Source organism: Crinia signifera, chromosome 19 (assembly GCF_055691185.1).
Source record: "Crinia signifera chromosome 19, ASM5569118v1, whole genome shotgun sequence".
In the NCBI taxonomy this organism is placed as follows: domain Eukaryota; kingdom Metazoa; phylum Chordata; class Amphibia; order Anura; family Myobatrachidae; genus Crinia; species Crinia signifera.
This window is the reverse complement of record NC_139226.1, coordinates 114,881,689-115,025,867: the sequence shown is the minus strand read 5'-3', so window position 1 is coordinate 115,025,867 and position 144,179 is coordinate 114,881,689. Positions and strand designations below refer to the sequence as shown.

The window sequence follows — 144,179 nt, the reverse complement described above, 5'->3', positions numbered from 1 at the left end:
TTTTTACAGTCTCACGCAGCACAGGTATTATATTTTTATTAAATTATATATAGCAGTCTAGTATGTACTAGGTAGGTACACTTAGGCAGTAGCACTGCCAGTGGCAACAGTGGACTGAGTAAATAATACTGGCAGATTCAGTGCAGGCAGCACCAGTGGACTTATATATAATATAATTAATTATTAATATAATATATATAATATTACGGTACTCTTTACCAAGAAGGGCGCCCACGATTTTGATCGTGGGCATCGTTAGTAAAAAATCGCGGGCATCGCATGCACTAAAAAATCACATGCGATGCGACCGACGCGATGCCCGCGATTCCCCATAGGGAACAATTTTAAATGTCCCAATTGACCCGATTTTCCTGTTCAATGTCTCAATTGACCCGATTTTTCCATAGGAAACAATGTTAAATGGCCCAGAGAGGCCAAATAGGCACCCTGAAGTGTGAAATGGCCCCCACAATTGTTAACGCCACCCCACGATCAACGCGAACCCAAAGCGTGGCGAGCGGCGACGGTACGCGTCCTACGACCTTTTCATACCCCCACTATCCACGTCGGCGTGGAGTTGAGAATAGAAAGTGTGGCGAGCGCAGCGAGCCCCGCGAGGGGATGCGGACAGCTGTGAAGCCTGCGAGGGGACGCGTATACCTGTGAAGGTGTCCGCGTCCCCTCGCGGGGCACGCTGCGCTCGCCACGCTTCGGGCGCGGTGACTCGCTGCGCTCGCCACACTTTCTATTCTCAACTCAACGCCGACGTGGATAGTGGGGGTATGAAAAGGTCGTAGGACGCGTACCGTGGCCGCTCGCCACGCTTCGGGTTCGCGTTGATTGTGGGGTGGCGTTAACAATTGTGGGGGCCATTTCACACTTCAGGGTGCCTATTTGGCCTCTGTGGGCCATTTAACATTGTTTCCTATGGAAAAATCGGGTCAATTGAGACATTGAACAGGAAAATCGGGTCAATTGGGACATTTAACATTGTTCCCTATGGGAAATCGCGGGCATCGCGTTGGTCGCATCGCGTTGGTCGCATCGCATGCGATTTTTTAGTGCATGCGATGCCCGCGATGGGCGCCCTTCTAGGTAAAGAGTACCAATATTACAGCACAGCACCAGAGGTAGGCCCCAGCACAGAGGAGACAATAGTACTACAAGTACACAGTTAGACTGTCCTCCTTGCTAGGGAGAGCCCGCGCTAAGCAGAGAGGAGAACAGAGTACACAGCAGCACTGAGGGAGACAGCCCCAGCGAATAAAATAATTAAAGCACAGCACACCAGAGGTAGACCGCACAGAGGAGACAGTAGTACTACAAGTACAAAGTTAGACTACACAGCAGCACTGAGAGACAGCCCCAGCGATTGAAAAATATTGCGTTCAAGGTCAAGCTCAAGTTTAAGCCCCAGCAGCAGCACCAACACACCCTCACCCAACCCACTACTAGACTGGAGTGAAGATGGCGGGCGCAGCAGCCGCTATTTAAAGCCTTGCGAAATTCGGCGAAGTGAGATGACGTTCTGACCACACGGACGGACCCGAGTCAGGCGGGAATCTCCGAGCGCTGCTGGGAACCGGGCTCGGAATGATGACGTCCGTGGGGGCTCGGATCACTGGAATCCGAGTCTGTACCAACATAGCAGTTATTAACCATCAGTCTTCGCAGAGAAACAAGTCAATATCAACAAGCCCAAATCCTTTCTCTTACACCCCATTCACACCTCTCTACCTTAAATGAAGCTACAGTAGTTTAACCTAAATTAAATCGCACTCACACAAAATAAACCGCATGGACAATAAATAAATACACAGACAACAGACAAGTGCTAGATTTCAAAGGGTCAACAAGCATTTATTGTTTGGTGACAATGTTTAAACTAACTGAGTGCAGGGGCTGGCTGGCAAAGTTTAGCCTGGGGGGCATGCACAAAGGACAGGCCCATGAGTGGCAGTCCATCCTCCACCTCGCATCTACATATATACATGCACCGCCACTCACATACATACAGCACCACTATCATACATACATATACCAGCACTCACATACACACACCATCACCGGCACTCTCATACATACTCTGGCACTCTCATACATACATACATACTCTGGCACTCTCATACATACATACATACATACTCCGGCACTCTCATACATATATACTCTGGCACTCTTATACATACATACATACATACATACATACATACTCTGGCACTCTCATACATACAGTAGGAGCAAGTTTCATCTTTGCTCCTTTGTCCATGGCTAGCCATGGCTATTCTATTGTTCTCAGCTGCAATACAATACGTATTGCAGCTGAGAACAATAGAATAGCCATGGCTAGCCATGGCCAGCCATGGCCAAAGGAGCAAAGATGAAACTTGCTCCTACTGTACATACATACTCCGGCACTCTCATACATACATACTCTGGCACTCTTATACATACATACATACATACATACATACTCTGGCACTCTCATACAGATGGGGCCGGTTTTATCTTTGCTGGCGAACCGCCAGCAACACGGTGCTCCATCTGACTGAGACGCGCGTGCGTTCCCCACGCACGCGCGTCTCAGTATCCGGGCGGCGGGGCGGCGAGGCGGACGCAATACTGTCCGCCTCCCGCTCGATAGTGCTGGGGGGGACCCGAGGAGGCTGCGGTCGCCCGGTGTGGGCACCGGGCGACCGAGGGCAGCACCGTCGGCATACAGATGGCATACAGATGGCGGGGATGCAGGTGATAGCAATGGTGATGCCATCGCCATCACCTGCAAAGATGAATCCCGATACATCTGTACATACATACATACATACATACATACTCTGGCACTCTCATACATACTCTGGCACTCTCATACATAATGTACATACATACACTGCTGCCCTCCGAGTCCGCACTCCGCAGTCTCACTGACACCACCTTCCCCGGGTGGTGACTTCATTCAGCCACTACTCCGGGACGGGCCGCCTCAGTGTGCAAGAAAGGGCTCCTTACCGCTGGGCTGGCAGCCAGGCAGCCTGCTACCATCTGATGGTGCAATCTTCCGTTCCGTCCATATTTATGCTGCACTGTAATATAAATGACCCGGGCCGTGTAGCAGCCTCCTGTACTAGGCATGTCCTCAGTGCAGGAGGCCGGCGGCCATGTTTCTGGAGACCAGAAACCAGACTGTTCAGCCGTGTTGCAGCAGCAGCCTCAGAGCAAGGCAGCCCGCACAAAAATCGTGATTGTGCGGCCCGCGGGGCACATGGCACCCTGCCCCCCCGGCCCAGCCCGCCCCTGACTGAGTGTACTGCTGAAAAATAGCACTGGGTCTACTATGATAACAGGCAGGGGCTTATTGGCAATAGTCACAGGGAAGACTCCCGGTCATCTGAAATGCCTGTGGCCGGGAGAGGGTAGAAGGTGACAGGCTGGTAGTGTGGGTGTATTAGTAGGTAGAGAACAGCAAACTGGTGGTATTGGTATGTAAAGGTCCATACACACTGATTAAACTGAGCGGCTTTCAGGTGAAAGTCGACCAGTGTGTACGGGGATTTAGGTGGTAAAATGTGGCATGTAAGTGTGGGTGTCAGTGGCATATCTATAATGGGTGCAGTGTACGTGGTACACACAAGCCCCTTGGGGGAGGAACACTGCACCCATGTTGGAAATGCTTACCCTCCAGAGTCCCAGAGCAGCAACAGGAGTCCTGCATAAATTGCCAGAAATATAGAGCGGCGGCCATTTTCCAGTGATCTCCGCATGTGCAGCGCAGTGTGAATGCTCTAGTGCTCAGACTCCACAGAGCAGCGGAGGTTCACACATGCTCAGTAGGGTCTGAGCACTAGAGCACTCAGACCCTACTGCTCTCTGTGCTGCTCCCGGCAGAGAGAAGGGGACCTGGCCCACAAGGCTGCACATGGGCCTCCTACTCTCTAAAGGTGACCTGGTGGGTGTTTTAGGTGGTAGAGGGTAGCATGTATGTGTGGGTGTGCTAGGGGGTAGAATGTTGCAGGATGATGATGTGTGTACAAGGGAGCGATGTTTTGGAAACTTTTCCAGGGCCAATTTAAATACCCAGTCCAATTACACTGACAGGAGGACCCCATGCTGTAGGCTGCACAGCTATAGCTTGCCTAGATTTTACTGAATTTCAGCATTGCAAACAGGAATTTTGGGGCCCGGGACTCATTTCCAGTCTGGGCCCTGGGCCCCCCTCCTCACTTGACTTACTGTAACCTGGCTCCTGCTCCCCCATCTCCTCTTCCGCTTAGCTGCAGCCCAGAGGTCCCGGAGTGCAGGCTTCTTCAACTCAGGATGCCAACAGCCAATTAAAATGCAGTACCGGCTGGTGAGCCATTCAGAGCTTGCGTACTGGTAGCCTCTCTGATTGGCTGCTGGTACGCGAGCTCTGATTGGCTCAAAAGCTGGTGCAGCATTTTAATTGGCCATCAGAATCCTGGGTTGAAGAAACCTGCACTCTGGGACCTGCTTTGTACAGCACAGCTCAGGCAGTCATGGGGTTTTCGGTGGGCAAATTGAGCTGCCTGGGCCCTTCCAGAGCAACCCCCTATTGGCGGCCCTGATTGCAGATGGATCCCACATGTATACTGTAGTTCTATTGAGTTTGTCCTATGCTCACGGGGAAAAAATACTTTGGTCGGCACAGGAAAATGAAATCAAACATGCCCCTCCCCCAGTTGCTGGACAAAAGAAATGAACACATTGCCCCCTTCAACGAAAAAAACTACACATTGTCCCCCACAGAAAACACAGTATATGAGCTGAAGAAACAAGCTGTGCCAGAAACCTGGGAGTATATTTATTAAAGTGCCGATTTACAAAACGGGATGACAGGATGCCGAATGTAAGTACGCCAGAGGCCGGTTAGTATTAGCCTGGGGACAGTGGCGTAACTATAGCTCCGCAGCCCCCGCGGTGGCGGGGGGGCGCAGAGAAATTGGGTGCGCCGCCGGGGGGGCTGCGGGGCTATAGTTACCCGCAGTCTGCGTCTCGCCCGGCTCTCTGTCGGGACCTTCCTGACGTCATGGTCCCGGCCGGCTCCTGCTGCAATGAAAACTGACAATTAGAAAATGGCTGCCCCCATACTGCAGACCGTTTACTGTCTGCAGTATGGGGGCAGCCATTTTCTAAGAGTCCGTTTTCATTGTAGCAGCAGGAGCCGGCCGGGACCGTGACGTCAGGAAGGTCCCGACAGAGAGCCGGGCGAGACGCAGACCGCGGGTAAGAAGGGGGGGCAGGTTAGGTGCGGCGGGGGGGCGCTAAATAGTTAGTTACGCCCCTGCCTGGGGAAGGGGGAGCGGTAGATTTAGACACTAGGAGGAGACCGGGAATGTCTCTGATCCGGACACCAAGCAAAACTGTGGAACCAGTTGAGTATGGAAAAGGTACAGGGGAAGGGAAAAAAAAAACAAAACAAACAAACAAACAAAAAAAAAGGTATATTTCGGTTTTTGAAGATACAAATGAGGGATACTCAACCTGTAGTAGAAGTGGATAAAATACAATGTGGTGATTCTAATACTTTATTTTTTTTTTAAATGTGCCCGGTTATACAACTGGTTATTCTCTTACCAAATGTATGTACAGTTGCTGTTTTCCAAAGATGTCCTCATGCAATAAAATAGTTTTATTCTGGGAGCTGAATATATCAATTTAGTGCACACTCAGAAAAGTAACATGTCTTATAAATGATGAATCCATTACCGACTTTTGAAAGCAGGCTGATTTTGTAAGGATAATTACACAAGATAGCACAAAAGCTATTTGTTAGTATTATATACAGTATGGGGTCTATTGCCAGCTGCTGGGTTGTGAGGATTTGTTTACATTAGTAGTAGCAGTTGTATCAAAGTTACCGATATTCTGGCTGCCTAATGTGGGAGGGGGCAGCTAGGTCAATAAAACAGGGGGCGTGGCACCATTATGGGTGGGTGGTATTGGAACGTAGATGCATAATTGGATAATTATGTCCCTGCCCCGATATTCAATGCCCAGATAAACAGCATCGAATAGCGGGGGTGCAACAATCATGATGCAATAAGGCGCCTAGAGAATTATGCTGTTTTATCTTATATCTATTACTTAACACTTAAGCCTAGAAATAACTCACACTGACACCTTAACTAATAAATAAGACACGGACACCAACTGCGTAAGTTTAAAGGTCATCTAGGATATTTATTTAAAGATGGTATGACCCTAATTGTTTAGGGATGGCAAGAAGAAGCACTTGAGACCAGCACCCTCAAAAACGCGGATGCCCCTCATGGCGGCGACCAGGTCGCCCCACTCGCTGGCATCACTCAAATAACTTGTGCGTACAGCCCGCTCCGCAGCGGCATGCCACGCCCCTCCTAGGGCCAGACGCGGGCACTTCCAGGAAGTGTCCAGCGCCCCACCGCGTTGAGTCGGGACTCGCCTACCTTCTTGGCAGAGGGGCGGGCCATACCCTACGGAGACCACCTGACACCACACTTGAGTGCTGGTCGAGAGCGCTCAACCGCCGATTGTAAATCAAACTAAATTCAAATTTGGTGAAGGCTCAAAAAGCCCATGTAGCACTTTAAAAGGGGAGGGAGGGTGGGAATCCAGACTCAAAGAGGAAGTCCTTCCTGCATGCTTGCCTATAAGTACCCCTCTCTAAGCTGACGCCCCCCAGCTACCCCATAGGGCAGATCTATCTGCCACTCCTTATTTGCCTCCGGCCTTATCTTGACATTCACAACTTTATTTAACTACTGCAAATTCACAGGCTCTTAATTACACTCGAGCCTATGCAGCCCTCGTTACATCTAAGGCGCCTAGAGAATTATGCTGTTTTATCTTATATCTATTACTTAACACTTAAGCCTAGAAATAACTCACACTGACACCTTAACTAATAAATAAGACACGGACACCAACTGCGTAAGTTTAAAGGTCATCTAGGATATTTATTTAAAGATGGTATGACCCTAATTGTTTAGGGATGGCAAGAAGAAGCACTTGAGACCAGCACCCTCAAAAACGCGGATGCCCCTCATGGCGGCGACCAGGTCGCCCCACTCGCTGGCATCACTCAAATAACTTGTGCGTACAGCCCGCTCCGCAGCGGCATGCCACGCCCCTCCTAGGGCCAGACGCGGGCACTTCCAGGAAGTGTCCAGCGCCCCACCGCGTTGAGTCGGGACTCGCCTACCTTCTTGGCAGAGGGGCGGGCCATACCCTACGGAGACCACCTGACACCACACTTGAGTGCTGGTCGAGAGCGCTCAACCGCCACTGCCTTGGCACTCCTACCCCGCCGGGTTAACCTGTGCCACAAGGCCCGCCACCCTAAAACAACAACCTACGCCCTAACTACACTAAACTAGTGAGAATGTCCTGCAGGAAAATTGCCATACCAGGGTCCGATAGGTGAACCCCGTCTGGCCTATATAACCTGGGGTTAGTTTTTACAATGGTGGGATGCCTGACTGCTTTACCACCCTTCGCCACTATGTATCTGGACACTGCGTGGTTCACTTTCTTCCTGGCCTTCTCAACAGCCTCTATGCTCCGACACCCCTGCCATGTGAAACGGGGCACTATGTCTGACCACACCAGTAATACACCTGGCCAACGCTCCTGTAACCTCGCCATGTCCTTCTCGATTTGTATGGTTAATGCAATGCCTGTCCGCTTGACCAGGTCATTGCCTCCCAGGTGTATCCTAAAACATCAGGTACGCCTAATCTCCTAGCTTTGGAGACTAGCAGGTCCCACAGGCCATCCCACTGAAAACCCCTAATGCCCAGCCAGTGCACCTCCCGTGCCCGAGACAGCACCGGGGCCGCGGCTGCCAATGGGTGCCTAGCAGCCCAATATATGTATGAGTGCCCCACTAACCAAACCCTGCCCAGAGTCCGTGAGGAAGGGGGAGGGGCTGAAAAAGAGAAAGCCTAAGTTAGCATATAACATTATACTGTAAGACACAACTGGAATGCATTGACTATAGACCCGAGTGAAGGGGAAAAATCTTAAAAAACCTCTGGTGGACTGTTGGGGGAAGCCAATTGTAATTAAGTCCCCTGCAGAGGAAAAAGTAAAAAAAAATTCCCTTCACACCGTCGATTCCGGAACGCTAAAGTTCCAAAACCGATTGTAAACAATATGTTTTCGGGTCAGCGCAACAGGCGCTATCTACAACTTATCTAACCTTATATATTTCTTATAGGCGGCTGACTTCCACCTCCCCACCGCTTGAACTGAGGATGGTGGAAGCCCCGCAGCGGCTGCGCAAGTTGCCGCCCCGATTCTGAACGAATGCGTTCCATACTCTTTCTCGGGGAGACCCAATGCCGCGACACACCTCCGAAACACAGCCGCAAACTGGAATCGGGTAAGTGGCCCCACCTCTTTGTGTGCCAGGAACTGTGCCGCGGTGCCTGGTCCGCCCGAGACATACTCTTCAGCCAGGGATACAGGGCATATCACCTTATTGCAGTGCGCTCTCAATGTGATCCATGCGCCCTTACCCGCTTTGTCTGTCTTAGACCTCCCTATCTTGCAGAGTATCTTCCCCTCACGGAAAACTACATTTTCTTTGAGGAGCCCAGAAAGCGCGCGCTTGTTCGCTGCCACTAACTCGCTTACTCGAAAGGCCCCAAAGAATGCAAAGGAAAAAGCCACCTTGAAGAGTGCCGCCTCATAACTATCCTCTGCCACTCCATTCAGACACTGCATAAGGTCCCCCAGCATGCCCTCATCTACCGGGCGACGTGAGTCTGGAACCCCTGGCTGTGCCCTAGCCCACCCCTTTAGAGCTTTGGATAGTACAAAAGACCTGGTAGGGTCTGGCTCGCCTAGTAACTTGGAATGGAACGCTATCCCCGCCAAAGCCGCCGCCATAGCCGACTTTGACCTGCCGTTTTTATAATGTTCCCAGACGTAGGCCAGTAACCGGTCCTCGACCGACTTACCCTCTGCCTCCGGTGAAACCCGAAAGGCTGACCAATCCCTCCAAGCCGCCCCATAAGCTCTACGTGTGGACGGGGCCAAAGATAGCAGGGCCAGTGACTTCATGCCGACTCTATGACCTGCCATACAAGAGGGGGACATCTGAGCCCTGTGACAGCCGCCTCTGGTGCCAGCTCGCGAAATCTCTCGAACTGGAACCTCGAGAGTGCGTCTGCTATACTGTTGTCGACACCCGGGACGTGTCGGGCCCTAAAGTGTATATTGTGCTGCAGACAATGCAAAACTAGGTGTCTTAGCAGGCGCAATGCTTCTGGCGATGTGGCCCTCTGGTTGTTAATCGCATGGACAACTCCCATGTTGTCGCACCAGAACACTATGTTCCTGTCCGCCAACTGGCTGGCCCACAGCTCGACCGCTACAATTATGGGAAAGAGCTCCAGCAGTAACAGATTGACCGTAAAACCACGGTCTATCCATGACTGTGGCCATGGTGCGCAGCACCATTCTCCCTGCAAGTAGGCCCCAAATCCCGTCGAGCCCGCAGCATCCGTGTATAGCTGTAGTTCCACACTGGAGGCTGGGTCCGCCGGCCACAGCAGCTCCCTGTTAAACTGCTCTAGGAAACTGGACCAGACCGCTAGGTCACCCTTCAGAGGCGTAACTAGAACTTTGAGGGCCCCATAGCAAAATTTATAATGGGCCCCCCCCCCACTCAGGTCTCTACCAGAGCGCATCGCACCATGTGTGACCGCCATTAGTGTGAACAGAAAAAATGTACCCCTCCGATAGATATTTTAAAAAAAAAAGAATGCACCCATTCCAAAAAAAGTGTGTGGCTTCGCCCATTCCAAAAAAAGTGTCTGGCTTCGCTTCAAGGAGTAATACTCCTTACAAATTATGCGACACACCGCAAAGCCCCTCACACATTAATGCAGCACACCACAAAGCTCATTAGCCGACACACCGCAATGCCCATTACACATTATGGGACACACCGCAATGCCCATTACACATTATGGGACACACCGCAATGCCCATTACACATTATGGGACACACCGCAATGCCCTTTACACATTATGCAACACACCGCAATGCCCTTTACATATTATGTGACACACCGCAAAGCCCATTACACATTATGCAACACACCGCAATGCCCATTACACATTATGCAGCACACCGCATTGCCCATTACACATTATGCAGCACACCGCATTGCCCATTACACATTATGCAGCACACCGCATTGCCCATTACACATTATGCAGCACACCGCATTGCCCATTACACATTATCCGACACACCACAAAGCCCATTACACATTATGGTACACACCGCAATGCCCATTACACATTATTCGACACACCGCAAAACCCATTACACATTATCCGACACACCGCAATGCCCATTACACATTATCGGACACACCGCAAAGCCTGTTACACATTATCCAACACACCGCAATGCCCATTACACATTATTCGACACACCACAAAACCCATTACACATTATCCGACACACCGCAAAGCCCATTACACATTATGCGACACACCGCAATGCCCGTTACACATTATTCGACACACCACAAAGCCCATTACACATTATCCGACACACTGCAATGCCCATTACACATTTTCCGACACATCGCAATGTCCGTTACACATTATGCGGCACACCGCATTGCCCGTTACACATTATCCGACACACCGCAATGCCCATTACACATTATGCGGCACACCGCATTGCACATTACACATGATGCGGCACACCGCAATGCTTATTACACATGATGCGGCACACCGCAATGCTTATTACACATGATGCGGCACACCGCAATGCTTATTACACATTATGCGGCACACCGCAATGCTTATTACACATTATGCGGCACACCGCATTGCCAATTACACATTATGCGGCACACCGCAATGCTTATTACACATTATGCGGCACACCGCATTGCCAATTACACATTATGCGGCACACCGCAATGCTTATTACACATTATGCGGCACACCGCATTGCCCATTACATATTATGCGGCACACTGCAATGCCCACAGGTCAGTCACACAAATCAGTGGATCTTTTATATTGATATTGCTATATAGTAGAAATAATGTAAATGTAATCCAGGAGGGACAAAATGCTCTATTCCTGTACTTTCCTCTTCATTTATAATTGCCATCACCTGTTTAGAACAGGTTAATTGATCAGAAAGCTGTCTCAGCACAGGTGATGGCAGTCATAAATGAAGAGGCAAGTCCATGAACAGAGCATTATGTCCCTCCTGGAGAGGGACATGTTGGGAGGTATGTGCAGACATACAGAAATGTATTTTGCTGAGCTGAACTCACCAGAAATTAGAAGCAGCTGCAGGAGTCCTCCCTCAGCCGCCCTCACTGCCTGTCCCACTGCCAAAGCCAGTCCCTCGTGGCAGCATTCGTCCGGTCCCATTCAGGTGGGTGGGGCTGCCTGGACTTCCAAAATCTCTCTTCACGGGTGGGCCCAGCACAATGCGGCGCGACCCCCACTCCATCCATCCTGTCCAGCTCCGTCCTTACACTACCGCAAGCAGGGAGCAAACCTCCGACGCTCCCCACCCGGCTACTTTTTCTTCCCTGAACACAGCGCACGGCGCAGCCCCCCTCCCCTCTGCCTGGCTCCTTACTGTGACGCGTGCATAGCGCACGGCGCAGCCCCCCTCCCCTCTGCCTGGCTCCTTACTGTGACGCGTGCATAGCGCACGGCGCAGACCCCCCCCCATCCCCTATGCCAGGCTCCTTCCTCCTTATTACCCTTCCTTAGAGCAGCTCAGGCAGGTAGCGGCTCTCTGAAAAAATAATAAAAACGGTGTAGGGGAGTGCTTGCTGTCTCTCGGGCCCCCCCAGCCGCCGGGCCCCATAGCAGCTGCACCCCCTGCACCCTCGGTAGTTCCGCCACTGTCACCCTTTATCTCCCGCCCTAGCCTGACTGTATGGTGCGGGTCTCTTACCCCCGCTGTGGCCCTCTCCAGCTTCCTGCAGAACACCCTCCCCATAGGAATGATGCGGCAAGCGAAATTGAAAGATCCCAGCAGCGACTGAATCAGCCGCAACTGGACCCTCCCCTTCCGCCGGCACTCCTCGATCAGCGCCTGCAGCTTTACCACTTTATCCTCTGGCAGCCTGCAGCATCCACCCTCAGAGTCTATTTCGATACCCAAATATGATATCACCCTGGTGGGACCCTCTGTCTTGTCAGCTGCTATGGGAACCCCCATGGCTGTCAATATATCTTTGGCCCTTTCCAGAATGCGCTCACATGTGTCATCATCTCCTGGTCCCACAAAAAGGAAATCATCCAAATAGTGAGCCACCCCTTTGCAGCTCGCACTTTCCTGTATGCACCAATGCAGGAAAGTGCTGAATCTCTCAAAGTAGGAACAGGAGACCGAACATCCCATGGGCAGGCATTTGTCAATATATATGCCCCCCTCTAACCTGAAACCCATAAAGCGGAATGAAGTGGGGTGCAAGGGGAGCAGCCGGAAAGCGGACTCAATGTCCAGTTTCGCCATTAGTGCCCCTTGACCAAAACCCTTCACTATCTCCAGAACTTCATCGAAGAGCTGGTAATGCACACTACACTGTGATTCCGGTATGGCGTCGTTGATCTACCTTCCGGGGGGGTAAGACAAGTGTTGTATCAACCTGTACTTCCCCGGCGTCTTCTTAGGGACTACGCCTAAAGGGGAGAAGCACATGTTGGGCAAGGGTTCGGCCGCAAAGGGGCCCGCCATCCTTCCCAGTTCTATCTCTGCATACACTTTTTGCCTCACAACCCCTGGGAAATCCCTGGCCGATTTTAGGTTTTTATGGGATCTCACTAAAACTGACTCGGGTATGGGTAACTGGAAACCAAACTTAAAACCCTTAAACAAAAACTGTGCCGCCTCCCTATCGGGGTAAAAGGCTAGGCGGCGAGCCAACTCGTCCAGGACTATGGGGGAGTGTGCCTTACTTGTTGCTAGGCCCTGCCTCACCCTGTTCCTGGGCCCTTCCAGACTTGCAGGCTTTTCCTGAGTGTCCTGCCCCACACCAACGGCACTCGTGCCTGTAGCGGCATTTTGCCCCTCTCTCACATTTCCCGTCGTTAAAGGCAAAACACCTGCCTTTGCCCGGGGTCTTCGCCCCGGGTTTCCCCCCGAGAAAGGGCTTCCTGCCTGTCTGCTCAGTGGATGGCTGACCTTTCCCAATGACCTCCAGCCATATCTCTACATGTTTGCACCCCATGGGCATGGTAGTTGACCCCTCATGAGCCCGACGAAACTTCTCGTCATAGTCCCGCCATGCGCCATTCCTGTAGCTGATGAATGTCTCGTTTACCAAAAATAAGTAGCGGAGAACATTCAAGTGCTCGTCTGGCCTGGTGCTCAGGTAGCACGAGGAAAAAATGAGGAAACCCCTGAGCCAATTGTGGAAGCTCTTGAATGCGAGCTCCCCATTGGCTGAGGATTTCTTGGCCTTGTCGAATTCCTTTTTCATATCGGCCGTCAAAGTGAAGAAATCCACAAACTTCCCCCTCTTAATCCTCTCTTTAACTCCCCTACGGAGCCCCCTGGCTATAGCTGTATTAGAGCAGTGGACCTTATCCCCAGCCGTATCTGTAACGGGGGGGGTGGCGCCTCCCTTTGTTTGCGCTTTGTGCCTTTGACCCTCTTAGCCACGGCTCGCGCAACCAACTTTGCGAGCTTGCGCGGGCGCCCAGACTGACCCTCATCCCCGCTACTAGCTGTGGAGTGGTAAGATGATGATTCACATAACGAATTGTCAGTGTTCTCACCATCCGTGGATTTGGCCCCGTCCTCAGGTTCAGGCCCTGCTTCTTGTGCCGGCTTCTATGAAGGCCTGGGCCTTGCTGATCCGGCAGACTGCCCTTCATCGCCGGAGGCGCCCCCGGCGTCCCTGTCGCTTGCGACCGCCATGGCGACCGGGGTAGATGACCTCTGACCCGACCCGGAAACTTGCAGGATTCCTTGCGTGGCACCCTGTGCCGAGCTCGAGGCCCTCCCGGCCCGGTCTGAACCTGTAGACATTTCGGGAGACAAATGCAACGTGTTACCCCCAGAGCCTGACGTCGCAGAGAAAACAGCCTCTCCCCCGGGTGCCCCACCCCTTTCTGCACTCCCCGCGTGTGTGAAGTGAGGGCGCGTAGGGGTGAAGTTTGGCTGCTGCCCGTATGGGTGTGGCTAGACCCCACTCTGATAGGGATGCTGCAACCCCGATGCCCAGCTAGGGGTGGGCTGGTGCTGGAATAATGGCCAAGCCGACCCGTAAGGCCCCTGCCCCGCCCCACCGTGTTGGTGGAAATATGGGAAAGATGGCTGCTGTCCCCAGGTAGGCTGGTGTGACATTGGTTGCTGCGCTGGTGTGTACCCTGTGTGGCCGGTGGATACCGCCGTCGGGAAAGGCCAGGCCCCCTGCTGGTGTGTGGTGCCCGTGGGCTGCTGAAACTGCTGGAAACCTGGGTAGAATGCTGGTTGACTTAAACCCTGGTGTCCTTGCTGTAAGGGAGCTGAGTGAGGGAAAATCCCCTGTGGCGCCTGGTTCTGCCCAGGGCCCTGGTGCCACGCTGCCTGCTGCCCCTGGTAAAACTGAGCTGTGGTAGGCCCCGTGCCATCCCCGCTGCCGCGGGTTAAGGCCGGTGGTCCCCCAGAAAAAGCCCCCGACTGCGGGACAAAACTGCCAGGCAGTATAGGCTCCCCAGTGTGTGCCAGGGAGGCCTGCAGCGTGACCAGTGGCGGCCCCCTTAGTAACGCAGGGAGCCTTGCTGGGCCCCCTGTAATCACCTGCATGGGGCTGGAGCTAGTTGTGTGCGGGGTAGATGGCCCCCCTCTGTCCCCATAAGGCAGCGCGTACACGGGGGCCCCAGGAGCTGGAGGAGGTGTACTCATCCCCCCTTGCCCCTCTGCGCGGTGGACCTGCACTCTGTGTACCCTAGTGCCTGGTGACATAGTGTGGGCAGCCGGCGCCTCGGCCGAGGTGCCCGGCATGCCCCCGCGTGTTGGTGTGCTACCCGCCTCGCTAGACGCGGTCTGGCGCTGTGCCTTGGCAGCCGCCGGGGACCGAGTGATCCCCGCGACGTGAGCTCCGCTGCTGCTGGGACTGACTGCTGACAGGGGAACAATTCCGCGCTGCAGCGCCGGGGAGAGAGGGCGCACAGCCTCGCGCTGGCGCTCTGTGGCCTCTGTGTACTGGGCCATGGCTTGCGTTTTACCACCCCCACGCCCTGCTACAGTGATCAGGGGGCGGGCGGCGTCTGCCAGTCAACGGGGGGGGGGGGGGAGCGCTGCGCTTGGGACGCCCTGACATCTTTAAGTAAAGTAACTAGCTGCAGAACAGAGAAAGTAGAAATACTTAGCTTCGTTTGTCCTTGCGCTTGGTTACACAGGATAGTCTCAGCAGAAATCCAGATTTAAAGAGGAAGTCCTTCCTGCATGCTTGCCTATAAGTACCCCTCTCTAAGCTGACGCCCCCCAGCTACCCCATAGGGCAGATCTATCTGCCACTCCTTATTTGCCTCCGGCCTTATCTTGACATTCACAACTTTATTTAACTACTGCAAATTCACAGGCTCTTAATTACACTCGAGCCTATGCAGCCCTCGTTACATCTTCAGAGCAAATTATGACATTTTTCTCCCCAGACTGCCGAGTTGGAAGGACTACTGAGATGGCTGTGGGGGAGGGGGGTTGAGATGTCACTAAGCCCTGCCCCCAAAATGACGTGATTTGCAGAGATGTGGGAGATATGGCCTCTCTTCCATGGGTGCAGGGGACTGCCTAAAAAAACGCGAGCCCCCGAACTTCCCAATGTGAGGCAAGTATTGCTCGGGTTTTCCCACCAGACTAGGATCCTATAGAAAATAAGACCCCACAGATTGGTGAAGGTAGAGGACGTACCCCTTGCTGTCTGTCTGTGGGTGGCATGGAGCAGGTGCTGGGTGCAGTCTTGGGGTGCTGTACAGGGTGCTGCTGACCTCCTGTGCTGGCCTGTGCTGTGTTCAGGGGTTTTGTGCTGCACAGGCTGCTGCTGTCCTCCTGTGCTGCGCTGGGGTGCTGTTCAGTGCTTTGTAAAAATAACGGGGCGCTGTCCTGTGTGCTGTAAAAATAATAATGCAGGGTTGCTGTCCTGTGTGCTATTGCTGTAAAGAGGTGCTGCCCTGTGCGCTGTAAAAATAAAGGGGCACTGCCCTGTTTGCACCCTATAAATAATAATGCAGGGTTGCTGTCCCGTGTGCTGTTGCTGTGAAACGGAGCTGCCGTGTGCTGTAAAAATAAAGAGTCACTGTCCTGTGTGCTGTTAAAATAAAAGGGCACTGCCCTGTCCTGAAAAAAATAAAGCGGTGCTGCCCTGTGTGCTGAATAAATAAAGGGCTGCTGTACTGTGTGCGCCGTAGAAGTGATAAAACAGGGTTGCTGTCCTGTGTGCGGTTGTTGTAAAGGAGCACTGCCCTGTCCTGAAAAATCTGGTGATGCTGCCCTGTGTGCTGAGTAAATAAAGGGGAATTGCCCTCTGTGCTGAGTAAATAAAGGGGCACTGCCCTCTGTGCTGAGTAAATAAAGGGGTGCTGTCCTATGCTGAAAAAATAAAGCAGCACCCAATGTCATAGAGGGCATGTAAAATCCAAGAAGCTAAAAATAATAACAGATTTTTTTTTAACTATCTGTTGAGAAACATAACATTGGCAATATGCCATTCATGGCATGAAGTGGCAAGGAAAGGCTTAGTCCTTGGCCTATGTCCATAACTGGTGGTTCCGCTTCTCATAAGATGGAAGCCCTCCACCCTCTAGAAAAATGTTAAAAATAAAACTGGTTAAAGCACAGATATTCACAAGGGGAGTTCAAGTGTGTCTGCGGTTTAAATGTCTAGGCCTGACCTTCTCAACACTGTTCGGGAAGAGGAGGCTCCTTCCACCATTTGCACACCCTCTGCAAGTGCTGGAAAGAGCCCCGCCAGTCCAGTTGGATGACATTGAAATTGAGGATGTCACTATAGAAGTGCTCCATGATAAGGAGAATATTGGGCCAGATGTATCAAGCTTCAAAAGTGATAAAATGGAGAGTGATAAACAACCAGCCTACCTGTCATTCTTCAAACCAAGCCTGTAACATAAAAGGTAGGAGCTGATTAGCTGGTTGATGATCACTCTCCATTTTATCACTTTTTGAAGCTTGATACATCTGGCTCATTGTATCTAGCGCTGAGGAGGAAGTTGATGATAAGGCATCTGATGGTGATGTAGTTCGTTAGAATAAGGTGCTGATGGAGGCATGTCTTCTATCTGGGATTCGTCCAGAGGATCCTTGAGTGCTATGCCTACTGCTGCCACTTTTGCTGGTGTGAGTCAACCATCATCCCACAGAGAAAGTCCGAAGACCACATCTACTACTTTAACTAAGCAATTGACTGTCCAACAGTCCTTTGCAAGGATAATGAAGTATGACAGCAGTCACATTGTTGCAAAGCAGATTACTGAGGCCATAACAACTATGCTGGTGTTAGATGTGTACCCAGTCCAGGGCCGGCGCCACCACTAGGCAGCTCTAGGCATTTGCCTAGGGCGCCGGCACCTGGATGGCGGCAATTCGCCCCTCACCCCCAGCGAACTGTGTAAAAAAATTGCTGCCCCGGCGTCCCTGCAGTGCTGGGGCGGTCAGGGGTGTCCGTGCAGTAGGAGTACCTGCGGCGCCGTCATGTGTATAAAGCTGGCTGCGGCTGGCAGGGTCCCTGTAGTTAATAGCAAATAACTAGCACTATGCGCGCAGCGGCGCAGGAAGCGATAGTTATTTGCTATTCACTACAGGGACCCTGCCGGCCGCAGCCAGCTTTATACACATGACGGCGCCGCAGGTACCCCTATGGCACAGACACCCCTGACCGCCCCAGCACTGCAGGGACGCCGGGGCAGCAATTTTTTTACACAGGTACCACCCCCCCTCCCTCCCCCCGGCACCGGGGCACCCCCACCCCGACTCGCCTGGGGCGCTCCGGTGCCTTGCACCGGCCCTGACCCAGTCAGTGCAGTGGGATTTAGACAACTGATGAATGTATTGTGTCCCCGGTACCAAATCCCTTCTAGATTCCACTTAACTAGGCAAGCGATTCCCAGGTTGTACAGGGTCATTAAGAAAAGTGGTCCTTATTGTCCTCAAAAATGCAGTTGTGCCCATTGTCCACTTAACAATGGACATGTGTACAAGTGTAACAGGGCAAAGTAAGGACTACGTGACTGTGACAGCTCACTGGGTAGATGTATTGCCTTACACAGCAACAACAGCAGCGGCACCAGTAGCAGCATACCACCAACCCCCAATCTTTCCTAGGTAGACTACGCCATGTATCACCAGTTTCCATAAGAGGCACACCGCTGAGAACCTCTTTGAAAAAGTCAGGGACATCATTGCACAATGTCTTACACCGCTTAGACTCTCATGGGGATTTGTGATATCGGACAACGCCACGCAATGTGCGAGCATCACATCTGGGAAAATTCCAATATGTCCCATGTTTTGCTCACACAATAAATTTTCGAATGCATAATGTTTTGAAAAATTACAGGGACGTCCAGGAGATGCTGTTGGTGGTCCAAAAAAATTTCAGGCTGCGTTTGAGGTTGCTTCCAAAAATTGTGCAGAAGATGATGTTCATCAAAATGAATAATAAATTCCTCCAGAAAGAACAGCAATTGCCTCCAGAAAGTACAGATGAACCTGTGGTGGTTGATTTTAGCGGGGATGAATAAATACTCTGTGAGGATGATGATGTACACACTGAAGTGGGTGAGGAATCAGAGGAAAAGGAGGACATCTTGCCTCTGTAGAGCCATTTTGTGCAAGAGAGAGATAGATTAAATGCTTCTTTTTTTGTCGGGGCCCAAACAAATCAATCATTTCAGCCACAGTTGTGTGGCAGACCCTGGAGCTGAAATGATTGGTTTGTTAAAGTGTGCCTGTCCTCTTTATGCAACATAAGGGTGGGATACAATTCCATCGTGCACCTTTTTGATTGGCATTATGTGCTCTTTGGGGCCTAGTTTTAGAAACTGCCATCCTGTCTGCCACTGCACCGACCCTGTTAGGTAGTAAAGGCATCACTGTCTATTTCAATTTTAATTCAGAATTTGCAAAGTGTGCCTTTTTAGCCTTACTACAGTAGTTCATGCTGTCCCTGGCTTTCCATCAAAGTTTAGCAAATCTGATCAAGAGATATTAGGCTACTTCCTTTTCAGTGTAAATATATCTGAAACTAGGGCATGTTTATATTGCATCTTAGAAGGGACAAATACACCCTGAGCTAATACTGAATCCAACTAGTCTGTATCCTCCTTGGATGTAGTACCAGGAAATTTAGCAGAAACCTCCCTTACTGACATTCATTAACCCACAGTTCACAATGTGAGACACTTATATCTGTCATATAATTTTTTCCTGAGTCTAACTATATTCATTTTCTATACATCGTGGTGGAGAGGCATTTGCATTTCCATAATGGGTGCAGTGTGTGCAGTGCACACGATCGCCCTGGGTCCACACCACGTACACTGCACAGCACTACAGCTTTGGCAAAAATCACAGAGAAAATGGCCACTATGCGTGCACAGTAGTGTTTAGTCAGACTTGCGCATGCACAGTAGACTCTGGTATAGTGCCAAAGTCTACTGCACCATAAAGAGGAGGGGTCTCATATCAGTGCCAGATTAAGCCTTCGGGGGGCCCGGGGTACTTTAGTCAGGGGGGCCCCCTTGCACTTGTCATTACATATATTACAGTGTATATATTACACTGTCAAAACACAGAGTAAAGGCAGAATAAACTTGGTCAATGGGTAACTGCAGGGGATATACAGTATATATATATATATATATATTCACTCACTCACACACATACTTACCACATGAAAAGCCTGCGTTTGTCCCTCTGCACCTTACTCTGTAGGAGACCTCACAGTCCTAGTGCTGCCTCTGATTAAAAACCCTCCCATGACTAAGCTGCTGCTGCTGTTCTCCATGGGCCTGAGAAGCATGTAATGAGCTCCACCAATCGGAGCTCAGTACAAACCTCTCAGCCTCTGCCTTCTGGTGCAAAGTGTCATGACTCTTAGTCAACTCCCAGTAAAGCATTGCACACTCATGCAATCAGTGTGCCTTGGCTCCCGATGCTCAGCACCATTAATCATTGTCACATTGGCAGATAGGTGAAGCTGCAGCACTACCCCACTGCCATGCACAAAACTTTAGCTAAAAAAAAAAAAAAAAAATTTTTTTTAAAAATACATGCCAACCACAGGGGGCCCCTAGCTAGAGGGGGGCCCAGGGGCACTGACCCCTTGTGCCTCCATTATAATCTGGCCCTGTCTCATATGGAGTCTGAACACGGACCCCCATACACTAGCGCGGATTTTGCCCGATTTCACCCAATTCCAATGGATCAGGCCAAGAAATAAGGGCCAAATCACATGTGTTTGACATCCACTTGGATCCGATGCACGGTTCCGTGCACATCTGGTCTAAGTCGGAGGTCACATGGTCTGCGCATAAGATAAATTGTATGTAAAGCCATCAGCGACACATTTATCACATCCGACTTCCCTTGAAACCCCCCTGAAGCTACCCAGGAGTCCTTTTAGATGCGATAAATCACATGTGATTTATCGCATGTAAAAAATGGCACATCAAATGCCAAGTCTGATGTGAGCCCTCCCGGGGAGCTGCCAGGGAAGCTCAAGGTAAATCGTGTACGACTTGCCCTTAAGGAAAATCAGACTAGTGTATGGGGGCCTTAAGATATATGAAGAAAGCCCAGATGACCGACTGAAGTGGGGGCTGTGGGTAGGGCTGCCAAGAGAAATCCTGCCTCCCAGTTCAACAGCTTCCTGGATTGGGTGTGACTACAGCATATTGGGGGCATGTTTAGCACATAGGAGGGTATATATACAGTGGTTTAAGAGGCAGGGCCAGTGCTACTCATTGCAGTGCCCCAGGCGGAGGTGGGGGTAGGGGCGCCCCAATGATCACCCACTGGGGGGGTGATGTGCCGCCGGGGTGTTTGTGTGTGATGCGCCAGGGGGTGAAGTGCTGGGGGGGGTAGGGGGTGATGCGCCGCCACTGGGCACACAGGTAGTCCCCAGGCAGCACGGACTGAGTAGCTGGGCGGGCGGGTGGGGCAGTGGATTTGCGGATGGCACTGGTGGGGGCTGGGGTGGCTGCTGAAGATTGCCGACAGCCAGGGATGGGGACTGTCAGGCAGCAAGTTACATGGGCAGGCTCCGGCGGGGAGGGGGAGGGGGGGATCACTCACGCTCACCAAATAGCTGCCTGTGCTGTGAGTGACTCGCTGCAGCTTCCAGCTGCAAGTTTCTCCGGCTCTCCTCTGCGGTAGTTTCCTCCTGCTGATGCTGGCCAACTGCAGCTCACTATCAGCCTCCCTAGGCAAATGCCTAAACCTGCCTAGTGGTGGTGCCAGCCCTGCAAAGAGGACATTTTGAAGTGAGGGTATGGAACAGAGAAGGCTGTAATCATGCGTGCTACTGAAAATGGGTGTGGCCACTCAAAAGGTGTAGTGTAGTGTACCAAACCTCTTATGCAATATAATAGAATACCCCTTTAACATTATGCTACCCGGAATGAGCCAAAATTCACATTATACCACACGGAACGTGACAAATATCACACAGAATGAGTCAAAATACACATTATGCCGAACAGAATAAGTGAAAATTCACACAGAATGAGCCAAAATTCCTGTTATGCTAAACAAATTGAGACACAATTCACATTATGCCACATAAATTGAGGCAGAATTCACATTGTGCCACATGGATTGAGGCAAAATTCAGGCACAGTGAGAGGTATGGCAGGTTTACAGGGACAGAGATGGTGGGGACAAAGGTGCAGAGAGAGGGATGGCAGGATGATGGGGACAAAGGGACAGGCAGTGGAGACAGAGATGATGGAGACGCAGGGACAGAGATGGAGGGGATGCAGAGACAGAGACAATGGGGACGGAGGGACCGATATATCAGGGATGCAGAGACAGAGATGGTGGGGACACAGGGTCAGAGACGGGACAGAGATACAGGGAAGCAGGGATAGAGACAGCAGGGACAGCGGCGACAGGGATGCAGTGACAGAGAAAGCAAAGATGCAGAGACAGGGATGGAAAGGACTAAGGAACAGAGATGTTGGGGATGCAGGGACAGAGAAGGTGAGGACAAAGACAGAGGGACACAGAGATAGAGACAGCAGGGACAGAGATGGCGGGAACGTAGGGACAGAGACGGCAGGGATGCAGGGACAGAGAAGGTGAGGACAGAGATGTGACAATGCAGGAATAGAGACAGCAGGGATAGAGAAGGCTAGGAAGCAGAGACAGAGACAGTGGGGACACAGGGGCAGTGATGCATTATAGTAGGCTATTTACTGTGCAAGCCTTCCTACCAGGGATTCAGTGGTGGAGTCCGGCAGTGCTCCAGTGGCAGCAGAATGACAGCTGGGCGCACCCCACATGAGTATCCAGAAGATCTCCAGAGGCAGCAGGGATTATAGCTGGGTGCACCGGGTGGGCTCCAACAGTGTTTGTAAGGGGATCAGTGGCGGGGAAGACAGACTTGCATCCGGCAGGCTTCAACGGCAGCTGAGAGGGGACCAGCAGCAGCTTCAGTGGTGGTGGGGATGACAGCCTGCTGCACTGTGAGAGGACCATAGCTGACACACCATGTAGGCAGAAAAGAAGAGGCATGTCTTGTAAGTGCAGCAGGCAGGCTCCTGCCCCCGGCTCCTGCTGTACAGGGCTAGTGCTGCGTACTTTTATTCTTGCCATTCTCTTCCCTCATCCTCACACCCTCCCTGAGCTGCCCATCACACCCTATGTCCTGCCCCATCCCATGGCCACAGTTTAGGGATGGCCATCATTGCCTTTGCCATTGATGGTTGTCATCTATGACAAATGTACAAGTATAACTATGCAATGGATGACCATTGATGTTTTTACATATCGATGGTCATCCATTTTCTTTGATCCATGGGCCTGTGGGCCAATCAAATTATGGAGCGTGGCTTCAAGGGAATCAGGGGCGGAGCTATGCTCTGTGTCCCTGCCCCTTGGGGGAATAAAGCAAAACTAAACTATTCATTGAAGCTTGACATCGATTGGGGAAAACATCTGGTTCTCCCCCATCAAAGTCCAAACTATTCAGCATTGGCCATAAACCATAGATGATTTCTAATCATCAATGGCCGATGGCCATCCCTAGCACAGCTTCCTGCAGACTCCTCAGCGGTGGACTGTCTGGCTGCATGTGACTAACTTGTTACAGACATGCAGCCAGTCAGTCCATCACTGCGGAATCTGAAGCCATATGTGACCCGGCCCGATCCAGCGCCTGGCCATCCCGCACACACGCACACCCGCTGGACAAATTAAAAAACGTGTGTGTGATCTTGGACCCAGGCCCCCCTGACATGCCCAAGCCCTGCATGTACCTGCTCCCCCCCTCTCAGCGGCACTGGCTGTGGTGCTAGGAAGACACCTGTCCTCCCAATGGGGAAGACACTCCTCTGTTTCTGTGAATGCAGGCCTGCCCCTGCCTCATGGACCTGCTGTAAGTGTCTAAAGTCAAATGCCAATGTTTCTTTCAAATTCATAGTTTTCTGAGCTTTCCTGCACAAATAAGGTGCTAGATTTTTGGCCAAAATTTCTGATGGCTTTGATGATGACACCACATGTTACATGAACTAGTGATGTGCAGCCTGGTCAATGGTTGGGCAGGCACTGTCTAGTATCAATAGGAATCACGGTGCCTGTTTAGTTTCAGCAGCGCATGTCGCTCTAGTTATAAATCTTGGCAGCTTGCCAAACTGCCTTACTTCTTTAAGCTACGTTATCAGAGTAGCGCCTGTTTGAAAGCTGGCAGCTCGCCAGCTGCCTTACATCTGTAATCTACGTTATCAGCGTCCTACGCTGACTCTGCGGCAGCCCAGCGCTGCTACTCCTAAGCTCCAGTCAAGTCTAGTGAGCGCCTCTCACACAGCGCTGGTGCCCGCATGATATCCTCTCTTCTGTGGAGAGGGGATCATGCGGGTGCCGGCGGAGAGGCGCTCCATATGTGTGATATGTAGGAGCGTCTCAGACACTCCAGCAATGAGACGCTTCTGTGTCTGAGTAGCGCGTGCCTCTCCTGTCCAAAGAGGGGGTGCGGACGCAATTGCGTATCACGCACAATGAAGGAGGCATTTGCCAGTGTTCCATGTTACATACTGGCAAATGCCTCCATTTGATACCCCCACCAAATAAAGGAGACATTTGATAACCCCACTATCCACGCCATCCCAAAGCGTGGCGAGCAGACGTGGTACGCGTCCTCCCGACCTTTTCATACCCACACCATCCACGTCGGCGTGGAGTTGATTTTATATAGTGTGGTGTTATATATATCACACCAATAGTGTTAAATAGCGCCCCTGTTCAGATTACTTTATGGTACTTCAGTCTTTCCTTATACAATTAACAGTCAATTGTTCATTATTATTATTTATTAACAGTTTCTTATATAGCGCACACAGATTCCGCAGCGCTTTACAGAGCATAGTTATAATCAAAAACACATAACAAATTACATTACAAGACAGTTTAGGACAAGTACATGGATAGTTGCACCAGGGGACAGGACACTGAAGCAATTATAAGGGTGGCAAAGGTTTATATATTCTAAGAAAGGCACATAAGGAGAGAGGGCCCTGCTCGTGAGAGCTTACATTCTAAAAGGGGAGGGTTAGACAGACTGGGGTGACACAGAAGGCGAAGAAGTGAGCTTAAACAGGTTAGGTTGAGAGATTGTCAGGTTTTATGCAGGAGGGTGGGAAGAGGTCAGCTTAGTCTTTAATATTTTAAGTCTAAAAAAGCGCTGGGTCATCCAAGAGTAGACAGCAGAGAGACAGTTGGAGATATGAGTGAGGATAGAGGGAGAGAGATCAGGAAAGGATCGGTAGATTTTAGTATTATCAGCATAGAGGTGATAGTGGAAGTTAAGTGAGCAAATAAGCTCACCCAGAGAGAACATGTAGAGCTAGAGAAGAAGAGGGCCAAGAATAAAATGTTGGGGGACACCTATTATCAATGGAAGAGCAGGAGAGGTGAAGTCATTAGAGGTACAGCTGTGCATTTTCAAAACAGACAGTGCATATGCAAGCAGAAAGAGTAATATTCAAAGTTTTAGCAGTTAAGAGTTGCACTTATGTTGATTGTAGTTTCCTTCAGTTTCTGTCCAGTTTAAGTCCAGGCTAAGTCTAGGCGACAGTGTGCGGTTCATAAAACATTTATTTAAAAAAAATGCAAACTAAAATTGACAATTCACCATACAGTAGTTCATAATTATTAGGAGAGATTTTCTTGATTCTTTAGATGAAGAATATATACCCGACGCGTTTCGTCTCACATCGAGACTTCATCAGGGGTAAAGTACACAAGTATATCTTTTGATTTTCAGTTTAGTTCTTATTGGTCTGAAGGTGATTGTACCTCTCTATAGGTCTGAAGGTGGTCACACCTCTCTAAGAGTTTAGATGAGATACCTTTATTTAGTTTCCTGTTCTTATTGAGGACCTGATAAAAAGTACCAGATGATTCTTTGTAGGAATTTATTACTTAATATATTTTCTTATGTAGGTACACAGTGGTTGTCCCTCAGGGAAGACTGGAGGGATGAGTAATCAAACAGATGGGTCCACTGTAGGGACACCATAACGCGGCACACACGGGACTTTGCAAAACGTGATTTTAATGGTACATAATGTCTGTGAGCTTCCGAAACACTGCCATCTGCTGGCAGAGAGTGAAGTTACATCTCTTTCTCACACATGCACAAACACAGAAGGTAGCAGAAGCTTTTTGTTCGAGCGGGCTTACTCGTTTCACATAAGATCTATTAAAAGTTCTGCAATTCCAGCATACTGGCACCGTCTATGGTTGAGTGCCATGGATTAAAGCCTATTGTTTATATAAAATATTGTGGTCACATTTTCACTTGCAAACCTGTAAGCCAAATATTGTAAACTAACTCCCCAGGTGCTTATTCAGAGATAAGCCGGGGTGAGGTCTGTTTCTTTAAACCAATGAGTTTAGCAGACATAATCCCATAAAAATAAATAAAAAAAACCATAGTGTGTACAAAATCTGTCTGAGACCTGGTGGCAAGTGCTGCAGAGCATTAATAATGTTTTTGAGAGTCAGTGAAGGTACGGGCACGTAGGGGAAACATTGACCCTCTTGTCCAGCTGAATGGAATTTTTCCAGATTTTGGAACTATTACTTCATGAATTTGAGCAAGTTACACAGCAAGCCGGAGAGGACTGGGATCAGCGCTCCACACTGCGGACTGGGGATTCCACAGCGATTATGTGCTGTGGAGGGGAGAAGAGCATTGAAGATGAATCAAAAATCTAGGAAGTCCTAGACTTCGCGATATGAGGCCAGCAGCAGCGTCAAAGTAAAGTACAAGGTGAGAACATGCTTCTCTGTGGCTATGTGCATTTTTACATAAGGTTTCTCATGGTCACTGATATACTGAAGAACCACTTGTCAAGCCGCCAGCACCTTCATTTACCAGTACTGCTGAGTATAAGCAATCAATGATGCTGTGGCATCATTACTCACAGCACGGTGCCCTTCTCTTCCTGTAGCTGCTGTGGCTACCTCGAATGAGCAGGAGGACTTGAGCGAGCTAGCAGCACTTGTGGGACAACCTGACTGCAAGTACAGCGACATTCTGTATCAGTTTGTGTTGTATGGTAAGCCACAGTGTATTTTTCATATATATCTGTTGGTGGTGTGTGAGCAGGATAAAAATTGGGGCCCCCAGAAATATCACTGTACCGGGCACCAAGATTTCTGTTGCCTGCCCTGTCTCTACCATCAATAATCAGTTGAGAGTCCTGAATTTCGGTGGGCCAATCTGAAGGATTGACAGCATGCACGTGCCCCAGTGAGCTGAGCAGTGGCCACTGGACACATGAGCTGGGCAGCAGTTCCTGGACACATAATAATAATAATAATAATAATAATAATAATAATAATAATAATAATAATAATGTTATTTCTAAAGCACTTTTCTCCTAAGAGGACTCAAAGTGCCTGCATTAGCTTTTACAGCACAAAATATAAAACAAACTTGACAAGGGACATTAGTGAAATGCTTGGGTGAACAGGAAAGTCTTGAGTCTATTTTTTTTATGTTTCCAGAGTCGAAGCTTCTCAAGCTGTGTGGGGAAGTGAGTTCCATAGAGTGGGAGCCGCAGCGCCAAAAGCTCGACCCTCAGGTGGATTCAGGGACATTCTGGGTACTGTTAGTAGTCCTTCATCAACTGATCTCAGTAATTGAGTGGGACAATCAGGGCCGGCTCTACCATTAGGCAGCTTTAGGCATCTGCCTAGGGTGCTGGGATCTGGGGGGTGCCACCAAGTCTGCAAATCCAAAAATCAAGGATGTCTATGAGGATCCTTGTTGTACTTAATGCAGGTGGCGACTGTGGAACTTCTAAGACCTCACCTCCATACTTTCCCTTGAGACATACTTCCCTACATTGCTGCCCCCTCAAGTAGCGCACACAGGGGGGGTTTCTGAGTACCCAGAACCCCCCCCAGGAGCCTAAGGACCCTAGGCTTAAAGCTGAGGGTCCCCTCTTTCCATGGGTACAAGAATTTTAAAAATCGGCCCTTGGGAACCGGAGATATCTGACTTCAAAGTAGTGGTCCCCATCCAAGCCTGTTAATTGCTTTTTCCAGTCAGATATTTCAGGTTCTGTCTGACTTAGAGTTTTTCTGAGGGTATATTCCAAAAGCTGGGACTCTCCTCCTTTGTTGTACAATAGTAGCTTGTCTCTACTGTTCCCAAAACCAGAGATATCAGCCTTCCAGCAGCTGGTTACTGCTCCAGCTCCACACACCTGGTTTGTAGTTTTATATACTAGTTGGCAGATTGCTCTGCCTCCTGAACTCTGATCCCCTAGTCCCCCGGGATTCTCTAGTTTTTAATTCCATTAATCTCTAAGAAATCTATTTCCGGGAAATGGAGATATCTGCAGTCAAGCAAGCTGTCCTCCCACCAGAAAATCATGAATAATAATCCCACTCCACTATACACCCCTCCTCTGCATATTAAACATCCTCTACCATCCTGGAAGTTATGTATCAGGGCCCCTTCATTCAGCCCAATGCCCCCTTCTCCCACCTCATCTCCCACCATCTGTGCAGTAAAGGTGTAATAAGTGGAAATTACTGATCCAGGCCCTACATGCTGCTGAGCGGTTGATATAATACCCCCTACCGCGGGACATCAAAGCTTCCCCTACCACCAGAGGATCGGTAGGGGCCCCAATACATTGCTATGCCCAGGGGTCTACACCGCTGTCATATTTATATGTGTGTATATGTATATGTATATATATATATGTGTATATATATATATATATATATATATATATATATATATATATATATATATATATATATATATATATACAGGTTGAGTATCCCGTATCCAAAATGCTCGGGACCAGGAGAATTTTGGATAACGGATTATTCCGTATTTCGGAATATTTTAATATTTCAATGATGTATTTTGAAGTATCTTGCGTTTATGCTGTATAAACACATAATATACACACAAATATATTTTATTACCACATAAAATAAACACAAATATATTTTATTTGTTCAAAAAACATAAAACAACATGTGTGTACTATCTCAGATAATGAATTTGAATGCCAAGCAATCATTGTCTTGCACATATATAGTGCCAGTTACATATCATGTCCCCAGTGATGCTGTTACAAATGTCCCCAGTGAGTTTTTAGCAAAAAAAAAATTTTTTTTTTTCACTTTCTGGAATGTATGGTTTTCGGAATAATTCGGATAACGGATATTCAGATATGGGATACTCAACCTGTATATAATTTTTTTTTAATTATTATTTATATACATTTGGTCTATCTATAATACTTTAACTGACCCGGCATATACTGGGTCACCTAAGTGTCCATCTATGTGCTTTGCTCCGCCCCTCTGGAAACCCCCTTTTGAAAATCCTGCGTTTGCCCCTGCCCTCCTCCTTGTACTCTGTTGTGGGTGGCAAAGGGGAGGGTGCAGAGGGCCTTCGGGGGGGGGGGAGAGGGGCTGGGAGGACCACATGATTTTTGGGGGTGGGGGGGGGGGGGGGGTGGGGGTGGGAGTAGGTTGAAGTTTTGCCTAGAGTGCTGACAAGCCTTACACCGGCCCTAGGGACAGTAAGGGGTCATAAGCTGCTTCAGGCCCTGGTCATGTAGAGCATTAACCCCTTCCTGACAGAGCTAGTTTTTGCGTTCCTGACAGAGCCATTTTTTTCAAATCTGACATGTCTCACTTAAGTGGGGATAACATTTTTTTGCTTTTACTTATCCCAGTGGTTTTGAGATTGTTTTTTCGTGACACATTGTACTTCAAATTAGTGGTAAATTTGGGTCGATACAGTCTGTGTTTTTTTGTGAAAAATACCAAAATATCGTGAAAAAATGGAAAATTTAGCGATTTGCAAAATGTTAAATTTTCTGCTTGTGAGACAAATAATCTTACCACTCAAAATAGTGAATAACTAACATAGACCATATGTCTACTTTATGTTGACATCATTATTTCAACTTCCTTTTAATTTTTTGGGACACTAGGAGGCTTACAATATGAATAGCAAATTCTCAAATTTTCAAGAAAATTTCAAACACTGATTTTTTTAGGGACCAGTTCAGTTCTGATGTGACTTTGAGGGACTTGTATGTGAGACACCCCCATAAATGATGCCATTTCAAAAACTGCACCCCTCACAGTATTCAAAACAGCATTTTGGAAGTTTGTTAACCCTTTAGGTGTTTCACAGGAATTAAAACAAAGTGTAGGTGAAATTTCAAAATTTCTTTTTTTTTGCAGATTTGCAATTTTAATACATTTTTCTAAGGAACACAGTACATTTTACTAGAGAAATGTGACTAAAAATTGATTCCCCCAATTCTTTTGTTTTCATAAATATCCTATATGTGGCCCTAGTGTGCACGGTGACCAAACCACAGGCTTCATAATAGAAGGAGCACCTACTTGATTTTGGAGCCTCCTTTTTATGAGATTATTTTTTAGGCACCATGTAGGTTTCTAGGCACCATAACATGCTAAAAGTTAGGAACCCCCCCACAAGTGACCCCATTTTGCAAACTACACCCCTCAGGGAATTCAGCTAGGGGTATAGTGTACATTTCAAACCCGCAGGGGTTTCACCAATTGTGGTACAACTGGGCAGTGAAAATGAAAAATTATTTTTTTTACACAAAAATGCAGTTCTGGCTCCAAATTTGTCATTTTCAGAAGGTATGAAGGAGACAAAGCACCCCAAAATCTGTGCCCCAATTTCTCCCGAGTACAGCAATGCCTCACATGTGACCAAAAAATACCAGTTGGGTGCATGGCAGGACTCAAAAGGGAAGGAGTGATTTTTGGATTTTGCAGCTCAGATTCTGGTGGAATTTTGGTGGGTGCTATGTCGCATTAGCAAGACCCCCCAAGCACCAATACAGTGGAACCCCCCCACAAGTCACCCCATTTTGCAAACTACACCCCTCAGGGAATTCATCTAGGGGTATAGTGTACATTTCAAACCCCCAGGGGTTTCACCAATTTTGATACAAGTGGGCAGTGAAAATGAAAAATTACATTTTTTTACACAAAAATGCAGTTCTGGCTCAAAATTTTTCATTTTCAGAAGGTATGAAGGAGAAAAAGCACCCCAAAATCTGTGCCCCAATTTCTCCCGAGTACGGCAATGCCTCACATGTGACCAAAAAATACCAGTTGGGTGCATGGCAGGACTCAGAAGGGAAGGAGTGATTTTTGGATTTTGCAGCACAGATTCTGGTGGAATGAATGGTGGGTGCTATGTTGCACCAATACAGTGGAACCCCCCCACAAGTCACCCCATTTTGCAAAGTACACCCCTCAGGGAATTCATCTAGGGGTATAGTGTACATTTCAAACCCCCAGGGGTTTCACCAATTTTGATACAAGTGGGCAGTGAAAATGAAAAATTACATTTTTTTACACAAAAATGCAGTTCTGGCTCACAATTTTTCATTTTCAGAAGGTATGAAGGAGAAAAAGCACCCCAAAATATGTGCCCCAATTTCTTCCGAGTACGGCAATGCCTCACATGTGACCAAAAAATACCAGTTGGGTGCATGGCAGGACTCAGAACGGAAGGAGTGATTTTTGGATTTTGCGGCTCAGATTCTGGTGGAATTTTGGTGGGTGCTATGTCGCATTAGCAAGACCCCCCAAGCACCAATACAGTGGAACCCCCCCACAAGTCACCCCATTTTGAAAACTACACCCCTCAGGGAATTCATCTAGGGGTATAGTGTACATTTCAAACCCCCAGGGGTTTCACCAATTTTGATACAAGTGGGCAGTGAAAATGAAAAATTACATTTTTTTACACAAAAATGCAGTTCTGGCTCAAAATTTTTCATTTTCAGAAGGTATGAAGGAGAAAAAGCACCCCAAAATCTGTGCCCCAATATCTCCCGAGTACGGCAATGCCTCACATGTGACCAAAAAATACCAGTTGGGTGCATGGCAGGACTCAGAACGGAAGGAGTGATTTTTGGATTTTGCAGCACACATTCTGGTGGAATGAATGGTGGGTGCTATGTTGCACCAATACAGTGGAACCCCCCCACAAGTCACCCCATTTTGCAAAGTACACCCCTCAGGGAATTCATCTAGGGGTATAGTGTACATTTCAAACCCCCAGGGGTTTCACCAATTTTGATACAAGTGGGCAGTGAAAATGAAAAATTACATTTTTTTACACAAAAATGCAGTTCTGGCTCACAATTTTTCATTTTCAGAAGGTATGAAGGAGAAAAAGCACCCCAAAATATGTGCCCCAATTTCTTCCGAGTACGGCAATGCCTCACATGTGACCAAAAAATACCAGTTGGGTGCATGGCAGGACTCAGAACGGAAGGAGTGATTTTTGGATTTTGTGGCTCAGATTCTGGTGGAATTTTGGTGGGTGCTATGTCGCATTAGCAAGACCCCCCAAGCACCAATACAGTGGAACCCCCCCACAAGTCACCCCATTTTGCAAACTACACCCCTCAGGGAATTCATCTAGGGGTATAGTGTACATTTCAAACCCCCAGGGGTTTCACCAATTTTGATACAAGTGGGCAGTGAACATGAAAAATTACATTTTTTACACAAAAATGCAGTTCTGGCTCAAAATTTTTCATTTTCAGAAGATATGAAGGAGAAAAAGCACCCCAAAATCTGTGCCCCAATTTCTCCCGAGTACGGCAATGCCTCACATGTGACCAAAAAATACCAGTTGGGTGCATGGCAGGACTCAAAAGGGAAGGAGTGATTTTTGGATTTTGCAGCTCAGATTCTGGTGGAATTTTGGTGGGTGCTATGTCGCATTAGCAAGACCCCCCAAGCACCAATACAGTAGAACCCCCCCACAATTGACCCCATTTTGCAAACTACACCCCTCAGGGAATTCATCTAGGGGTATAGAGTACATTTAAAACCCCCAGGGGTTTCACCAATTTTGATACAAGTGGGCAGTGAAAAAGAAAAATTACATTTTTTACACAAAAATGCAGTTCTGGCTCAAAATTTTTCATTTTCAGAAGGTATGAAGGAGAAAAAGCACCCCAAAATCTGTGCCCCAATTTCTCCCGAGTACGGCAATGCCTCACATGTGACCAAAAAATACCAGTTGGGTGCATGGCAGGACTCAAAAGGGAAGGAGTGATTTTTGGATTTTGCAGCTCAGATTCTGGTGGAATTTTGGTGGGTGCTATGTCGCATTAGCAAGACCCCCCAAGCACCAATACAGTAGAACCCCCCCACAAGTGACCCCATTTTGCAAACTACACCCCTCAGGGAATTCATCTAGGGGTATAGTGTACATTTAAAACCCCCAGGGGTTTCACCAATTTTGATACAAGTGGGCAGTGAAAAAGAAAAATTACATTTTTTACACAAAAATGCAGTTCTGGCTCAAAATTTTTCATTTTCAGAAGGTATGAAGGAGAAAAAGCACCCCAAAATCTGTGCCCCAATTTCTCCCGAGTACGGCAATGCCTCACATGTGACCAAAAAATACCAGTTGGGTGCATGGCAGGACTCAGAAGGGAAGGAGTGATTTTTGGATTTTGCAGCACAGATTCTGGTGAAATGAATGGTGGGTGCTATGTTGCACCAATACAGTGGAACCCCCCCACAAGTCACCCCATTTTGCAAACTACACCCCTCAGGGAATTCATCTAGGGGTATAGTGTACATTTCAAACCCCCAGGGGTTTCACCAATTTTGATACAAGTGGGCAGTGAAAATGAAAAATTACATTTTTTTACACAAAAATGCAGTTCTGGCTCAAAATATTTCATTTTCACAAGGAATGAAGGAGACAAAGCACCCCAAAATCTGTGCCCCAATTTCTCCCGAGTACGGCAATGCCTCATGTGTGACCAAAAAGTGGCAGGACTCAGAAGGGAAGGAGTGATATTTGGAGTTTGCAGCACAAATTCTGGTGGAATTTTGGTGGGTGCTATGTCGCATTAGCAAGACCCCCCAAGCACCAATACAGTGGAACCCCCCCACAAGTCACCCCATTTTGCAAACTACACCCCTCAGGGAATTCATCTAGGGGTATAGTGTACATTTCAAACCCCCAGGGGTTTCACCAATTTTGATACAAGTGGGCAGTGAACATGAAAAATTACATTTTTTACACAAAAATGCAGTTCTGGCTCAAAATTTTTCATTTTCAGAAGATATGAAGGAGAAAAAGCACCCCAAAATCTGTGCCCCAATTTCTCCCGAGTACGGCAATGCCTCACATGTGACCAAAAAATACCAGTTGGGTGCATGGCAGGACTCAAAAGGGAAGGAGTGATTTTTGGATTTTGCAGCTCAGATTCTGGTGGAATTTTGGTGGGTGCTATGTCGCATTAGCAAGACCCCCCAAGCACCAATACAGTAGAACCCCCCCACAATTGACCCCATTTTGCAAACTACACCCCTCAGGGAATTCATCTAGGGGTATAGTGTACATTTAAAACCCCCAGGGGTTTCACCAATTTTGATACAAGTGGGCAGTGAAAAAGAAAAATTACATTTTTTACACAAAAATGCAGTTCTGGCTCAAAATTTTTCATTTTCAGAAGGTATGAAGGAGAAAAAGCACCCCAAAATCTGTGCCCCAATTTCTCCCGAGTACGGCAATGCCTCACATGTGACCAAAAAATACCAGTTGGGTGCATGGCAGGACTCAAAAGGGAAGGAGTGATTTTTGGATTTTGCAGCTCAGATTCTGGTGGAATTTTGGTGGGTGCTATGTCGCATTAGCAAGACCCCCCAAGCACCAATACAGTAGAACCCCCCCACAAGTGACCCCATTTTGCAAACTACACCCCTCAGGGAATTCATCTAGGGGTATAGTGTACATTTAAAACCCCCAGGGGTTTCACCAATTTTGATACAAGTGGGCAGTGAAAAAGAAAAATTACATTTTTTACACAAAAATGCAGTTCTGGCTCAAAATTTTTCATTTTCAGAAGGTATGAAGGAGAAAAAGCACCCCAAAATCTGTGCCCCAATTTCTCCCGAGTACGGCAATGCCTCACATGTGACCAAAAAATACCAGTTGGGTGCATGGCAGGACTCAGAAGGGAAGGAGTGATTTTTGGATTTTGCAGCACAGATTCTGGTGAAATGAATGGTGGGTGCTATGTTGCACCAATACAGTGGAACCCCCCCACAAGTCACCCCATTTTGCAAACTACACCCCTCAGGGAATTCATCTAGGGGTATAGTGTACATTTCAAACCCCCAGGGGTTTCACCAATTTTGATACAAGTGGGCAGTGAAAATGAAAAATTACATTTTTTTACACAAAAATGCAGTTCTGGCTCAAAATATTTCATTTTCACAAGGAATGAAGGAGACAAAGCACCCCAAAATCTGTGCCCCAATTTCTCCCGAGTACGGCAATGCCTCATGTGTGACCAAAAAGTGGCAGGACTCAGAAGGGAAGGAGTGATATTTGGAGTTTGCAGCACAAATTCTGGTGGAATTTTGGTGGGTGCTATGTCGCATTAGCAAGACCCCCCAAGCACCAATACAGTGGAACCCCCCCACAAGTCACCCCATTTTGAAAACTACACCCCTCAGGGAATTCATCTAGGGGTATAGTGTACATTTAAAACCCCCAGGGGTTTCACCAATTTTGATACAAGTGGGCAGTGAAAAAGAAAAATTACATTTTTTACACAAAAATGCAGTTCTGGCTCAAAATTTTTCATTTTCAGAAGGTATGAAGGAGAAAAAGCACCCCAAAATCTGTGCCCCAATATCTCCCGAGTACGGCAATGCCTCACATGTGACCAAAAAATACCAGTTGGGTGCATGGCAGGACTCAGAAGGGAAGGAGTGATTTTTGGATTTTGCGGCTCAGATTCTGGTGGAATGAATGGTGGGTGCTATGTGGCATTAGCAAGACCCCCGAAGCACGGTGAAATTATGAACCTAATATTCCATAGATGTGTGGTATAATTTAAAACACTCCTTTATACATAGGCCGGGTTTGTCGGGGCAAGTGTCACACTGGAAAATAGTTTGCTTTCTTATTCCCTTTTTATAGCAAACTTTGCACCTTTTTTGTGTCCTGCCCTTTTTTCCAGTGGAGGGGATTTCATCAGGAAAATGCTGCCCTGGTACAATACGGGGGCCAGTACTAGAAGTACTGGGGCCCTCTGCCTGCTGGTTCCCAAATATTAGGCCCTTTATGACTTCCTCTTGAAAGTGCATAAATGTCCCCCTCTGGCCGGTAGAACGGAATAGCACGTAAGCGTTATACAGTGCCATCTGGATGATATACACGGCCACCTTCTTGTACCAGATTTTTGTTTTCCGCAGGGCACTGTACGGCTTCAGTACCTGATCTGAAAGATCCACTCCGCCCATGTACCTATTGTAATCCAGGATACAATTAGGTTTTGAGGTGTGGGTACTGGTACCTCGTACAGGGACGGAGGTGGTACTGTCTCCGTGAATTGTTGTCAGTATAAGGACATCCCTCTTGTCCTTATATTTGACCAACAACATATTTTCGGTGCATATTCCCCTGCTTTCACCCCTTCTCATTACTTGGGCAATGTGCGTTTTTGGGAGGCCTCTTTGGTTCTTGCGCACAGTACCGCAAGCTGCTGTACCTCTTGAACCAAGGGCCTTAAACAGGGGGATGCTAGTGTAAAAGTTATCCACATAGAGGTGATAACCTTTATCCAGGAAGGGGTGCACTAAATCCCAGACAATTTTCCCACTAACACCTACGAGGGAGGGGGGGCATTCTGGCGGTTGAATTCTTGAATCCTTCCCTTCATAAACCCTAAACCTGTGGGTGTACCCTGAGGTGCTTTCACACAGCTTATACATTTTTATGCCATACCTTGCCCTCTTACTGGGAAGGTACTGGCGGAATTTAACCCTTCCTTTAAAATGTATAAGGGACTCGTCGATACAAATAAATTTTTCAGGGATGTACACCTCTTCAAATTTGGCACTGAAATGATCAATGACCGGCCTGACTTTGAATAGCCGGTCAAAGGTGGGATCATCTCTGGGTGGGCACTGTGCATTATCGGTGTAATGTATGAATTTAAGAATTGTCTCAAATCGAGTCCGGGGCATGGCCATACGGTAAAATGGAGTACTGTACAGAACATCTGTACTCCAATATTGCCTAATTTCTGGCTTTTTTACTATGCCCATATGAAACACCAGACCCCAAAACGTCATCATCTCTACTGCATCTACAGGGGTCCACCTAGCAAATGATGACGTGGGGTTTTGAGCAATAAACTGCTGGGCATATAAATTAGTTTGGTCCACCATTAAATTTATAAAATCATCAGAGAAAAATAATTTGAAAAAGTCAATTTCTCTGAGACCTGTGGAATCAAATTGGATTCCTGGCATGGCCAAAAACTCAGGAACCTGGGGCTCAAAATTGTCTGGTGGTGGGGTCCATACTAGATCAATTATTGGGGGGGGAATCTCAGCTGATCTACGGGGGCGTCTTTGAGGGGGTCCCTCATCAGCAGAGGAGGAAGAGGAGCTTAAGGCAAATCCTTCAAATTCCCCGCTTGCATCACTGGCTGTGTCAGAGTCAGAAGCAAGCATGGCATATGCCTCCTCCACTGAATACATTCTCCTGGATGATTGGGAGGACATTTGGGAGGACATTTGGGAGGACATTTGGGATGCCATTTTTATTTTTGTGTTACCGGTAGTGAAATGTTTCAACACGTGTATAGTGTAGGGGGGGGCACAAACTTTATTTCAATCCGGGGGGTATGTAGTGTGTAGTGTGTATGTAGTGCAGAAAAAAAAAAAAATACTTTATACCAATAAAAAAAAAAAAAAATGAAGGTGTTAAAAAAAAAAAAAATGAAGGGGTTAAAAAAAAAAAAAAGGAAGGGGTTAAAAAAAAAAAGGTCCTGCGCCAAAAATTGAGCACAGATGTTGGTCAGTAACGTCTGTCACTGAACAGCGCTCAAAGGCAACAGGAATTTGATCAAAAAAAAAAAAAAAAATAGATCAACCCTGTGCCGAAAGAGATGATCAGTGATGTACGTCACTGATCAGCGCACAGCGGCCACAGGACACCCACAAAATCACAGTGTGTGTAAAAAAAAAAATTAAAAAAATACCCCACAGCACACACACAAAAAAAAAAGGTGATCAGTGATGCGACACTGATTACCAGTGAGGTGCAGCAGGTGCACAACCTTTGGTGCAACTGACAGGTATATATATAAAAAAAAAAAAACCTCTGTACCCCCAAAAAAGTTGCTGATCACCTCAGATATAGTGATCAGCACAAAAGGCGGGGACAGCAGACACAAAATTTAGCACTCTCTATCACTATCTCTCTCTATCTCTCTATCTCTCACTATCTATCACTATCTATCACTCTATGACACTGCAGCAGCAGCACTGACAGGTATATCTATATATTAAAAAAAACCTGCGCCCCCAAAAAGTTGCTGATCAGTTAATTTATACTGATCAGCACAAAAGGAGGGGGCAGCAGTCAGTTATATAAAAAATATATAGCACAATCTGTCACTATCTCTCTCTATCTCTCTCTATCTCTCTCTCTCTATCTCTCTCTATCTCTCTATAACTATCACACTGCAGCAGCACAAAATATAGCACTCTGTCAGTAGGCCTCTCTCTCTATCTCTCTCTCTCTCTCTCTATCTATAACTATATCACACTGCAGCAGCACAAAATATAGCACTCTCTGACACTATCTCTCTCTCTATCTCTCTCTATCTCTCTCTATCTCTCTCTCTCTATCTCTCTCTATCTCTCTCTATCTATCTCTCTATCTCTCTATCTATCTAGCTAGTACACTGCAGCAGCACAATTTCACAGGAAGGCACAATTATTGAACAGGATCCAGGAAGCAATCAGCAGCGATCAGGTAAGTATTGCAGCAAGTATTCTGGTCAGTATGGCGGCAGGGGGGTACGGTGACCGCACTGCACGCTTTCCAGACCGGAATGGCGTCTGCAGTGCAGTCACCGTTAGTTTAAATCCCCCTCCTTGGCTGTGATTGGTCCGTCGGACCGACGGACCAATCACGGCCTTTGGGGGCGGGCGGGGTGAGGTGGGGTGACACCAGTGTCACCCTTACACCCCGCGGTGATTGGTGCTGTACTTTACAGCACCAATCACCTCTGATCCCGTGTCACCGGCGAACGTTATTCGCCGGTGACACAGGAAAACGCTGTGAATGGCTGTTCACACTGAACAGCCAATCACAGCGATCGCCGACGGGGGGGCGGCATCGCAGCCCCCCCGGGGCATGCACGGACATGTCTGCTGTCAGGGACAGCAGACATGTTGAAACTGTCACCGCGTCTATAGACGCGGTGACAGTTTAAATCCATGACGTACATTTACGCCATGTGTCGGGAAGTGCTTCCCGACCATGACGTAAATGTACGTCAAATGTCGGGAAGGGGTTAAAAGTCAGTAATCCACATTAACTCCACAGAAAATACATACCTCCCAACTGTCACGATTTTAGAGGGACAGTCCCGATTTTCGGGTCCTGTCCCTCTGTCCCACCCGCGGCAGGCATTGTCCCGCTGCGGGGGGGGTGGCAGTTGGGAGACCCCCCAATCTAGTAGAATAGACGCTGTGCGCATGCGCACAGCGTCTATTCTCGTATGAAAATGAGGTCGCGGCTAATTAGCATAAGCCGCGCCCTCATTTGCATACGCCCGCCCCCTTTTCGGGCGCTAAGCCGCGCGAGTGTCCCTATTTCCTCGGATCAAAAGTTGGGAGGTATGAAATATATCCTGGGTAGTGGTCAATGGACACATGAGATGGGCAGCAGCCACTGGATGCTAACAACTGGCATCTGAAATGGAGAGCTCAGAACTGGATTTCATCTGCTAAGGCAGCAAAAGCTGTGCAATCCACATTCACATCTGAATCCTGTGATTTACCAGCTTATGCTGGCATTATTATCACAGAGCTTCATGTGATTGTTTTATTAGGAAATAGGGCTAGATGACATTCTGCAGATTCCATCAGGGGTTGCAAATAAAGAGTTTCTTTGCAAGGACAGTGATTTGCTGTAATCAATGTGATTTGCTGTAGCAGCCCAGGAGTCTCATCATCTCCCTTTGGGCCTTATTCTAATCTGAGCTCAGTACAAATTTGTTCTGCAAATGGGCAAAACCATGTGCACTGCAGGTGGAGCATGTGTAACATGTATAGAGAGAATTAGATTTGGGTGAGTCATTTTGTTTCTGTGCAGGGTAAATACTGGCTGCATTATTTTTACACCGCAATTAAGATTTCAATTTCAACACACCCCACCCAAATTTAACTCTCTTTGCACAGGTTACATCTGCTCCAACTGCAGCGCACATGGTTTTGCCCATTTTCCAAACAAATTTGTACTGAGCTCAGATTTTATTTATTTATTTATTTACAGTTTCTTATATAGCGCAGCAGATTCCGTTGCGCTTTACAATAGTAGACAGTGATAAGACAAACTGGGTAACAACAGACAGACTTGGAGGTAGGAGGGCCCTGCTGCAAGCTTACAATCTATCAGATCAGAATAAGGCCCTTTGTGGGAACCTCTGACAGGAGAGAGAGACACACACAGCAGATGATAACATGCATTCTTATCTGTGTTGGTGTTTACTCATCCATAGCCTGCTGCTGCTTGTAAACTAATTTAGGGTAAGAATTTTTGTTATTAATTTTTCTTTAGTTAAACGCATTTGTTTAAATAGAGTATCTGCAATCCATAATGCTGTAATAGTATGGAAAACAGCACATACAAAAATATAGGTAGTGCCTACAAGTTGCAGACCTTGTTCACAATGAAATAACATTTAACACAAGGAAAACATACTGGTATGCTTAGGGATGAATACTCACAAGGTCAAATTGCATTTGGGATTAATTGCATTTATTATATACTGTACCGAGTGAAAAGAAAATAAATAAATATTATAGTGAATATATAGCTGAAAACAAGAAACCTCATATTGCAGGCAATGTTTGTCTCAATACTTCCCAAAATATATTGTTATTAATGTTATATAAAAATATCTTGCATCAACAAGCATTTAAGCATAGGGTACACTCATGTGTGGTGCTAGACATATGCTTATGGGAGAGTATGACATGCCTCCTTACGTGCAGCATCCTACTGCAATCTGCCTGGTGATTGTAGAAGTGTAAGACGTTGCCCATAGCAACCAATCATATTTGAGCTGTTATCATCTAGAAAGTGCTAGATAAATGATAAGTAGGGGTATATTTACTAAGATGAGAGTTCTATAGAAGATACCTACCAATCAGTATCTACTTATTTATTTAGCAACTTTCAGAAGATAGTAGATAGAAACTAAATGGTTGCCCATAGCAACATCTCCTCTCTCTTTAATAGAACTCACATCTTAGTATATAAACCCTGTAGAATTGGATTGGTTGCCAGGGGAAACATCCCACACTTCTAAAAACTCTCCCTATTGATTCTAGTTTTGAAAAGCAGGGAAGGATGGTTACAACTGTCAAGAACCCGCTATGGAAGTTGCATAACTAGTGAACACTGTGGTTGAAATGACAAGATATATTAAAGGGGCAGATATAGTAAGCCTTGGGGGGAAAATGTACCATCCAATCAGCTCCTATCATTTTTCAAACACAGGGCCAGATTCTCTAAGCTTCAAAAGTGATATAATATAGAGGGATAAACAGCCAGCCAATCAGCTCCTACCTGACATGTTTCAAACACAGTCTGTGACATGGCAGGTAGGAGCTGATTGGCTGGCTGTTTATCACTTTACATTTTATCACTTTTGAAGCTTAGAGAATCTGGCCCACAGCCTGTAACATAATAGGAGCTGATTGGTCACTATCCAAGGCTTGGTACATCTGGACAAAAGTGATTATGTTCTTAGATACTTGAAGGTTTGCCTACCTTCCCAGAATGGCTGAAGGCTCCCGGAAATTTCGTGAAAGAATGGGGCTCCACAGGTCTGCCATTGATCTGTCTGGACGTGACATTGATCAACCTGTGACGCGCCATTTTAAAAGTATGAATCATCCTCTGTCCGCACTTAAGTATTTTATTATTGACCATGTGCAGGAATCACCCCAGGGTGGTAATAAGGCTAAACGATTGCTTTTATTGGAATCCAGATGGATATACCGTCTGGGTATCATATCTCCGCACGGATTGAATGATGAAATCAACTGGAACTGTGTACTGCTTACTGTATTTTTATGTATATATGTATGCTTCAGTGTTCTGTTTTTCTATGTTGGCAGTGGCGGATTCAGGGGGGGGGGGGGGGCACCCGGGCATGTGCCCCCCTGACATTTTGTAGCTGAGGACCAGGGCTTTCCAACTAGCCCCCCGGGAACCGGAGATATCGCCTGGCAAAGCTGTAACGTTTTTTTCCCCATAGAATAATATGGGACCCGTCAATTCCGACCCCCACCCGGTTCTGAGGGCTGCCAGTTCCCGCCTTGGCATCACAGAAGCTTGTGGTTGATCTCATTCAATTCCAAATCGCTGGTTCATATCGGTCAATCGGTTCCAGAGATATAGCGTGTAAACCGATTTTTTTATTTTTGAAATGTAATTTCATGGCTGTTCATGTTCTTTGAGGGCAGATTACTCTGGAACCAAACGTTCCAGTTTCACTGGACCAAAATCATTCAAAGCCCACTCAAAAGTTCTTCAATATGATACTCATGTAAATGGGTCAGTTGCTTCCGAAGATATAGCCGGTTAAATGAGATAACTGGTTAAAGGGGGAAGGGGGGGGGGGGGGAGGGGTGATTTTCTCTCCCCCTCACACTAGAAAATGCAGGGACTAGGCTGGTGTAAAAGGGGCCAAACTGGGAATGCATTTTCTGGTGTGAAAGGGGTATTATTTCAAATAGCCGGTACCTGCAGTGCTCTGAATACAGCCAGGCTCTGCCACTGTCAGTGGCTATCACCTCTGCCTGGCGGCGGCTGTCCCCCATTTACCGCGAGCATGTACTTCCCCTTGGCAATGAACATGTAATCCCACATGGCAACGAGCATGGAACCTCTGGCAATGAGCATGGAACCCTTGGCAATGAGCATGTAGATAAGCAGCACTTATGTAGCATAATTTTTAATAGGCATTATGGTGTTTGGCATAATACATAATGGACATAATGGCGTGTAACTTAACGTGTAATGGACATTATGGTGTAAATGTTTAATGCAAGCCTTTGGTGGACAATGTCCCTGTTTATGAAGCGTATTGTGAATTTTGGCTTAATCTTTGTGGCATTATGTGAATTCTGGCTCAATCCGTGTGGCATTATGTGAATTTTGGCTCAATCCGTGTGGCATTATGTGAATTCTGGCTCAATCCGTGTGGCATTATGTGAATTTTGGCTCAATCCGTGTGGCATTATGCAATTTGTGTCTCAATCCGTGTGGCATTATGTGAATTTTGGCTCAATCCATGTGGCATTATGTGAATTTTGGCTCAATCCATTTGGCATTATGTGAATTTTGGCTCAATCCGTGTGGCATTATGTGAATTTTGGCTCAATCCATGTGGCATTATGTGAATTTTGACACAATCCATGTGGCATTATGTGAATTTTGGCTCAATCCGTGTGGCATTATGTGAATTAAGTTTCATTCCATTTGGCATCATGTGTAAGGGGGAAGTATAAAGGGGTCTAGTATTTTGTTGCATAATGTGTAGAAGTTGTATATGGTGTTGTAGACTACACTCAAGGACACACCTCTGTTGAGTGGCCACACCCCTTTTCCGGAGCGCACCTTCGGCGCGCGCAAAACTACATCCTTCACTTTTGTCACCATGGTGGGCCTGCGTACTTTAAATGCCAAGGCCTATTTTTAATCCCATTCCCACCCTCTCTCTGCCGCTCTCTTAGCATGTACACTGGCACCACTAACACTGCCCCTCCCCCACCTAAATCCTCTTTTATCATGGTGCCCCCCCTGTCATTTTATCCTGTATCCGCCCCTGTATGTTGGTAATGTGTTTTGTTATCTCTCCCCCCTCAGCTCCCATGTACACGCTGCAGCGTATTGGCTATGAATGGTCCGGAACATGGCCACCATGAAATGCAAGCTCTTGGTGTTGCTTGGCAAGTGCGCGTCCCGATGACGGTTTCCGGTCAGCACGGGCGGCATGTTCCCGGATCGTGGAGTGGGTGAGTATGCTTAGACAGGGTATTTATGTGGTCACTTTGTCACTGTGTACTGTGCTGTAGGATTGTGTCCCAAGGAAGGGGATTACACCCCGAAAGCTTGGCTTTACAATACACATCCTGTGTTAAATTGATGAAATTGCATAGATAGATAGATAGATATAAAAGGGATGTTGGAGGTGCTGCATTTTAGAAATAGCGCAATACAGTCAAACCCAATGTTCCCTCTAATTTTACGAAGGCTTTGTGCAGAAAAAGATATTGGCTGTGCAACTTTGGAAGGAAATGTACATTTTTGTGCGTCACATAAAGTATACAGGCCTAGGTTTCGAGTTCTGTTGAGTTAATAAAGCAATTTGAATGTTTACAGACTTCACACACCACACATATAGACTATAGCAGTGATTTTCAACCTTATTAAACTCGTGGCACACTAAAACAAGATTTTAACCTTTGTGTGCTCAGTTGTAATGTCTGTGCGCGGGCTCGGCGAGTTGTGTGCGCGCGCACACGCGCACAGCTTAGAGGGAACACTGGTCAAACCCCCCTCCTTCTCTTTTACATACTGTATATATATATACTGTATATATATATATATATATATATATATATATATATATATATATATATATATATACACATACAAAGACAATGAGGGGGAATATAAGCTCACTCTGGAAGCCTGCAAAATATTTTGTAGCAAAAAATATATAAAACAATATAATAATATTAATACAATTTATATAAACACATTAATCTACCTAGTTTAGAGTAAATAGTAAAGTACCGTAATAAATGAGTAACGATCTCCACTATTTTGCTAGGGGAGCACCACCTGGTGGTTACATAGTGTAATGGCACACAAGTAACAATAAGCTCCAGATACTGTACTAGGAGAAATAAGTATTTCCACCAACAGCTGCAAACATTGTTATACAGACAACAGCATTATGGGGGTGATTCAGATCTGCTTGATGTTTAGGGGACTGGGCATGTGCATGATGTATTAGGCTCATGTCCAGCTTTTCATTGGAGTGGACAGTGTCGTGGACGGGGATCGCCCATGGGAACACCCAGCGTTCTAAGGGCATCACCGTGAAAACGGTGGGTGTTCCCATGGCTACACGGGTGGGCGGACACACGCAAATAAAAAGTCAGTTATTTGCGAAGCCAGGAGAAATCATTCGATGGTCGGGACACAAGCAAAAGGTTGACATGAAAATGGTCGACACAGGAAAAGGTTGACATAAGTTTGATGTCAGCTGTCCACCCCCTGCACCCACGTCATGGGTGCATTTACATGGGAACGCCCTGGGCGTTCCCATGGGTGCGACCCCTCGCCGCCGCCACCTGCTCCCTGCCTGCACTGCTTGGTGCAAATGGGACGGCAAACTAGCAGTTTGTCGCACTCGCTCGCACCAAGTGTTTGCATATGTACATAAATGTGCATGTGCAGATGCAAAACATCGGTCTCCCGTGCAAATGCGTGGAGTATTGATCAAATTACAATATCCAATATTCTTCACTGAAGAAGCGCAGCATGTTCTTGCTGAAAAAGTTTGAATGGTTATACAATAGTACCCCTAATTCAATTGATGTCACACTGTAATTTAATCTCATTCACATTATACCACACCATAGTGTTCCTTATTCATGTGATGTCACACAGTAATGTCCATTATTTACGTTACATCACATGCCTCTATTAGTATCCCTCATTCACATGAGACCACGTCTTACCTTATACACACTATTCCTCACAGTAGTGCCTCTTATTTACATGAAGCCTTATCAATAGGCAAACTAGGCAATTGCCTAGGGCATTTGGAATACCTAGGGGCACCAGCAGCTTCTGCTGATTAAAATGATATGCAGCATGCCTATATTCTGTGTGTGAGTAAGGCTGTATCTGCATATGAAATAGTGTAGTCATGGAAATCACTGTAACATAGCATTCCGTGTGCAGGTACAGCCACAGTCGCACACAGAATATAGGCATGCCGCATATCATTTTTATCATCGGAAGCTCCTTGTGTGTGCTGGTCATAACAATGCAAATAACACGAATTTTCAGCAAAAAATGCACCCAACGTTAGCAGAACTAGCTAGGAGCAGCATGGCCTATTGAGGCAAGATGTATGAGGAAACATCTGTATCCAAGCAGAGGCAGAGGTCACAGTTTTAGCGGTTGTGCTAGTGCTGTCTGTGTGTGGGTTGGTTGTGCAATAGTGTTCAGCATATGTGTAAGGGGCATTATGTGTGTCATTATATGTATGAAGGGTATTAATAAAGGTTGGCATAATGTGTAAGGGGCATTATGGTAATAAGGACATTAATAATGTGTTTCAAGTGTAAGGGGCATTACTGTGTGGTATTATCAGGGGTGCCGAGAGAAAAGGGTAGGGGGTACAAATTACCCAGGCCAAAGTCTGATGGAAGGGCCCAGTGGCGGCCGCCGGGCCCCCTCCCCTTAAGTGACAGCAGCAGCTGTAGCTCTTCTCCTCTGCCCAGCACACACTGCTTTGTGCTGGGTTGCAGTGTGGCCATGGAGGTGCTTAAAATACAATAATTTCTCAGGATTTTTTTCTAAGGGTAGAATGTGAATAATGCGAGGAGTAATGTACATAAGGTAAAGTGGTACTACTGTGTGATGTAACGTGAATAAGGGACACCATCACATAATATAATGTGAATAAAGTTGCACTACTGTGTGGCATAATTTGAATTGGGGGTACTATTTTGTGGCCATGCGCCTTCCCAGCAAGAACACACCCCTGTATAGGCTGCGCACCGAATGTGTGCACTGTTTCTATTTAAAATATTGTGGGTAGGAGCACCAATATGATGACTGCTATGATGAGGGTTGATGGTGCTGGGAAAGGGGAGCAGGGTCAGAGGCGGAACTAGTGGCGGTGCTAGGGGGCACCAGCCAAAATCTTGCCTAGGGCGTCATTTAGGCTAGGACTCGCTCTGTTTAAATTACACCACGCTGTATTGCTACTTTTTAACATTACAACACACCGTATTGCTCTTTACTCACATTGCACACCATAGTGCTCCTTATGTATGTATAGGATCAGGGCTGCATCATGGGCCTCGTGGTCTGAAAATATTCAGGGAGATATTAAGAAAATCAGAGGGGGCGTGGCCAGTGCTGTGTGGGCGTGGTCAATTCCATGTAGGCCCTATAAGTCAGTTAAAGTACAACAATTGCATCATTTTGTGTGGAAATTAGAAATAGATATTAAATCTTATGCTTTATATCCATCCATGTGGCCAGCTGGTGACTGGTGAATGAAGGAGGTTGTCCTCTGGACAAAGTTCTGGTCATACAGGGCCCTATGTATCCACATTTAAGGTTTTGAAGCAAACTATTCACATTCTATCATTTCATGCATCCTAGACAAAAATATGATTGGTTGCTATGGGCAACATTGCCTGTTCATATTTAGAAGCTTTAGTAATTGTACTATAGCCAAGCTCATCATTGACGCTTGTGCTTGTTTGGCATGCCAACGTCGGGGCAACGCCACCCTGCAACATCGCTGCTCAATGCTTTTCTATGCGCCATGGGAGCAAATTCCCATTCGTGCAGTATGGGTTCTGGTTTTAATGGATTTTGTTTTTCAAAGCATTTATGATATTTTTCTGTATAAAATGAAAGATTTGCAGTGTTAAGATTTGAACAATTGTATTGAGATGAAATGAAACATAGAAACATAGAATTTGATGGCAGATAAGAACCATTTGGCCTATCTAGTCTGCCCCTTTTTTATCCTTTAGGGAATCTCAGCCCTTTTTGATCCTTATTTCTTTGTAAGGAAATCAATATGCCTATCCCAATCATGTTTAAATGGCGCTACTGTCTTAGCCTCTACCACCTCTGATGGGAGGCTATTCCACTTATCTACTACCCTTTCTGTGGAATGGAAGCACCTGTGCCATAATAAGTAGGACATTATTATAGAATATTACATTTACAGTGGCAATATAGGAAAGACAAATAAATGACAGCATGGAACTATTTTTTTAGTAAGGAGGATGAAGCTGTGTTGATCATTACAAGGTTTCAGAAGCCGATGACGAAGGTAATGATGACTTCCATCATGTGCCAAATGTCTACGAGTGACACTAAAGTCAATACCCTCAAGCTGCATTGTTGCACTATAAATGGTCCTGCCTCGCTCACTATAAGGCATGTGTAATTGCAAATTCTAAACTCAACACTAATTACATTAACGATGAAGGCTGTAATTGCTCTACTCCTTGTGGGACTCAGCTGTAGCTATGGTAAGATCTGTTCTGTTTTAATAGAGTTGTATGTGTATGTAATTGTATCTGTTTAATTGAGTTGTAAGTGTACAGTATGTAAATGTATCTGTTTAATATAGGTGTATGTGTAGGTAAATGTATCTGTTTAATAGAGTTGTGTATGTAAATGTATCTGTTTAATTGAGTTGTAAGTGTACAGTATGTAAATGTATCTGTTTAATATAGGTGTATGTGTAGGTAAATGTATCTGTTTAATAGAGTTGTATGTGTATGTAAATGTATCTGTTTAATAGAGTTGTGTATGTAAATGTATCTGTTTAATTGAGTTGTAAGTGTACAGTATGTAAATGTATCTGTTTAATATAGGTGTATGTGTAGGTAAATGTATCTGTTTAATAGAGTTGTATGTGTATGTAAATGTATCTGTTTAATAGAGTTGTGTATGTAAATGTATCTGTTTAATTGAGTTGTAAGTGTACAGTATGTAAATGTATCTTTTTAATATAGGTGTATGTGTAGGTAAATGTATATCTTTAACAGAATTGTATGTGTATATAAATGCATATGTAATTCCATGTTACCATATTATAGGGTTTTGTAGCAAAGCAGGGAGACATTAATCTTCCTCCTTACAGTATAACAATGATGATAATCATATAATGTGTCATGTTTGCAGTATTCCCATATGTTAAAGGAACTTTTTTGCACTTTTTCAGCCTATCACCTGTTTATAGGACAGAGGGACAGATTCTCTAAGCTTCAAAAGTGATAAAATGGAAAGTGATAAACAGCCAGCCAATCAGCTCCTAGCTGCCATGTCACAGACTGTGTTTGAAAAATGTCAGGAAGGAGCTGACTGGCTGGCTGTTTATCACTCTCCATTTTATCACTTTTGAAGCTTAGAGAATCTGGCCCAGAACATTTTAGCCATACATTATACCCCTTACACACCGGCCACCTGGCAATTACTCTGCATTTTTGAGTGCTGGGTCATTTTGCTGGGTGCAACTGGACCCTATTCACACCACCCGCAAATTACTGGGTTAAAGCTTTTCAACCCGGGAATTTGCTGAAAAACCCAGGTTTTTCTGTGGTGTCAACACGGGTCTTAAATCCCGGCACTCCAACCCTGGACAAGAGCAGGGTCAGAGTGCCGGGATTTAAGACCCACATTGACACTTTCACAACACAGAAAAACCCAGGTTTTTCAGCAAATTACCGGGTTGAAAAGCTTTAACCCAGTAATTTGCTTATTGGTGTGAAAGGGGTATTAGTATTACCATCTCCTGTTCCTAAAATGTTTATTCCCTGCTCAATATCAAGAACAAATTTGAATTTTGTTATTTTAATTATCTGTTTTCACTTTACCTTGCTAAATGCATCTATCTGTAGATTTTAATTTTTTTTATCTTTTTTTCTAGCTTCTTTTCTACAACTTTGCACCGGGGAGCTGACGGTAAGAAAATGTTTATTTATTCTCTGTTCTTTTTTGTTCAACAATGATCATAGATACTCTCAAGTTTCTGACATCACCATTCTGTTCTGCTAGTACATCCAGGTAATTCCCAATGCCCCACACGAACTGTCTAGGTGGACAGAGGAGTAATATTATGAGCAATTCAGGGACGTGCAGTCAGGGGAGGCAGGGGAGGCAGAGCCTCCCCTGTCATAATGATGAAAATAATAAAAGAAGATATTTATATATCTTCTTTTATTATTTTCATTCATCATTTCTCCCTCTCAGGCTGCCTCCCACCCTCTTACACTGCTGCATGTGAGGGTGGGAGGCAGCGAGAGAGGTGCCTCCCGCTGTTTACACTGAAACTCCGGGCAGCGTGGGGCGGGAAGGGGTGGGCAGGGGGGCAGGGTGCAGCAATGGGCTGTAAAAGCCCATTGAAAATGAATGGGGAAGCGGCACTTATACTGGTGCCGCAATGACAGCGGCACCAGTATAAACGCACGCCCCCAGATGTGATTGGGCCAGCAGATCCAGTGCTGGATCTGCTGTCCAATCACACATGCAGTCCCCGTGAGAGGATGCAGCAGCGCGGGGCGCGGGCAGCGGGGAGTCCGGCGCCTGCTGGTAGAAGACGGACTGCCGTTGACACCGCTGTGGAGAGGACACCGCCGAGAAGACAGGTGAGTTTCGCCGGGTGGAGGGAGGGCAGGTGGGGCGCGAGAACTCCCGCCAGAGACTTTACTGCGTGTGATTGTCGCCAGAGACTTTACTGCGTGTGATTGTCGCCCTCCATCCGTTGTCAGTGTGTTCTGCTGTTAATACACTGTACAATAAAGCACAGGTGGGAAGTATAATACAATGTGTGTTCTTCTGATGTTCCACGCCGGTAAAACAGCCACCCGAGGACAGTGACGCGCTACTATCATTATATAAGTAATATAACAACTGGACGCGCGAGAAAGCAGCGCTTGATGGAACAGGGTTCCTCTGAGAAATTATCTGCAGGAACTGCGGGGACTCAGAAAGCAATGCAACAAATGCTGCTTACTGTTATGGAACTGGTATGGTAGCGGGTTCTCCTGTGCCCTCCTACCCGGGCTAAGCTTCTTGTGGCATTAAGCCCCTGCGCTGCTTCATTTGACTTGGAGCCCAATTGCTATTACCAGCCATCCTCAGTGACGTTGTTATGAATATGGTGCAATAATATTACAGACACAACAGTCCTGTAGTGATAGCCACGTCTGTCAGCATGTCCCACTCAGACCACCCCAGCAGCAACGGGGTTAATTTCCATAGCCTGGCTGTGAATATGGAAATGAAGCGTCTGGGATGGAAGGCACAGGGTAGTCTCATACCTTGATGTCATTAACTGGTTAACTGTTGAGGCTCACAGCCACATCCAGTATGCAAGGCTCTCTATTCTTCTGCATTTCTGACTGTGATCTGTCCATCTGGGAGTGGTGGAGTTAGCACAGCATTGTTTGGGAGGACGTAATGCTGTTATATGGGATTTGGCATTGAATGTTCTGTGTGCTTTTATTATCATTAAAACCTCTATGCTAGCCTGTGCTACAGTCAGCGCTCATCCTGGCTGGAAGGGTTAATGAGAATATAAAAACCTCCCTGCTGACGTCCTGCTATATATAATACAGGCTTGTCCTGCTATTGTGCAAAAGTCATTTTATTCTCTTCGCTGGCACAGGCTTGTTTTGTGTATACGAGAAACAGAGAAATGTACTGTATACTGCAGTGACGTGCAGTGAGGTCAGTGCCTCCCCAGGCAATGACCTCACCGCACGTCACTGGAGCAATTTATTTTGATTACATCATACTTTTTGTGAATGTTGTATGCTTCTAGATAATACAAAGCACTATATTCAGTGGCGTAACTATAGCCCTGCAGCCCCCGCGGTGGCGGGGAGGCGCTTAGTAAGTCAGGGCGTATTGTTACCCGCTGCCGGCTGCCTTTTTGTTGTTGTTGCTAAAAGCACTATTGGGACATGATATGTAACTGGCACTACTGGGGGCATGATATATAACTTGCACTAAATATAAGACAATTGTTGCTTGGCCTTCAAATTCAGGGGGAAATTTACTAAAGGAAATTTGTAAAAAAATAGGTGTATTTGTATCCAGAAATACACTCATTTTTGACATTTACTATCCCGAAAATACGGCAATTCGTATTGATGTGCTATCAATACGAATACGAATGGCCGTATTTTCGGGATAGTAAATGTCAAAAATGAGTGTATTTCTGGATACAAATACACCTATTTTTTACAAATTTCCTTTAGTAAATTTCCCCCTCAGGGTGAGATTTAATAGGATGAGATATTCAGAAAGTGAGAGATTTGGGAAGAAATTTCCAGTTTTTTTAAAGCAGCAATCATTTACACTGCAAAATCAAACTGGTTTTGCAGTGTAAATGATTGCCGCTTTAAAAAATCTGGAGATTTCTTACCAAAACTCTCACTTTTTGAATCTCTCATCCTATTAAATCTCACTCTCAGTGTCTGAGATAGTACACAAACTCTATTTAATGTACACATAAAATATATTTGTGTGCATTTCATGTGTTTAATGTGTTTATACAACATAAATGCATTTTGTGTTCCTCAAGATACCTCATTGAAATATAAAAATATTCCAAAATACAGAATAATCCATAATCAACAAAATGCTTCTGGTCCCGAGCATGTTGTATACAGGATACTCAACCTGTACTATGTGAATTGTGTGTCTAGGGTCCAAAAGGGGCTTTTGAGAATACTTTGATATAATGGAATTAGATGATTGCTCATTGCTTTATTTAGCTGAACACTAACCTTTCTTTTGATCATTGGGTTCAGATGTCCTTGAAGTTTTCAGCTACCTGAGCATTTTTCTTACACAAAACCATGTCAGACCCTTATCCCACACCCAAACAACTATTGAGATAGATCAGGGGTTCTCAAACTGAGTCCTCTGGACCCCACACAGTTCACATTTTCCAGGTCACCCGGCTGGTGCACAGGTGCATCCATTACTCATTGTCACATTTTAAAAGATCCACAGGTGGAGCTAATTATCTCACTTGTGATTCTGTGAGGAGACCTGCAAAACATGCACTGTGCGGGGTCCTGAGGACAGAGTTTGAGAACCTGTGAGATAGATTAGTGGCTGCACTGGCAAAGAGTGTCCTTGTTAGCAAAAACTAAACCAACATACCCTTAAAAACCCTGGGCTTGAGCACAATAGGGCAGATGTTTTAAGCCTGGGGAATAGATAAAGTGGAGATAAAGTGGAAGGTGATAACTCACCAGCCAATCAGCTCCTAACTGTTATTTTTCAAACATAGCTGGTGCATTATAACCTACTTTATCTCCCCTTTATCTCTTCACCAGGATTAATATATTTGCCCCAATATAAATGCAGAAAGTATGATGGAACTCCTTATGGAGCTAAAGGTTCTTGGCCTCAATATTTAATATTTTCTCATACACTGTCTAAAATAGATGCCTATAAACTTAGGTCAATGGCTTTGACTTCTAAAAATGGGTCCCGGATGAGCTGCCGATAGTCAGGATTCCAACGTTCAGTATTCCGACATTAGAATTCCAACTGGTTAACTGCCGGACAGTTAGGATCCCTACTTACAGGGCCTATTCTCCCTCTTGGAATAGAATCTGTGGCAAGCGAAGCGAGCCACCGAGCCCGTATCGTGGCAAGAGTAGTGAGCCTGCAAGGGGCTTCTTTGCACTCACCTCCCTGTCGGGGCACCGGCAGTCGGGATTCCGATGTCGGGATACTGACTGTTGGAATCCCCACTGTCGGACGGTTTTACCACACCCCTAAAAATAAACTACCATATCAACTAGAAACACTTGAAAAAATACTACTAGGACCACCATAAATAAAAAAATAAGTATAATAAAATATCAAGCACCCTTTCCCAAGGGTGTATTGCGGCTCCCGTCCCAGCGGGTGACGCGTTATGACATTGCACGCCGGCACCCCAGTATGTAGGGCTGAGGGAAATGTTGTCCAGTCCAGAGGCCGGTCAGTCCCTGTGGCTCCTTCCCTTTCTCTGCTAATGCTACAGCTGGAGCCTGGACAGAGGGAGAAACTGCAATGTTCTTCCTAACACTCAGCTGCAGGCAGGGGTGGATTGGGGACTAAAAGTGGACCCTGGAAAATTTCTGGAAGTGGCCTCATGTGGGCAGCAGCAAATCATTAATGGGTGGAGCCAGCATAACAGTAGGCGGAGTTGCATCCAGCAGCGCTGGGACTTATATTTACCGTAGGGTATGGGGAGAAGGAGGTAAGGCAGGAGGAGATGAGGCATCAGCCAGCAGCAGGGAGCATGGAGTACAGCGGGCAGGAGATAGCGGGCTGGAGATGGCGGGCCATATCCAGCAGCAAGGCACTGTGCAGTGTTGCCATTGCTATACATTGCCTGCAGGGGCGGAACAAAATGACAGAGGGGCACCATAACATGGAGGGGGGGGGGGGTATTTTGTACTGTATGTTCCCAAAACAGTTGGCGTTGCCTCAAAATAAGAGCATAGCCTCAAAGGGAATGATGAGGAGAGGCAGTGGGTAACAGTGAACAGGTGATGGCGAGGGTGGTGTCTTGGAAAGCAGAGGAAAATGGGGAGATAGTGCCGCAGGGTAGAGGTAGATGGTGATGCAGGGGGTATTTGGGACAGACAGAGGTAGCTAGGGAAGGGGGACAGAGGGACGGGGGAGAGAGTTGTTGAAACGTAGGGGAGTGAGCATAGGCGTGCGCAGCCCATTTCCTTAAGGGGTGCACCATTGCTACTTAGTGAACGATCCTGAATCAGGCCCCTTGTTCCCTTCACTTCTCCTCACTGCATTCTCACACACAGCGCACTACTCCCTCACAGTATATGTCACACACACCCTTATTCACTTGTCCCCAGTCTCTGCACACATTACCTGCAGGCTTCAGCCAGGAGCCAGCCTGCTACAGTTCACTAGGTAGGCTGCAGCTTCACTAGTCTGTCTCCATTCTCCACCCGAGCACAGGACATGTCAGGGGCGTGGCCTAATCACGGACCTCCGTGGCCACGCCCCCTGGGGAAAAACTTGTGCTGAAGGAGCCCAGCCACTGCAGCCAGGCCAGCGAGCGCAGGCACTGCTAGCCAGCCGGGGGAGGGGGCACTGTCGCTGACAGTCGATAGAGGTGCTGCAATTGTGCAGGGGGTGCCGGTCATTAGGAGGTGCCTGTGCACCCCTGGCACCCCCTGTGCGCACGCCTATGGGAGTGAGTCAGTGAAGCACAGATAGCGAGGGGAGAGTGAGATAGAGGGGGATAGAGATGGGCAGGGAGAGAGGGGACAGGGAGGGTGCGACTGAGAGACAAAGAGGGGGTGAGAGTAATACCCCTTTTACACCGCCGAAAAATCCGGGTCAGCGGCGGGTCAGACCCGGATCCTCGGCGGTGTAAATGGGGTGTATCCGTGTCCATTTACACGGGTCCTCTACCCAGGTCCTGACCTGGGTAGAACACGGATGGGACCCGTGTAAATGGCGGTGTAAATGGTCCCGCTGCGGGTCCAGGCACCCGCAGCGGGTCCACAGCGTGCAGCGCTGGGGAAACTGTCCCCAGGTGCTGCGGGAGGAGGGGGGTCCCTGCGGCTACTACGTGGAGATGGGGTACCTGTCAGCGGCCAGCCTGACACGGCGCTGCCACTGCTGTATCTCCCCCGCTGCTGTATCTCTTGCGGCGGATGGCGGTGTCGGCAGTCCCTCGGCGGTCAGTGTCGGCGGTCAGTGTCGGCGGTCCCTCTGGCGCAGGGGAAAAGACCCTATGATTGCCGGCGCTGCCGCTGCTGTATCTCCCCCCGGCGGCCGGTCCTTGCGGCGGATGGACAGTCAGTGTCGGCGGTCCCTCTGGCGCAGGGGAAATAGTACTATTTCCCCTGCGCCAGAGGGACCTCCGACACTGACTGTCCATCCGCCGCAAGGACCGGCCGCCGGGGGGAGATACAGCAGCGCCGGCAATCATAGGGTCTTTTCCCCTGCGCCAGAGGGACCGCCGACACTGACCGCCGACACTGACCGCCGAGGGACTGCCGACACCGCCATCCGCCGCAAGAGATACAGCAGCGGGGGAGATACAGCAGTGGCAGCGCCGTGTCAGGCTGGCCGCTGACAGGTACCCCATCTCCACGTAGTAGCCGCAGGGACCCCCCTCCTCCCGCAGCACCCGGGGACAGCTTCCCCCCTCTACCCCCACAGCACCCGGGGACAGCTTCCCCCCTCTACCCCCTCCAAGCTATATAGATAGATCTATATATATATATATATATATATATATATATATATATAGATATATAGATCTATATATATATATATATATATATATATATATAGATCTATATATCTATATATATATATATATATATATAGATCTATATATATATATATATAGATATATCTATATAGATATGTATATCTATATATCTATATAGATATATATATATATATATATATCTATATAGATATATATATATATATATCTATATAGACTCCAGTACTCCCTCAATATGATGAGGGGGATGTAGACACTCTCCTTTTTGCATCAAAAGACAAAGTAATCAATGGTTTGTGTAAAATCACAAGTATAAATATTTATTCCAATAGGTATATTTTCATCCTGCCCCGACGTTTCGGTCCACAATAGGACCTTTATCAAGGAGCCTATGACAACATAAATACAATAGATTACACTCAAATGAACATGCTAACACACCAAATAGCCATGAACAAAAAGAGTGCACATATATACAAAGGTCAAAAGGAATCAAAAGTAGACATACTTATTAGGATGGATCACCAGTGTATCATAGCGTTTTTCACCTCAGCCCTGAGGGAAATGGAGACAGCTACAACAAATGACTGTCCTGGTCGGGTTTAAATACCAGAGTGTGTAATGAGCAAGGGGGGTGATTTGGCGCCAATTTTACAAACCAGCGCTGTGCGTTCGCGCGCTTCCGGAAAACCGGAAGTGCGTCACCCGGAAGTATCTCGGGTGGAACGCATAGATGAGCCGCACACTGACCGAGGATATCGGTAGTGTGTGTCGGGCTCTTAATGACATTAGGTCAACACTGATAGAACTGGGCAGGCAGTTAGCAGATATAAAATGAATCTGCTTCAAGCGTGTCATTGCGGAGATATTTATGTGCAGCAGATAGCTACGTATGTATGATGCATCAAAATGGCGGCTATTTGAACCGCAGGTGGAACGCACAGCGTTCTGGCGCCACCTAGGGGATATATATAATATTGGACGATAATGCAATATATAGGAATATATTGACACACTGATGTCAAGCCTGCTACTGATTGGTGAAAACCCGATTGTGAAGGGACGGAAATAAACACATCACAAAGAGGAGATGTATAGCACACATTGTATGTCATGTGTGCACTATATTAGCACTGTGTGTGCTATATCAGATTGGGATATAAAATTTATTATGATGATTTTTTCATTATTTTTAATTGTAATTTTAATTTTTAATTTTTAATTTTTAATGTTTTAATTTTTTATATTTTTCTATTTTTATTAAAAAAATGTTAAATATAATATCTCCTCCTATGGTTGTGTAGTCTTCGACCCTTCCATAGAGATATAAGAACACATCAAGACACCCACACCACATAGTGATAGATGTGAAGATTATGGTGTCACAATGTCATCATGCTTAAGCCAATATATCGTGCCATCAATTCTTGGTGACATTAATCCAGAAAACTGCAGAATTTCCAAAGGGTGGAACCCTCTACCAAGAATGTAGTATAGATTTTAGGCAAAAAAATAAACTCAAAGGTGGAGTGAACAGAAAGTCCAGTATAAATAACTGTCGGATTCGGAAGAGGTGATCTTGTTTATGGGTTTTTCAGGAAAATGCCCAAAGGGTTATGTTCGTTGAGGCCACGTGGGGATAGAGTTCCTAGCTGGTGTATCCATCTACACTCCGTCTTCCTGAGGAGTAACCCTCTGTCACCACCCCTGGGTGGGGGGGGGACCCAGTCTATCAAGCGGCACCGAAGTGTGGCTATCTGGTGTCCTGCGGCAAGGAAATGTCGGGGTATCGGAAGCTCCGCCTTCCCAGTTTCCATTGCCGATCGAATAGAATTGCGGTGGTTGGCCATCCGCTCTCGAAATTTACGAGTGGTCATCCCTACATAGGCCAACCCGCATGGACAGTTCAGGAGGTAGATGACGTGATCCATCTGACAGTGTAGACGGTAGCGGATTTTAATAGCCTTCCCAGAATGGGGATGTGGGAAGGTTGGGCCTTGTGACATACTGCTGCATGTCGTACAGCCTACACATTTAAAGCAACCTGGGCGTCTGGTATGAAGCCAAGTGGTCTTTTGTTCTGGGCCTGGGTTGAGCGTGGGCCTCATCAGGATCTGCTTCAAATTCGGTCCCTTTTTGTAGGCCATCATAGGTGCTTTTTGATGATGTAATTTCAATGCCGGGTCAGAAGAAACTATGGGCCAGTGTTGCTTAATGCTGTTGTGGATTTTGTTAGATGTGTGATTGTACGTATTGACATAAATCATCCTTTTATCGTTTATCTTTTTTGTTGTTGTTGTCTGGTCGCCCACTAGAAGTTGTTTAGAGATATTGTTCCTGGCTTTTCGAAGACATCTTGTAAGGGTAGTTTGTGTGTAACCTCTTTCTGTGAACCGTGTGGTCATCTCACTTATCTGCCTTTCCATGGTCTCTTTATTAGAATTATTTCGGATGACCCTCATAAATTGAGATATTGGCAAATTCTCCTTCAATGCAGGCGGGTGTTGACTTGTGGTGACCAATAGCGTGTTGCGATCTGTTTCTTTGCGAAACAAGCTTACTTCAATGTTATTATTGATTATAGCCACATTGATGTCCAGAAAGTTGATATTTTGTGTGTCTATTGCATGGGTGAATTTGATGGGGCACTCAAGTTTGTTCAGATCAGAGATCATGGCGTTGAAATTTTCAGTGGGTCCATCCCAGATTATGAATACGTCGTCTATGAAACGTTTGTAGACAATGATTGATTCTGCATATTTCGGGAGGATATGGGTCATCTCATAACTGTACATATACAGTCCGGCATATGATGGGGCCAGATTGGAACCCATGGCCGTTCCGGAGATTTGTACATAATAGTTATTGTTGTACATGAAATGATTACAGGTGAGAATGAGGGATGCCAATTTAATGAGAAAATCAGTAGGTGGTTCCAGTGTCTTCCTGGTATCTAACGCTTTGCGTAGTACCTCTAATCCATCGTTGTGAGGAATGACCGTATAGAGGGAACAAACGTCCATTGTGGCCAGTTTCATTGTGCCAGTGATGTTAATCTTCAGTATTTTATCAATGAAGTCAGACGTGTCCCGAATATACGTGCTGCTGGAGGTCACCAAGGGTTGAAGTTGATGGTCTAGAAATATAGCCAATGGTTGTAGTAATGATAATCGGGCAGATATTATAGGACGACCGGGCGGATCTATACAAGATTTATGTATTTTGGGAAGAGTGTATATTATGGGACAAACTGGAAATTGTACTGTGAGAAATTGGTGTTGTTCTTTAGTGAGCCAATTGGATTCTAGGCCTAAAGTTAGTACTAGATCAACTTGCTTTTTGAAGTCTGGGATAGGGTTTTTCTTGAGTAACCTGTATGTATCCACATCTGCTAGTTGGCGCCTCACTTCCTGATCATATTGACTCCAATTTTGTATCACAACGGCTCCTCCTTTGTCCGCTTGGCGGATCACTATGTTTGCATCTTGCTTCAATTCTATGAGGGCTTTCCTCTCTCCAGGTGTAAGATTATCAAAATCGGGTTTACTCTCTGTGCCAGCTATTTCCTGTTCCACCAGTCGGGAGAAAGTTTTTATACTTGCATTGGTGGATGCAGGGTCATACATGGATGTCGGACGGAAGGTGACCGTAGTAGGTTCACTGCTAGGTGAGTCCTTAAACTGCTCATGTAGCCGGAGTTTCCTGCTAAATTTATAGAGATCCACTGATGCCATGAAGGTGTCATGGGGGTGGGTGGGGACGAAAGAGAGGCCCTTTGATAATAGTGAGGTCATTTCACTGGACAATGGTTTATCAGATAAATTGAACACTAGTTCTGAATTTGTTTTCTGTTTCGTTTGCCCAATTCGACCACTTCTTGGATGAGGCCTGCACCTCTTCCTCTTCGGGGTTTTGCAGGTTGAGTGGTTGAACCTGAACCTGTGCCTAAAAAATCGTGTGCAGCACTAGATTGATCTGTATCAGAAGCAGACGTGGAGGATCCCGTGTGTAGATTGTACGGGTTTCTTGGTTGTCTTCTGTTGCGGTAAGGGCGTTGTGGGCGTCTAGAATTGGAGTCACCTGATAACCATCTGTAAACGGTGTGGTTTTGATAGTCTGCTGTTACGACCGCTAATTTGTTCCTTTTAAAGGAGACCAGCTCACGTTTATAGTTATCAACTTGTATTCTCAATTTGTCAATCAAGTTGCAAGATTTATCACTCTTAATAGTGGCTAAATGTTCTACTCCAAAATCTTCTATGGTTTGTTTAACTTTTTTCAATTCAGTGCCCACTTCCTCGACAACTAAGAGCATTAAGTCTAATGAGCACTTGTTGAGCACTCCACACCACCTGCTACAGAACGTAGGGTTGTTCCGTCCCAGTGTGGGGACATTGGGTACTCTGAATCCCTTTGGTATATACTTTTTCCTATGGTATTCCGATAGGAAATGGCCATGCATTGAAGGAGAATTTGCCAATATCTCAATTTATGAGGGTCATCCGAAATAATTCTAATAAAGAGACCATGGAAAGGCAGATAAGTGAGATGACCACACGGTTCACAGAAAGAGGTTACACACAAACTACCCTTACAAGATGTCTTCGAAAAGCCAGGAACAATATCTCTAAACAACTTCTAGTGGGCGACCAGACAACAACAACAAAAAAGATAAACGATAAAAGGATGATTTATGTCAATACGTACAATCACACATCTAACAAAATCCACAACAGCATTAAGCAACACTGGCCCATAGTTTCTTCTGACCCGGCATTGAAATTACATCATCAAAAAGCACCTATGATGGCCTACAAAAAGGGACCGAATTTGAAGCAGATCCTGATGAGGCCCACGCTCAACCCAGGCCCAGAACAAAAGACCACTTGGCTTCATACCAGACGCCCAGGTTGCTTTAAATGTGTAGGCTGTACGACATGCAGCAGTATGTCACAAGGCCCAACCTTCCCACATCCCCATTCTGGGAAGGCTATTAAAATCCGCTACCGTCTACACTGTCAGATGGATCACGTCATCTACCTCCTGAACTGTCCATGCGGGTTGGCCTATGTAGGGATGACCACTCGTAAATTTCGAGAGCGGATGGCCAACCACCGCAATTCTATTCGATCGGCAATGGAAACTGGGAAGGCGGAGCTTCCGATACCCCGACATTTCCTTGCCGCAGGACACCAGATAGCCACACTTCGGTGCCGCTTGATAGACTGGGTCCCCCCCCCACCCAGGGGTGGTGACAGAGGGTTACTCCTCAGGAAGACGGAGTGTAGATGGATACACCAGCTAGGAACTCTATCCCCACGTGGCCTCAACGAACATAACCCTTTGGGCATTTTCCTGAAAAACCCATAAACAAGATCACCTCTTCCGAATCCGACAGTTATTTATACTGGACTTTCTGTTCACTCCACCTTTGAGTTTATTTTTTTGCCTAAAATCTATACTACATTCTTGGTAGAGGGTTCCACCCTTTGGAAATTCTGCAGTTTTCTGGATTAATGTCACCAAGAATTGATGGCACGATATATTGGCTTAAGCATGATGACATTGTGACACCATAATCTTCACATCTATCACTATGTGGTGTGGGTGTCTTGATGTGTTCTTATATCTCTATGGAAGGGTCGAAGACTACACAACCATAGGAGGAGATATTATATTTAACATTTTTTTAATAAAAATAGAAAAATATAAAAAATTAAAACATTAAAAATTAAAAATTAAAAATTAAAATTACAATTAAAAATAATGAAAAAATCATCATAATAAATTTTATATCCCAATCTGATATAGCACACACAGTGCTAATATAGTGCACACATGACATACAATGTGTGCTATACATCTCCTCTTTGTGATGTGTTTATTTCCGTCCCTTCACAATCGGGTTTTCACCAATCAGTAGCAGGCTTGACATCAGTGTGTCAATATATTCCTATATATTGCATTATCGTCCAATATTATATATATCCCCTAGGTGGCGCCAGAACGCTGTGCGTTCCACCTGCGGTTCAAATAGCCGCCATTTTGATGCATCATACATACGTAGCTATCTGCTGCACATAAATATCTCCGCAATGACACGCTTGAAGCAGATTCATTTTATATCTGCTAACTGCCTGCCCAGTTCTATCAGTGTTGACCTAATGTCATTAAGAGCCCGACACACACTACCGATATCCTCGGTCAGTGTGCGGCTCATCTATGCGTTCCACCCGAGATACTTCCGGGTGACGCACTTCCGGTTTTCCGGAAGCGCGCGAACGCACAGCGCTGGTTTGTAAAATTGGCGCCAAATCACCCCCCTTGCTCATTACACACTCTGGTATTTAAACCCGACCAGGACAGTCATTTGTTGTAGCTGTCTCCATTTCCCTCAGGGCTGAGGTGAAAAACGCTATGATACACTGGTGATCCATCCTAATAAGTATGTCTACTTTTGATTCCTTTTGACCTTTGTATATATGTGCACTCTTTTTGTTCATGGCTATTTGGTGTGTTAGCATGTTCATTTGAGTGTAATCTATTGTATTTATGTTGTCATAGGCTCCTTGATAAAGGTCCTATTGTGGACCGAAACGTCGGGGCAGGATGAAAATATACCTATTGGAATAAATATTTATACTTGTGATTTTACACAAAACCATTGATTACTTTGTCTTTTGATGCAAAAAGGAGAGTGTCTACATCCCCCTCATCATATTGAGGGAGTACTGGAGTATAATTGGGGCACGTGATCATACACGTTAACCCCTTGTGGACACCCCGGATCTTACTTCGATCTCTGTGCGAGTGCGGTCTCCCTTGGACCTATATCTATATAGATATATATATATCTATATATATATATATATATATATATATATATATATATATATATATATATATATCTATATATCTATATATATATATCTATATATCTATAGATATCTATCTATATCTATATATATATATATATATATATATATATATATATATCAACAAGGAAAGGCAGGGCTGACCCAGGTTCAGTGTAAATGGTGCAGACCCAGGTCCGACCCAGGTCGAAGTGCTGTGTAAATGCAGTATAAAGCAGGGTCAGACCCTTGAAACTCCAGCGTTCAAAGACCAGGGTCGGACCAGGGTTTTTGGTGTAAAAGGGGTATAAGTAAGAGACATGGAAATAGGGGGGAGAGTGGGGGTGCATGGGAGGGGTGAGTAATACCCCTTTTACACCAAGGAATAACCCAGGTTGGACCCAGGTCGGACCCAGGTCAGCGTTGGTGTAAAAGGGGTCAACCCAGGTCCAGTAACACTGGTCTCCTACTCAGGTCCTGACCAGGGTTGAACACTGGTTGGACCTGGGTCGTGGGCAGTGTAAATGGTCCCAACCCAGGTTGGGACATCTGGGTAGTGCTGAAAGGATACCAGAAGTGCTGGACGCCTTTCCACAGTGCGCTGCAGTGGCAAAAGACAGCAGCCAGGAAGGATACGGGCAGTGCACACAGAAATCATAATTGGATAAATGGATGCAGTATAATTTATATTATTATTATATATTTTTTTGTTTGGGGGGGGCACATGTGAGATTCGGTCTGCGGCTGCAGGGGAAGGGGCTGGGGAGAGCACATGGGTGATGCTGCAGTTTTATACCGCTATGTGTGCTTGAGCAATGAATAAAACTTTTTGAAAAATATTTTACTAAATAAACAAACCAACATTTTTCAATGCTAACTTGTCATATCTTTTCATTTTTATTTTAAATCATTGAGGGAAAGTTGGATTGCAGTTTATCCTAAATGGACATTTTTAATGTCATCCATAGGGAAAAGCAGTGCTGACCCAGGTTCAGTGTAAACGGCGCAGACCTGGGTCACAGTGCTGTGTAAATGGGGTATGAAGCTGGGTCCAACCCTGGAAACTTCCATGTTCAAAGACCAGGGTCCGACCAGGGATTTTGGTGTAAAAGGGGTATTAGTGAGCAGGGGTCAGAGAGGTAGCAAGAGAAAGAGAGGGGGTGGTTGAGAGGAGAGAGATATTGGATGAGAGGGGGAAGTAAAGGAAAGGGGGATACTAGGGGAGGGGAGAGTGAGAGATGGGGTGAGTGAGAAAGGGAAGAGAGCAAGGCATAGTGTGTGAGATGGGGAGTTAGGGGGTGAGAGAGAAAGAGGAGGGTGAGTGGCCACAAAAGAGAGTGGGGGGAAGGGATAGTGGAAGAGTGAGAGGGAAGGGAGATAGGGAGAGTGTGGGATAGAGAGGGGGAGTGAAAGAGATGGGAGGGGCAGTAAGGTGATGAGAGTGGGGCGTGGGGGTGAATGAGAGGTGAGAGTGGAAGGTGGGAGAGAGACAGTGGGGGGGGGGGAGGAGGACAGGTGAGAGGGGGAAACAGAGAGGGGGAAGAGTGAGAGGGGGGGAGTGAATGGGGAGAGTGAGTGAGTGTGAGAAATAGGTGGGGAAGAGAGAGCATTGGTAAAAATGTGCAGCATCAAGATCCACATTTCCTGCCTTACCGGAAAGCAAGGGCATCCTACATTGTGTCACTGGTTCCTTGTGAAGATGGGTGTGCTCATGAGGGAGAGGGGTGAAGTTGTTGTTAAGGACTAGACTGCCCAATGTCCCATGGAGGTGCAGCAGCTCCTGGTGTGTCAGTCAGAAGTGGAACTAGCGAGTAGTAGGCCCAGGTGCAAACATATGCTTTGGACCCTCACCAACCGACATTCCCACCACCCCCATTAAAGAAAACAAGACTGTTAGTACAAGTGCCCAGCATTTTCCCCACATGCTCCCCAACTGTCTCACTAACATGCTCCCTCCATAGCAGTACATTCCCCAATACACAGCTTCACTGCACTACATCCCCCATTATATGCTGTATTACAGTACATACTACACCACTGCACTACAGTTCCCTTATACACTGCACTACATCACTACACTACATCCCTCTATACCCTGCACTAAATCACTACGCTACATCACCCAATACCCTGCAACACATCACTACGCTACATCCCCCAATACTCTACACTATGTTGCTACATTCTCTATTTATGCTGCACTGCATCTCTATACTACTGTACATCCCCTTAAATGCTACAATACACAACATTTACATTACAGCTTGTGTGGGAAAGGGATCTTTTCAGATCCCTTTTCACTGTGCTTCACTGCCTCCAGTTCAGTGCCCAAATTCTGCAGCATGTTGTGCCCTGTTCCTGCCCATTACCCACACCTTCTATCCCCCTTGAGCACATATTTTGTTTGCAGAACAGATACTTTATTGGAAATATAACTCACTAAGTACTGAGATGCAGTCGGTGCAGATATATAGGAGATGCGGTCATTTGGTCTACAGCATGATGGTCGACACCTTTAGGTCGACATGGGAAAAGGTCGACATGGGTCTAGGTCGACACGGGAAAAGGTCGACATGGTTCTAGGTCGAAAGGTCATTAGTTCGACAGGTCATAAGTTCGACAATGTCTAGGTCGACAGTCAAAAGGTCGACATGGGGTTTTTCACTGTTTTTTTGAGCCGACATGTGCTGACAGGGGGTATTTCATGCCCTACCATCCACTAGGACGTGGTGGGAGAATAAAATAGTGTGCCGAGCGTAGCGAGGCACCGTGTCCGAAGCATCGCGAGCGAAGCGAGGGGATGCGGTGCACTTCAAACTGTGTCCATGTCAACTGTGGTGATATTCAGGTCACAAAACAGTGAAAACCCCATGTTGACTTTTTGACTGTTGACCTAGACATTGTCGAACTAATGACCTGTTACTTCATCCAATAACAAGCACATTTCACACAATACAATTATACTATGTTCAATGGGGTGTAGCCCTTTACGACGGTGCACCCGTAGGGCACGATGAATCACCTAGTATATATATATATGATGGAGTCTCTCTCATTCTTGCTCGGCTCTTGCCAGAAAGTCCCTACTGGCGAGAGCCGGCAGAGAAGGACTCCATCAGACTGGGACGCGCGTGCATCTCACGTGCATGCGCGTCCCAGTCTCTTGGCGGCTGGGCATCGGGACCCTCTCCATCTACACTTCAGGGAGCCTGGATGGACACTAGTAGGCCATTTGGCCAACCACGCTTTCTTATGCCTGGACTCAGTGTGTTCCTATGTCTTTCTCTTGGTTTTATTATTGTGCCTTTTATCCGTGTTAGGCCTGACTGTTTTTTGCCCTGCCATGCGATTTCTATGCTCAATAATGATATATTCTGTCGGAACACAAGGAGATAGGCGCCATAGGCATATACACCGGCCACCTCGCTGCAACAGACCAGGCGCATAATCATTGTCTCCCCCTAGCTGCTACAAGTATTATACCAGCGCCATAACTACATCTATGCTACTCCCTCGAGTCCCCCCCCCCTTTTTCTTTGTTTGATATTTTAATACCTGACTCAATAGATGCCCATGATTAGGTTCTATTACAAACTGACACTATTCGGATTACTAATATGGTTCATATAGCTGGAAGTGGTGACAGAGCATGTTATGCTCTCTTTCATCTCCTATTCCCCCGTATGGGTTGTGTTATAAGTCCAGGACTGGTATCTTGGACATATTTGATATTTTGGTTCATTAGTCTCACCAGAAGCAGGCTATTCACATACAGTACATATAGTGAGATTATTATAATGTTTACAATTCAATCTCTTACACAAGATGAATGGCCTGACACCCTATTCTGTATTCTTGTATATGGTTTATATGTTTCCCTACCCCTGTTTGTGTTTCTTCCCTTCCCCTTCTTTCCCTCCTACATCATATCATCTCTTCTTGTAATAATGTATTATCGGTACTTGTGTATTATCACGGCGCCCATCACATACCATCACATACCACTAATTAAGGTATGCAATGCGATGCGATGAGACCCGATTTTCGGTTCGAAACACCCGCACAGTACAATAAAATATCGCATTTCATCGCATGCCATTAAAATGGCATGCGATGCGATGCGATTTTTAATTGTACAAGCACCCTGATGGGTGATTACTATGTTAAACCCGAAGCATGGCGAGCGCAGCGAGCCCGCGAGGGGCGGTGGTTTGCGTCCTCCGACCTTTTCATACCCCCCACTATCCATGTCGGCGTGGAGTTGATTTTAGGGTACTCTTTACCTAGAAGGGCGCCCATCGCGGGCATCGCGGGTACATTTATGTCTGGCCGCGACGCGACCGACGCGATGCCCGCGATTTCCCATTGAAACCCATGTTAAACATGGAAATCGCGTCGGTCGCGTCGCGGCCGGCCATAAATGTACCCGCGATGCCCGCGACGCGATGCACCCGATTTCCCATAGCAATCAATGTTAAATGGCCCGACCGACGCGATTTTACTGTTAAATGCCTCAATGGACCCGATGTGGCCATAGGAAACAATGTTAAATGGGCCACAGAGGCCAAATAGGCAACCTTGATTGGGAAATGGCCCCCCCAATTGTTACCGCCACCCCACGATCAACGTCAACCCGAAGCGTGGCGAGCGCAGCAAGCCCGCGAGGGGCGGCGGTACGCGTCCTCCGACCTTTTCATACCCCCACTATCCACGTCAGCGTGGAGTTGAGAATAGAATAGTGTGGCGAGCGCAGCGAGCCACCGAGCCCGAAGCGTGGCGAGCGCAGCGAGCTCCGCGAGGGGACGCGGATACCTTCACAGCTATACGCGTCCCCTCGCGGGCTTCACAGGTATCTGCGTCCCCTCGCGGGGCGCGCTGCGCTCGCCTTGCTTCGGGCTCGGTGGCTCGCTGCGCTCGCCACACTATTCTATTCTCAACTCCACGCTGACGTGGATAGTGGGGGTATGAAAAGGTCGGAGGACGCGTACCGCCGCCCCTCGCGGGCTCGCTGCGCTCGCCACGCTTCGGGTTGACGTTGATCGTGGGGTGGCGTAAACAATTGGGGGGGCCATTTCAGAGTTCAGGGTAAGTATTTGGGCTCTAAGGCCCATTTAACATTGTTTCCTATGGTAAAATCGGGTCCATTCAGCCATTTAACATGAAAATCGTGTCCATCGGGCCTTTTAACATTGATTCCTATGGCAAATCGTGGGCATCGCGTCGCGGCCATCGTGTGCACATTTATGGCCGGCCGCGACGCGACCGACGCGATGTCCATGTTTAACATGGTTTTCAATGGGAAATCGTGGACATCGCGTCGGTCGCGTCGCGTCCGGGCATCTTTAGCCCGCATACGACGCGACCGACGCGATTTTTTACCTCACGATGCCCACGATCAAAATCGTGGGCGCCCTTCTAGGTAAAGAGTACCGATTTTAGATAGTGTGCCGAACGCCGCGAGCCACCGAGCCCGAAGCGTGGCGAGCGGACACGGAATACATGTGAAGTAATCCGCGTCCCCTCGCGGGGCTCGCTGCGCTCGCCACGCTTTGGGCTCGGTGGCTCGCTGCGCTCGCCACACTATCTAAAGTCAACTCCACGCCGACATGGATAGTGGCGGTATGAAAAGGTCGGAGGACGCGTACCTCTGTGCTCACCACGCTTCAGGTTGGCGTTTATAGTGGGGTTGGCATAAACAATGGGGGTGCATTTAACATAGTAATCACCCATCAGGGTGCCTGTACAATTAAAAATCGGATCGGATCACATAGCATCGCATTGCATGCGCGGCGATGCGATCCGATCGAAAAGATGCCCTGCGATGGAAATCTTGGGCGCCGTGATAATACACAAGTACCGTATTGTCTTGTATCCATAGTCATCGATGTCTGACCTGAAAGTTGGTTCCTGGAACGTGGCTGGTTTCAATTCCCCTGCTAAGAGGTGTAAGATTCTCATGAGTCTGAACAAATGAGGTATCAAATTGGCATGCTTGCAGGAAACCCATCTGGTCTCACCTGAGGTGTAGAAGCTTAATATGCTTGACTGGAAGGTACTGGGGCTAGCCCTTATAACTCTAAGGCCCGAGGGGTGGTTACCCTCATAAAATCGAGTATTCCTCAGAAGGTTCTGTACGCTATTATAGACCCAGAAGGCCGCTTTTTTATTCTCTCCCTACAATTAGAGTTCAAGATCTACACTATTTGTAATATCTATGCCCTGAACAAATACTCTAAAGTGTTTCTACAGAAACGTATTGCCTTCATCTTACCTTCATCTTACCTAAAAGCCTTACGCCACTCATAGTCTGTTGGAGACTTCAACCTGGTCTCATCTGCAACACTAGTTCGCTCCTCTCGCACATACATGCCCACCCTCCCTAAACTAGGTGTACCATTTTTCTCAGATAGCCTCCAATTAATTGATGCCTGGAGAGCGCTATATCCTTCTGAGCGAGACTATACTTGCTCGTCAGCAGCACATTCCATGCTTTCCAGAATTGACTATGTACGTATCTCCCAACATCTATTCCCTAGCTAGCGACGCCCACATAGACCCGATCGCAATTTCCAACCATGCCCTTATCTCTGTTACCCTTGGGATTCTGCAGCCCACCATTAAGTCAAAAGTCTGGAAATTTCCATTGTATCTGGCTAGGTCTTTGAAGTTCCAAGTTGGGACAACTTTCACACTGATCACATCGATTCTGACCCAAAGCTATTCTGGATGACAGCCAAAGCAGTTCTCAGGGGAAAATTTTTTTCCTATGTTGCCAACACCAAAAAGAAATACACTGCTACATATATAAGCCTACAAAATACACTAACTGTGTAATTCCAAAATTATAAGAAGACCCCATCTAACCACTATAAACAGGCATATCTAACTGCTAAAGCGAATTTTGACAATTACCTACAACTAGAGGGAGACAGACATATGTTCGAAATATATTATAGATAAACTGGGCAATAAAACGGGGAAGCTACTGTCTACTCTAATACAGGGTACCCGCCCCTCCTCCCGAGTGCACCACAAGGCCCCTTGACCAATAAAGACTCAGAGAAGGCATCAATATTACATTACTTTTATTCCAATCTATATTCTGGCCCCATCCCCCCACCTCTACCCCCTCACACACACTCCCCCCCCCTCCCAGATGATTGCTGGTCATTCCTTCCATGTCCCATCATTTCCTTAGCAAATCCCAATCATTGACTACTCCCATAACGGTGGAGGAGGTAAAGGGAGCTATCAAAAAACTGAAGTGTGATAAGGCCCCAGGCCCTGATGGCTACATTTTTACAGAATTCTGTGTTCTCTTATAAACCCCAATACTTACTGCTTTATTTAATGATTTGATTACCTCTACCACCCCCACTGCATTATAACTCCGCCATAATCCACGTTTTACCCATACCAGGTAGAGACCTGACACTGCCGGGCTCATACCACCCAATTTCCCTCCTTAACCTGGATTATAAATTATTCACTAAAATCCTTGCTGATAGATTAAAACCCATTCTTCCCACCATCATCCATCCTGACCAGATGGGAATGCATATGAGGCCGACACTTGGAACTGAACGTGAGAAGAGTACTTAGTGATATCTCGGCTTCCACAAACGAACACCATCCATCCCCAACATCTAACCCCATGATTTTGTCCCTTGATGTAGAGAAAGCATTCGACCTTGTGGAATGGCCCCACTTATATATGACATTGTCCAGATTTGACTTCTCCCATGCTTTCTCCTCCATCCTTCTTCTTATCAATCGTGCTCCCCACACACAAATCTCATGTAATGGACTCCTTCGGAGCCTTTTGTTATTCAAAAGGGTACCAGAAGGCTGCCCCCTATCTCCCCTATTATTTGCTATTTTATTGGAACCCTTAGCTATCGCTCTACGATCATCCCAAATATACTCAGGTATACTAGTTGGCCCTATCGAATTAAAGCTCTCCCTCTTCACCGACGATATGCTCCTGTTTATTTCTAACCCAACCCGCTCCATCCCAGAGATAATCCATATAATTGACTAATTTGGTTTGCAGTCTGGGTATAAGGTTAAGTACTCTAAATCAGAGCTTCTCCCCCTCAACACGTCTGGCCCTAGCTTGGAGATCCCACTTCCTCTTTTCCCTTCACCATAGCCAGCTCCCACATCAAATTCTTAGGAATTTTAACCCCAAAACAGCTGTCCTCTACGTACTCCATAAGTTACACTCCTCTCATGTCCAAGATCTCTTCTTTACTCACTAGTTGGAAACTTCTGCCACTATCCTTGTTAGGTCGGGTAGCTGCCCTTTAGAGTGTTATATTTCCCAAACTATTCTACTTGCTGCAGATGCTCCCATTCATACCAACTAAAAGGGATCTACAAATGCTTAGGAAACTGATGACTACTTTCTTGTGGAATAGTAAATGACCTAGAAGTGCCTTTTCTAAATTATCGGCCCCTAAAAGTTGTGGGGGGGGGGGGGAGTCCCAGACTTTGAATCTGAATATTGTTACCCTTTTACATTGTGCTTCAGATTGGATTAACAACACTGACTCCTTCACTAACACTACTTTAGACTCTGCACTAGTACAACCATTCTCCCCTAGTGCCCTCTTGCACTCAAAAGCCAATGACTTCCCGTCACACATATTAAACGATCTACTTTTTCATGATATATTTTATGCATGGCAAAAGATAAACAGTAAATTAAAAAGAAACCCCCTCATTACCTTGCGGATCCCACTTTGGGGCAACCCTAATTTCCCTCCTTCCCTGACCACTGCGGTCTATTGTGAGTGGAGAGATAAGGGCCTATGTGACTCGTCCAAAGTCTTTGACCCTGGGGTTAATATCAAAACATTCTTTTGGCTTAGTGAGGAGTATTCGATACCACAAAACCATTTTTACATGTACCTTCAGACCCGTCACTACCTACAGTATATTCTTTGAGGTCGTCCTGGTGCACCACCACATCAACCCTACAATCAGATCCTTTACAGCATCTGCTATCCCAGAATAGCAACAGCACCTTTAGACTAAAACCGTACTACCTTCTCCTACTGAAGGATTCCTGTGATGCCCGGTGGTCCAAATTATTCACTCAATGGGCTACAGATATCCCGGCTATGCAAACACAAGACAGCTTAAGTACCAATTACGAATCCACCCTTAAAATAGTTAGTTCATCATACCTTCAAGAAGTTCACATTAAAACTATTCAGCGAGCATATATATATCCCCAGCATGCCTTTCCCATTTTGTACCTTCAGTCACAGGAGAATGTGTGAAATGCCATGTTTCCAGGGCTTTGTTTTAATACTGTATTTGGGAATGTCATAAAATTAGAAGGTTCTGGAACAAGATATTGAGCAACATATACTCCATGTTTCAGATTTGTCTAGCTCCTGACCCCCTTGCTTGTCTGTGGGCTAACTTCTGCAACTGGGACTTGGGATTCCAATACAGTCACTTAATCCCATGGCTGACTATATTCGTCACAGTTGCAAAAAAAGATTATCTTGAAACATTGGGTGTCTGGGTCTTCACCATCCATCTTGGAGGTCCATGGAAAGATGATCCAGCTGCTATATTTTGCCAGAAAGTCAGCTACAACTCCAAACATTGAAACGAGTATAGTTAAATTCTACAAAGTGTGGGGTAACTATATAGAAACCCAGGATCAAGCAACCCGTCGCCACATCTTTAGCGTTTTTGGTGAAACTGAATGGGCGTTACATAGGCAGCTAATAATCCCCAATTGAATGACCGTTTTGTTGCCACCTTCTGGTCCTTTATAATCTACAAGATGCAGATACCCAATAATTTGCGTTAGTCCCCCCCCCCCCCCGCTTTTTTTACCCTCCCTCATGTGTCTTCCCCTTATGAATATGTAAATTTTGTCTATTAGTACAATACATTTTAGACATGTACCATCCTTTTGTAAATAGGCATGGTTGGATGACCCAGTTTTGGCTAGCAAATAATTTGGTGCCTATTCAATTTGTTCTATATCAGTAATGACTTTGTGTGATTTGTTCTGTCTCTCTGACCTCCGTCTGGGTAGCATACTCACCTTCGTATGTTTCCAGGATGATATAAGTCCCTGGACAGAGAAGAGTCATCTTGCAAAATGTTTTTAATTTTTAATTTTAAAACTAGTTTTTATTTTATTTTTAAAACTTACGTATTGTTCTTATCCGTACAAGTTTGTATAACGTGTTTATTGAAAAAAATCTCTAATAAACCAATTTATTTTTTAAATTGCGGGATAATGTATCCCCTGGGTGTGTGATTAATGTAAGTGTCTAAAGTGTCAAATGATGCATGCATATGAGTTATCAAATAGTGTACAAAATGTGAACAAACCCACACCCAAAAAAACAAAAACATAAAAAATTGCGAAAAACTTGAGTGCGCAGGTGAAGTGCAGTGTAAGTACTAATGAAAAATGTGTTCGGATTGCATGTGAACATAACTGTGTGACAGGTGACTAACAATAAATACCGGTACATGTTCACAGGTGTTCACTGACCATTTTGAAAATCAGAGAATAAGGCTGATGACCATGTGCTATGTGTTCTATAGGTGTGTAACAGAATACAGACAGACATTCCTATGTTGTGTGTCATCTACATATTAGAACATTCAGCATCAGATAATTGATCACGTACCCCTGAATTCCAGGGGCGGAGACAGAGTGGGACAATTGCTTTAGATGGAAACACGATGGATGGTTAGGCTCAAAACGTTGAGCCCACATGGCCTTAATGAAAAAATTACTTGGAGTGTGTTCTAATATGTAGATGACACACAACATAGGAATGTATTTATCAATAAGTTAACTCTTTGCGTTTGGTGTATTGCTCCGAGGATGGGACTGGGTCCTGAAAAAGTTTAACTTGAATGCATGTTTTGCTCTTATTGGATGTAAAGTCTCTGAGTGTCGTCCTTCCTGGATTCTTATGGTAATACTTTGACTATAACTGGAGCCGCTGACTTTAATGTACTGTTTGAGTGCCGGCAGATGTGGACTTCACCCCTAGCTAAAGTCTCATTAGACGAAACTCATTGGGTATTGCTCTACCTCCTTCATCCAATATTTTTTTAGATTCATTATACTGTTATTTTCCTTTTTTATTTAATTGTCATCCTTTTTATGTTTTACTCATCTTAATAAATCCACCGTTAACTTTTTAACACTGATAATATTTTTACAGTACATGAAAAAAGGCATTTTATGGTCAATTAACTGATTCACTTAAAAGATCTGTTTTAAAGAGCATGTTACAATACACATCAGTGGCATCGAACTTCTTCTGTACACACACACACACACACACACACACACACACACACACACACACAGAAAAGTGAGGTTATATTATACAATATATATAAATTTATCATTATGTTTTTTTGTATTTCAGGAAGACGAAATAACAGCCTTAATGGAAATTTATGCTGATTTTGTTAAGGACTATCAAAATGCAAAGGTATGTATTAAATGTTTCCAGGGGCCTTAACAGGTCCATCGGGGACTGGTAATAAGATGGGGTGTCGCCAGTGCGGGGGAGGGGGGGATTGATGGCCAGTCCCCTCTCATGTAAAATTTATATCACGTAAGTAGCCCGCACACTCTGACAGGAAGGGGTGGGGGGAAGGGGGGGAGGGGGCATTGGGGACTGCTACAAGAGACAGTGGGGTTGCTGGTTTGATCACTCTACTACTCACTATGACTATTATTTCTCTTATTGCAGAAAATTCAAGATCCAACTATAGCGTATTACATGAAGGTTTGCCTTATAGCAAATCTCTTCAGAGATGTGGTAAATAAAAATTACATTAATATATATGGGGATTTGGGGATTGTGGTGCTTCATTGCAATATGCCTTATTGTGCCAAGAAAACAACTTGATCCATTTTATAGCATGCAGTAGAGCAAGGGCTCTCCACTCTTTAAGACTGTGTGGGCCACAGTGAAAAATTAAAAAAACCTGAGGGCCACTAAGGTTAGACTGTAAACCACTCCCACCTTCCACGCAATGGTGTAACTAGAAATTTTGCTCCCCCCTGCAAAAAAGTTTCTTGTGCCCCCCCCCATGTATTTTATATATATATATATATATATATATATATATATATATATAAAGAGAGAGAGAGAGAGAGAGACAATGGGTGTATTAGCGCTGATAGTATCGGCAGTCTTTAGAATCTAGTAGTACACCTGCAGTGCTGCAGGGTAAGGAAAACACCAAAGCCCAATAAAAGACTGCAGCTCACTTCACATATATAGAAACTCCCGAGTCCAAGGGAGTGGGCAAATCTGGGTGGAACAAAGAGAAATGGGAAGAAGCGCTCAGTGGTGTAGCTTGGTTCCACGGTGCCCGGAGCAAGGGCATGTTTCATGCCAAGGGGGACTGACCTTGCTCGTTGCTAAGAGGACTGACCTTGCTCATTAATAATAATAATAACAGGACCCCACAGGCTGCTCCCCCTGTATAATCACAACATGACCCCACAGGCTGCCGATACCACAGGCTGCTCCCCCTGTATAATAAAAGGACAACACAGGCTGCTCCCCCTGTATAATAATAATAATAATAACAGGACTCCACAGATTGCTCCCCCTGTGTAATAATAAGGCTGCTCCCCTGTATAATAATAATAATAGAACCCCAACAGCACTCACCCCTTGACTCCTGGATAGGGTCTTCAGTGCCAGGGATGCAGCGCCATGATGTTGATGCCCGCTGTGCCCGGCATCACACAGTGGGGAAAGTTAAAACCCGGCGAGCGCTCTCACATCGCACATGCGCCAGAGGCAGGGATGCGGCACCATGACATTGATGACGTTGTGACGTCATGACGCCACATTCCTGCCTCCGGCGTCCCAAACCGGCGCATGCATAGTGAGAGCGCGGAGTGGGCGAGCAGTGCGGGGAAGCTGGCGGCAGAGCTCTGCTCGTACCTAAAAACAATACACTGTGGACTGGCTACCACAAGGCTTGATCAATATCATCAATATCTTGCCTGATTGTGAGCCTCTATCCATGCCCCAGGCTGTGGGAATAGACGCTGTGCGTGCGCACAGTGTTTATTCACTGCTGCTCAACAGCCGACAGGGGGGACTCCCAACAGCCCTCACCTCGCCGCGGGACACTGCCAGTTGCGGGAGGGATGCGGGAATGTACCCGAAAACTGGGACATTCCCGCGGTAATCGGGACTGTGGGGATGCATGGCCATAGCATGCTGTGAGATCCATTCCTCTGTGTTTCAGGGATCAAAGGGGCATGCATGCTCCTCCAATCAGGGGCTACTTTAATCAGCATGTGTCGAGCTCCTCCAATCACAGCTGTCCTGATGAGGGGGCTCGGCACCGCAGTGAGGGAGGTGCAGGGACTTCCCCTGAAGCTGCTTTCTACCTGAGTCAGCATCCATGTAGTCTCCTGTCCCCTCTGCTGCCAGCGCTGCTGTCTGTCATACACTGACAGCGGCAGCCGGCAGCTACGTAGAGTCGCAGAGCAGGGAGAGCCGCTATGTAGTCTGGCACCTCCCTGCTTCGCAGGCTCTGCTGAGTGGGTAGAACCAGCCCTGTCTACTAGGATGGGAAAGTATGAACAATTTGGTTCCAAATAAAAACAACTCATGTCAACTTTTTGACCTATTAACATTTTAAATATCGGCATGTTGATCGCGTCGGCATTTTGACACATCTGCATAATGAATGTCGGTATTTTGTCTGTAGGTCTATGGTGGTCGGTATTTTGACCATTGGAAATTTGACTGTAGGTAAATTGACTGCATCCCTTTAGTAACTATATAAATAGACCATTTAATGTACATTTTATGACTATGTATAACCATTGCTTCTAATGTCCCCCGTACACACATTGTGATTAGGATTAGATTTCATTTCAATTTTGACAACGTAGTCAAAATCAAATTGAAATCGAATAGACATTGACCATAAAATGCTGGGTGTTCCCCTGAAAATGCAGGCGTGGTGATGCCTTCTCTGGGCGAGCGACAGACGTCACATAATGTCAACACCCGCAATAAATTTGGTGTATAATGGCTGGAATAAATGTCATTCTAGAATAACTTTTATTACCGAAAGGAAAAATCATTCGATAATCAATGACCATCGAATGATTTCTCTTCCGTTGGGCCGCATGCGAGTGGACGTGTTTGCGTACACAACCCATTACAAGCTAGTGAGGGGATTCGGACACCGGGGGAGACGTGTGTTTGGCCATGCGGTGGGCGGCGTTATACTGTTCGCTAGGCTGCGATTACATGAAGCCTAGCAAACAGGCCTGAATCTGGCTGTATAAATACAATAATGCAGGTGGTATTGGTTTTGATAAGGTGACATATAAATTATATACTGTAGTACAGTAGTGTTCACGCTAGGCTGTTTTAGCAGGGCTCCGCGCCATGCCCTGCTAGAACAGCCAGCTGCCTGCAGGTCCAGGTGGTGCGCACGTGAAAGCCCAGTGCCGCCGTAGATGTCCGGCACTTCCCCAGCTGTGACTGCGGCGGGGCCAGGCCCACCCCCTTTAGTGATGTTGGTGGCGTGGCCATCCTGGCTGCCACCCCTTTGGTGATGTCGGTGGTCTGGACCCGGCCACAATGGTGAGTACACAAACAATATGTGGATGAATGTCTACAGTAACTTAGATATTTGCTTATGAAATGTAATGTAAATGTATTTGCTTATGAAATGTATTATTTTGTGCATTAGTACAGTATAGGAGGATGTTAAAATAGTTTTTTCTGTTCCCTTTAGCACTTTCTGGCTACTTTACTGGATTGTGATGCAAACTTGGTCTTTGCAGAAATGGTACAGTATTTTGTCTTAATTATTTAATGCTAATTAGAATGATGTTGAGGCAGTGATATCAAATTTTTATAAACTGATAATATTGGCATCAACAGTATATAACATTTTTTTAATTTTGTTTTTACTAAAATTGGTTATGTTAGAAACCTGAAGAGGTTTCATTGGATGTAATTAATCACTGGCATCTAAGGTATTAGATAAAAATTTTTCATCAAGCAGGCCCTGGTCGTCTACACATGACGTATACAGATGTGTTGGTTAACTAATTACCTGTGTCTTTGCTAGATGGAGGTACAGCAGGGCACATAATGTGCCCCCCCTCCCCCTCTGCCCCCCTTTTATCTGGCAGTATCCTGTGTCATTGCTGTCAATGCTGTACAGCAGCAGTAGTAACCTCCTGTGCCTCTGCAGTGGTTGGGACCATGCTCCCCCCCTCCCCCCCTTGTATTTGACATTGGCTGAGAGGCTTACGGAATCCCCTTTTTAGCATCACTGAAAATACTTTTTTAAGCATAAAGGGTTTTTAATAATTTACTATGTAAAATTCCCCTGCAAACCAACATTAAAATATGTTGAAATATTAGCCTATGTATGTGTAAAAGTATAAATTTGTACGCAGGACAATAGCTAAGTGCTATATTAAGCCTTCAAGGGGCCCAGGTCACTTTAGACAGGGGGGCCCCCACTCACTTGTTATTACTGGCCGCAAACTGCATGGGAGAATATTACTCTGTGAAAACACAGAGTAAAGGCAGTATAAACTTGGTCAATGGGTAACTGCAAGGAGGGGGGGGATATATATATATATATATATATTTAAGCACATTATAAGGGTTCAGTGACAAATCGTGCTATATCCAAGGACACATAATGATATATATATATATATATATATATAATTTCCTTGAGGTGGCATTCTATAAACAGGCTGATTTAAATATAGGGTAAATGAATAACACTGGTGCCCACCATATAAGTAGATGCAAGCAGTACTTGTCATGTAGTCGTTGAGACGGCGGCACTCAGAGAAAGACCACACCAGAGCCAGTTGTGTGAGCCGACGTTTCAAGGCCGTCCGGCCTTTTTATCAAGGTTCAAAGAGAGATATATTCATTTAGATAAAAATACAGATAGACACAATTAAATAAAAATAGCAATATATAGATCAAGATTTTTTTTTTTTTTTTAAATCTCCAAAATGTACAGAGAGGATAAAAAGGAAGTCTTATCTTTTGATCCTGGATGGAGGCAAAGATCCCTACGCGTTTCGTCTATCCAGAAATACACACACCACATGAAAAGCCTGTTTGTCCCTCTGTATCTTACTCTGTAGGAGACCTCACAGGCTCAGCGCTGCCTCTGATTAAAAACTCTCCTATGACGAGGCCGCTACTGCTGCTGTCCTCCATTGGCCTGAGAAGCATGTGATGAGCTCCACCAATCAGAGTTTAGCACAAGCATCTCAGTCTCTAACCTCCTATGCCATGTCTCATGGGACTTAGTCAACTCTCAGTAATACACTTGTGCAGTCAGTGTGCCTTGGCACCCGATGCTCAGCACCTTTAATAATTGTCACATTGGTAGATAGGTGACACTTCAGCACTACCTCACTCACATGGACAAAACCTTTAGCTAAAAAAAATAAAAATAGAAAGATTTAAAAAAAAAAAATACATGCCGACCACAGGGGAGCCCTAGATAGAGGGGGGCCCAGGGGTACTGACTCCCTGAGCCCCCCCTTAATCCGGCCCTGTCACAGCACAGGGAACCACAATGCAGGGAGCACTGCTTTACAGCAGTTATTAATCTTCTGTTTTTAACTTATATCACTTCCAACTTCCTCCTGTTTATTCTCCAACCTGGTTGCCTCCAATCTCCCCCTCAGTAACTCACTCCTTTTTTTAAAGAACAAATTTTAAAATAACCACATATAGGGGGAAATTTACTAATATGGATTCGTAGAAAAAAGGTGTATTCGTAGGGAGAAATACACCTTTTTTTTACGAATCTGTATTTTCGGGATTTACTATCCCGAAAATACAACAATTCGTAGTCCTAAAGATGGAACATTCGTATTTGTATTTACAAATACGAATGTCTACACCATCGATAGGATACGACAGGAATCACCATTCAAAAGAATGGTGGTTCCTGATTTACTAAGCAGCCGTAAAGAAAATACGTCTGCTTTTGTCCACGAAAATACGGCAGAAAAATAGAACATCATTTTCCTGTCGTATTCTCGTTTTAGCCTGCACGGATCAGTCAGATCCGTGCAGGCTGCGGTGTAAAAATAAATAAAAATAAAAAAATAACTAAAAATAAGGCGTGGGGTCCCCCCCACAGCCGAAACCAGCACCAGGCTGACGGAGCCTGGAGCCGGTAATTAAAAATCAGGGAACCCGACAAATAGGGGTTCCCTGATTTTTAACAACCAGCCCCAGGCTCCTGCTCTGGGGCTGGTTCCCAAAATACGGGAGACAAAATAACTGGGGGTCCCCCGTATTTTAAGAACCAGCCCCAGGCAAAACCAGCCAGCAGGGTAATGCCACAGCCGGGGGGAGACTTTTTATGCAAGTCCCCCCGGCCAAAGCATTCATCCCTACCGACCAGTCAGTCTGGCCAGGGGCCCTGGGGGAGTGGGGACCCCCCCAATGAAGGGGTCCCCCCCCTCCAGGACTTACCTGACCAGGCTGAAGCCTGGTACTGTCCCCGATGCCCCTGGGCGGTGGGCATCGGGCTGATTATGGTGAAACAGTCGTATGCAGCCGTAGGGGAAATACCAATACGAAAAACTAGGTTTTTCATATTGGTAAATGTCCCCCATAGCTTCATGAGTAAGGTGTCTGACTGAAATATGGAAGGTTATGTGTTTGAATATGGGTCATGCTTTGAGTGCTTTAATTAAGGGATGATGTGACTAAAGAACCTGGGTCAGAAGGCTAAGCAATGTGTGATTCAAAATAAAGGATAATGTAATTAAGACCCTTATTCTGGTTGGTGCGGTAATATCCGCGTGCGTTCGTGCCGCCGATGTTTTGTGTCTGCGCATGTGCAGAGGCGTCTCTGCGCAGGTGCGAGCGGGGGCGTACGGCCAAATCCCGCATGAAATGTGAACACTCCAAACAGGGGGTGGAGAGGGGCGTGAAGGGCTATTTGGGCTCATTACCATATGCATACGCCCCGCGTTTCATGGGCGTTCCCATGCAAACGCTGGGCGTACGTATGGTAATGCGGCCGTGACGCACGTGTAGGGGGCGGACATATGACATCGCCGGATGTCAGCTGCCCGCCCAGATCCCTACTTTTGCACGGAAAAATGTCCGTGTGGTCTGAGGTTGCGGAAGCTGGTGGACCACTCGGTCCTGCATTCGATGATCTGCGACCATTGAATGATGGGGGAGGTTCCCTGAGATGGAGGAGGCGTATTCCATGAAAAATACACGTGCGGTCCATTCGGCCAGCTTCTTACCGCGTACGGACGGAGTTGGCGATCAGTATTTAAGGCGGGGTTTCGCACGCACGGTCCTGGCCGCATATTCGGATCCGGATCAGAATAAGGGCCTAAATAATAAGGCACTCTCTCATCTGCAAATTCTACAAAAGAAAAATCATCTATATATATGTCTAGTGTCCGGGTGACTCCAAAACACTGCCATCTGTTGGCATCAAGTTAAACTACATCTACTAGCTTTTGAATCTTTTGCTTCAAGTGGGCTTACTAGTAACATTATACACATGCTTGGTATAGAGGCACCTTTGTTACACTAGTACAGCATATTCCAACCACTGTGCCATGTCACACTAGAGATGTCTACACCAGTTTACAGCCACCACCAGTCCAACTGTTATTGTCACGAATCGGGGTATTAGAAACACTTTCCTACCTCTCAAGTATCTCTTGAGGCTTTCTCTGCATTATATTTCGAGGAGGGTGAATACAGGAATACATGCTGCGGACATCTGGCATATGTTCGGCGCTCTCTGCCGTAATCTAGTGCTCCCTCCTGTGTCATCTGCAGCTGCCTCACCCTGTGTTCACAGCTATGACGCATACAAACCAAAGTTCCCTCTATTCTCCTGGTATGGGCATGGTTATATTGGATTCAGTAACATGATCACTTTCAGCCAATCCCATACTTCCTGTTACTGACATCACAGACTCCTGCCAATCCCCTTGCAGCAGGCCCTATAAGTATAGTGGGTTGAGACCAGGGAATTATCCAGTACAATGATGTTTCCAGAATTGCTGCATGTCACTACAGCTCCTTCGATATCCTGCCGTCTTTGTGTGTGCTCCACCCTTCTTCTGCATGGTCTTGCTTCCTCCAGTTTCCCTGGAGCCTCCTCTCAGTTCTAGCTAAGTTCTGCTTTTACTATTGCTCTACTAATCTACAAGTCGTCTGTCCACTCCTCCCCATCGATTGCCAACACTGATTGCCAACATTGGTTGCCCACTAGCATCGGTCCCCAACGTCGATCGCCAGCATAGTTAACATCAATTGCCTATCATCAATTACATCATCTTGTTTTATTTCCCATTGCTGCAGTCCAGCACAAGCTTGTCATCACAAGTACCAACTGCTTTCCCAGACACCTCTCGCCAGTTCCATTTTTCTTTAAAAGAAAATATTAAAAGATAATTTATAAGTCTGAATGTATATTCCAGAAGGACGGGTATATGCCCTTCTGCTACACGGGAGGTTTCTGTCCTCCCTGAGCAGCAGTGGCGTAGCATGAAGCCATAGCAACCGGAGCAAGCTCACGTCACGGAGCCCCCCTCTCCCCTCCATATTTTCATGCGTGGTAATGGTGTGCAGGGGCAAACGCAGGAATTTTATAGGGGGGTTTCCATATGTATGTGTGTAATATATATATATATATATATATATATATATATATATATATATATATATATATATATAAAACACACACACATATTTATAATACATAATACAGAGGAATGATCTGTGGTGGGGAAGACGTGGCTCATAATCCTGACGGGGGCATCCCAAAGGAGGGAATACAGACTCAACTTCCCTCTAAGCAGCCTAACCCTAACCCTCCCCCTGCAAGCTATCCCTCCCTACCCGCTAGTACTTAACCCTAATGCCTCACTGTTACACAAACAACATAAACAAAGCACATACTGTACCAGCAGACGAGGTTTCTGTAGCTGCTGCTCAGTTGCCCTGTCTCTGCTGTGTTGTGTCACCCAGAAATGAATCACTGCAGAGAGGAGCAGCAGCTGTTCTCTCACAGTGTAGTATGTGCCGCGCAGGTGTCCGCAGTCTGTCTCCGTCTCTGGAGGGCACTAAGAGGCAGGGGGACTTGGGGTGAGTACCCCCTGGGCTCCCCCTTATTCCATGTCTAAGCGCAGCTACAGACAGTGTTATAATAGACACTGACCTAGCGCTGGCTTTCATCACAGCTCACCAACAGGGGAAGTCAAGTAAGCTCAGCCCGGCTACTGCCTGTCACTGCTCCGCATCAGGTGGTTTGGTAAAGGAAGCCACCTGATACGGAAGCGCTGACAGCCGTACAGGAAGTAGCCGGGCTGAGCTTGGATGACTTGTGCGATGAAAAGGTTTAAGGAAGGACGGACTGAGGCTGTCAGGGGGCTGCAGGCAGCCACAACATGAATTGAAACCCCCTGTGTGCGCCACTGCGAGGTGCCGGCGCCCGGAGCTCAAGCTCCGCCGGCTCCACCTTAGCTACACCTCTGCTGAACAGCACATGTAAGCCAATTTCCTCAAGGGAATCACACAGTGGACTCCCCAACGTTTGGGGTAAAAATCTTCATGACTAGCACTCACCGGTTTTCCCTATGGTCACCGGTGTCTCATCAACACAGCATAGACAATTGTTGGACTTTATAGATATATGAAGTGTTGACAACAGTTTGGGGGAAATTTACTAAAGGAAATTTGTAAAAAAATAGGTGTACTTGTATCCAGAAATACACTTATTTTTTACATTTACTATCCCGAAAATACAGCAATTCGTATTCGTATTGATAGCACATCAATACGAATACGAATTGCCATATTTTCGGAATAGTAAGTGTCAAAAATGAGAGTATTTCTGGATACAAATACAAGTATTTTTTTACAAATTTCCTTTAGTAAATTTTCCCCTTTATGTTTGTTTTTCATATATGACATACCATCTTGCCTGGAGGTTTATGTGAACATTCGCAGACCTCAATGAATGGAGTCCTGATATTGACCACACAGAAGTAAAATAATTTGTATATAAGAGATGTATCATAAGAGACTTTTATGAAGCATATTATTTGGCGCAGATTGATACCATTATACCCTCTTTTTTTCCACTCTACTTGGTCATACCCAAGTCTAGGACTCTTCAACAGCATTTACTATTACCTGTTAACGGTTTCAATAAACAACTTCATTTTATTTCCAGTTCCTCCATCATTGGTCACACCTTCGGGTGCCGTTCTCTGGTCCCACAACCCAGGTTATCCACACATGTGGACAAAGTTCCTAGGGGAACCAGCTTCCAGTACACATCAGTTGACAAACAAACACACACATCTCAGGTGTGACAGTTATTAACTGGTCTCTTGTTTTCACCTTAGGGTCAATATATTTTATTTTGTTACTTGTGGGGACCAGTGTTATAGTTTTTTTCATATGGGGGCCAATGGTTTGTTTTTATTCCTGTGGGTGCCAATGTGTTTTTCCCTGTTTGGGTCTGATGATGTACCTTGGCAATTTGTTGTTTGGTGTGTCGCAAGTTGAAAAAGGTTGAAAATCACTGCACTAGTGTAAACCAGATACTTTCCATGACTCATACCAAGCAGTGTGTACAGTATATCCAATCAATGCTCGTGGCCCTAGTGGAACCTGCTGTACAGTTATGCACATGAATGTAAACTGCACTAAATGTACATTTTTCACTAAAATAATTTTTTGTTAACAGATGGAATGTGAAATGTTTGATGATAAAACTAAAAGCGATATAAAGAAATATTTCGCGGTAAGTGTAGTTCCTAGCAACTGTTAGAGTACAGAGTTGCATGATGTACAACTAAGACTATAACACAGACTAATGATCGCGATGTATCATTAATGATATCGGTGTTGTTCATATTGTTAAAGGTATATCGCCGAGTGACTTATGACCAATAATGCTGTATGTATCACAAAATGTCTGCATATTGTGCACTAAAATAGAGCAGTCATATTTATATATTTAGGTCAGGATCCATATAACATTTTCTGAGGTAATTTCTGCAGCTGCAAAAATAACATTTACAAGACCCTTGAGAACTGTTCAGATTTCCATGATTTGTGACCTCTTTCACAGTCTGGCTATGATAATTATCACATATTGCTGGACTCTAGTGATGTGTCCTCTAAAATGAATGGCTGTCTATCTATGAACACTATGGCAGGTATTCAATGACATTTCTCGCTATTTGCAGGGAATCCTGTTTAGGATGAGTTTGCAGGCGTGGCGGTGACATCACCGGCACGCCCGCACACCCGTGCAATGCACTACTGGGACCACTGAAGAAGCTGAAGAAGATCCTAAAGGCGCCCCTGTCCTTTACTGCATGCTTGCTCCATCATACATGGGGGAGAAGCGGTATCAGTGCACATAACGTGAGCTGATACCCCTTCTCCCCCATAACAAATGTTCATACATCTGCTCAGTATTTGAATCACTTGTCCTCTGTATTCCTCTCTCTCTTAAACACACACACGCTGATAAACTACCAGCCAATCAGCCCCCAACTGCCACGGTACAGGCAGCGCTTATAAAAATACAGTTAGGAGCTGGTTGGTAGTTAGTTTATCTCTCTCCACTTTATCACTTTTGAAGCTTAGGCCCCCCTTACGCATAATTATATCTGCCCTATATAAGTACATGACATGTATCACACTTGAATATAACAAGCTAATTTAACATTGTTAATTAGTTTTAGCCTTGTGTATCAATGACCTATTGCAGGGAGTGGAGCTGCTATGGGGCCCAGAGCTGAGAGGGGCCCACCTTCCTTGTCAATGATATGTTATATAAATCTTTCCTCATTGGTTTTAGATAGGGGCGCTTACAAACATTTGCCTCGGCCCTACAATATCTTTAGTTGAGCATGTTGTTATGTGGCATACACTGACCAGAAAGACACTATACTTGAGGTTGAGTATCCCTTATCCAGATATCCGTTATCTAAATTATTCCGAAAACCATAGTTTCTGGAATGTACATTTTTGTTTTTGCTAACAGCACTATTAGGGACATGATATGTAATTGGCACTAATGGCGACATGGGGCCGGAAGCACTAAGATCTGCTGCCCCTCACCGCCGCATATCGCCGGCTACCGCATAGATAATTATCGCATATGCACTAACATATGCGATAATTATTGCAAAGGACATCTCTTGCATTAAGAACTGCCCTTTGCGGAAAAACCCCCATAACAGGGTTTTTACCACATTTTTTGTTTACTTGCATCCCGCACTACTGAGGGTATGTAAATGGCACTACTGGGGACATGATATGTAACTGGCACCACTGGGGACAGGATACAGATGGAGCGCCTCTCAGCCAGTGCTGGGGCTCAACAGAACGCCCCCACTGGTGAGCCAGCGTGCGAGCGTCCCAGTTTCTCATCTCCGCTTCAGGGACACGGGCAGTGTTAGGGAGGGGGGGGGGGGGAAGTAGGTGGAGGACGGCGTTAGGAACCAGCGGAGAGGCGTCGGGGACCCGGGAGGTTATCCGGTTGAAGGAGATGTGCGTGCGTCTCATGTGCGCGCATCCGGTGGCTGGGGGGGGTGGCTGGCGGCTGGAGAATCTACCGCCAACCCAGGCACTACATCTGCATGTAACTGGGTTGGCGGTAGTATTCAAATTCAAAGCCAAAGATAATACACAACTTTGTTTCATGTTTTTTGTTCGCTGCTTAGCGAGCCTTGAAACACCGCCTTCCAGTGGTGTAACTAGATACATGTGGGCCCCATAGAAAAAGATTGTAAGGGCCCCTATTTATCACCTAAATCTGAAAAAAGTATACAGCACATGATACTTTGACAGGCAAAGTGGGCCCCTCAGCTCTGGGCCCCATAGCAGCGGCACCCCCTGCACCTATGGTAGGTACACCTTTGCCGCCTTCCAACTTGCCAAATTTCCTCCCCCCCCCACCACCATGAGCAAAAACATCCCCTAGCGTGGCCTGGTCTGGCCCAGAGTCTTCCCCCAGCCCTTCCTCCCACTGCGATTGGCCCGGCGAGTTACACAGCGGATCACAGTAGAGTTTTCATATGCACAGAATTGCGCATGTGCAAACCCTGACCGTCGGGGCTGGGGACGAATTTGTGTGTATTTCATGTGTTTGATGTGTTTGTACAACATAAATGCATTTTGTGTTCCCACCTGGGTCCTGTCCTCAAGATACCTTTTTGAAATATACAAATATTCTGAAATACGGAATAATCCGCTATCCAAAACGCTTCTGGTCCCGAGCATTTTCAATAGGGGATACTCAACCTGTATTACATAATGGGGATTATTCTGGTTCATTCGGTTCTCTGTGTGCACACATGGAGGACCGACGTTTTGTTTGTGCGCATGCGTATTTCTACTTGTGTGCTTATGCCGCGTGCGTGCAACCATGGCGAATAGGTTATTCACTATGTGCACGCACCGAACACTGTGGGCGGGGGGCAATGGCAGGTAGTCGAGCCCATGGTGGGAACGCCCAGTGTTTTTGGGTTGTTCCCATGAAAATGCTGGGTGTTCCCCTGCTAATGCAGCCGTGGCGCGGGACCTGAGAGTCACTGAGATTCACTGATGTGTATACCTTCCACATCATTCGATTGAATGATGTGGTGTCACCCCATAGGCTGCAAATGGATGTTTTCCAAAAACATCCATTCGCAGCCGTGCAGGCAACCTGGCCTGCGAGGAGGGGGTGGGGGCATACAGACCTGCGAGCGGCGGGGGGAGGGCTTTCAATCACACCCGGTGCTGCAAAATTCACAGCGCTGCTTGTGAACCAAAACAAGGTCCTATAGGAAGTGGGGCACTGTAATATGGTATACTATGTACTAGCAGCACTGTAATATGGCATAATATGTACTAGCAGCACTGTAATATGGCATAATATGTACTAGCAGCACTGTAATATGGCATAATATGAACTGGAAGCACTGTAATGTGGCATAATATGAACTGGAAGCACTGTAATGTGGCATAATATGTACTAGCAGCACTGTAATATGGCATAATATGTACTAGCAGCACTGTAATATGGCATAATATGTACTAGCAGCACTGTAATATGGCATAATATGTACTAGCAGCACTGTAATATGGCATAATATGTACTAGCAGCACTGTAATATGGTATACTATGTACTAGCAGCACTGTAATATGGCATAATATGTACTAGCAGCACTGTAATATGGCATAATATGAACTGGAAGCACTGTAATGTGGCATAATATGTACTAGCAGCACTGTAATATGGCATAATATGAACTGGAAGCACTGTAATGTGGCATAATATGTACTAGCAGCACTGTAATATGGCATAATATGAACTGGAAGCACTGTAATGTAGCATAATATGGTGTAGGAGGTGTACTGTATGTCATAATATGAATTGGGTGTACTGTATCGCAATGTGTTCTGGCTGCTGTAAATCTAGCAGTACATTATTTTCTAATATAAAAGTCACATCTGCATCTATCCTCAACTATCCTCAACTGTCATTTTATTTTTGATGTGGACTAATAATATGTATTTGTTTCAGAATAATGACTATGCAGCAGCTGCAAAGTTAGATGTCGATGTAGGAACACTTTGTAAGGCTCAAGGCTGCATAATGGTAATTCCCTTATATTTCCTACATATATTTTTTGAATTATTGCCATTATAATAAAATGTATGCAAAATAAAATATTGGAAATGTTCAGTTACATAAACATAACAAACATTTTTTTTGAAGGGGAACTAATAATGTACATTTATTTTTTACAATTTTTATTTTTTCAACCACTTAACCAGCTTAACAATGTCTCAATAATTCAATTATGTTAAGAACATCTATTTATAACCTACAGTATCCATGATTTTTTTACTCTGATGACCGATACAGCGGAATATCACAACATCACGGCTTTACATTTCCCCATCAGCTACACCTCTCTGCACCCACCCTGGGAGTAGGGTTGCCACCTCTCCCGTTTTTCCGGGAATCTCCCGATTTTGGTGGCAACCCTCCAGGAGACTTTTTCAGTCTCCCGGATTCCGGGATTTTCCCGGAATCCTTTTGTCTGAAAAAGCCTCCCTGCCCTTTTTGCCCCTCTCCAAGTCCCCCATCATGTTAACAGGCAGCGCCTGCCAGGACTGCCTCCGCAGCCTGACAGATGCTCTCGTGAGATGATGATGTCATCATCTCGCGAGTATTACCCTGCAAGTCTGCCGGCGCCGCCTCCGCTCTCTGCTGCTAGTGGATGGACTGGAGGGACACCGCGCTGCTACTGGATGGTGGACGGTGGACCTGTCGCTTGCTGTCATGTAACATGACCGGTACTTATTTCCTAGCACGGCGCCCATCACATAGATTGTATGCCTTACTTAAGGCATACAATCAATCCAATTGAAACAATTTTTTAATTGTATGGATCTCATCTTATGCATCTCATGGATCTTATGCATCCATAAGATGCATAAGATCCATGAGAACCATAAGACGCTATAAGATAAAAATCATGAGCCCCCAATAACCATTGTTAACGCCACCAGCACTATCAACGCCAACCTGAAGCGTGGCGAGCACAGCGAGCCCGAGAGGGGCGGCGGTACGCGTCCTCCGACCTTTTCATATCCCCACTATCCACGTCTGCGTGGAGTTGATTTTATATAGTGTGGCAAGCGCAGCAAGCCACCGAGCCCGAAGCGTGGCGAGCGCAGCGAGCCCCGCGAGGGTACGCAGACTACTTCACATGTATTCCGCGTCCCCTCATGGGGCTCGCTGCGCTCGCCACGCTTCGGGCTCTTTATTATGGGTGAAATTTAATAGGATGAGTTAGAGATTTGGTAAGAAATCGCCAGGGTTTTTAAAGTGGCAATTACACTGCAAAATCAATCTGGGTGCGCAGTGTAAATGATTGCCGCTTTAAAAAAAAATTAAAACACTAGAGACTTCTTACCAATTCTGTCGCTTTCTGAATCTCTCATCTTATTAAATGTCCCCCAATGTGTCAGTAAATGAGTTAACTGTTTTCTTATACACAATTTCTCTACCATAAATACAAAATGGAAAACTGTAGTCTGTACCATTTGTTCTTCTTGTCGAGTTTCTGATGTTAATATGATGCTTTTGTTTGACAATAAACTAAAAAACAAACATCATCTTAATTGCAACCAAACATTAGCATTTATATTAGACAAAAAGAAAATATTACATGCTCATTTTTGCTTTTTGTTGTTTTTTTATTTCAGAATAAATTATGTAATGCCCATGGTTTTGATTTACTTACTATATTGAATGCAATACTCAGCAGGCCGGTAAGTACACAGCCTAGTCCTTTAGGTAAAAGACATGCAATCTTTTAGGTCTTACATCCACATTGCACTGTGCGGGGGCCGCAATAAAATAAAATTTGCTTAAATGTTTGTATGCCTACAGCAGGGCTGTTTCATGTCAATATCGCTCCAAGGGCAATGGGCAATGGGTGGGTGTGCGGGCCAACAGATTTTTAGCTGGTAGGCAATGTGACACTGTAAGCAGAGGCTGGTGATGCAGGTGGAGTTGGAGGCTGGCAGGTGCCTTGTACGAATGCCCATTATACATATGCCACACACCGTGATGCCCATTATACATATGTCACACACTGTGATGGCCATTATACATATGTCACACACTGTGATGGCCATTATACATATGCCACACACAGAGATGCCCATTATACATATGCCACACACCGTGATGCTCCATTATACATATGCCACACACCGTGATGCCCATTATACATATGTCCCACACCGTGATGGCCATTACACATATGTCACACACCGTGATGCTCCATTATACATATGCTACACACCGTGATGCTCCATTATACATATGCCACACACCGTGATGGCCATTATACATATGCTACACACCTGATGCCCATTATACATATGCCACACACCGTGATGCCCATTACACATATTCCACACACCGTGATGCCCATTATACATATGCCACACACAGTGATGGCCATTATACATATGCCACACACAGAGATGCCCATTATACATATGCCACACACAGAGATGCCCATTATACATACGCCACACACCGTGATGCTCCATTATACACATGCCACACACTGTGATGCTCCATTATATATACCACACACCGTGATGCCCATTACACATATGTCACACCCTGTGATGGCCATTATACATATGCCACACACAGTGATGGCCATTATACATATGCCGCACATGATGCCCATTATACATATGCCACACACCGTGATGCCCATTATACATATGTCACACACTGTGATGGCCATTATACATATGTCACACACTGTGATGGCCATTATACATATGCCACACACAGAGATGCCCATTATACATATGCCACACACAGTGATGCTCCATTATACATATGCCACACACCGTGATGGCCATTATACATATGCCACACACCGTGATGCCCATTACACATACGTCACACACCGTGATGGCCATTATACATATGCCACACACAGTGATGGCCATTATACATATGCCACACACCGTGATGCTCCATTATACATACGCCACACACCGTGATGCTCCATTATACATATGCCACACACCGTGATGCCCATTACACATATGTCCCACACCGTGATGGCCATTATACATATGCCACACAAAGAGATGCCCATTATACATATGCCACACACAGTGATGGCCATTATACATATGCCCCACACCGTTAAATAATCCCAGTGGTAGAGCTGTGATTACACGCCATCCCTGAACCACACTCCCTGGCCGGGCCTCCTGTTGCCCCCATCTCTCACCGCAATCACATTCACAAAGGTGGTCTTCCCGGAGTACTGCAGCCCCACCAGGGTCAGCTCCATCTCCTCCTTCCAGAACAGGGGTTGCCAGGGGTTCTTGCTCGTTGCCAAGGGGGGTCAATGCTCGTTGCCAGGGGTTCTTGCTTGTTGCCAGGGGGGGAGGGGTTAATGTCCATTGCCATGGGTTCTTGCTTATTCATTGCCAAGGGGATAATATTTTTTGCTTGTTGCCAAGGGGGGTTATTTTCCATTGCCAGGGGTTCCAACTCGTTGCCAAGGGGTTAATACGTGCCCACCACCGCCAGCTGCTGCTGCCCCTGCTTTACCCTGCCTTCCCCTGCGCACAGAGAGACAGACGCTAGAAGTCATTTTTCACATCCAGCGTCTGACAGGGAGCACAGCCCGGCAGCGTTACCAGGAAGTCGCAGAGCTGTGCTTCCTGTCAGACGCTAGAGGTGAACTATGACTTCTAGCGTCTGTCTCTCCGTGTGCAGGGGAAGGAAGTCAAGGGCAGCCGGAGCTGACGGGCGGGTGGATGGATACATGGGCGGTGAAGAGAATCGATCATACGCCGATGTATCGATTGTCTGATCTATTAATTACCTTATTTGACCTCAGTGTGAAGACCCCTTAGAGCTCCGTGAGAGTGTAACCTCATATGATATGACCAGTAACGATGACCACAGATACAAGGTTGAACTCTGATTTAATGATGACGAAAACAACATATTTATACACAACAAACGACGCTGGTTCAATTACATGATTGGTTAATATTTGGTGCAGAGGTAGGGAAATAGCAGTGTCTTTGTGGGGTGGCTTATACATCGCCTTGTGTAGTATTCGTTAGTTATGAGAAAGCACAGAATGTACAGTGTCTAAGGAAAGTAACAAAGTTTATGATAGCAGCGAGTACTGGAAAAGAGCCAGGATATAACCACCTTGAAATCAGCAGGGACAGACATAGAGAAACAAGATGGCTGATTAACCCTTCAATGAAAACAAGATGGCTGATTAACCCTTCAATCCCCTCTTAGAATCAATGTCCTTTTTAGACAATTTGATTCTTGTAGATGGCATCTTGTTTGGTACGGTGAATTTTGACATATTCACCATAATCTTCTGGTGAGGGAGGGCTTTTGGCAAGATCAGTGTACATAGCAGGTGTTACATTATCCAGATACTTGGAACCAATCTTCTTGCATATGGGAAAGACACAATATCCTACTATCATAAGTACAATAATTACAATGAGGATAAATATGCCTATTTGTGTTAGTGCGTGTTTCCAATCATTTAACCATCCGAACCAGCTACTCCAGGGGTCCGTGATACCTGAGTTCTTCTTGAGTTCGATGGATAAATTTTCTAGATGTTTAATAGCTAGGGTAGTTTTTCCATTAGGACCTGTGTTGTCTGGGATATAAGTACAGCATCCATTAACCTTACCTATGTACACACAGGTTCCTCCTTTCTCGGCAAGCATCATATCTAAAGCCATACGATTCTGAAAAGTCATTTGAGAAGTGGCTTCTAACTGTTCAGCTATACCTTTTAAAGCATCTCTAGTATCATTCACAAAACGTTGCTGGTTATAATATATGTAATTTATCCAATTCACATTCTTATTGATTGTCACCTGGGGAAGCAGAGACTCAAAGCCAGCAGCGACTTCATCTCGAGCCTTGAATTCATCTGGAACTCCCCGGGGGACACCAATAGTATCGATATACACATGTGGATCGAAACTTTCCTTGGGGGCATCTCTCTTAGCTCTAGAGTGTGTGTTTGTGTTACCTGTGGGAGGAGGCCGAGGAAGGTTGGCTGGGAGGATGTGAATGGGCATGATAATCTTTGCCAGGGCACATTCTCCTTTCCAAGGGTTGTCTAGTTTTGTTCTCAGCCTCATATCTCCACAGATAAAATAGATATCTCCCAAAGATTTCTTCATGGTGGGTATGGTGATATGTCTTCTTTCAGCACAATACCCATCAGGAAATAATTTCAATTGTACAACATTTTGATCAGTACTATTAGAGAAATAACAAGTGTAATTACCGGGGTAAATAGTTATAGTACTACCAGGGTTGGTATTCTTTGTCATAATGGGGTATTCCTTTTTCCATTGTTCACATTTGGCTTCTTCTATTACAGTGTCAGTGTATAAACTAAAAAAGCATTTATCCTGTTCAGGTGGTATGTGTATGGGTACAGTACCTAAATGGGGTCTGGACTTTCCACACACATAGCAATCAGTTTGATTAACCTTGCGGGCATTATACTTCATCCATTCTAACCAATAGTTTACATCAGAGAAACCTGTTTCCATAGACATGGTATCTTCATACGTGGGATTATCAATGGCTAACATATCATTAAAAGTAGTGACATGTGGTTTAAGGAATGATGGTGGTGTTTTAGGTTTTACAGTGGCTTTGAGGGCGGTGTATTCTGGGTTATCGTACATGTCCTTTAAATGGAATTTTCCTCTTGGGCCCCCGTTTTCCCCTGATTGATATTTACCCAAGACATATAGTCCGGCATCACCGGGGGCCGGGTTTTCTAAGTTAATGATAAATTGGCCATTGCAGGTGCCCTTTTTTCGTAGGGACATACGGGCTAGTAAGGATCGACCATTGGACCATTTATGGATGCCAACATCGGGGTAATATCCCCAGTCTTGGCTGATATCAAAGGCAGTGGTATCTGCTCTAGTGTTCCACCCAACAGCCCCCCATGAGTTGCAAGAATCTCCCCAGTAAGTACTAGTGACACAGATATATACGTGACTTACAGCGTGTGGTGTGTGTTGGATGTTACACAGCCAGGGCAGCGGTGGTTCTTCTCGATTCCCGCCTTGATTGTTTGAACAAGATACAATATCACAATAAGAAAATATGAAAGTAGCAACAGTTGTACTAGAAGAATTATACCAGAAGGTAAAACGTCCATCATTCTGAGTAATATCAACTTCAGCAAAACAGTTATAAAGAACAAGCCCGAATAAAATCACTAGGGCTAAGGTGGGGGGAGTCATATCCTGTAGCGTCGTCCTCGGCTTCAGAATGTTGTACCCCTGATTCCTCATCACCTCCAGCCGGCAGGTCTTCTCCAAGTTGGAGGTCAGAGCCACTGGCTCCCGTTATTACCTCTCTCGTCCCGTCTGTGTCAGTCTCGGGATCGGTGTCGACCTCTGTGTTGACGTGTGGTGGAGGTGGAATTTTCTTTACTCTGGATGCATGGATCCACGTTGGTCCTTCGTCGGTGAGGACAGCCGTCCTGGTAACCGCGACCACTTCTGTTTCTGGACCGTAGGTGAAATCTCCGGGGTGCTTGTTTCTCGGCAACACTTTCACTACGACCTTGTCTCCAACCCTGAATGGGTGAGTGGGTATCTGTGGATGAGAAGGATTCTTAAAGATAACATTTTGTTCTAACTCATTAAGTTTCTCTATTAGGGATCTAATGTACTCTTCTCTTATTACGTCTAGATCTCCCTCAGTTGTAACCAGTGGTTTCTTTGCCCAGGGCGTGGGAAAAGGTCTGCCCATTAGTATTTCAAAGGGGGAGTAACCTAGAGTCTTTTGTGGTGTCATTCTAATTTCAGCCAATACGATAGGAAGGACTTGTTTCCATTTTGCAAATGTACCTCCTGTCGCTTTACGTAGTTTATCTTTAAGAGTACGGTTCATGCGTTCCACGATACCGGAACTCTGTGGATGATATGGAATGTGAAACTTCCATTCTATTTGCAGTGCTTTGACTAGTTCTGCTGTGACCTTGGCTGTGAAGGCTGAACCTTTATCACTATTAATTTGAAGCGGGCATCCCCAGCGCGGAATGATTTCTCGCGTGAGTATGCGGGCTACTGTTTTTGCATCTTCTGATTTAGTGGCATATGCTTCTGGCCACCGAGAAAACATGTCGACAATGACCAGGGCATATTCCTGTCTTCCTGCATTATTGATATGTGTAAAATCGATTTGCAGGTGGGTGAATGGAGTGGTTGGGTATTCTAGGTGCTGGTGTCTTGCTTTGTCTGGGTTATTTGGGTTGTTTCTGAGACATATTATACATCTACTGATGTATTGTTTAATGAGATCTTTTGCATTAGTAATGTAGAAATCATTGGAGAGGAGTAAAGTAGTTGTTACTATACTATGGTGTCCTACTCCGTGGTAGTGTGCTATGAACAATGATGCACTGGTTTGGGGTATACATGGTTTCCCCTCTTTGCAGATTAATCCAGTCCGTGGATTCTTCTGCAGTATTGGATATGTCCAATCTGATAGATCTGAATTAGAGGCAGCAGCCTGTAATTCTGTCAGTAGGTATGTATCATCTAACGAAGGAGGCGAGATGACAGCAAGAGTGAGGTTATATGTTGCTATAGTGGCAGCACGTTTAGCAGCGGTATCAGCAAGAGCGTTGCCTTTGCTGATATCATCCTTTCCTCCAGTGTGTGCTTTACAATGAAGGATGGCAATTTGAGATGGTAATGTAATTGCGTGTAAGAGATCTGTGATGAGTTGCGCATGTGATATGCCTTTCCCATCAGCGCCAGTGAAACCTCGGCGTTGCCAGATCATACCATGATCATGAACAACTCCGTAAGCGTATTTGGAGTCTGTGTAAATTGTGACAGGTTTGTCTTTGTAAATGTGACAAGCTCGAGTGAGTGCAATGAGTTCTGCAGCTTGTGCTGACTGTAAGGGGACTGTCTTTGCTTCAAGGGTGGTGTTTGGAAGTTTAACCACTGCATATCCTGCCTGGTACGTGTTGTCATTGGGACGGCTGCAGGAGCCGTCAACAAATATTATGTCGGCATCGGGGATAGGCACAGTCGACATGTCTTGTCTGGGTGAAGTTTCTGAGTCAATTGTCAGAGTACAGTCATGTTGAGGCGGCGCCTCGTCGTCAGGTCCTTTAAGACCTAAAAGTGCGTTTAGTACAGGGACAGGTCCTTCTGTGTTTGTTGCGTATTTTACAGTGAGAGAAGGGTTCCCTAGTAGGAGTACTTCATAGCCGCTGAGTCTTTGGGCAGACATGTGTTGTGTGTGTAGACCTTTGAGGATGGAGAGGACATTATGTGTGGTATGTAACACAGTAGGATGTCCTAATGTAAGTGATGTGGACATCTCAACAACCATTGCACAGGCAGCCAGTGCTCGAAGACAAGCTGGCATTCCTTGCACAGTGACAGGCATTACCTTTGAGAAGAATGCGACTGGGCGCATTTTGCCTCCATGAAGTTGGGTCAGTACACCCGCCATAGTTGTACATGTGTCCCTTGCAAACAAGTGAAATGATAACATATAGTCCGGGAGACCAAGCGCGGGACTCTGTACTAACATTTCTTTCAATTTTTTTAAATGCAGAATACATTTCATCTGACCATTGTATAACCTTGGGTTTGTCTTTGAGTGTGCATTGTCTCAAGATATTATCATAGTAGGAACAATCAGAGATCCACTGTCTGCAGTAACTTACCATACCCAAGAAAGACAACATATCCTTCTGGGTAGTTGGGGTGACCAGGCCCAATACAGACTGTATGCGTTGTGGACTGATTTTTCTTTCTCCCTCAGAGAGTACAAAACCCAGGCAATTGACATGCGCTTTACACCATTGCAATTTTTCTCTTGACACTTTGTGTCCACATTCTGCTAACCAGTTTAACAATGAGATTCCATCTAACCGGCTGGTCTCCTCGGTGACACTACAGAGAAGCAGATCATCTGCATACTGTAGCAGGACAGAACTATGGGGGGGGTGCCATGGAGCCAATGTGGCTTGGAGGATTATGCTATAGACCACTGGAGAGTCAATATAGCCTTGGGGTAAACGACACCAGGTTAATTGTTTACCTTCAAATGAAAAAGCAAAGAGTAATTGGGTCTCTGTGTCTATAGGAATGCTAAAAATGCGTTTTTCAAATCTATGACATTAAAGTGGGTTGCGTTTGCAGGGATTGCTGAGATGAGTGAATTGATGTCAGGTACTATGGGTGCAATAGGAACAATGAGATCATTTACTTTTCTCAAGTCTTGTACGAATCTAACAGAGCCATCGGCCTTAGCAACAGGGTTGATAGGTGTCGAGTAAGGTGAGACAATGTACCTGAGTATGCCTTGTTCGAGGAAGTCATGTATCATAGGTCTAAGACCTTCAATCTTTTCTGGTGAGAGTGAATATTGTCTGCAAAACACGGGTTGTGTATCTGGTTTGAGCTTGGCTTTGTATGGTGTACAGGGTATGAAGCCAGTGTCATAAGGGCCAATGGCCCAAATTCTATCATCAATTTGATCAAGTGAGTTGTCCAGAGTATTTTGTAGTGACACAAAGTGTGGGGAGGTGACTTGGAGCCCACTCCCTTGTGGAGAGGGTGAGATGGAGATGTGGAATTTACTAAACAAGTCACGGCCCAGTAAGTTAACAGGACATTCTGGGATGATCCTGAATTGGTGTATCCCTAAGTGTTTTCCCTTGTCAGAGCGTATGATAACTGGGTCAGTCAGGTATGTGTCAGTGGGTATCCCGTTGATTCCCATTGAAGGAGTAGTCTTTTGCAGTTCACCATCATAGTTAAGAGAACACAAAACACTGGTTGTTGCCCCACTGTCTACTAGAAAGGACAGTTTTTTATCATCAACATATAATGTGATGAGGGGTGAATCTTCCCAATGAGTAGTGAACTGTGCAAAAGATGGGATACCCTCCTCCGGGCCCCGTCAATGTGCAGGGTCAGACCAGTCCACTCTGAAACGTACATGGTCTTGAACTGATGTTGAGTGTGGTCTGTATGGTCCCTGTTGGGGTCTGGGAGTGTAAGGTTGTTGTGGTTTCTGGGGAGGGAGTGGACAGTCCCTAGCCCAGTGTGTATTCCGGCCACAGTTGAAACAAGTTGTTTGTCTTGGTACTGCACCAGTATTGTTGTAATCTCTGTTGTATGGAGGCGCACGGGGTGTTGGACCCTGAGGGGGTCTATATGGTCTTTTCTGGTTATTTTGTGGGATCCCCCTATTTGGTCTATTTGGTGGGCCTCTGTTATTATTTTGGAAGTTGTGAGTAGAAGTGACGACAGTCTTCTTCATATCAAAACATCCAGCAGATTCTTTTTCATATAAGTGCTCACTAAATTCAGTGAGTTTGTCAGATGTCCAGGTAGAGACATTCTGTTTGACTGGCGTGGAAATGGAGGGGTGTAGGTTATTGATAAAGGTGGAAATGAGTAAAGGGAATATTTCAAGAAATAGTCCCGTTTCCTCAGTCCAGCATCTTTTAAATCTCTTCCAAAATTCAGTGACTGTAGGTTTCTATTTACATGAAACTGCAATAGGCAGCGATGTTCAGTGTTAGGGAGAGAGAGGCCAATACTGCAGCTTCCCCCTCAGACCCCCCTCTTCCAGCAAAGACACAGAAGCCTAGCAGGAATCCGCCGTACACCCTGAGAGCTCAACAGAAAATAGATCTTTCAAAGCTGAACTGGTGTACGGTGATTTCATTCCACATGTCAGTTATCTCCTGTGCTTTGTTAAGGGGATAGTCTGCAGCTGTTTACTATATTGCAGGGATCGGGGTATTAATACTGGGGACTTGATTCCAGTCCCATCTATTATATTGTCCACCTCATGGATTAACAAGGTAATAATTTGTGGGCAACATATTCCTTACATATTTCACTAGGTAATGGGGGTGGATAGACTGTTTTATTCTTACTATTATTTCCACCCATGTCGGGGTATGATTGTGTATCAATATTTCTGACTATGAATGGGAGCGTGGAAAGTTCTTAATACTCAGACCAGGGGCACCGTCTTCAGTCAGGCAGGTCGGGACCTGTGGCAGCAGACTGTGAGGGTTGGTCTTTATCTGAATATTATATGAACTATATTTCCTCTAGATACATCCCATTAAATATAAAAGTACAAAATGTTAGTGAAACAACAGACCGTCTACGTGACGGTGGACAGAGTCTTGTTGTTATGTTGCTGAGAACTGTATGTGAAGCCTCACGTTGCGTTACTCCGAGAAGGAGAGCATAAAGTCCGCAAGTCTGTTGGCATACAGTAGTCAGATTAGACAAATGGTGAAGTTATTGTGCGTGAACTTACCAGCCGCACGGTTTACAAGGAAATACAGATATCACGAGTGTGTATACTCACCAATCACACAGGGATATTGAATAAAAGAAAAACTTATACTTTAAGACAATACAATAAAGACAATTGGCCAATAAAGAATGGGCGTTCAAAGTGAGGTACTATTTAGACTAAAGACCCCAGGTCTCCTTCGTACTCCAAGTACGGCATCTGATCCTAGATCAGGTTATGTGCACAAAAATAGAAGACTTTAACTTCTATGATAGAAGACTCTAACTTCTATATAAGACATTCAACATACCCCAGGCATGGTGTCACAGGTTCAGGATCGAGTATGTCCGTAACCTCACAACAGATTCAGGCAGACTGTAAAATCTTTATGACATCTGTGTAGGAATGGACCTCGCATCCCGGTGGCCGAGCCCCCACTTGAAGAGAATCGATCATACGCCGATGTATCGATTGTCTGATCTATTAATTACCTTATTTGACCTCAGTGTGAAGACCCCTTAGAGCTCCGTGAGAGTGTAACCTCATATGATATGACCAGTAACGATGACCACAGATACAAGGTTGAACTCTGATTTAATGATGACGAAAACAACATATTTATACACAACAAACGACGCTGGTTCAATTACATGATTGGTTAATATTTGGTGCAGAGGTAGGGAAATAGCAGTGTCTTTGTGGGGTGGCTTATACATCGCCTTGTGTAGTATTCGTTAGTTATGAGAAAGCACAGAATGTACAGTGTCTAAGGAAAGTAACAAAGTTTATGATAGCAGCGAGTACTGGAAAAGAGCCAGGATATAACCACCTTGAAATCAGCAGGGACAGACATAGAGAAACAAGATGGCTGATTAACCCTTCAATGAAAACAAGATGGCTGATTAACCCTTCAGGCGGGTGGTCGGGCGGGCGGACACTGACAGGGAGCGGGGAGCAGGGAGCGGGCCTGGAGCAGCTTCAGGAACGCCGTTCCTGATGACATCATTTTTAATTTGAGCTTCAGGAACGGCGTTCCGGACCGTTCCGGCTCAAAAATAGCCCTGCTTATACCCCTTTCCCACTGCAGCTCTTAAATGGAAAATTGCAGTTTTTTTAGCCTTTTTAAATGGGTAGAGCTGCAGTGGGAAAGCTCCAGGTTGCTTTACACGTTTAACAAATACCGGTATTTGTTAAACGGGTAAAAAGCAGTGTTTTACCAGTTTAAGAGCCGTTTTTTTGCCAGTGGGAAAGGCTCTTAAACGGTATTTAGTAATAATAATAAAGGTTAAGAACATAATTGGCCTGTGGGCAAGAACAGTCCATTCTATATGACAGCCCATGTTTACAATGGCTTTAAACGGGTTGCTTTGTGGTTTAAACGGGTACAATGTGAATGTGACAAAAACTGTATTTAAACAACAATTTACCATTTAAGAGCTGCAGTGGGAAAGGGTCTTTATGACTCTTACCCATTTAAAGACCCGTTTACAAATTGGTGTGGTATGCTGTTCTGACAGTCGGGATCCCGACAGTCATTAGCCCGACGTCGGGTTCCCGACTGGCCGGACTCAGACAGCGTGGCCAGCGCAACAAAGCTCCTTGCGGGCACCTATTTTATTCTCCCTCTATGGGGGTCGTGGACCCCCACGAGGGAGCAGGGCCGGCGCTACCCACTCAGCAGCTCCTGCAAAGCAGGGAGGCGCCATGCTGAAAAGGCGCTGTCTCTCTCCCTGCTCTGCTAAAGCTGCCTCACTGACACTGACGCAGCTGATACTGCGCAAAGTAGCAAACATTTCACTGTGTAGCAAACAACTATACAACTATACAACACGGTATAAGCTACCATAAACATAGGTTGAACTAGATGGACGCAAGTCTTTATTCAGCCTCACCTACTATGTAACAATGTAACAAACCCGTCGCATCTCAGTAATGTGTACGCAAAATGTTGTAGGCACATCACGGGGTGCATACGCTCCCACAAACGGGCTGCAAGTTGTTGCAATGCCAGTGTGGAAGGGCGCAAAATGTATGGTTTGCAGGAGGGCGCCGGAGACCCTAGCACCGTCCCTGCAAGCGAGAATAGCCGACGGCCATTGGGAACCCGGCCGTCTGTGTTTTAACAGTCGGGACCCCGACGTCCGGTTAATGACTGTCGGGACCCCGTCCGGCACCCTTTACAAATACCAGGTCATTACCCGTTCAGGCAGTGGGAAAGCAGCATTAGTGACACTGCAACCACACATCAATAATGTGAAAAATTAACAAAAGCAGGACAAATCGATACTTACAATTAATTACTGTATATAATAAAAAACATCAAACTGTGAAAGATGACTAAATAGTAACCAAATACTCTGTTGGTGATAAATTATGACTGTCAATCTTGTGAAAGATTGAGACATATATCTTACACTAAGTATACTGAAAACCAAAGTGCAAATACCGGACCATAATATAGCATATTACATATTAGAAGATAACTAGCCCCCACTGTAGAATCATTTAAAAATAGACTAAAGACTTTCCTATTTACTCAAGCATTTCACTGATATCTAATGTTAAGCTTGTTGTGTATTTTGAGCTGTAAAGACAATGGTAAAGCACTTTGAGTCAGTGGCGGGCTGGGCCGGGGGGTGAGTGCCATGTGCCCCCCGGGCCGCTCTGTTACATAGTGTCTTGGGCCGCCGCTACATCCAGTAACAATAATCACCCCCGCCTCTTCCCCCTGGTGCTCACTGCTGACTGACTGCTATACAGAGCGCTTAGCGCAGCGCACTGTGCTGCAGCGCAAGCTTCCCCAGCCTAGTGACTGCGGCTAATTGAATGTGACTCCGGCCGCCAGCCAATCAGAACTCGTATTCCTGCAGCCGCGGTGATTGGCTGCAGGGACCTGAGCTCCGATTGGCTCACAAACTGGAGCCGTATTTCAAACGGCCGCCGGAGGGGCTAGTAGCAGTGGCGGTGGCAGCAGCGTGTCGGGCTTGGCCGGGGGAGAGTGCTGAGCGGTGGCCATATCAACCTATGAAAGCCACCCCAGCCTCTACTACAAGTTACAGGTATACACAGTGGCGTAGCTAGTGTAAGGCAGCCCCCGCTCCTGCTTGGGGGAGCAGGGGCTGCGTGGGCGCCGGCACCCACTTTACTACCCCCCTCCCCCTAGCAGCATACTGTAACTGTACCACACTGTGCACCTGACGTCGCGGGAAGTTCATAAAACAACAGCAGCAGCACAATGTCTGCTCTGTGAAGAGTGCCTGACAGACAGCGTGAAAGATCTTCCGAAGGTGAGCTGCCGTCCTGCTGGCTAGCAGTGCAATAGCCAGCAGGATGGCAGCTCGCCTTAGGAAGATCTATCACGCTGGCGGTGCAGACGGTGCACCGGGTCCCAAGCCAGTTGATGGGACCCGCTGCCGTCCGCACCGCATACTGCTGTGTCCATCTGTTTTTTTTTTTTTTTCACAAAGTTCGGCAATGGCGGAGGGGGCACGCGCGACAGGATAGATGGAAACTGCGGCACTGTAACTTCAAACTGTCACTGCCGCCGGCGCTTCAGATCCATCAGTGCGGGCTGTGACGGCTGCCGTGACCGTCTGAGCTGTGTGATCGGATCCGTGCAGCCTGTGCTGGTAACCGCAGCAGCCTGCCGTCACCTGCTGCTGCGGCGGCCCGGCCGCCTATGCCTGCTAGCGAGAGCCTGGAGACCATCACCAAGCAGGAGAGGATCCTTCCTCATCCTGCAAGAGATCTAGAGCAGGGACACTGCCTGCGTGTTGCCCACGCTGCGGTAAGATGCGGGGGGTGTGTGTGGGGGGGGTGTCCGGTGAATGAGGGCTCCTTGATTCATTGATGGTCGGATTTCCTTTGCCTCTCTGCTCCTGGCTGACCTGGGTCCTGCACACCCACTGCATGCAGCACTCCCCCATCCCAGTGCCCCGGGCTGGCAGCTTACTCACTTCCAAGTTATTGCCAGTATTTTCTATGTGTGTTCTGTAGTTAGTATTGCAGGGTTATAATACTGGCTGCTGTGCTTTACCTGGTGAGCACAGTGCTGTGTGTACTGTAGGCTCAGAACTGCCCTGTGCCAGTGGCCGCCCACAGTTATGCCCCTTCCATGCTGCCGCTGTATGAGGGTGGTGCCACTTCCATGCTGCCACTGTATAAGATAAACTTCCACCCACAGTAGTGCCACTTCCATTCTGTTGCGGTGGCACTGCCAGTCACAGTAGTGTGGTCCATCTAGTCTGTCCTGGCTCTTCTCTAATACTCAGCACTCCTTGACCGAATACAGTACAAGCCAATTCCTCCTTTCCCCAACTTCCACCTAACCCTGCATATCTCTACCCTCCATAGAACCCTACTTCTCTCTTGCGCCCTGCGTCTCTGCCCTCCCTAGCACTCTGCATCCTCTCTAGGGCTCTGCATCTGTCTCTGCCCTCCCTAATGCCCTGCGTCTCTCTACCCTCTCTAGGGCTCTGTGTCTGTCTCTGCCCTCCCTAGCACTCTGCGTCTGTCTTTGCCATCCCTAGCGCCCTATGTATCTATATCCCTCCCTAGTGCCCTGCCTCTCTCTATCCCTCCCTAGCACCCTGTGTCACCCCACCATTACTGTCCCAGCATTGTGTCCCACTCCATGTAGCATAATGTTAATTTTGGCTCCTACTGCGCAGCATAATGTGAATTTTGAACCATTCCGTGTGGCATAACGTAAATTTTGGCTCATTTCGTGTGCATTAAAGCTTATTCTATGTGGCATAATGTGAATTTTGGCTCAGTCCATGTGAATTTGGCTTATTCCGTGTGGCATAATGTAAAAGGACATGCCCCCTTTTGAGTGGCCACACACCCTTTCCCTGTGAGAGAGCTATATAAATGAAGTACATAAGACGCCAGTCTTAATATTGAAATATATATATTCCTTTTGTAGATCGGCACTCCTCTAAATTATAGTGTGTTATTGTGCCTGGGTGCCTCCCGGCATTCAGGTCCGGGGGATATATATATATATATATATATATATATATATATATATATATATATATATAATATATCTATCTCCATTTTGACCTTTACTTATGGGCCGGTGCTCTGTAGTTGCCCCCCAGATTAAAAGTTGCCAGCCAGCCCCTGCTTTGAGTCCTATTGGGAGATAAGTGCTATATAAATATCATTAGTATTATTATTACGACAGAGCTGACAGCACCAAGGCGGGCTTTTCCTATGCCTCATGAATAGTACAATAGTATAGACTGGTACAGCAGAGTAATACTAACATAAACTCCGCCATCAAATATTTAGCCTCTACACATTATTTATTTGTAATATGAAGAAATAAATACGTTTAAAAAAATTGCACTGAGTTACAAACATTAATAGTTCAACGTTGAAATATTTTTTTTTCTTTTTCAGTGTTACCTATTGACTGGTGTTAATCATTTGGTTGCAGCGTTAGTTGCCCCAGTAATTGGAGCTGTCGTTACGGTTACTGGTTTACTTAGTTTTGCTAGTGGAGTTGTTGGAGTTCTTGCTGGTGCTGCTAGTGGACTTTTGCATAATCTTGTATAAATGTAGCCCCTTGACTGAGGAAGCTGCAGTACACATTACAGGTAACAAATATTATTTTCCTACAGTAGATATTCTATATACAGTAAACAACTCCAGTCAGACAACACACAGTTAATAAATAGAATTAAAAGAAAAATGTAAGTGGAACATTTCCATAACCCCCCCCCCCCCCAAAAAAAACCCCAAGTACTTCACTAATGTTTTAGCTGCGGAATCTTCTTTTATTAGTTTATTTTAAATATCAGTTGCTGATATTAATGTTATTATTTTATTATAATATGGTTCCGGTATAAATGGCAGATATTGTCTAGGTTGAGAGTCACTAGGGGGACACCATAAAATGGTTGACATACCCAGGTCGTCATTGACATAAGGTCAACCCAAGCTTATGGTCAACATATGGTCCCTCCCTTTAGAATGTAAGGCCCTCTCTCCTATGGGCCTTATTCAGATCGTTTTGCTTGGATGCGTATTCGGGCAGCGTACCGATGTTGTGCGTATACGCATGCGTAGAACCATTATTGTGCATGTCTGTACGCAGGGAGCGTGCGGACTTGGTGAGAAGTCCGGTTGCCGAGTGCTCGCTCCTGGCCTTCCGAGCAGGGGGTGGAGAGGGGCGTTGCGTCCTGATCAGGGTCATTACCATATGCGCACGCCCTGCGTTTCATGGGCGTTCCCATGAAAACGCAGGGCGTGCGTAGGGAAATGCGGTCATGCGGTGCGTGCGCGGGGCGGACAGCTGACTTAACCGGATGTCAGCCACCCGCCCATATCCCTGCTTTTCTCATATGTACGAGTGTTCTAGACCACTCATGCATGGGCAAGCGCTTTCCACATCATTCAATGGACGGCAACCATCGAATGATGGGGAAGGTTCCCACAGGCATCCGAATGGATGTTCTCACTGATGATCCATTTCCTAGGCGGGGTTTGGTACATTCGCTTCGCTGACACTTTTATAATTGCATCAGTGGGCCTGATTCTGGTTGATATGCTAAGCAGCGGTATTTCGCTGCTTAGCGAGCCATGTAACACCACCCGTCGGCCGTGTAAATGCCCACCCCTCCGCCACCCACCGAATATCCCCACCGCACTGCGAATGGATGTTTTGCATAAACCTCCATTCGCAGGGTAGAGTGTGGGCCCGAGATCATTCGATGGTCACTAATCATCGAATGATTTCTACAGTGCTCGCAAATCTAAGTGGTTCTGGGCTGACTTTGACTTGTGGCGTCCTGGTAAGAGAACTGGGTGGGCAGCTGACCCCTGGCAAGTAGGTTCCTACCTGCATTTGCGTGGGGAGGCCCAGCGTTTCCCAGGGCACACCCAGCATTTTCACATGCGAACGCCCCCTGCCTGTCTCCAACCCGCCCCAACCCCAGGCAAGCGCAACGGAGACTATGCAAGTCAGATGAGGATCAGGCCCAGTGTCTGCTCCTGTCATTTATTTATTATGTACTTGTTCTAATTGGCATTTGTACTGTAAATCGTTATTTTCTTGTTTTCTTGCTCCTCTATGTATTGTCAGGCGCTGCGGAACCCTTGTGGCACCATATAAATAAATGATAATAATAACATAGACATGGTTGACAAGAATAAGGACGACATGAGCTTTTCATGGCTTTTTGTAGTCTATGTCGACATATGTTGACATGGACTCCGTATAAGTGTACCGCGCCCCCTCACTTGGCTCGCTGCACTTGTATATTCCCACTCTATGCACAATTGGGTTTTTTTAAATATGAAAAAAAAAACACCTTTAAAAAAAAAAAAAATGTTATGAAAAACTCATTTTCATTTTGACCATGCCTATGTCGACTATAAGCTTGTGTCCACTTTTTGTCAATGTCTCCCAATTCAAGGTGGCGACCTAGTCACCGTCGACCATTAGTGGTCAGCCTAGTGACTGTCGACCAAGACATTGTCTACCCAGTGACCGCATACCGACCATTGAGCCTCACATCAGTAGTAGGGAAATGGATGGAAACCCCTAAGAATTGAGGAGTATCTTAAATCCAGCAAATTACATGAGGGGGAATAGTGCCAACCTCATCGTACTGACTTTTTATGCTTGGTTACTAAAATAATAGATGCTTCCTTAGGTACACACAGCCTTGGATGTTTAATTCACTACATTCCTATGGCAGTCATTACGTTGTTGTTGTTGTTCTTCTTCTTCTTCTTCTTCTTCTTCTTATTATTATTATTATTATTATTAGTACAGTAGTTTTACTATGACATGATTAAATGATTTTAAAATATTGCTTTGTTTTCCAGGCCCCACAATGATTTGCCTGAAAAGAAGAATGTGATCTATCCTCTATATGAATCTATCCTAATGAATTTTCAAAATCACCTTTGATGATTTACTATTAATTACTGTTTCAAAACGAATAAAGTAGACACGTAGAACTGCAAATGGCTTACAGTGTGTTTCCTTATATCTGTCATTAGGCCATTTTCCTTATATGCATATCAAGTGCAAAACTGCATTGACTTACATCTGTCAGTTGTTACTATTAATGGTCATCCGTCTATGGGCACTAATGTGAAAATGTGGTAAAACCCCAATTTTTGAGGTTTTTACCGCATTTTCAAATGCACTAAAGCTCAGGCGCTGGTGCGGAGGGAATCGCTAGCAAAAGCTGGCAATACCCTATAGAAGCCTTTGGGCTTCTCTCTGCAGTGTTGTGTGAGGAATCAGTCAATGATCCCTCCTTGCATGCCCTATGGCCAGCCCCTTCACTCCGCGCAGGCACGGAGGACCTCTCGGGTCTCAGATCTGGAAGTCCAGTGCCAGAGCTGCTTCACAAAATCCAGCTCTTATCGCAAGAGTTGTCCTTTGCACTAATAATCGTATATGTTAGTGCATATGCTATTATTAATAATGTGGTAAGCGGCGATGTGTGGTGGCGGATGTTTTAACAAATATTTATTGGTTTTGAAATATAAATTGAACATACACATTGAAGATATATAGTCATCAATTTATATAAAGATATATAGTCATCAATTTATATAAACATATATATACCTGAGAGTAGCTTGGGGTGTACTGTATATAAATAATTTTATCAAGAAATACAGGTTATCTATGTTCTAGATATATACTGACAGGTATCAGCAGGTACTTCATAAGTAAGTAGATAACAATTCAATATGAACAACCACAGAGAATTAATTCAGACAAGACTGGGGAGAGGGAGGTGGGACATAGGGTAGCTTATGAGATTCAGGCAGCATGAGGTAACATTATAAAATAAACTTAGGAGCCATCTTTGTGGCATGTATCCAGGGTTAAAGTGAGGGGGAACGGGGTGGAACGGAGTTCCACCACCGCTAATGGTAAGGTGGAGCATTTTAACCTTCACATTGGCCCTGCACAGTAATTCTCACAGAAAAGCATTTTAGTTTGCAGGGGGATGCAAAAAACCCTACCACTGGCCCTGTATCTGCCTAATGGGGGAGGGGAAGGTGGGGTAATTAGGTGACATAGAGAAATGAGTTCCACCACCTCTAATGGTAAGGTGGAACATTTTAACCTCCACATTGGCCCTGCAAAGTAATTCTCACAGAGCAGCATTCTAGTTTGCAGGGGATGCAAAAAAACTCTACCACTGGGCCGGTCTCTACCTAATGGAGGGAGGGGATGGGAGTAATTAGGTGGCAAAGAGAAATGAGTTCCCCCACCTCTGCCTCACCGCTTTAAGCCTTGCATGTATCACATGGTAACAAACATAGCGAGAGGATATTTGGAGTAAACAGGAGTGTGCATGGTAATAGGTAGCGAAGCCTAAAATACGATAGATGCAGTGGCGTAACTCAGTTTTGGGCGCCCCCCCGCCGCCCGGCCCCACCAAGCACCCCTCCCGCCGCCCATGCAACCCCCCCCCCCCAATCCCCCGCAGCCAGTTACCTATCGCACTGGTCCCAGCGGCTCCGTTCTGTGGACCACCACAAAATGGCCGCCCCCGTACAGCAGACAGTTTCAGAGAACTGTGTGCTATATGGGGGTGGCCATTTTGGGGTGGTCCTCAGCAGAAGAACGGAGCCGCCGGGACCAGCGAGATAGGTAAGTCTGCGGGCGATTGGGGGGGGGGGGTGTAACTATAGCACCACAGCCCCGGCGCCCCCACATGCACAGCGCCCCCCGCGGTGGCGGGGGCTGCGGTGCTATAGTTACGCTGCTGGATAGATGGTAATCTAAGCTGAGATTTCTGTAAATCATCTAAGGAAGCAATGTAAGTGTTCTACTTCTACCAGGAATTTTTGCGGTGATAATGATAGGTTAGCCATAGGTGGGCGAATATCAAAGGGCAAAAGTTGGAATAATCTACCTTTCAGTTCACAGACGGTCGGAGCAGTGCGTACAATCCAGTGTATGAGGGTGGGTATTTAAGCTAGAGTTAAAATAATGGATGGTAGTTGGACAATATATTTTTGTCCTGGAAAAATTTTCCAATGACTAAATTTGATGCATAGGCATGCAAGGGGGTCTAAAGAAAATTAGTTTATAAAATGTAATACTTTACGCCAGAATTTCAATATTTTGGTACAAGCCCAGAAGCAATGGAAAACCCATGCATTAGACATATTGCATTTACTACATAAATCGGCAGATAAGGATGTCAATGGTGGGAGGGCTTTAGATGTGATCAATAAATCATGGGGGTAACTAGCTCTGAAGTTGTGAGTTATGAGAATTATGAGAGTGGATTTGGTTCTTGGGAGGGAGAACTATGAGAGATAAGTGGGGTAACAAAGTGTCTGATTTAGAGATACATAAAGAAGTGGGCATTGGGTAAGTCATATCTCAGTGAGTCAAATGGGAATATAGTGCCACCAGGGTCAAAAAGTTTGGAGACCAAGTCTAGAACTTTTTGTTGACACACAGTGCATTTTGTGTTGTGTAGTGTTGGAGTAAAGAATGGGTTGCCCCAAATAGGTGAATAGGGAGTATATCTAGGGTCTCTTTTTTGTTTGTTAGTTTTTTGTTAAGGCGGTGCCAAGCATCATTTGTATTTCTGAAAATAATGTGATTTAGTAGGTGTATGAATTTGTTTGACTGGGGAATGAAGCAGTGCGTCTGGAGGAGAAAGGATAGAATAATGTTTTGTCCAGATTCAAATCAGTGTATGTTGACTTGTTGAGTAGCCAGTCAGAAATAATTCTGAAATGAATCGACCAACAATATAGTTGAAAATTAGGCATCCTCTGGCCACCATCAGATTTGGGGCTAATTGTTGTCGTTTGTATTATTTATTTATTTATTTATTACCAGTTTCTTATATAGCGCACACATATTCTGCAGCGCCTTACATATATTATTTGAACATTCACATCAGTCCCTGCCCCAGTGGAGCTTACAATCTATATTCCCTACCACATGTACACGCACACACAGACATTCTAGGGTTATTTTTTGTTGGAAGCCAATTAACCTATCTGTATATTTTTGGATTGTGGGAGGAAACCGGAGTACCCGGAGTAAACCCATGCAAGCACGGGGAGAATATACAAACTCTGCACAGTTAGAGCCATGGTGGGGATAGAACCCATGACCTCAGTGCTGTGAGGCAGTAATGCTAACCATTACACCGTCCGTACTGCCCACATGTATATTGACATTCTGTTTTTTTTTCCCCACTCCATAGAAACTTGGACATAAGCTTATTTAAAGTGTGGTTAGCTAAATCAGAAATAATGCCTGGAAATAATTGGAGACAATAAAAAAGTTTAGGGAAAATGACGCTCTTCAATACTGAAGTCCTACCGAGCAAGGACAGGGGAAGTTTGTTCCAGGAGTCTAGCTGTGAACACATTTTGACAAGAGGGGGGTGAAATTAGTTTTAAAAATGTTATGTGGATCTCTGAGATGGAAACACCTAAGTATTTAATGTGAGAGTGTTGAATTTGAGTCAGAGTGGTATGAGCAGCTATGTATATAAAGAAGTAATTGGGAGAATTCAGGATTTGCTGACATGGATTTTTTACCCAGATCCCTTATCACAGGGATGGAAGTAGTGGGGTTGGAAATAAAGAGGAGCATATCATCGGTGAAGAGAGCTAGTTTTATCTCTTCTCCACCTACAGCAGGGGCAGATTGGGACCAGCCCAGGAAATTAATGGATGCAGCCCTAATAGGGACAGGGTCAGTTGAGGGGGTGGAGTCAGGCAAGGGTGACATAATTCTTCCTATAGGGCCTGATTCTAAGTTGAACACAGTTGCCGCCTTCCTTATACTTTCACCAGCCCTGTGCTAGGTACAGATCATCCGATTATGGCCTCCAGTGTGAGTGATTTCATGTTTCTGTACACAATTACTAGCAACAGGCCCATAATGCGTTTCCTCTGCATCTTGGTTAGCGAACCCATTATAACCAATTTAGGAAGCTGATTACTGATTACCTAATCTGTACTGCAAGTCTGTATGAAGAGCATCAGGAGGCATGTGCAGGGCATACATGTGCACATATGCACAGATGAAGAAATCTTTGGTCCCAACAGGAAAAAACACACACATTGGCCTGTTTTTTGGTTAGGAGGTAGGCCCAAGATAAATCTCAATTTGGTACCCCTAGCATCTTTGCACCTTTGACCAGTCACTTGTATCTGTACGGAACTTTAAGGAGTAGTGAGTTGCTCCCTCTACACATTATGCAGGTAGCTCCACTTATTCACATTATGCCATTTAATGCCCCTGGTACACATTATGTCTGATAGAGCCCATTACACACATTATGCCAGGTACAGCCGCTTATTCACATTATGCCAGGTAGAGCATGTGTTATACACATTGTACGAGGTAGCATTGCATATACACATTATGCCCGGTAGAGTCACTTATACACATTATGCCATGGAGCATCGCTTGTACACATTATGCCAGGTAGAGTCACTTATGCACATTATGCCAGGTAAATTTGCATATACACATTATGTCAGGTAGATCCACTTACACACATTACTGTATGTTAGGTAGACCCGCTTATAAACACTACGCCATGTAGAGATCAATTGCAAGTAGCAAGGTGAGCCCACTTTGCAGCCTCAGCTTTAGCAAAGTTCAGGCCAGGGCTGAGAATTAGGTCCCACCATGGAGCCTCTGCAGTCAGAGAATCACCTTCTCCTCCCTTCCTGCATCCTTGGCTTGATGCTGCTCAGGGCTCATCCTCCTGTACACTATGGGAACCCTGCAGCAGCACTGTCAGCAAGATGCCAGAGAGATCTGCGGCCAGCAATTAGAAGGTGCCACTCTTCCCATTGCCGATGCCGTTGCCTGTCAGACATATACAGCAGTAGCTGACAACAATGATGAACACAGCAGCATGGTATAGCAAAGCAGGGAGAGTGCCTCTCCAGCCCGCCACCTCCCTGCTGTGCATTCAGCGTTGGCGCCATCTAGAGCTTATTCGTATTTCCCTGCATTGGCGCCACAAAAAATATTGCCCCCACAGAGAACAATAAAAACACAGTGGCCCCCACAGGAAATTAAACAAACACACACACAAACACACACACACACACACACATTAGCCCGAAAATGAAAAAATATAAAGGCACTGCCTCCACACCAAAAAAAATGGAATGCATTGTGTATGACTCTTGATTGGGGGGTACTGTGTCTAGGGGGTTGACACACTGACAGACAGACGCTGACACACACAGACATTGACACACAAAAGGACGTTGAAACACACATATGCTGATATACACAAACGTTAATACAAAGATGTTGATGCACAAACAGATGCTGATACACTGACAGACACACACATATGCCAACACAAAGATGCTGACAAACACAAACAGGCACTGACACACAAACAGATGCTGACATACTGACATACACTGACACATACAAATGCCGACACAAATGCTGACAGACAGTGACATACACAAATGCCAACACAAAGATGCTAACAAATGCTGACACACGCAAACAGATGCTGACAAATACCAATATAAAATGCTGACACACACACCAACAAACTTACATACTGTAGAAACAGACCTCCCTCCACTCAACACATATAAGTAACTAGGTGATTAATCGCGCCCTACGGGCGCTCTTCACACCGTCGTAAGGGGCTGCGCCCCCTTAATTTGTGAACATTTGCATATGAGAAAGATGGTTAGAATTGTATGAAAGATGCCTGTATTGCAACTTGAGTTATAGGTGAAATGTGTTAAATAGAGAGCATATGATGTGGAAGGGGGTGTGTATTGTTTTGTTTAATTAAAAAGCAGTTACAGAGTAAGATGTACATTGATAGTGTGGATGGTACAGTGACATTTGTGGGTGTGTGGGGGGGGGCTGTGTGTGCGTGTTGTTTAGGTGTGTGTGTGTGCAATAGTATAGTAGGGTGTTTCTGAGTCAGCGGCTCCCCACTGGCGGAGGTCAAGACACAGGAAAACAGGAGGCTGGGTAGTGATAGGGGTGTGTGGGCATAAGGGGGACTAAAGAGGAGGGTGGGAGATACTGTGCAGCTTCTGCCAGTGGGTGAGGGTCCAGCGTGGCAGTACAGGAGTACAGGATGGTGGCCCTTAGTCAGTGTCTCCTCCTACTGGGTGGGAGTTCGGGTGCATGAGAGCAGGAGGCTGGGCTATGAGGCATGATAGGGGCATGTGGGCAAAACAGCGTCAGTGACTCCCCAGTGGTGGAAGTTACGGTTCAGGAGAGCAGGAAGCTGGGTAGTGATAGGGGTGTGTGAGTATACGGGGGACTAAAGAGGGGCTTAGGGGTGCTGCCGTGGGTGGATGCCGTGAATTGCGGGAGGGGGGGGGCGCGGGGGGGGGGGGGGGTGTGTGGGTACCGCGAATTGTGGGAGGGGGGGCGCGGGGGGTTGCCGTGAATCGCGGGAGGGTGGGTCGCGGGGGCGGGGGGTTGCCGCTTTGACAGGAGGGGGGGTCAGGGGTGGGGAATCGCGGTAGGGGGGTCGTGGGGGGCACCGTGAACAGCGGGAGGGGGGGCCCGGGGGTTGGCGCGAATCGTGGGAGGGGGGGTCGTGGGGTGCCGCAATCGCAGGAGGGGGGGGTGTCACGGGGTGGGGCCGCGAATCGCGAGAGTCACCGGGGGTGCCGCGAATTGCGGGGTGTGTGCTGCAAATCGCGGGAGGGGGGGTCGCGGGGGGGGGTGCCGCGAATCGCCACAAGAAAAAATCAACACAGAAAGTTCAACACATGTAAATGTTGACATAAGTGTGGCACTTCATCGGTGTCCATGTCGACACATGAGAATGAATATAAAAACATTAAAAAAAAGAAAAATAAAGCTTCAAAAACTCATGTCAACCTTTTTCATTGTCGACCATAGCCGTGCCAGTGTTTTGCATGTGCCATTTAATCCTGGGGTTGCCGTGAATCGCGCGCGGGGGTGGGGGGGAGGGAGGAGGTGAGGGGTGTCCGCGAATCACGGGAGGAGGGGTCGTGGGTGGATGCCGTGAATTGCGGTGAGGGGGGGTCGCGGGGGGGGGGCGGTGTGGGTGCCGCGAATTGAGGGAGGGGGGGGGCGGGGGTTTGCCGCAATGACAGGAGGGGGGGTCAGGGGTGGGGAATCGCGGTAGGGGGGTCGTGGGGGGCACCGTGAACCGCGGGAGGGGGGGCCCGGGGGGTTGGCGCGAATCGTGGGAGGGGGGGCGCGGGGTGCCGCGAATCGCGGGAGTCACCGGGGGTTCCGCGAATTGCGGGGGGTGTGCTGCAAATCGCGGGAGGGGGGTCGCAGGGGGTGCCGCGAATTGCCACAAGAAAAAATCAACACAGAAAGGTCAACACATGTAAATGTTGACATAAGTGTGACACTTCATTGGTGTCCATGTCGACACATGAGAATGAATATGAAAACATTGAAAAAGTGAAAAATAAATCTTGTCAACCTTTTTCATTGTCGACCATAGCCATGTCAGTGTTTTGCATGTGCCATTTAATCGTGGCGATGCCGTGAATGGGGGGGGGGGGGAGAGGGAGGGAGGGAGGTGCATACCTCCCAACATGATGCTCTCCAGGAGGGACACATTGCTCTGTTTCTGGACTTTCTTCTTAATTTATGGATTACCATCACCTGTGCTTAAACACCTTTCTTATCAATTACCCTGTTTAAAACAGGTGATGACAATCATAAATTAAGATGGAAGTCCACAACCCAGCGTTACAGCTCCAGACACACTTTGAGTGACAGATGTAGCCAAATATATAAGAGATTAAGTAGCCAGCAAATACTAACCCCCTACTCTCACACCCTACAATATGTAGCAGCTTCTGGCAGCACCCCTCTGAGCCCCCTGCAGCAGTCAGAAACCTCTGACTCCCAAAAGTGTCTTCCTTCTCCTTGAAGCAATCAGCAACCCCCCTACCATCTCCATCCCACAGTGGCTCTCTTCTTCTCCCAGCAGAGCCCAGCAAACCCTCTCCATCTCACAGCGGCTCCCTTCTTCGCACTACAGCGGATGGGGCCAGTAGGGTTACTTTGGTCACGTTAAGGTACTTTCCCTGCTTGCCCGGACGCTGATATGCTCACCCCCTCAGCCGCCACCGCCTGCTTGCTGGCAAGCTGCTGTAGTGCTGTTCCCAGCTAGCAGCACCAACAATTGCACGCACTAGCCGGAGCTGCTGCCGGCCATGGGACTGCCATCGGACCAGCCCACCAGAAACTGGCCCAAAGTCAATCCGTCCCTGACCTACAGAAATACCAGTAAAATCAGGAACGTCCTCAGTGAAATAGTAAGTGGTTCTATCGCAATAGCGACTAATAGTGGGGAGAGAGGACATCCCTGTCTCATCCCTCTCTGTATGTGGAATGGTGGTGAGCAGAGGCGTAGCTAGGGTGGCTCCGGCGGAGCTTGTGCTCCGGGCGCAAACTGTTTGCAGGGTGCCCCCTGCTGTGGAAAGCCTTCTCCGCAATCATTTGCATACCTTACTGCCCCCTCCCCACCCGTGCTGACTGTCTGCAGGTCCTCTATAGTCACGGCAGCGTCTCTGCTACTACCGCCTCCTCTCCGCAGCATACCAGTCTGCTGCCGCCATGTAGCGTGTGGGCTGCATGCGCAGACGTCCTGAACTCTGTCCAGACATGCGCACTCTGGCCCAGCGCTTGACATGGACTAGACCCCTCTCGTGCGCTAGTCATGTCACATCGCGCACGGCAGCAGCAGACTGGCACGCTGCGGAGAGGAGGCGGTAGCAGAGACACTGCCTTGAATATAGAGGACCTGCAGACGGCCAGCGCGGGCAGTGGGGAGGCGGTAAGGTATGCAAAAATCTGGAGGATACTTTCCACGGCAGCAGTAGTTAGTACATAGGTATGCGCACGGGGGGGTGCCAGTGGTGCACAGGCACCTCCTAATGGCGCCCCCCACACGATTGCACGGGGGGGGGGGGGCGGGGGGAGGAGATGGAGCCATCACATGAGTGGATATTCAAATAGGGGTGGCAGTGTTCATATATGTGTGTTTTAACATGAAGAACTACATGTCCCAGCATATGCAGTGTCCTGGGAATGTTGCACCATATGTAGTTGTATGTGCAAGCTTTATTTCCAAACAGGATCTATTAAGAGCTGTTAACAGTGGTTTTTTTTTGTATGTGTGTGGTGTGTGTGTGTGTGGGGAGCATAGAGAGAGAGAGCAGTGCACCAAATTACTTGTTTGCCCCAGGCACCGGAGGGGGGGGTGGGGGGTGCAAAGCATGCCCTTGCTCCGGGCACCGTGGCGCCTAGCTACACCGCTGGTGGTGAGAGAAATCCATTACATGCGATCTGGAAGGATGAGGACTTATAGATAGTTTTCAACAAATGTATAAATCTATGCAGAAGACCAAATTTGTTCATAGTGGAGTATAAGTGAGGCCAAAATACTAGATCGAAAGTTTTTCAGCATCAATTGTTAGAATAAGGTTGGGGGAGTCAGAGCAATAATTCAAATATAGGGCATGAGATGCCGCCAGTACCTTGCGTACGTTTTGAACTGAGTGTCGGCCTGTGATAAAGCCGGTCTTTATGCAAATGAACCAACAAAGTCCTTCCCTGCTTCACAGGAGTGCATATGAATGTGTAAGGGTGGAGACACCCACTGTCAGGGGTACATTTACTAAAATGGGAGTTCTATTTTGTTGCCCATAGCAACAAATCAGATTATATTATATTCTAGAAGGTGCTGAATAAATAAGTAGTAGAATCTGTTTGGTTGCTATGGGGGAACATCCCATCTTCAATAGAACTCCCATCTTAGTAAATTTTCCCCTCAGTGTCTTTAGGTACTGAGATACTGATTGGTGCCTCTTTAGATGGACCAATCATTGCAGTACTGAAACATGCACTAGCAGTAGTAGTGTCACAATCCTGCCTGAATCCTGTGCATCTGGCCTGTCATTCTGCAATCATGCTTCCTAGAGAGACTATGCTTGCTAGTAATTAATCACATGTTGTAATCCTAGCTCTGTGTGAGATCTTCTGCTGCCAATCATGTGTAGTCTGGTTCCCAGTCATAATTGCCCAGCCAATCCCGGCTTCTCAGTGGGTATATGTATGCTGGGAAATCCCAGACACACTGCTAGTGCTTCAATTGTCTCCTGTGATTCAGTTGTGTCTTTGCTGCTGCTGTGTGTGTTCAAGTTCCAGGTAGTCCAGCAGGGGCTACTCGCCTCAGCAATCTCCAGCCTATCTCCTGTCGATGTTCCAGCATCGTTTCACATTCCAGTCGATGTTCTACCATCATTCAGCATTCCAGTCGATGTTCTACCATCGTTTCGCATTCTAACCTGTATTCCAGTATTCCACAGTTCGAGCAATTCCACGTAACGTATTATCACTGTGTGGTTATTGGCTCATAGACTCTATGGACTTCATCAGTGCTTTGCACTGCAACTGTCATCTTGCTTCCATTTTTGTCGTTACCGGTTACCAATTGCATACATTACTATATCATCATTTGCCAAGTATAACCTTCTGTTTCCAGCTTCCATAATAAAACTTGTTGTACTTTTACCTCTGCTTGTTTACTGCCTCTGGTGCTCTTCGGTTCTGTTCATGTACAAAGGTCTGATCAAGCCACCACGATTTGTACATCGGTCCTAGTCTACGCCTGAGGCCTTCGTCATGTTTACTCAGATCCCAGGCGTGACAAGTTGGTGCAGTTTCTCTATCTGCGTATGGCTTCTTGTGTGCGTGGCTGAGCATCTGTGTATGCAAACACTTCCAACAACACACCTGTGACACTCCCATTATACAGTCATAAGACTGACCGTTCTGTATCTGTACACCTATTTAGTTAAGTTATAGTCCTGTACCATCTCTATGCAGCTGTGCCTTTGTGTGTACACTCTGTGCCATCTCTATGGCAGCTGTGCCTTTGTGTGTACACTCTGTGCCATCTCTATTGCAGCTGTGCCTTTGTGTGTACACTCTGTGCAATCTCTATGATAGCTGTGCCTTTGTGTGTACACTCTGTGCCATCTCTATGGCAGCTGTGCCTTTGTGTGTACACTCTGTGCCATCTCTATTGCAGCTGTGCCTTTGTGTGTACACTCTGTGCCATCTCTATGGCAGCTGTGACTTTGTGTGTACACTCTGTGCCATCTCTATGGCAGCTGTGCCTTTGTGTGTACACTCTGTGCCATCTCTATGGCAGCTGGGCCTTTGTGTGTACACTCTGTGCCATCTCTATTGCAGCTGTGCCTTTGTGTGTACACTCTGTGCAATCTCTATGATAGCTGTGCCTTTGTGTGTACACTCTGTGCCACCTCTATGGCAGCTGTGCCTTTGTGTGTACACTCTGTGCCACCTCTATTGCAGCTGTGCCTTTGTGTGTACACTCTGTGCCACCTCTATTGCAGCTGTGCCTTTGTGTGTACACTCTGTGCCATCTCTATGGCAGCTGTGCCTTTGTGTCTACACTCTGTGCCATCTCTATGGCAGCTGTGCCTTTGTGTGTACACTCTGTGCAATCTCTATGGCAGCTGTGCCTTTGTATGTACACTCTGTGCAATCTCTAGACAGAGCGAGGGCCGCATAGGCTGGAGGGAATTTAAGAGCCTGTGAATTTGTTGTCCACAAGCAATGTACAGCAGAAGCATCTGTGTAAAGCCCTATGGAAATAGTAGTGGAGTGGCAGTTAGTTCTGCCAATCAGGTAGCAGGGGGGTGTAAGGATAAATGTGTAGCCCCTCGACCTGGTGGCCCCTTAGGTACCCGTGAGAATGTATTCTTAACACTACACACCAAACACACGGTGGCGAGTCAAGAAACATTCTGATTTATTAGGAGTTTAACAGTAAGTCAAAAAGACATGATACATGGGTGTATACAAGTGCATATTACATTCTGATTGGTCTGTTAGGTTGCAGGGCAAATTCAACAGGGGGGGGCATACAAAATATCATACACAAAGAAAATGAGTAACAAGGGGGGTTTTTGATTATAGAGGAGTTTATACATGAACACACTGCATAGCAATTCCAAGAGGGGGAGGGTTGGGAGAAACTTAGATAAGACACGCTCAGGCTTACAGTATGACCTTGTAATGTAGCCATAGAAAAACCATAATGAGAACAGTTCTACGTGCAAATTCTTATATGCTACATGGGTTCAAATTTAACCCTTCAATCCCCTCTTAGAATCATGAATTTAGATGATATGATTCTTCTTACGGAATTCCTTATTTCTGTGCTTAGCAAGATATTGTTTGTAGCCTTCAGGGGAATTTGCGTGTGCAGGGGCAATGGATTCATACATAATACCTTTGGTAGCAAGTTTTCTACAACATAGTATAATACAAAAACGACAATACAGATAATAGTAAGAATAATCAATATATAGATTGCTAATTGAACAAGGGCCTGTTCTATACCATTTGGGTGACCATTCTTATTACATCCCTATGTCCATCGTTTGGAGACACAGGGGTTAATGGTGCAAAAGTCTATCTGGTAGGCGGCTACCTCGGTGCTGAAAGAATTGTACCAGAAAATGTATACGCCTGCCTTTTCAGTCATGTCCACTTCAGTTTTTGTGCAAAGGTATCTGGCAAACAAGAATCAATAGAATAATATACGTTATCCACCATCGTCCAGAATTCTAGAATGACCTCATCTGCTGGTGAGTCGTCTTCTCCATCATGTAGGAGGTTAGGGCTGTCTGCCCCCATTAGTACCTCGCCTTGATCTGTTCTCTATCCGGGACGTTACTCGGGATTCTCTTTACCCTGGATGCGTGTATCCACACTGGACTCTCTTCTGTAAGGACAGCCGTCCTCGTTACCGCTACGATCTCTGTCTCTGGACCATAGGTGAAATCTCCTGGACCTTTATTTCTGGCGAGGACCTTCACAACGACCTTGTCTCCGATCTGGAAAGGATGTGTTGATTCCTGTGGATTAAAAAGATTTTTACAAATAACACTATGTTCAATTTCACTAAGTCTGGTGATGAGGGACCTAACATACTCTTCTCTAATCTGTTCTAGGTCTCCCTCCTGGACTACTAATGGTTTCTTAGCCCAGGGCGTGGGGAAAGGTCTTCCTATTAAAATTTCAAAGGGTGAATAACCCAGAGTCTGTTGGGGGGTCATTCTAATTTCTGCTAGGACTATGGGGAGGGTTTGTTTCCATTTATTAAATGTTCCTCCTGTTGCTTTCCTAAGTTTATCCTTTTCTCCACTATCCCTGAACTTTGAGAATGATAGGGAATGTGAAATTTCCTCTCTATTTGAAATGCTTTCACTAAAGCTTGTGTGATTTTTTTTGCTGTAAAGGCAGTGCCTTTGTCGCTATCTATCTGCAGCGGGCATCCCCATCTAGGGATGATTTCTTGTGTCAGTATGCGTGCAACTGTTTTTGCATCTTCTGCTTTTGTGGGAAATGCCTCTGGCCATCTGGAAAACATGTCTACTATGACCAGAGCATACTCCTGTTTTGTACCTTTGTTAGGTATGTGTGTAAAGGAGTAGTTGGGTACTCCGGGTGTTGATGCTTTGCTTTCATTGGGTTATTAGGGTTGTTGCGCAGACAGGTAATACATCTGCTAATGTACTAATCTACCAATGTTTTAGCATCTGTGATGTAAAAGTCTTTGTTTAAAAGTATAGCTGTGGTGATTTTGCTATAATGTCCTACCCCATGGTAGTGAGCAATGAACAATGGGGCGCTTGATTGTGGTATGCATGGTCTCCCCTCTTTGCAGATCAATCCTGTTATAGGATTTTTCTGCAATATTGGAAATAACCAGTCATCCAAGTCTTTTTGTGATGCTGAGCTTTGTAGTTCAGTGATCAGGTTTATCTTTCTACATTTGGCAAGCTCTTGTGAGCGCTATGAGTTCTGCAGCTTGTGCTGATTGATATGGAATGGGTCTCGCTTCTAAAATGTCATTTGGGAGGCGTACCACTGCGTAGCCTGCCTGATATGTCGAGTCATTGGGTCTACTACAAGAACCATCCACAAATACATGGTCAGAACCTGGTATTGGTACAAGGGAAATGTCAAGTCTAGGGGAGGTCTCTGACTCTATTGATGCAGAACAGTCATGATCGTCAGGAATGTCATCCTGGGAGCCCTAAAAGTGCATTTAGAATGGGTGCGGGGCCTGAGGATGCGTTTGCATACTTAATGGTGAGTGAGGGGCTTCCTAGCAACAGAACCTCATCTCCACTAAGACGCTGGGCTAACATGTTGTGTGTGTAGCCCTTTAAGTAATGCTACTACATTATGTGTGGTATGGAGAACAGTGGGTGAGCCTAGGGTGAGTGTGGTTGCCATCTCAGCTACCATTGCACAGGCCGCCAGTGCCCGAAGACAGGCAGGCATACCTTGGACCGACACCGGCATCACTTTGGAAAAGAATGCCACGGGGCGCAGCTTACCTCCATGTTTTTGTGTCAGCACACCCGCCATGGTTTTACATTTTGTCCCTTGCATATAAATGAAATGGTTGTACATAGTTTGGGAGGGTCAATGCCGGACTTTTCATCAACATACATTTTTAAGGCTTTAATATGCATTTAACATTTCTTGTGACCATTGTATCTGTTTAGGTTTGTCATTGAGTGTGGCTTGTCTCAAAATGTTATCATAGTAGGAACAGTCAGAAATCCACTGTCTGCAATAATAGTGTTTGGGCGGACCAGACCCAGTACAGACTGTATGCGTTGTGGGCTGACTTTCCTTTCCCCTTTTGTCAAGACAAAACCTAAATAATTAACATTCTTTTTGCACCATTGCATTTTTGCTTTTTGACACTTTGTGCCCACATTCACAGAGCCAGTTTAACAGTGATATACCATCCTCTCGGCATGCCTCCTTTGTTGAACTACAGATAAGCAGATCATCTGCATACTGTAGCAGGACTGAACCATAGGGGGGGTGCCAGGGAATGTGGCTTGGAGCACGATGCTGCACACAACAGGGGAGTCAATATACTCCTGTGGCAGCCTGCATCATGTTAACTGCTGGCCTCAAAGAAAATGCAAATAACAGTTGTGTCTGGGTGTCCACAGGTATGCTAAAAAATATATTTTTCCAATCGGTTACTGAGAAGTAGGCGGCATCTACAGGGATGGCTGAGATGAGTGAGTTTATATCAGGTACACTGGGTGCAATGGGAACAATTAATTGGTTTATTGCTCTGAGGTCCTGTTGACCATATCTGAGGATTTACAGTGTCTAATTCTGTGTTTGGGTCAGAACTGTCAGTCATGAGCAAGTGTGGTTATGAAACATCAATTCCCTTTCCTGCTTCTGATGGACTAATTGTGATTTCTAGCACAGAGAGAAGATCTCTGCCTAGCAAATTCATTGGGCAGTCAGGTATTACAGTAAATTCATGTTTTCCTATGTCATGGCCCTTTAAGGTCTGTCCCTGCCAGTCAATCTGAAATCTGGGGTTGTCTCTAGGTCTGGGTTGGCTGGGCTGCATGGGGTTACTGACCTGTCGGGGTTTGTTTGAAGGGAACGGACAGTCTCTAGCCCAATGGCTATCCCTTTTACAATTATAGCAGCTTGTCTGCCTGTTGGGTGGGGGTCCCGCAGGAGCCCTCTGAGGTAGTCTGTCTCTAGGAGAACGGAATGATTTATTCTGTCTCCTAGGATTGTTTTGATTTTGGAAGCGTGTGAACGGGGTATGTGGTGGTGTGACAGTGTTTCTTTTAACTTCAAAACAATCTGCTGCTTCCTTTTTATACAAATGTTTTTCAAAATCCTTCACTGTGTCAGAGGTTCAAGTTGAAACACTCTGCTTCACAGCGAGGCTATACATCGGCAGCAGATTATTAATGAAAGTAGAAACAAGTAAATTATCATTATGCAGAAGCGGCAGACCTGCTTCCTCGGTCCAGCACTTCTTGAATCTGTTCCAGAAATTTGTAGCCTGTCTCTGTTTACAACTTACAGCTATGGGGAGAGATGAGCGTGCTTTAAACACTTCATTCATATGTGCAGCAAGTTGATCCCACATAGCATCTATGCCTTCTTGTGTGTTAAGTGGGTAACCTACAGCTGTTTGTGTGACTGAGGGTACACTGATAAGTGGAACTTTTTCCCAGTCTCATTTATTGTAATGGTCAATTATATCATTAACAATGAGTCTCATATCTCCTTGGGTAAAACTGCGTCCTTTGCATGCTTTCTTTAAATATATTATACATCCTATTGGTGTTATTATTGGTTTGGGACAATTTTTTTAATTATCCTATCTATCCCGCTAAATTGTCTACCCAAGGGTTAATAAAATAGTAATTTGTGGGGGAGACACGGGCAACATATTCTTTACATGTCTCTCCTGGTAAAAGCGGGGAATATTCTGTTTCTTTACTCTAATATAATCCCATAATATAACAGTATGTCAGTCAATATGGTCACAATAATATCTGTCACAAGTCAAGTCGCAATTGTACTTAAAATTACTTTAAACAAAATGACATTCAGTAGCCAAATCACTTTGCAAATCTACTTAGGATCACTTTAAACAGCAATAACACTCAGTGGCCGTACACTTACCACCCGTTCACTGAGTATCCTTAATACAAAATATACAGCACAATTGTATATAAGACAGACAGAACACTTCAGCGTACGTGCACTTACCACCCGTCCACTGAGTGTCCCAAACAAATACACAGTTGCAACATTAACAGACAAACATGTACATACATATATTTAGGCGATCAGATCGAGGAGGCTTTCTCTGTGAACCCCTGGTTCAATTGCGGTATCCCGGATACCTGTTTCGTAATCTCAAGTCCCGGACTTGAATTACCTTTACGTGGACCCCAGGTCCTTTTTTTATGACGTGGACCCCTGGTCCTTGTATCCCTGATACATTTTATGGCGTCATAAATTTCCTTACATACAATTACGTAATATTAAGTCCCGGACTTAAATATTACCTTGTCACGTGTTCCCGGAACACGGAGTGAGTTCAGATTCTCAAATTCAGCAGGTGGCCGCAATCCCGTGGAGGGGACGGCCGGCTGAATCCCAGACGAAGCCCTCAAATTGTAAGGATAAATGTGTAGCCCCTCGACCTGGTGGCCCCTTAGGTACCCGTGAGAATGTATTCTTAACACTACACACCAAACACACGGTGGCGAGTCAAGAAACATTCTGATTTATTAGGAGTTTAACAGTAAGTCAAAAAGACATGATACATGGGTGTATACAAGTGCATATTACATTCTGATTGGTCTGTTAGGTTGCAGGGCAAATTCAACAGGGGGGGGCATACAAAATATCATACACAAAGAAAATGAGTAACAAGGGGGGTTTTTGATTATAGAGGAGTTTATACATGAACACACTGCATAGCAATTCCAAGCGGGGGAGGGTTGGGAGAAACTTAGATAAGACACGCTCAGGCTTACAGTATGACCTTGTGATGTAGCCATAGAAAAACCATAATGAGAACAGTTCTACGTGCAAATTCTTATATGCTACATGGGTTCAAATTTAACCCTTCAGGGGGCGGCAGCCAGAGAGGGTTATATCAGTGATCAGAGACAGGAAGTGAGCCTCTTTGATTCCGGATCCCTACCCTCCCTACCCTTCTCTCTGTGCTACCTGGCATCAAGCCATTTCAACCAAATTTGGTTCTCTATTTCCATAGCTTTAGTTAACAATCGGCGAGAAGGCGCTCTCGACCAGCAAGCAGGTGGGGTGTCAGGTGGTCTCTGTGCGGTATTGCCCCCCCTTTGCCAAGAAGGCGGGCGAATCCCCAGTTCTGGCTGGAGGCGTTGGCCTTCATGGAAGGTCCACGTCATGCAATAGAATGGGGCGGTATGTCCGTCACAGCGCAGGCTGGACCCACAAGAAGGGGTGTGGCCATTGGCGGCGCTGAGGTCGCTACCATGGCAAGACCTGCGTTTATGGTGCTGGTCTCAAGCGCTTTCTTTGCCATCCCTTATACAAATAGGGGTCATACCACTTAAATAAACAACTATGACCTTTTTAACCTTACGCAGTTGGTGTCAGTGTCGTTATTTTTAGATAAGGTGTTTGTGTCATTTATTTCTAGGCATAAGAGTTAAGTAATGGTATGAGTTAACAACAACATAATTCAATAGGCGCCTTATGGCAGCTGTGCCTTTGTATGTACACTCTGTGCCATCTCTATGGTACTGTAGCTGTGCCTTTGTGTGTACACGCTGTTCCATCTCTATGGCAGCTGTGCCTTTGTTTGTACTCCCTGTGATGTGATGCAAGTACAAACATGTATTGTAAGCTTGCGAGCAGGGCCCTCCTACATTTTGACTGTCTGTAAATACCCTGTTTTGTTGTATCACTGTCTGCTATTGTAAAGCGCAACGGAATATGCTGCGCTATATAAGAAACTGTTAATAAATAAATAAATAAATTTGTGGTACTGAAGGTGTCATGAGCGACATGGTCTCTTGAAGTGAGTGGTCAGCAAACAGGCCATCCAATCCTTTCTCATAACTCTGGGAACATTCCAATCCAAATACACCTTACAGTAGTTAGATGGTGGTTTCAGTGCAATAGGGAACCGCTGAAGAAGTTAATTCACCCTGGACAGACAACAATTGGTATTTAGTCTTCCTGTAGGAGATCATTTGGCATAGAAGACACCTATTGGTGTAGTAATAAAACCAATGTTATCATCATGCAGCAAAGATTTAGCCAGACTCTTGCCCTCTTCTGCACTTGCCACCTTCCAGATGCCTGTCTTTTAAGATTCCTGTCCCCTTTAGCCTCCTGTCATTCCAGTTCCCCCACTGTGTCCATCAGCCTCCCATGTTCCTCAGCCTTCCCCATAGGTGAATCTAGAATTATGGTAATGGGTGGTCCCAGATCTAGAGATAACAGCAGGGGGACCTTTGCGCGGCACAGCCGCGTGGCAAAAAGTGGGCGTGACCTCATGGGAAGGAGGCGTGGCATCACACAAAGGGGTGGGGTATTACACTTTAGACCATACACAGTAATGTCCATTACACATTTTAGCAAACTCCATAATACCCATCACACATAAAGCCACACACCGTAATGCCAATTACACATTGTGCCACACATCATGATGCCCATTACATAATATCTAACAAACCGTAATGCATTAAATATTTGGGTACTTATGTAATATCTGGGCTCCCGTTTTTCTTATGAGACCGCGTCCCCTCGCGGGGCTCGCCACGCTTAGGGCACGGTGGCTCGCTGCGCTCGCCACACTATATAAAATCAACTCCTTGCGTAGTTGGATAGTAGGGGTATGAAAAAATGGGGTGCATTTAACATGGGAGCCCAGATAATACATAAGTACCCATATTTGCCACATAAGTGCTGCTTACCTACGTGCTTATTGCTAGGGGGTTCTTGCTTGATGGCACCATAGTACCCATTACACATGATGCCGCACACCATAGTACCCATTACACATGATGCCGCACACCATAGTACCCATTACACATGATGCCGCGCACCATAGTACCCATTACACATGATGCTGCACACATAATGTCCCTTACACATGATGCTGCACACATAATGCTGCTTACACATGATGCTGCACACCGTAATGCCCCTTACACATTAAGCCACACATTATGCGTAATGCCCCCACATACCGCCACTTGTAGCGTCCCTTACACAATGCCCTCAAAAGTGCCACTTACTGTAAATTTTTATATGAGCCTTCGCTGCTGCTGCAGGGAGAGATGGAGAGTGGTGCAGCTGCTTCTATGGGAAGAGAGGAGCAGAGAGCAGTGCAGAGCATGCTCCCACTCCCCTGCTGGTGTCCCCTCTAGCCGAGTGGATATTTGAAATATTGTGCGGGCTGTTGTTGTGCGTGACGTAGGGGGAGCACGCCGGGCGCCGGCACCACATGATTAAAGGGGGGGGGGGGCAGGCTGAGGTTAAAGCGGGGAGAAGAATTGGAGCGGAAGCTGCAGGGGTGACAGCTATTGACAGCTGGGAAGAGAGCAGGGGGCTGCCCGGCTGTATTCAGAGCACTGCAGGTCACGGCTGTTTGAAACAATACCCCTTTCACAACAGAAATGCAGGGATTTACCCGGGAATATGGTCCCAGGATCATGCAGGGAGGGGGAGAGACAACCACTCCCCTCTCCCTACCCCCCTTTAACCAACCAGCTATATCTTCGGAACCAACTGATTCATTTACATGAGACCAGTATCATATTGAAGAACTTTTGAGTTGGCTTCAAATGATTTTGGTCCCGTGAAACTGGGCTGTTTGGTTCCAGAGAAATCTGCCCTCAAAGAACATAAACAGTCATGAAATTACATTTAAGAAATGAAAAACAAAAACGGTTTAACCTCAATATCCCTGGAACCAATTAACCCATATGGATCCAGCCTGATCTCAGATTAAAGTCCCAGCGATTTGGGTTCGACTGAGATCAACCTCGAGCTTCAGTGAAGCCGAAGGGGGAACCGGCAGCCGTTGAACTGGGTGGGGGTCGGAATTAGCGGGTCCCATGTTATCCTATAGGGAAAATTTTCCAGCTGTGCCTGGCAGTATCTCTGGTTCCCAGGGGGCTAGAGACACGGGGCTGGGCTTGTTGGACCACCCCCTAGATTCGCCTATGGCCTTCCCCTCTGTTCCTCAGCCTTCCCCAGCCTCCCCTATATGTTCCTTAGCCTTCTCCTCTCCTGCCTTCCCTTCACTCTGTGTCCATCAGCCTAACACTCCCCTTTCTCTGTCTTTCAGTCTCATCCTCAGTTTGTGTCTCTCAGCCTCACTCTCCCTCCATTTGTGTCAAGCTTAACCTTCTGTCAAGCATATCTGTGTCTCCCATCCTCTTCTCTCAGCCTCCCCTTAATCTTTCACCTGACCCTCAATTTGTGTCTCTCAGTCTTACTCTCAAGCTAAGGTCCCCCAACCCTGACCCATATCTCTACAGCCCACAATTATTTCTGCTGCTTGTTGATTCAGGTGACTTAGCTCCTCTTCAGTGTACAGCACATGATGTCACATCACTGCGTCTGCTTAAAAAAATTATTGTGCTGCCCACCAGCCCACCTGTGTAGGCTCCGCTCTGCTGCTTCTGGCTTCTTCTTTCTCCCTGGAGTCTGCCCCAATGGCGGTAAAGTGGAACAGCAAAGTAGCTCCTGATCTCTTAATGGTATACCAGACTGCCCCATACATTCACCAAACTGACTCTGTGGGGTATATTCAATTAGCTGTGGGGTTTACCCCAAAACGAACTGCTGTCAAAAAACCCTGCAGCATGGGGAAAGGATATTCAACTTATAACCTTTTTTAAAATGCCAACAATAGGGTTAGGGTTTTGGGTCAAGGTTAGGGGTAAGGGTGATAATTGGTGTCAACATTATGTACAGATGTGCTCTCATACATTATACAATAGAAGCTGTCATACTAAACAGCCAATTCCTATGCACCAGGTCAACTAAGACTTTGCTACCTTTGGGCTTCTGTCTTCTGAAAATGTGGCTTATATGCCACGTGATGTGACCAGAAGGCACGGGGAGACTGTGTTGATTAATTTGATAAACAAACTTGTATATTTGTGTGCGATTGAGTCTCCAAATCTGTACCCGAAGTCCTATGAACCAGTTGCCATTGTTTTTTTTGTCATATTGACACTGTGGTTGTCAACACTCTGAACGTGTGGCCATTTTGTCTGTTTAAACATTGTGGGGGAAATCTACTAAGATGGAAGTTTTATTTCACGTGATGTTGCTATGGGCAACCAATGAGAATCTACTTCTTATTTATTTCTAGAAGATAATAGATCGTATTTTCTATTATCAGCACACTCTCCTCCTCCCATCCCTTTCTAGGAGCCTGATTCTTAGTCATACGCAGTAGTTCGTCCGTGCATGGGTCTAAGTCGCACTATACCTGCATCCCCATTCCATTTCCATAGTCATAGATGCGACTGAGAATTGTTAAAAATGTTTTGGGTGTTCCTAGGCAGTGACTGGAAGATGGATATGCAGATGCATGTAGGTAGTCCATCTTATGGACATGTTATAGCAGTGGGTAATGGTTGTGTACAGAGATGCAATATTCCCTAAAGATGTTCTCTTCAGTATTTGAGCATCTGAAGAATCTCAAAGTAGGTGTCTTAGTCCTTAGGACTTGTAGCAGTATTTCCATAAAGACTTCCACAGAAGCCTTACCAGCAAAACACGGGAAGAAGGGTGTAGGGTGCAGCTGACAGCTTGGACCAGCGGAGGTGAATCTGCCGATGGGGGTGCAGTTGGCAGTCGGAGGGGATCGCATAGAGCAGGTCCCTTTTTTTAATATAGAGTAAGCAATAAAATAGGAGACATCTGCTTCTCTCCTGTAGAGTAGTCCAGGTGCCTTTGTTGGTGGGTGTCAGTGAAGGGGTGCAGAATATAAAAAGGAGGCAAAGCTATGTTCTTTTCCCTTCCATGGAATCATTACTCCATCCACAGATGATGATGCTGAAAGCTGAGCTTCCGTTCTTCAGATAATTGTTCTACCTATATGTTTTCTGCAAGTGATCCTAACGCTGAGCTTAGGTACTGCTGGAGAAATCAGAAGCTTGTCCATGGTATACCCCTTCCTGAATACAACAAACCAATGAAAAGCCATTTAATGAAAAGCATTTCTGAAGTGCTTTGTGAAACAGGGCTTGAATTGACCACTACATCTATTTTTCATATGCAGGTCACATACTGTATGTGGTACAATTTTGTGCTTAGCATGCATATAATAAAGGAAACTCCTATCCATACAGGCCAAAGTTGCCTACCCTCCTACGTTCTGCAGGAGACTCCCTGAAATAAGAGCAATCTACTTCTCTCCCTCATTTGGCAAGCAATCTCCCTCATTTCACCTGACCCACATTACACTGTTATATCATACAGTAGTTACCTGCCCTCCTGCATTCTGCAGGAGACTCCCTGAAATAGCAGCAATCTCCCTCTCTCCCTGATTAGGCTAGCAATCTACCTCATTTCACCTAGTCCACATTACACTGTGACATTTTTTGGAGGAAAAAGGAATGACAGATACATTTACATTGAATAATCAGCACCATTTCCCAGCACTTTACCAAATATAGTAGCTCTTTCTAACTGCTTTGGGGCTCATCTACATTTGGATATAAGTCATCTTAAAAGATTCCTCTCAGATGTAGCAGTACACACCCACGATTCTAGGTGCCACGTTCACAATCTCTATTCACAATATCTCCATATATGGAACTAGACACGCCCTTTGAGTGGAGCATATTATGCCCCCTCAATGGGGCCCTGTGAAAAATTGTTTTACCAACTATAATCTCCATTAAACTAGTTTGCAAAAGTAGACAAGTATGATCCAGGCACACCATCAGAAGAAGCACATTTTCTCATTCACAATGCAGGAAAAAAGAAAATGCAGGTGCACTAAGAACTATAATAAGCTGCCTCAATAACTGTCTGCTTTGAGGGGGTGGCCATTTTGTGAGGGGCATTTTTAATGGCAACAGGAGGAGAGCTGGGACCGCAGACAGGAAGAGCTTCAGGTACTGGCACTGGAGCAGCAAAAGCCCCCGTAGACCCACTGTGGCTTGGAGACGCCTGGTATGTGTGGGTGCTGTGGTTCTAAGTGGGCTTTTGTTATGCCACTGGCTGTACACCTACAGTAGTGTAGTTTTAAACATATTAGCTGCTATCATGCTGAGATCTTATAGCAGGCATGTCCAAACTATGGCCCTCCAGCTGTTCTGAAACTACACATCCCATTATGCCTTGCCACAGTTTTGCTATTAGGGAATGCTAAAACTATGGCAAGGCATGCTGGGATGTGTAGTTTCACAACAGCTGGAGGGCCACAGTTTGGACATACCTGCCTTATAGTATCAGTACAGTGTATTACAGAACATAAAAATCTGATCTATTGTATTTAATTATATAGCCTTTTTCCTATTCATACTTTTAATCCCTTCATTGCAAACTTCCAGGGGCCAAATGTAATAGAGTGAGAGTTTCAGAAAGTGAGAGATTTTGGGAGAGTTTTCCCATGTTTTTTTTAAAGCAGCAATCAATTACACTGCAAAACCAGGATTGATTTTGCCATGTAATTGATTGCTGCTTTAAAAAACATGGGAAAACTCTCCCAAAATCTCTCACTTTCTGAAACTCTCACCTTATTACATTTGGCCCCTAGTGTCCCCTCTTTTAAATATGTGGCCCCTTTAGAAATTTTTATCTACGGATGACCATCTAAAGAAAAAAGATGCCTCCTGCCAGCGTCTCATATCTGAGATGTAACGGCACCAGAGTTTGGCGGCCCTGGGGAATGCCTGCCAAACTCTGATGTTTTTTTAAAGAGCAATCACTTGTCTTGCAAGTAGGGGGTCCTGTAAAGGTGGTAAAGCTCATTGCCCTTGGCCACCTAATCCCGCTCCTTTCTCCCCATTGGCCTATTTCAGGGCCAATGGGGGAGTTTTTGGCACCCCCTGAAAATGATAATGTTTTTCTGTTAGAATTACTGTGCAGTGCCAAGGTAGAGGTTGAACTAGTTTGACATCACAATTACAGGTGGAGAACTCAGTTCCAACCCACCCCCACTGTAAGCCGCTTTTAAAAAAGTCAGAGTTCGGCTGACAGGGGTGAAATGTAATAGGGTGCGATTTTTTAGACATGTGCGATTTTTGGTCAAAAACGCACATTTTCCGAAAATCGCACATTTAATAGGTTGAAAATCGCGGTAAAAATCGCACTTTTTACCGCGAAATCGCACTTTTGAAAGTGGCGATTTTTAGTCACATTTCAAATCGCATCCAGATGTTTTCCCATTATAAAGTATACAACTCGCAAATGTAATAGGGTGCGATTTTTGGTAAATGTTACCAAAAATCGCATAAAAAATAGACCAGGTTCTGACAGGCAAATTTGACAGAACCATGCACAGATCATTGAGATCTGTGCATGGTCCTGTTAATAAAAATGTGTAAAAGTGTTTTTATTAAAAAAAAACGGCGTGGGGTTCCCCCCCCCCCCCCTAAGCATAACCAGCCCCGGACTCTTGGACTGGTCCTGGTTCCAAAAATACGGGGGACAAAAAATATGGGGGTCCCCCGTATTTTGAAACCAGCACCGGGCTCCAACAGCCCGCGGTGTCATGTCACAGCCGGGGGACACTTTTTATACAAGGTCCCCCAGCCAAAACATGAGCACCGTGGCTGGTCAGCCTTGGACGGGGTACCTGGAGGAGTGGGGACCCCCCCAATAAAGGGGTCCCCCCCCAGGCTTCACCCGTCCAGGGCTGAAGCCCGGGGCTGTCACCGGCGTCCGTGGCCAGTGGACGCCGACCTGATAGGGTTAAATCGATCATACGTTACATTGCTTTATACCGGAGAACTACAAGTGCCAGCAGACCTCCCCCACATGCTGGGACTTGGAGAACCACAAGTCCCAGCATGCGGGGCATTAATGGGCCCGCTGGGACTTGTAGTCCACCTGTAAAAAGAATGTTTATTGGGGGGGTCCCCACTCCTCCAGGTACCCCGTCCAAGGCTGACAAAAGTCTTGTGTCTTGAGAAAGCATGTTGTGAAACACGTGTCGACATAATAACAATAGGCCATTGTCTATCTATGTTAATAATGTTATTGTAAACAAATGTGATATTAATTAAGTGTATCGAAATAATTGTAAAAGTTCACGCGCCAAACTCTGGGGACCATACTGCCTAGTGAAGGGCTTGCCCTCTCTCCCTTCTAAGGGAAGAGGTAACCCATTACTTAAAACTCCTAAAACCTATGCAATTCAATACTAATTAAGATTAAGGCTGCTATAGTTGCTGGTCAAAACACCTATAGGTGTAATATTGCTTACCAACCACTAGAGGTCAGCAAACTATCACCAACGTTAAATAGGAATTTATTCCCACCTTGATACATAGATAAAAAGGATCAGAATGCAATACTGAATCCCAAAGGGTGGATAACAGCCAGCATTTGGTAGTATTAATTGCATACTGTGAGAGAGTATACAATTGATAACACAATCCAATCATACATTGTGAAATATAGGTGGAGTTATAAGAAATTGTTCACTAGGTAATGGTACCCTTGACAGCGGTCTCCTACCCTGAGTGTAGAGGATATATAGAGCCATTACCCCTACTGGAAGGTTAATAAGCAGGCTGTATAGAATAATAAATCTGTGCAGATAATATACTGTTAAAAGGTCAGCAGACCATAAACACACATTGGAAGGAAAACACAGGATTTATGTTCTAACAACAGCACCTTGGTTTGGCATGTTGTGAGAGAACATGCCCACCAATATGCTGTCCTCCGTAAGAAATTAATTACGGTAATTGTTAAATAATCCAGTGTATGCCAAGATCCAAAAGCAGCACTGAAATCTATAGCTGAATTCCCTGAAATGTGTCAAAAATAAATGAAGTAAAACCATCTGGCCGGATACTGCTGTACAGCAGACAAAATAATAAAATCACATGACCACAAATCCTATTTGAAGGTATCAATGGTCATATGAAAAAACAGTATATATAACTGCAATTGTGCTGAACAACCACTAGAGGTCAGCAGAGCATTATAAAAGACTCTGCATAAGAACTGCACAACTATTCCTCTACATAAAATGTTACAAAACAAATGGTAACAATAAATTAGAAGGAAGGAGTATCCAATATATGAGTAATACAACAGACACAACTTCAGACAGGTTGAAATTTATTTGAAATATTGTATCACTCAGAGACAGTAGAAAATTAGAGTTTATTTGGCAGTGTATGAACTAAAAACAACCACATTTCCTAACTAAGGGAGACACAGATAGTTAAGCCAAGCTGATTTGTCAGTGCTACCAGCTAACAGTGTTTGAACCCAGTAATTTCTTTGCTATCTGAGCTTGTGACACAGGAGAGACATTTACCTAATCTCACTCTATATTTTTATATAGTCCAGCTCAGGTGGGAAAAATGGGGAAAGCCAGTCAGAACACAGCGGCTGCCCGGCTGGAAAAGTATGCCCGGTCCACAAATAACTCTCAACCTGCCACTCCACAAACAACTCCCTCTAAACTGCCCAGTCAGGTGCAGGCCCCTGAAGTAACCCTGCAACAGGTGCTTGATGCAGTTAACACTTGTGAAGTGCGGCTCTCAGAGCAGATTAATAAAGTCCAGGCGGACATTATGTTGATTAGAGATGATGCGCAGAAAACCAGGGACAGGGTGACGGAGTTGGAAAAGCGAGTCTCAGAGTCAGAAGATATTGTGGCCCCTCTACAGACCCATGTTAAGGCAATTATGGGCCAAATGGCGGACTTACGCGCTAAATTCACAGACCTGGAGGGCCGCTCACGGCGTAATAACATCCGCGTCGTTGGGTTGGAAGAACGAGTAGAGGGCCGAGAGCCTGAAAAATTTCTAGAAAACTGGCTAAAGAAAGAGTTTGGCCAGGAGTATTTCACTGCTCAATTCACCGTAGAAAGGGCTCATCGTATTCCTGCCCGACCCCCTATCCCAGGGGGGCCACCCCGTACCTTTATAGCGAAAATTCTGCATTACAGGGACCGGGATCAAATCTTAAGGCTGACTCGTGCTAAACCAGACTTTAGTTTTAATGGAACCAGGGTCTCCATCTTTCCCGACCTGCCCCAGGAGGTCCTAAAAGACCGGGCCAAGTTTCGGAATGTGAAATCCAGGATGAGAGATTTGGAACTAAAATACTCCATGCTGTACCCTTCCAAACTTCATGTACTAGCGAACGGAGAAATAAAATTCTTCTCCCTACCCTCGGATGCCGCTCAGTGGCTGGACAAATCCTACCCGGGCCCTAGACAACTGGCACTGGACACTTAAGAATAAATGCTATGGCGCTTTAGCTACGGCAAATGGGCCGGTAGATTAGGGAGAAGTCTGATAGAGTCAGAAAATGTATCGATTATTGAATGCATATGCTTAGGGGCAGAGGATAGGGGTTAGAAATACTCTTTTAAATATAACTTGTTAAAAGTGGAGAGTTATATATATCTATGCTTACAGCCTGTATTTAATGAGCCGGGCCTCCCGTACTATGCTCGATGTGGTCATTAGGTAAAGGCTCCCCAGGGGTGATTGGTAGTGACTGGGTGTCAATGGAAGGTTTGGGTATAGGTATGCCTCATGGGATAGGTTATACAGGGTGGGGGGAGGTGGGGGTGGGGGGATATATGTTAAATGTTGTTTGTTTTTTATTTCTGTGTAATGGTGGAATTGTTGTTCTTTTCTGTTGCGATTTTCACTCCCCTCTTACAGTATTCCAAAGTATTCTGTCCTTCCAGTTGTTAACTGAAGCTTATGGTTAAAATTGTGACATGGAATGTCCGTGGCCTTAATGACAAGGTAAAACGGGCTCTTGTTCTCAAGTATTGTAAAACTCTGGAGGCTGATGTGATTTGTCTACAGGAGACGCATTTATCTAGGGAAAAGTGCTGTTCTTTGAAACGACCCTGGATTGCTCAAATGTTCTATGCTCCGTTCACGTCAGCCTCCCGAGGAGTATCAATCTTGATAAAGAGATCTGTAGTATATGAACATATTTTTGCTCAGATTGACCCAAGGGGTCGCTATGTGTTCCTTGATGGTATTTTTGGCACTTCTAGAATATCGTTACTATCGATTTATATCCCTCCCCCGTTTGCCTTTGATATTCTTAGAACTGCCTTAGAGTTTATAGCGGTTAGATCTGATAATCCCTTCCTTTGCGTGGGGGATTTTAATATGGTAATGAACTATGGCCTCGATATTTGGTGTCCCAGAAGGAGTACCCCTTCCGGTGAAAGTTCTCTCACGGTTGAGTTGGGATGGTATGAGGTTTGGCGAGAGAAATTTCCCAATCAGCGACAATATTCTTGTTACTCCCCTTCCTATAATAATTTTTCACGAATCGACATGATTTTTACATCAAGGGCTCTAGCGAACAAAATATTGCATATTGAATACAACTCAAGGGGAATTTCGGACCACTCTCCGTTGGTAATGGTTCTTGACACAGATAAAAGTCGGGGTTTTAGTTACTGGAAGCTTCAACCAATTTGGTTGACCCAATTGGAAAACATCAATGATCTAAAAACTGACCTTGAGGGTTTTTTGGTTTCAACATAGATTCGGCTAAAGCGGGTAGTGTTTGGGATTCATCCAAAGCGTACTTACGTGGCACCTTGATTAAAAAAATAGCGTATGCTAGAAAACAGCTCCAGAGCAAGGCCACAACATTAGAGAACATAATGTCAGATCTAGAACAAACCTATATATTAAATCAATCGGATCTTGTTAAACAGGAGTGGCTAATGGCACAACGGGCCTGGGTCACACACTTACAGGAAATGGCCAAGTTTCGGTTATTAAAAGATTCACATAAAACGTACCTAATGGCGGACAGGGCTGGCAAACTGATGGCCTATATGGCAAAAACTGACGAACCCCCCAGGATAATTTCTAAAATCTGTTCTCTTGAAGGAGAAACGTTTAGTGAAACCTCAAAAATTACTGAGGTGTTTGTCAACCATTACAGGGAAATATATCTCTCTAAATTAACTCCTAAGTATGATAATAGCTTGGCCTATCTGAGGGCCATCGATTTGCCTACTCTGTCAGACCAAGATAGGGAAACTTTAGAACTACCGATTACGCTGGGTGAGGTGGAAGGTGCAATAAGAAATGTAGCATCCGGTAAGGCCCCAGGTATCGACGGCCTACCAGTAGAAATATATAAGCTTTTCAGTGACACCTTGTCCTGCAGGCTACTATATTTCTTCCAGGAAATGGAAAAAGAAGGCCAATTATCACAATCTATGACCGAGGCAGTCATCACAGTGATTCTCAAGAAGGGCAAAGACCCCTTAAGGGCAGACTCCTATAGACCTATCTCGCTGCTCACGGTCGACGCTAAGGTGTATGCAACAATACTGGCCAATAGAATCGGAGAGGTGTTAGATAAAATAGTTCACGTTGATTAAACGGGTTTTAGGAAAGGGAAATCAACTTCCATAAACGTTCGACGAGTCTTCTCTTACTTACAGGCGAGAAAAATGACGGGATCAGAGACTGCCCTGGCCTCTTTTGATACAAATAAGGCTTTTGATTCCCTGGAGTGGCCATATTTAAGGACCACTCTGGAGGTATTCGGCTTCGGGTCATGTTTTATTAAAAGGATCCTGATGATTTATTATAACCCTAGTGCACGAATTGCTATTAATGGATTCGTATCGGATCCATTTTCTATATACCGTGGGACGAGGCAGGGTTGCCCGCTTTCCCCCTCGTTGTTCTCTCTGGCCATAGAGCCAGTTGCGTGCAAACTGAGAAACATACTGGGTCGGGGGGACCCGGGCGGGGGAGCGGACAGCCTTGTCTCGCTCTATGCGGACGATTTACTGGTGGGGATGGCAAGCTACAGGCAGGATCTTCCCTTGGTGATGCAAGTCCTCCAGGAATTCGGCCTGTACTCAGGACTAACAATAAATAGCAGTAAATCCCACTTACTAGTGGAAAAATTGTACAACGGGACACGGGTAGAACCCGATATAGTAATCGACATACCGAGGGTAGAAAGATTTGATTATCTGGGGGTAGTAATCTCTAAAGATGCAAGTGACTACGTCAAATACAATATAGACCCAGTAATTGTTTTAATTAGATCTAAATGCAAGAACTGGCTTAAACTACCTTTGACAGTAATAGGTAGGGTAAATCTCATCAAAATGATGATCCTACCAAAACTACTTTATCTAATGCAACATTCCCCTGTATATATCCCTGATGTGATATTCAAGAAAATAAATGGGATAATAACCTCCTTTATATGGAGAAATAAAAGACCGAGAGTTAAATTATCCATACTTATGAGACCACGAGACCTTGGAGGACTCTCCCTCCCCAACTTTAAATTGTATTATCTCTCAACGCAATTGGTTCATCTTCGAGATTGGGTTGCAGACCCGTGTAAATCAGTAGAATTAGTAAATTTAATAAATAAGACCATTCCGGGCCATTCCCCAATACAAGCTATTCTGACGAATAAATGTCGCAAGAAATATCCCCCGATTCTTACCCAAGCAATAAAAATTTGGAATTGGATCTCTAGGACAATAGGCTATAAAGATACTGACCCTGAAACAAGTCTTTCTTCCCTGGACTCTTTTAAGAATATCAGAAAGCATCAGGGAATGGCAGCTTGGTCGCAGTTTGGTATAAGTAATGTAGGCCATTTGGTCATGCAAAGTGGGGTTAAAACATTCGCCCAACTGCAATTTGAATTCCAAATCCCAAACAGCATGTTTTTTCGCTTTCTGCAGCTCAGAAGTGCAATGGAAGAACATCTGCACGTATCCTCTAGTACATGGGTCCTCAAACTGCGGCCCTCCAGATGTTGTGAAACTACAAATCCCAGCATACCTTGCCACTGTTTTGCTATAAGGGAGTGTTAAAACTATGGCAAGGCATGCTGGGATTTGCAGTTTCACAACATCTGGAGGGCCGCAGTTTGAGGACCCATGCTCTAGTAATATAAAAGATCACCCAATTAAAACATTCTTATGGAGTTTGGGACCGTCTAAAGGCGTGTCCAAATGCTACAAGTATATTTCATCTATACTGCTGACCCCCGGCCTGCATGATCTTATGACAAAATGGTCCAGGGAAATTCCTGAGCTCACTCCAGATGACTGGGATAGGGCTCTTGCCATACCCAATTTAGCTACCACTTCCCTCAGAACTCAGCAGATCCAATTTAATATTTTGCACCGCACCTACATAACTCCGATTAAAATTAAAAAGTTTGCAAGGGATAAAAGCGACTCCTGCCCAAAATGTAGGGCTGCAGGTGGTGACTTTTGGCATTTAATATGGCAGTGCACAACTCTGCAAAATTTTTGGAAGAAAGTCGCGGAAGTACTGATAAATATAGGTATCCCTCGAGGGGAAATATGTCCCAAGGCGCTAATATTGGGGGTATGGTCTAGGTCTGGGGTGGCATCGGATTTAAGGCAGCTGGCCATTAATCTCGGAGCACTTGCCAAGACCTGCATCGCCAGACTTTGGATGGCAGAAAAAGCACCGGATATTAATGACTGGGTCAGTTTGGTTAACTATACGTTTGAACACGAGAGAGCTGCGTATCTATCTAGAAATAATATTGGCAGATTTCACGTAATATGGGATAACTGGTATTTTTCTCCATACTCTAAAAGAGTTTTGGATACTAATTGACACAGTAAATGAAGATATCCACACTTTGCCCACAAAAAAAAAAAAAAATAAACCACACTCTTAACACCACACTAAATACAGATTAAACTCACGAATGCTCGTAAGCTCATAATCTTTAACACAATGATAATAAATAATAGACTAACTTAGGTTAAATTAACAATATGTATAACAGCACTAGTTGATAGAACTTTTGGTAACTCTAGTAAAATTAAAGTAAAACCAATATTAAATAATAATAAATAATAGATTAACTCAGGTTAAATTAACAATATGTATAACAGCACTAGTTGATAGAACTTTTTGTAACACTAGTAAAATTAAAGTAAAACCAATATTAAAGGATAGACTTAAAATAAAGATAACCAGTGTGACTCAGCTGTCCAGTTACTAGGCAGAGAAGTGAAATAAAGTAGAGGGATCTGGGAAGGCAATACAGGGTGGGAGAGGACTGGAGGGATATTTGTTTTATTTGTAATAGTGAGATTCAAGGGGTAGGACGACTAAAGGTTTTAGGGGGGTATATGGTCCCGGTAGGGAAAGGTAGCAATTCACCAAATGTTGTTTGTATGTTATGTAAGTTTTGTACCTATGTCGTATTTATGTATGTGAAAAAGTATCGTAAAGTATTTTTGTATTATGCATTTTTAAAACCAAATAAAGAAACAATGTATTAAAAACCAACCACATAGAATTCAAGGCCTATTTTTTAATCTTTATGCACACTTTCTACTCTTTATAAAGTGCCATTTGGCCAATCACGTTACATGTTTGTTCGTTTATGTGTGTCTAAAACCTTTTAATTCTTATCAATTTCACAACCAATAAGGTGGGATCACCCGTGAACCTATAAATTCAACGAACACGGATAAAGTCCCCCTTATTTCTTAAAAATGAGTTTAATAAAGTACCAAACCTTTTAAAATAATAAAATTATCTTTCGAGGTGTGCATCCATAGTGCAATCTCTTTTTCTTCTTCTTCGATTGTATTTTCTCTACATGCAACAGGCCTACTTGCAGAGTTAAAGGTTGGGTTTGAAAGGTAACAGTCTCTCCTAATATACGACTCCCATTTACAGCAGTTAGATATACTGGACGATGAAGGGGAACAGTAGGTAGTTGCCAACGTTTAGCAGTGATGAAGTTTTCTGCTGCTCCTGAATAGAGGAGTGCTGATAACTGTCGGAGCTGATGTTTGACTTGTAATGACACTTGGAGAATACAGTCTTTAGTATTTGGAGAGGTAATAACAACCCCTAACCTGCCCTCTCCCTTACAGGTTAGGTGCTGGCATTTCCCGGTCTCTTTGGACAAGAATCCACGGAATGCTGATGATTAGCACAATACAGACAGAGATGTTCTTCATGCCGACGTCTTCGTTCGGCTGAGGACAACTTGAAACGGTTGACTTGCATGGGTTCCTCCGTCGGTAATGATGGAGATTTGGATACGGGTAGACTTAGACTGGGAGATACTCGGCTCCTCTCTTGATGCCTCTCTCTGAGCCTTAGATCGATCTTAGTGCATAAGGAGATTAGATCTTCTAATTTGGAAGGCAAGTCTCTAGCCGCCAGTTCGTCTTTAATTTTATTGGCGAGACCATTTTAGGAAAGCCGCAAGGAAGGCCTCCTCGTTCCTTGCTAGCTCAGCCACCAGGATTTTAAATTGGATTAGGTATTGACCCACTGCCCTGGAACCTTGACGTAGGCGTAATACTTCTGTGGTAGCCAAACTAATTCGACCTGGCTCATCAAAGATGATTTTGAAGGTGCTAATGAATCCGAGCATAGTCCAACAGCAGTGGATCTGCCTTCTCCCATAAAGGAGATGCCCAATTGAGGGCAGAGCCGGTAAGTAGTGATATCACATAAGCAACTTTGGTGCGGTCTGTAGGGAAGTAAGAAGATTGAAGTTCGAAGTGAATTTCACACTGATTTATGAAGCCTCTACAGTTTTTTGAATTGCCATCAAATTTGGTTGGGGTAGGAAGCTGTAGATGAGCAGTGACTCCTGTCGTTGAAGCTACGGGTCTAGGCAGTGGCGCCGATGTAGGAGTTGACCCTTGATTCAAGGTGGTTTGGATATTGTCCAGTCTTTTTGACAGGTCTCGGAGGGCATGAAAAATTTGCTCCTGTGTGGCTTCCTGTTGATCCAGGCTAGCCACTAGCTGTTGAACGGGAGCTCCTCGCTCCTGACCTGATGCTGGGTCCATGGAGTCAGTACAAACTGTCACGTTTCCGGTAGCACCGGCTGGAGTGAAATGGAGGCTAGGTTTTTGCATAGACGACAGAAGGGAGGACGGCAATTGGATAAAAGAAAAACCAGTTTTAATAAAGATACAATGGTACAGAAGATGAGGAATGGCACAAGGATAATACTCTAGATAATGAGTAAACAAAGTCAATGGTATGCAATACTTATTGTAGAGCTTGCAGGTGATTGGGATGGAGATGACTAGACTTGAAGGTTTGAAGAAATAAATGAAAACATGAAGAGTTGGATGATTGGATTGACGAATTGGATGATTGAATGAAAGATTGGATGATTGGATGGTTGGATGATTGGATGATAGAAGAATCCGGGAAAGGTGTGCTGACAACCCTAATAGCTGTAACCAGGAGGGATCGCAGGCTGGAGAGAGGATGACCCCTTTGGGCGGCTAACCTTGTCCGGTCCGTTAAGGTGGCAGCAGGGGTCTGCGATGTGAAGGTTGAAGACAGCGGGTGTAGCAGGATACCGGATAGAGTCTCTGGAACTAGAAGTAGCAGCGCTACCAGCAGCAAGGAGAGTCAGATGCCTAGCATAAGGACATCATTGTACTGACTGCTGGTTTGGCCCAGCAAGTCAGTATTTGAAATGAAAGCTGCACAGTGATTGGTTGTATGGAAATTGGCAGTGCAGCCTGATTGGAGAAACCAACAAGATGACCACCGCCAGGGAGGGCGACAGGTTTCCGAAGCAGTAAGTGTGCAGCATGCACCAGCCAGCGTGTCCAGCCAGACCAGACAGGACACAGAACACTATGGCAACTCAGGCCCCACGCCGTCCCAGCCCCGCATGTCACCGGCGCGCATGCTACCACTGTCACCATGAGATGACAGTGCGACATCACGCAACCCAGGAACAAGGGGACTGATAGCGGAGGTGAGTGCCAGAGTCTGAACTACCCTGTTAGGAACCCCAGGGGCAGCCATGGTATGGAAAGCGTGAGTAGCAGAGATGGTGGCAGAGCCGGCCCTAGCCTAAATGACGCCCTAGGCAAGATATTGGCTGGTGCCCCCTAGCACCGCCACTAGTTATGCCTCTGACCCTGCTCCCCTTTCCCAGCACCATCAACCGTCATCATAGCAGTCCTCATTTTGGTGCCCCTACCCGCAATATTTTAAATAGAATCATCGCACACATTCGGTGCGCAGCCCAAACAGGGGTGTGTTCTTGCTGGGAAGGGTCATGGCCACACAATAGTACCCCCAATTCAAATTATGCCACACAGTAGTGCAAATTTATTCACATTATATCATGCGATGGTGTCCCTTATTCACGTTACATCACACAGAAGTACCACTTTACCTTATGTACATTACTTCTCACATTATTCACATTATACCCTTAGAAAAAAATCCTGAGAAAATATTGTATTTTAAGCACCTCCATGGCCACACTGCCACCCAGCACAAAGCAGTGTGTGCTGGGCAGAGGAGAAGAGCTGCAGCTGCTGCTGTCACTTAAGGGGACTTTGGCCTGGGCAATTTGTACCCACCTACCTCTTTCTCTCGGCACCCCTGATAATACCACACAGTAATGCCCCTTACACATGACACACATTATTAATGTCCTTATAACCATAATGCCCCTTACACATTATGCCGACCTTTATTAATGCCCTTCATACACATAATGACACACATAATGCCCCTTACATATATGTTGCACATTATTAATGCCTTTATACACATGACACACATAATGCCCATTACACATATGTTGCACATTATTAATGCCCTTATACACATGACACACATAATGCATGTTACACATGTCGCACATTATTAATGAATTGCTACATGACACACATAATGCCCCTTACACATATGTTGCACATTATTAATGCCCTTATACACATGACACACATAATGCCTGTTACACATATGTCGCACATTATTAATGCCCTTATACACATGACACACATAATGCCTGTTACACATATGTCACACATTATTAATGCATT

General features: G+C 45.7%; 1 protein-coding gene across 1 annotated transcript; it reads left to right on the top strand.

Annotated features, from left to right (window-relative positions):
- Positions 1-48,021: 48,021 nt before the first annotated feature.
- Positions 48,022-107,709, top strand: LOC146042060 (uncharacterized). The gene is made up of 10 exons (XM_083161965.1): positions 48,022-48,142; positions 49,546-49,580; positions 74,183-74,248; positions 74,513-74,581; positions 77,547-77,600; positions 84,546-84,602; positions 88,387-88,461; positions 90,081-90,146; positions 105,148-105,344; positions 107,581-107,709. The coding sequence occupies exons 1-9, from the start codon at positions 48,094-48,096 to the stop codon at positions 105,301-105,303; spliced, it is 627 nt and encodes a 208-aa protein (XP_083018091.1). The 5' UTR covers positions 48,022-48,093; the 3' UTR covers positions 105,304-105,344; positions 107,581-107,709.
- Positions 107,710-144,179: the final 36,470 nt, after the last annotated feature.

Coding starts and splice junctions, on each gene's coding strand:
- LOC146042060 (XM_083161965.1), top strand. CDS start 48,094: ATGAAGGCTGTAATTGCTCTACTCCTTGTGGGACTCAGCTGTAGCTAT. Junction 49,581..74,182: donor TTTGCACCGGGGAGCTGACG/GTAAGAAAATGT, acceptor TTTGTATTTCAG/GAAGACGAAATAACAGCCTT. Junction 90,147..105,147: donor ATGCAATACTCAGCAGGCCG/GTAAGTACACAG, acceptor TTTCTTTTTCAG/TGTTACCTATTGACTGGTGT.